Consider the following 144,179-nt stretch of genomic DNA (forward strand, 5'->3'; position numbering starts at 1 on the left):
AGAGGGGAAGCTGGGGAGTTCCTCCAGGATGGTCAGGCCTGTGGGGTTGCTCTGGTGTACTACGGTGCTGAAGTGCTCTGCCCAACGTTCTAGAATGTGTTGTTGTTCTTTTATGAGGGTGGTGCCATCTGCAGATCTGACTGGTGCGATGTTTCTGCTCTGGGGCCCATAGATGTTTTTGATTGCGTCATAGAAGCCGTGCGTGTTGTTGGCGTCTGCAAGAGATTGAATTTCTTCCGCTTTATTGACCCACCAATATGCCGTAGAGCTCTTTGTGCTTCTACTTTGATAGTGGACAATTTCTTCCTGAGATCTGCTGATTGAGGGTTGACTAGAGCAACTGACTGTGCCTTGCGTTTTTCCTTTAGAAGGTTGTGAATGCCAGGTGCGTGTTCGTCAAACCAGTCTTGGTGACGTTTCTTGGTGAATCCCATTGATTCTTCAGCGGCATAGTAGATGGACGAACGCAGTGTGTTCGAGGTAGAGTTTGTGTCCTCGATGGGAGGGCTTTCTGGGATGCTGTACAGTTCGGCTGCAAGTCGGCTTCTAAGATGGTGAATGGCTGGGATGGATTTAAAGGCCCACTACTACCGACCACGCAGTCTGATAGTTTATATATCAATGATGAAATTTTAACATTGCAACACATGCCAATTCGGCCGGGTTAACTTATAAAGTGCAATTTTAAATTCCCCGATAAACTTCCGGTTGAAAACGTTTATGTATGATGACGTATGCGCGTGACGTCAATCGTTGAAACGGAAGTATTCGGCCCCATTGAATCCAATACAAAAAGCTCTGTTTTCATCTCAAAATTCCACAGTATTCTGGACATCTGTGTTAGTGAATCTTGTGCAATTTGTTTAATGAACAATGAAGACTGCAAAGAAGAAAGTTGTTGGTGGGATCGGTGTATTAGCGGCGGACTACAGCAACACAACCAGGAGGACTTTGAGATGGTTAGCAGACGCGCTAGCCGCCGACCTCACCTTGACTTCCTCCGTCTCCGGGCCGCCGACCGCATCTATGATCGGGTGAAGTCTTTCGTCGCTCCGTCGATCGCTGGAACGCAGGTGAGCACGGGTGTTGATGAGCAGATGAGGGCTGGTTAGCGTAGGTGGAGCGCTAATGTTTTTAGCATAGCTCTGTGAGGTCCCGTTGCAAAGTTAGTTTCAATGGCGTCGTTAGCAACAGCATTGTTAAGCTTCGCCAGCCTGGAAAGCATTAACCGTGTATTTACATGTCCATGGTTTAATAGTATTGTTGATTTTCTGTCTATCCTTCCAGTCAGGGGTTTATTTATTTTGTTTCTATCTGCATTTAAGCACGATGCTATCACCTTAGCTCCGTAGCTAAAGAGCTTCGCCGATGTATTGTCGTGGAGATAAAAGTCACTGTGAATGTCCATTTCGCGCTCTCGACTCTCATTTTCAAGAGGATATAGTATCCGAGGTGGTTTAAAATACAAATCCGTGATCCACAATAGAAAAAGGAGATAGTGTGGAATCCAATGAACCCTTGTACTTAAGTTACGGTCAGAGCGAAAAAAGATATGTCCTGCACTGCACGCTAGTCCTTCACTTTCAAGTTCCTCATCCACGAATCTTTCATCCTCGCTCAAATTAATGGGGTAATCGTCGCTTTCTCGGTCCGAATCTCTCTCGCTGCATTGAAAACAATAGGAAAATGTGAGCAGCCCTTCCTCCAGTGACGTCACGCTACTTCCGGTAGGGGCAAGGCTTTTTTTTATCAGCGACCAAAAGTTGCGAACTTTATCGTCGTTGTTCTATACTAAATCCTTTCAGCAAAAATATGGCAATATCGCGAAATGATCAAGTATGACACATAGAATGGATCTGCTATCTCCGTTTAAATAAAAACATTTCATTTCAGTAGGCCTTTAAGGGTACCGAAGTTGAGCTTCTTGCTGGAAGCCTGTTTGCGGTGCTGTGGACTAATTTCTAGGTTGACTTTTGATCGATCAACCTGTGGTCCATCCAGCATTCTGTGCCTCTCATAGCCCTGGTGATCTGGAACTCTCTCTGGTCAGCTCGTCTGGTGATTACATAATCTATCAGATGCTAGTGTTTGGACCTTGGATGCTGCCAGGAGGTCTTCAGTTAGTTTTTTTTTACTGAAAGATGGTGTTACTAACGAAAAGTTGGTGCTCTGGGAAGAGTGTTAGTAGACTGAGACCATTGTCATTCAGCTTGCCGATGCCATGTTTGCCAAGTACGCCTTCCCAGAGCCCGTAGTCAGATCCCACACGAGCATTGAAGTCGCCCATTAGCAGAAGTTTGTCACTAGGTGGTGTCTTCTGGATGACGTAGTCCAGTGTGCTGTAAAAGCTGTCCTTCATGTCCTTACTAACATCTAGGGTTGTTGCGTATGTGCTGATGAGAGTTGCATGTTGACCTTTCGTGAGGGGAATCCGCCAGGTCATCAGCCTTTTGCTGATGCCTGTTAGTGTTTCTGGGAGCGTTTTAAGCAGACCGGTCTTCACAGCAAAGCCTACCCCATGGAGGCGGCGAGAGTCTGAGGGGAGCCCTTTCCAGAAAAAGGTGTAACCTTCTCCAACTTCTGTTAGGTATGGGCCTGCGCAGGGAGTAGATTTGGGTGAGTGTAAGGGTGTGCAATTCTTACTCTCACCGTCTTGGCCCCAACCATCTTGTTCCAGTGGCATGAGTAATCACGACGACCTTCTGCTGATTGGAGTTGCAGGGGACTGCCAGAGATCCAGTCTGTGGGTATCCTGCCCAATGTGAATCCCTGAAACACAGATTTTTCGTTCGGGGTTTACTCCCATAGCCATTGTTGATTTAATTAAAAAATTAAAAAAATAAACCGATACTGATAATAAAAAAACCGATACAGGTCATTTCCGATATTACATTTTAAAGCATTTACCGGCCGATATTATCGGACATCGCTACTGAAAATGAAAAACCCTCCGTTTTTGTTTACTGGGGGATATTCATTTTTCTTTTCAAAACCAAAAATAAAAAATCATTTTGTTTTTCAATTTTCGTTGTATTTTTAAACGAAATTCAAATAAACCCGTCGTTTTTTTTGGTTTTGTTTTTCAATATCCCTTTTGTGAAAAGAATATTGAAATACCAAAACATACACGGACCCTAAGGGTTTGCGTCTCATGTTTAACAGTGTAATCCTGCAAGCGGATGTTGTTACAATAAAGTTTGTTGGAAAAAAAATACTGCTGCCGTAAAGAAGTAAATGTGTGTTGCGACAGTTTGGAATGGAAACGAATGTTGACATCATTGAAATGAAGTGTGACCGCGAACTCCTGCCTCTATCCCACTCACCTCTAGTGTTGTTTAACAACGGGTAAAACCGTGTTCTTAGGCTGGTCGTGAGGTACGTTTTGCGATTTTTGACGCATTTATGAATAGCTAGCATACACACATTGGTAGAGTTCGGACTAATTTGGACTGTATAGCCTACTTTTGTGGTTCAAGTACGTTTTCAGTTCAATTCTTCCAATGCTTTTGTTTTTGTTGACGGGAACTGAATACCCCCCCCCCCCCCTTAATGTGCTGCTACATCCTTGACAAACCTAAACAACAGGACCTTCTTAAACGTGGACACGGATTATTTGACCGGATTTTGGATATTATTTGAATTCATAAAGACGTGGGTCATATTTATTGTGTTACGCTGCAATCTATTGCCTCTTAAAATACTGGCAGGATAATTCACAAATCCGCCTGGTGTTTTATTCTGAAATTCCCGAGCGGAAAGCGTGCCTGGTTCTCTTATGATTGACGTTGTCAGGAAGTGGGATGTGGCCAGATTGTATGTGTGCTGCTGTTCGAGATATGAAAATCATTGAATCAGCGCGCTTCGGGACCTCTGCTTCGTCGCAGGTGACCGCGGGGATTAGGACAGTGTTGCCGAGCGTCACTCAAGTTGCCGTGGGTGGTCGAAGGCAGCAAACAGAGCCGCTTGGCTGCCTACGTCTGGACTGGGCCACTTTCCTAAAGGTCTCACCACCGCACGCCCAAACAATGTATCGCACATATACCCAAGGCGATTCTTACGTAAAAAGTATGTGAATCCATACAGTGACGTTCTTTTACTTGATGTAGGACCGAGATTAGTGGGCTGTGTTGTTTGTTACTAATGTCAGCAAGTCATCATCGCCGAATGATGATGAAATCCACGTTAGCGCTCGGCAGACTGGAGCTGACTTCCAGCACAGTCCCTGTCGGGGTCAACATCAGCCCGTGCATCTCCCCCGGACTCTCCGCCAAGGAGAAGAGCGGCCAGCGGCCAAAGGAACCACAAGGCCCCGCTCACCTGGATGGATGCGTGCCTCTGTCTCATCAGGTGGCGGGTCACAAGTATGGAGTCGATAAAGTGGGTGAGTAAATGCACCACAACTTTGTTTGGGGGAGAGACAACAGGTGGATAACATTATTTACTGAACCTAAAATATGACTTGTTTTATCTTTGTGGAAAATATTGGACACAATGTGTTGTCAAGCTTATGACATGTGATGCAAGTGTAAGCCTATTGTTCATTTTGTTAAATGTTATTTTTAATTTTTATAAATGGCTTTAATGTTAATGTCAAAGAGGGATTTCCAATCACTGCTATGTTGGAATGTGTTATTAATATTGATGTATATTGTTATTATTCATTTTTGTTTGACTACTTTTAGATTGTTTTGTGTCATGTTCGTGTGTCCTCTCAATTGCGCTGTTGATTGCTATTCTGAATGTTGCTGGGCCGGGTTTAGTTTTGGAATTGTATTATTATGGTAATATTGTGTATTTTGTTGGATTGATAAAAAATTACTAGATAATAACGGATTACATTTATATAGAGCTTTTCTAGACACTCAAAGCGCTTCACAGTGAAGTGATAACCCATCATTCATTCACACCTCCAGGTAAGCTACTTTCCTAGCCACAGCTGCCCTGGGGTAGACTGACGGAAGCGTGGCTGCCAGTTTGCGCCTACGGCCCCTCCGACAGCCACCTATCATTCATCATTCATTCACCAGTGTGAGCGGCACTGGGGGCAAAGGGGAAGTGTCCTGCCTAAGGACACAATGGCAACGGGATACGGGGAGCGAACCGGCAACCCTCAGTTTTCTGGCACGGCCGCTCTACCCACTACGCCATGCCGCACCGTGTAACTATTTGTTCGAACAACAATTCGATTCAATTCAGAATTGGCGCTTGCCGATACGATTCGGGGATGATATTTTTTTTATTTTTTAAAAAAAATACAATCCGAAATGATTCAGTTGGTTGAAATCGATTCAGTAACTTTTTAGTAAAACAAATCTGGTTACTGTGAAATAAATACTCGATAGTGGACACGCCAGGTAAAGTTTACTATCTTCCTGTTACTTCTTGTAAGGGAATTAGGTATACATAAATAATGGATACAAACAAGCAAGTAAACAACAATTATTGGCCAATGCATTCACATCTTATTTGAATAAAGTGCAACAAACACTTAAGGTTGAATTAACCAGAGAAAACATGTTCTGCTTACAATTGTAACATTCAGGCAAAAGCTACAGTAACTAACATTTTAGGAGTAGAACTAAATAAAGTTCCATGACCAGGCCATACAGTATCTGTTCTCCGCCCTGGCGACGCAGATGAAGGAAAGCGTCCAAGTTGTGCAGAAGCATGTATGGCCCCTCTGATTCCGATTCATCCCTGTTGATGGCTTTGGCCCCTCGCTTCCTAATATCCATAGCCTCCTGTGTAATCAAAGATGTAATCATTCATTTTCTACCGCTTGTCCCTTTTGGGGTCGCGGGTGGTGCTGAAGCCTTTCTCAGCTGCACTCGGGCGGAAGGCGGGGTACACCCTGGACAAGTCGCCACCTCATCACAGGGCCAACACAGATAGACAGACAACATTCACACTCACATTCACACACTAGGGCCAATTTAGTGTTGCCAATCAATCTATCCCCAGGTGCATGTCTTTGGAGGTGGGAGGAAGCCAGAGTACCCGGAGGGAACCCACACAGTCACGGGGAGAACATGCAAACTCCACACAGAAAGATCCCGAGCCCGGGATTGAACCCAGGACTACACAGGACCTTCGTATTGTGAGGCACATGCACTAACCCCTGTTCCACCGTGCTGCCCGCCTCCTTGATCCATCGCTTGTAGTATATTTGTTTCTGATTTAGTTACTTTTCTTTGGCTGCTAGTTGTTGTGTTCTTGAAGTCATTGCGTTTCCACAACCATGTCACTCCCGTTGTGTCTGTCGTGTCTTTTTTGGCTTGAAGTCGTGTTGCGGCTCTATGTTATTGTGTTGTGTCGTTTGTCTTTGTTGTGGCTTTTGCAATCGTGATGTAGCTGAAAGTTTTGTGTTGTAGTTCATGATATTGTTGTGTGGCGTTAAGCATTCATCGTAGCTAATCGCCATTTTTGTTTTGATGACGCCGCAGACAGACTTAACGTTTAACGTCCTCATTAAAAGTGCTAAACTTCATATTAAGTCTGCCACTCTTAAATCCAATGTTTTCCTTTTTTTTGTATCGATAAAATCGATCAATTCTCTTTTAAAACAATCTTGGATCGATACCTATCTTTCTAAAGGCAAACCTGCCAAGCACAGATCGATATACTTGAAATCTAGGAATATAAATCTATCTATCAATATTTTGATCAGTCGTTACACCCCTACTATTTAGCATTCACTGTGTAGATTTCTGCCAAAGCCAAACAATTTAGATTTTGGATACGTCCATCTTCATTAATACAAACTTTGCATGTTCAGCAAATTTATAGAGATTTGTGGAAATCCGCTATCTAGTTTCTTGAAAGTAATTTTTAAAAAAAACGGTAATGAAAACACTTACTACTAACGTGGTAACATATTGCCTGATTTCCGACTATTGTTTTCTCAAAACTATTATTAATCGACCTGCTAAATTACTGTTAATAACTGGTTACCCTCCGTTGTAACATGGTTCTATATTCACATTTCTGTTAAAACGTAATAACCATTTATTTATGTTTTTTGGATACTAAACATTACTTTTAGGCAATACTGATGCTTAAAAATTTCAAGATCATTGAATGCAGGATCTTTCTGTGTGGAGTTTGCAATATTCTCCCCGTGACTGCGTGGGTTCCCTCCCGGTAATCCGGCTTCCTCCCACCTCCAATAACATGCACCTGGGGATAGGTTGATTGGCAACACTAAATTGGCCCTAGTGTGTGAATGTGAGTGTGAATGTTGTCTGTCTATCTGTGTTGGCCCTGCGATGAGGTGGCGACTTGTCCAGGGTGTACCCCGCCTTCCGCCCAAATGCAGCTGAGATAGGCTCCAGCACCCCCCGCGACCCTGGACGGGACAAGCGGTAGAAAATGAATGATTACATCTTTGATTACAAATAATAATCGGACAAAAACATAGAATGGCTAAATAAATTAAATATTAAAATTATTCCCTTATTCTCTTTTATTGCATGTAAAATGTTGAGCAAATTAAATCAATGTGCAAAATACCTAAATATAAGAAAAAACTACTATTGGTTCTGATTTAATTATATAGTTTTTTTGCATTTAGAAGTCCTCCTGTGTCCAGAGACCTACTTCCAGAGTTTATAAACAATAACAAAAATAAAAAAGATTTGGTGATGATTAAAAAATATCACTGTAATATTGACCATATACTGATACAGTACTTGGTTTCTTTACTGTTAATATTTATAGTTAGCCGCTAGCAAGGACGATACATTGCATTTCGAGGATTCAGACATTTGCTTGTTGCTGTCAGATTTGTGGGATACTGCAAGTATGTGTGATCAACATTTATTGTCATTAGGGCTGTAATGATATCAAAATCTCACGGTACGATATCATCACAATATTTAAGGCCACGGTACGATATTAAGGTATATGTTAAAAAAAAACTTAAAAATGCCATAGTGTGTAAAATGAAGTGGCAGGAATGTTAAGGATCAACACGCTTGCTGTAATTGAACACTAACCGTAACATTCACTGTTTGAAGCAAATGTTGAAAAAAAAAAGAGTGTCTTCGAAGTGACAATGTAGACAAAAATGTTCACTTTCGTGTCTTTTAACATATACTTTCTGATAAGCAATGTCCTCCACAGTGGACATGTTTATATCAGTCTATAAAATGCTGTTCCGAACAAAAGTTAGTAATAATTTAACTTGTAATAATGTAAATACCTTACAAACTGATGTTTGGCTTCGCTGGGCTCAAATATATTTTCTGGGTGACAGTTTAGGATGTGGTGACTTGTCTCGGGTGCCGCGTTCCGCCCGAGTGCAGCTGGATAGGCTCCAGCCCTCCTGCGACATAAAGAGGGACAAGCGCTGGAAAATGGATCAATGTAATGAGGATTCATCAAAAAGTTTTTCAGTTTACTCGTATTTGACATAATTTGATATACATTTTTTTTGGGTGATTTCCAGCCGAATGCTGCAACGTGACCGGCTGGCTGTGTTATTTTCAGACCCTGCCAACGCTAAAGCGGCATAAAAAAAAAACTCCACACCATACGATCACGCGTCACGGCATTATTGTGAAGACTTTGAAACCAAAATACCGCGGTATCTACAAAACCGTTTCACGATATGACAATGTTATAAAAGCTCTGTCAGCCAAATTTATAAAATGTACATTGTCTATCATCTATTTTGCATAACTTTACACTGGACTATTTATTTTGATCTGCACTATCTTTGTACCTTGTCTCATACCCCATTTTGAAAATGTTAGCTTAATTAATTAGTTTTTTTTAATGATGACAACAGTTGAACATGGAAATAATTATCTATATTTCTTTTATTCCTTAAGAGTAAGTGTATTAAAGTGAAATATAGAGCTATGTGGCCTTTGTCTAAAAGTGCTGGACAAAATAACTGTTTAACTGATTTCTATATTTCAGAAACTTGTCAGGACGTGACTTGTGGTGCAACTGTACATCTATACATTTTCAAATTTTTCAGTACGTTACAGAGTGGTACTGATTATATGACACGGCACACATTAAAAGTAACAGACAGGAAGTGTGCATTCGGTGCCACAATGCAATGCACACGCCTGGGGAGTGTGTCTAAAACTGGACAAAAGGCGAGGCGTTCTGCGTGTTAAATGAGATCCAGGTAGACGAAAATGGAGCCTTTGACGAGCAGTAGTCATGACTAGTGATTAGGGATGGGATCGAGTACTGGTTCTAGTTCAGAACCGGTTCCAAGTGCATAATTTCTTTGGAATCGCTTGCCATTTTGTCAAACAATTCTCTTAACGGTTCTTCCGGGTGGGTATGTGCAGTGATGTCGGATCGCAAAATGCCGGTACCAGCTCAGGCGGAACAAACGCTAACATTTTGCAAGAAATTTATTGCGTTACTTGTCATACTTATAAGGCTACTATTTCATCAAGTGGATGACATGCGGGCAATATGCTGAAACATTTGAACACAGCATGCAACAATTATTAATGAAAGTTGCGTTTTTGAAACGGTCTGATCTCATCCCAGCAGCAGTAACGCTAGCACATCTTCTGAATGCAACAGGTACGAACACCATCTATCATGTAAGTGCTATTATTTGTTAAACTGGATGGATGGACTAGAAACACATTCTGACTGGCTCCAAGGTGGGCAGTACTCGCCCCAGTTCACGTCTGCCGTTAGACTAATGTCGCCGAGCAGCGACCAAAAGCTTGCACCCATTTACTGCAGTAGATACTCCTAATTTTCCGTAAGTGAATGTTCAATTGTAGTCAGAGAAAAGTTGCATGTTTTCCTCTCACCAGATTTTCTCTCAGTCATTATATTATACAGGTGAAACTCAAAAAATTTAAACATCGTGTACAAGTCCATTCATGTCAACAGATTAACGTCCAATGTGAAACTAATATGTGATATTAACTCATTACGTGCAAAGTGAGATATGTCAAGCCTATATTATTATTTTGATGATGTTGGCTTACACTTTTTGAAACCCCAAATTTTCTGAGATTTTCAATTCAAAGTTTCATAAACTTTTAAGCCATAACCATGAAAATTATAACAAATAAAGGCTTGACATATTTTACTTTGCATGTAACATGTTAATATCAAATGTTACATTCTTGTGTAATTTCCACATGATTTATTTTCTTAAATTCCACAAAAGAATATGTATTTATAGAATTTTTTTTAAGTACCTATTTTTCTTCTATGCTACATATGTGACCTCACTGTAGGCTTCCACTTTTCCACCTTTTCCTAATCCGCCTTTTTTTCTCTGTTTTTCCAAATAAGAATCGATAAGAGAACTGTTAAGGAATCGAATCGTTAAGCAGAATCGAAAGTGGAATCTTAACCGGAAGAATCTTATAAATTCCCATCCCTACTAGTAATAGTGCCAAAGTAATGCTGCTTCAATCATTAAAGTCTTCTGTTTGGTAACACTTCATCTTTTGTGAAATCTATGAAAGGACAAAGACAAGTGGATAAGACGAAAGCAGTGTGTCAGCATTGTTCATGAGAGATTGGGAATGGTGATACAACCGTATAGAATTATTGCTAAATCAATGATGTAGTGCTACACTCTAGATTACCTACAAATATATGATTCACACTGTTGCACTTGTTTGCATCTTTGCAAATTCCTAAAAAGAAACACTTTAGGGTTGTAAAAAGTCCTTAAGCAGGAATTGTTGTCCATGTCTAATGTTTAAGAACTGGCAGCATATAGTACATTTGAAAAATAGTTTAGAATTATTAATTTGGTTCAGCAAGCACTCATCATGTCAAGAAAAATGGTAACATTATCTATTAACTGTCAAACTGAAATGGTACCGTTCAAGTTGTATAGTATTATAGTGGTGTTTTACCCACTGACAAACAAAAATGTAATGACTAAAGTTGTGTTCCAATTAATTAATAGCCTTACTAAACATAAAGCAGATCAATTAATAAGTCAATCTCAAATGAAACCTCTCTCCGTGATAGCGATTGATGATGGATGTCTCTGTCTGATAAAATAAAGAATCATTTTGTTAACAATGTACTGTACCGACAGTAAGGCAGTATAATCTTATCTTATTTTTTTCCCTGCACCTAGACCCAAATAATCATTAACTCTGGTCACATACAGTACATTGTGTTAGGTGCACAATATCGAGACTCTGGAGTGTTATTGTGTTATGGAGGCTGTACTTTGTTGAACAAATAGTGGAATCCTGTTCAGCCTGTATTGCGTCGTGCTTGCCCCTCCCCATTGCAAGGTTTGCTAGGCCTCAATGCCAGTTGAACTCTATAGATAATATATACTAAAATATGTACTAAAACAGCAACTAAAGTTGTCTTTAGCATGGTACCACTAAAATTTCAACTGATCATTGTTTCGATAAACACTTTTAACTTGAGACATTTTTAAAATGCAGTGCATTCCAAAAAGGCATCTTTGGGAAATTAGAAGACAAACTATTACAAATTAAATCCGTTCCCACTCACTTCTTTGGGAAATACAGAGAGGTCAGAGCTGAGCTATGTTATTATATTTCATCCATCAATCCATCTTCTTCCGCTTATCTGAGGGTCGGGTTGCTGGGGCAGCATCCTAAGCAGTGAAGCCCACACTTCCCTCTCCCCAGCTACTTCGTCCAGCTCCTCCCGGGGGATCCCGAGATTAGTCTCCCCAACGTGTCCTGGATCTTCCCTGTGGCCTCCTACCGGTCGGACATGCCCTAAACACTTCCCCAGGGAGGCATCCGGAGGGCATCCTGACTAGATGCCCGAACCACCTCATCAGCGGCTTTACTTTGAGCTCCTCCCGAATGACGGAGCTTCTCACCCTATCTCTGAGAGAGAGCCCCGCCACCCGACAGAGGAATCTAATTTCAGCCGCTTGTACCTGTGATCTTGCCTTTTTGGTCATAACCCAAAGCTCATGACTATAGGTGAGGATCGGAATGTAGATCGACCGGTAAATTGAGAGCTTTTCCTTCCAGCTCAGCTCCTTTTTCACCACAACGGATCTATACAAGGTCCACATTACTGCAGACGCCGCACAGATTCGCCTATCGATCTCACGATCCACTCTTCCCTCACTCGTGAACAAGACTTCGAGGTACTTGAACTCTTCCACTTGGGACAGAAATCTCCTACCCAACCCGGAGATGGCACTCCGCCCTTTTCCGGGTAAGAACCATGGACTCAGACTTGGAGGTGCTGATTCTCATCCCAGTCGCTTCACGCTCGGCTGTGAACCGATCCAGTGAGAGCTGAAGATCCTGGCCGGATGAAGCCATCAGAACCACATCATCTGCAAAAAGCAGAGATCTAATCCTACCGCCACCAAACCAGATCCCCTCAACTCCCCAACTGTGCCTAGAAATTCTGTCCATACAAGTTATGAATATAGAATTGGTGACAACAGGCAGCCCTGGCTGAGTCCAACCCTCACTGGAAATGGATTCGACTTACTGCCGACTTACTTACCTAATATGTTAATTACATTTAAATGTCACAAAATTAATTAAGCCCCCCAAATTAGAAAATATTTATATTAAGGCAAATCATTGTTTGATTCCCTTGAGATTGAACTACCCCTGTACAAAACAATAACAATCCATTTTTGGTAGCTTTATTTATAAGAAGACCCTCTTGAATGCAGAAAAAAGTATTGGTATGATTTGGTTTGGTTTATTTTCAGACATCCTTAACAATTAAAGGGGGACTGCCGTTTTTTGGGAATTTTGCTTATCGTTCACAACCATTATGAAAGACATGATGACAGATGTCTTTTTTTTATGCATTCTAACTTGTAAATAAACGTCTGCTTACAGTGGAATCAATGGGAGGTCCTGTATTTCGCCCATAACACCCAATTAATTACAATTCAAAAACCTCCAACATACTTAATTTACATTTTGTGACTTGAATATTAATCAAATACTAGTGATATTGTTATAAGCGGTAACGCAGACAAACGATTTATAGCGGCGCCGTGATCACAAGCCTGTGTACAATTTCAACATGATCAACTGGCAAGATGTTTTCTCACTTATTGTAGATCATAAATCATACATCTCACCTGGACAGAAAAAGTCTGAGTATGTATTCCGACAAGTTGGTACTCTTCGGCAGCCATTTAGGACCCAGAAATGGCAAGAACAACACAAAAAGACGTTTGATCTCCCCCCACCCCGTTTCTTCACGAGGGTTATGAGTCATTCTTCAAATAAATGGGAATATATAAACATCATAGCAGTCGGCATCCTAATGACAGCAGACATTGTACAGTAAGTGATGTTTTTTTTATTATGTTTGTTGGCTCTCATGAAGTCAGCAGTGAGTAATAATCAGTGATGAAGATTTTTTTTAAAAAGCAAACGTTGTGATGCGTTTTTTAAATCAATGCCCCGCTCCATCGTGAGCGGACTTTTGAACGCATTTATTTAATATTGCAAAAAAGTAAACTAACATCCATTGTCATGTTTCTCATAATGATTGCACTTTTTCTGGAATTTTGCCTATCGTTCACAGTTCCCCTTCAAGGAACAGCACAGGTTACATGTTTACAATTCAACATGCCTGAAAAGAAGTAGGAAGAAGCAGAGCTAATTTAATACTACCCCTTCTCGATGTCTATTACTGATCATTTATTCACGATTATAATATTCTATTTGCTTACATGTTTTCATGAATATATGCATATAATGTAATCAGATAAAACATTTAAATACATTTAATATCTAAATTACTACACTAACTTCACTTCAGAACTGTATAAACCAGGGGTCCCCAAACTTTTTGACTTGGGGGCCGCGTTGGGTTAAAACAATTTGGCTGGGTGCCGGGCTGTATGTATATATAAATATACACTATATTGCCAAAAGTATTTGGCCACCCATCCAAATGATGAGAATCAGGTGTCCTAATCACTTGGCCCGGTGTATAAAATCAAGCACTTAGACATGGAGACTGTTTCTACAAACATTTGTGAAAGAATGGGCCGCTCTCAGTGATTTCCAGCGTGGAACTGTCATAGGATGCCACCTGTGCAACAAATTCAGTCCTGAAATTTCCTCACTCCTAAATATTCCAAAGTCAACTTTATTATAAGAAAATGGAAGAGTTTGGGAACAACAGCAAGTCAGCCACCAAGTGGTAGGCCACGTAAACTGACAGAGACGGGTCAGCGGATGCTGAAGCGCATAGTGCAAAGACTTTCTGCACAGTCAGTTGCTACAGAGCTCCAAACTTCATGTGACCTTCCAATTAGCCCACGTACAGTACGCAGAGAGCTTCATGGAATGGGTTTCCATGGCTGAGCAGCTGCATCTAAGCCATACATCACCAAGTCCAATGCAAAGCGTGGGATGCAGTGGTGTAAAGCACGTCTCCACTGGACTCCAGAGCAGTGAAGACGCGTTCTCTGGACTGATGGATCACGCTTTTCCATCTGGCAATCTGATGGACCAGTCTGGGTTTGGAGGTTGCCAGGAGAACGCTACATTTCGAACTGCATTGTGCCGATTGTGAAATTTTGTGGAGGAGGAATTATGATGTGGGGTTGGTTTTTCAGGAATTAGGCTTAGCCCCTTAGTTCCAGTGAAATGAACTTTGAATGCTCCAGGATACCAAAACTTTTTGGACAATTCCATGGAATGGCACTTCAAGTTCATATGTGAGTAAAGGCTGGCAATATAGTGTGTATATATATATATATATATATATATATATATATATATATATATATATATATATATATATATATATATATATATATATATATATATATATATATATTCCTCGCGCACTAATTGACTGAAAGAGCGCGCACTTGCTGCGTGCTCGCCGGGCACTGCGGCGCGAGCGCAATGATGTTATGTGTTTGATGGAAAAATGCATTTTTAGACAAATGCTGATATGCCTGAGCGGCTAGGAGACACCGAGAGTAACAAGCGGTTGAAAATGGATTAGAAAGGACAGATTTAAAAAAAAAAAAAACGTTTTGTTTTTTTTTAACTTGGGAATTCCCGCGGGCTGGATTTTGGACACTGGCGGGCCGCAACCGGACAGTTTGGGGACCCCTGGTATAAACTGTATAAAGGCGGTTACAGTAACTTGTCATTACAATTTTAAGGAAAAAAAACTTTTTGTTTCTTAATATTTATTTCAACTCATTGTGCTTAACTGTGAGTGCGCGTGTGTGCATGTAATTAGGGCCCTAACCAGGATTTGATAAATACAGAGGTCAAAAATTGGTTCTCCAAGAGAAGCCTTGAAAGGCTGAAGTCATGGGTATCCCAGCACCATGTAAATAAAAGCTTTTGAGGTTATATTATGTAACATCTTTGACAGTCAACATGATTTTGTAACAGTCCACTTTTTTATTACTATGCTAAAGTTTAGTGTGTTAAACAATTTTAACATCATTAAAACATAAGTTTAAAGGTCTACTGAAATGAATTTTTTTTATTTAAACGGGGATAGCAGATCCATTCTATGTGTCATACTTGATCATTTCGCGATATTGCCATATTTTTGCTGAAAGGATTTAGTATAGAACGACGACGATAAAGTTCGCAACTTTTGGTCGCTGATAAAAAAAAGCCTTGCCTATACCGGAAGTAGCGTGGCGTCACAGGAGGAAGGATTCCTCACAATTCCCCGTTGTTTACAATGGAGCGAGAGAGATTCGGACCGAGAAAGCGACGATTACCCCATTAATTAGAGCGAGGATGAAAGATTCGTGGATGAGGAACGTTAGAGTGAAGGACTAGAGAGGCAGTGCAGGGTGTATCTTTTTTCGCTCTGACCGTAACTTAGGTATAAGGTCTCATTGGATTCCACACACTCTCCTTTTTCTATTGTGGATCACGGATTTGTATTTTAAACCACCTCGGATACTATATCCTCTTGAAAATGAGAGTCGAGAACGCGAAATGGACATTCACAGTGACTTTTATCTCCACGACAATACATCGTTGACGCACTTTAGCTACGGAGCTAACGTGATAGCATCGGGCTCAAATGCAGATAGAAACAAAATTTAAAAAAACCCTGACTGGAAGGATAGACAGAAGATCAACAATACTATTAAACCATGAACATGTAAATACACGGTTAATAATTTCCAGCTTGGCGAAGCTTAACAATTGAAGCTAACTAACTTAGCTACGGAGCTAACGTGATAGCATCAGGCTCAAATGCAGATAGAAACAACATTTAAAAAAAACCTGACTGGAAGGATAGACAGAAGATCAACAATACTATTAAACCATGAACATGTAAATACACGGTTAATAATTTCCAGCTCGGCGAAGCTTAACAATTGAAGCTAACTACGGAGCGGCGGTGGCGGGCGTTGTAGCTTTCGACGACACCCCGGCCGCCATCAGAGTCGGCAAGAAACATATATTTCCCCAAAGTTACGTACGTGACATGCACATAGCGACACGCACGTACGGGCAAGCGATCAAATGTTTGGAAGCCAAAGCTGTACTCACGGTAGTGCGTCTTGTATCCAGCTCAAACACAACACAACCTCCTGATTGTGTTGCTGTAGTCCGCTGCTAATACACCGATCGCACCTACAACTTTCTTATTTGCAGTCTCCATTGTCCATTAAACAAATAGCAAAAGATTCACCAACACAGATGTCCAGAATACTGTGGAATTGTTCGATGAAAACAGAGCAGTTTGTATGGTGACACATTGGGTACGAATACTTCCGTTGCTGTCGTGACGTCACGCGCATACGTCATCATACATAGACATTTCCAACCGGAAGTTTAGCAGGAAATTTAAAATTGCACTTTATAAGTTAACCCGGCCGTATTGGCATGTGTTGCAATGTTAAGATTTCATCATTGATATATAAACTATCAGACTGCGTGGTCGGTAGTAGTGGGTTTCAGTAGGCTTTTAAAATTCATACCAAAATGTGTACCACGACCGGGATTCGAAGCCAAGACATTCTGCTTTGCACTTCAAGTACTAATGACGTCCGCCAAGGACCCACCGGAAGTGAAGGCAGAACATTTGGCTTCCTTCTCTTATCAGTGACAGAGCATGATGCGACCAGGAATACATTTGGGGTAAGATTTCATATGAATCGCCTTGTCATTCAATAATTTAAATTTTAATGTGCTTCTTCACGCAAAACAGGCCCCCCACTGACCGCGAAACCCTACTCAAAGCGCGTGTTCGGCATTTATGGCGGGGCGGCACCTGACTGACACGACAATGTTATTTTACCTACAGCGTTTCACATAAGTTTCGTTCATGTGAAACCAACATTCGTGACGTCAGTATACTTTAATGTGCATTTCGGATCGGATAATGTTTAAAGTATGTCTTTGGAGGTGGGAGGAAGCCGGAGTATCCAGATGGAACCCACGCAGTCACGGGGAGAACACAGAAACTCTACACAGAAATACCCCGAGCCCGGGGATCGAACCCAGGTCCTTGACAACACTAAATTGGCCCTAGTGAGTGAACGTTGTCTATCTGTGTTGGCCCTGTGATGAGGTGGCGACTTGTCCAGGGTGTACCCCGCCTTACGCCTGAGTGCAGCTGGGATAGGCTCCAGCACCCCCGCGACCCCGAGAGGTACAAGCGGTAGAAAATGGATGGATGGATGGAGAATGTTTAAAGTAAAAGTGGACTTCTTTGCGTTACGTCGTTGTTGTAACGGGCTGTACGTGACCAAAGATTGTATATTGAGAGAGGATGATCTACAGCATGATGTTATACAGCACACACTACACAAAGTACATTTACAGTCAGTCATATCATCTTCTTTTTGTCACTTATAAAAAGACAGAGGACTTGACTTTGGTGTCCTCAATGGTAGTTACGGCCATGCGTGTGATCATAAACAGATGCTTTCACACGGGAACGGCGACCACAGTGATTTGAGTCTGCATGTAAATGTAATACCACATTGAAGAGGGAACTTTGCCAAAAATGTAAAAATACAGTACAACAGGGGAACTCACTAATACTCGGTCCAGTGAATCGGCGCGAGCCCAACACGCAGAGAGAGACACAAAAATACACACTCACTCTGACACAAATACACACACAACAACCCATTTTTTCGCCGCACAGCACCACTCACATTGTAACGTAACAACAATCATCCATCCATTTTGTACAAAAATAAAATAAATAGGATTTACAATATTATCAGGAAATAATCAGAAACACTTTAGTTTGTTAAAACATGAATTAAAACAAGCTTTAGCTAACAGACTAAACAACAGCACATTGACACCCCCATCATTACAATTCAAAGTATAAATTATAAAATATTGGATATTAATGTGAACCACTCCTACCTTGTTTACTTCCCTGACAACCTCCTTAAAGTTTTATATTTAGTCAAAAATATTAAGCAGCTAAAATGCATCAAACATGTCAAAGTGTGAAGAGAGTTGTGCTTTTTACCCATCATGCTTTGTCGTGGATTTTTAATTGTTTGACATTTTTTATAATAAGTTGTACAAAACCCAAAACCAATGAAGTTGGCACGTTGTGTAAATCATAAATAAAAACAGAATACAATTTCCAAATTATATTCAATTGAATAGACTGCAAAGCCAAGATATTTAATGTTCGAGCTGAGAAACAATTTTTTTTGCAAATAATCATTGACTTAGAATTAATGGCAGCAACACGTTGCAAAAAAGTTGGCACAGGGGCATTTTTACCACTGTGTTACATGGCTTTCATTTTAACAACACTCAGTAAACGTTTGGGAACTGAGGAGACCAATTATTGAAGATTTTCAGGTGGAATTATTTCCCATTCTTGTTTGATGTACAGTCCGGGGTCTCCGTTGTCGTATTTTACGCTTCATAATGCAGCACACATTTTCAATGGGAGACAGGTCTGGACTACAGGCAGGCCAGTCTAGTACCCACACTCTTTTACTACGAAGCCACGCTGTTGTAACACGTGCAGAATGTGGCTTGGCATTGTCTTGCTGAAATAAGCAGGGGCACCTTTGAAAAAAACGTTGCTTGGATGGCAACATATGTTGCTCCAAAACCTGTATGTACCTTTCAGCATTAACGGTGCCTTTACAGATGTGTCAGTTACCCATGCCTTGGGCACTAATACACCCCCATACCATCACAGATGCTGGCTTTTGAACTTTGCGCCTATAACAGTCCGAATGGTTAATTTCCTCTTTGGTCCGGAGGACACGACGTCCACAGTTTCCAAAACAATTTGAAATGTGGACTCCTCAGACCACAGAACACTTTTCCACTTTGCATCAGTCCATCTTAGATGAGCACAGGCCCAGCGGAGCCGGCCGCGTTTCTGGGTGTTGTTGATAAATGGCTTTCGCTTTGCATAGTAGAGTTTTAACTTGTACTTACAGATGTAGCGACGGACGGTGAAATCCCTAAATTCCTTGCAATAGCTCGTTGAGAAATGTTGTTCTTAAGCTGTTCGACAATTTGCTCACGCATTTGTTCACAAAGTGGTGACCCTCGCCCCATCCTTGTTTGTGAATGACTGAGCATTTCATGGAAACTGCTTTTATACCCAATTAAGGCACCTACCTGTTCCCAATTAGCCTGTTCACCTGTGGGATGTTCAAAATAAGTGTTTGATGAGCATTCCTCAACTTTCTTAGTCTTTTATGCCACTTGTGCCAGCTTTTTTGAAACATGTTGCAGGCATCAAATTCCAAATGAGCTAATATTTGCAAAAAATAACAAAGTTTACCAGTTCGAATGTTAAGTATATTTTCTTTGCAGCGTATTCAATTGATTATAGGTTGAATAGGATTTGCAAATCATTGTATTCTGTTTTTATTTACGATTTACACAACGTACCTACTTCACTGGTTTTGTATGTTCTGTACCACAAGTATAAGCTTTGTGTTGGATTTTTGATTATTTGGACAATAGGTGGGAAATTATTTGTGAATTGGTACCCTTGGCACTTTGAGATTTGTTATTCAGATGTTAAGTGCAATACAAATAAAATATTTTATTTTTATATGTTAATTTTATTTTTTTTAGGGACGGCGCGGCGAAGTTGGTAGAGTGGCCATGCCAGCAATCGGAGGGTTGCTGGTTACTGGGGTTCAATCCCCACCTTCTACCATCGTAGTCACGTCCGTTGTGTCCTTGGGCAAGACACTTCACCCTTGCTCCTGATGGCAGCTGGTTAGCGCCTTGCATGGCAGCTCCCGCCATCAGTGTGTGAATGTGTGTGTGAATGGGTGAATGTGGAAATACTGTCAAAGTGCTTTGAGTACCTTGAAGGTAGAAAAGCGCTATACAAGTATAACCCATTTATCATTATTATTTATGCACTTTGTGAATGGTGTAATGATCACGATCAAGGACTTAACAATATTAAAAACGTTTGCCTTTGACCTTTTCCTTGGACATCTTCAGTCCTATTATTTTTATTCTGACGTAACGTCAGCACTTTCAAAATGCCTATCTGAACCCAATTTCCAACATACCCAGAATGCAAATATATCTGTGCTGCATCTTCCAACACAGCCTCCAGAGTGACTGTATGTAGCTCTAATTTTTGGAGAAATCTGAGCACTTTTTTCCCCAACTGAAACATCTGGAGATGGTTGGTTGTCCTACCGGTTTGCTTGACACCGCACTTTACAATGACTTTGGTATTGGTATTACTGCCTCATGAATTTTGCAAATATTGCAGAGTGTCACAAGGAAAATCTGTATTAGTTGTCCCACTAGTTTTGTCCTAGGTCCATGCCTTGTGTACTGCATAATGCACTACGTCGATAATCTGGTATCTTTGGTGTAAAATGGGCTTTTAATAACGTTTTCATGCATGTTCCCCTTACAGATAGAATATGATGCGTCGTGATCTGTTTTACAGGCTGCACCGAAAGATGTAACTAACTTATAATACATTATGGATATGTATTATTTGTAACACTGGACCTTAAGGATTCAACTTTGGACAAAGGTTCAATAAAATTTGAATAGAAGGGTGTAGGAATCACAAAACCCTTTAATTGATCTGTAGACATCACATCACCATGTGTACAGTCAGGATGTTTGTTTCACATCGTCAGATGACTATGAGCCACTATCCGTCATTGAGTTTTATTTTTAGGCGACATCCGATTTGACTGATACAATTACTTCTCCATTTTGGAGCTAAAGACTGGACTATGGATGACCCTTTTGCAGAAATTATGTTTTTATGTTGAATAGGAATTTCATTCATTTTACCAATACTTACGATGACCACATACTGGGAAATTAAAGAATGTGTGGGGCCACTTTAATAAAATTTGTACATTAAAGATCCATCCATCTATCCATTTCTACCGCTTATTCCCTTCGGGGTCGTGGGGGGCGCTGGAGCCTATCTCAGCTACAATCGGGCGGAAGGCGGGGTACACCCTGGACAAGTCGCCACCTCATCGCCCTACATTAAAGATGATAAATGATAAATGGGTTATACTTGTATAGCGCTTTTCTACCTACAAGGTACTCAAAGCGCTTTGACAGTATTTCCACATTCACCCATTCACACACTGATGGCGGGAGCTGCCATGCAAGGCGCTAACCAGCAGCCATCAGGGGCAAGGGTGAAGTGTCTTGCCCAAGGACACAACGGACGTGACTAGGATGGTAGAAGGTGGGGATTGAACCCCAGTAACCAGCAACCCTCCGATTGCTGGCACGGCCACTCTACCAACTTCGCCACGCCGATGATAAAACAAATTCAATTTATCAGTTTATGCTAAGCTATTTGAAACCACGGTACTGTGCTCTCTCGTGTTACGTTTTTCTTTTTTACTTGCATTGAGCAAAGAGAGCACACTCCCAAGTCGACTTGTTTCTTTTGTGTTAAACATACTTGGCCAATAAAACTGATTCTGAAAAACATTATCTTAGCATTTTGTGTTGTAGGTGTCAAAACAAATAGCTGTTAGTGTTATATATAGTATACCTAATTTATTATGTATTTAATTTTCAGAACATGTCGAGGGCCAATAAAAAAAACAACACTTTGGACACCTGCTTAGGAGAAAAATTCTACTTCTACATGTGCATATCTTGATACTCTTGGTAATGTAGTGAACCCTCTGAAGTTGAACACACTGCATTCAATGATGCTGGGCAACCTCAAATTTGAGTCCATTCTGGAGTGCAGATGTCACCAAGATTGTGGACTGAATTTGGTACTTTTATAGGTACCGACAAAAACCCGTACTAAAATCAAGGGGACCACAAAAAATGTCGTCATTGATTTTATTTGAACAAAATCTTATGATACATTAAACATATGTTTCTTCCATCCATCCATCCATTTTCTACCGCTTGTCCCGTTCAGTGTGGCGGGGGTGCTGCAGCCTATCTCAGCTGCATTCGGGCGTTTCTTATTTCACTTAAAGAACAATTTTAAAACATTTAAATACAATGGCATTAAAATAACATAATGAATATACTGGACAACTTAATTTTTAGTAGTAAGTAAGCAAATAGGTTACAAAGGCTCCTAATTTGGCTGCTGACATAAGCAGTAACATATTGTCTAATTTCTCATTGTATTATTTCGTCAAATTATGACGGACAAGTGATCGAACATGAAATAAGTATTAATCTACTTGTTCATTTATTGTTAATATATGGTTACTATCTGTTTTAAAGGCCTACTGAAACCCACTACTACCGACCACGCAGTCTGATAGTTTATATATCAATGATGAAATCTTAACATTGCAACACATGCCAATACGGCCGGGTTAACTTATAAAGTGCAATTTTAAATTTCCCGCTAAACTTCCGGTTGAAAAACTCCTTTGGATATGACGTATGCGCGTGACATAGAGGCCAATACAAAAAGCTCTGTTTTCATTTCATAATTCCACAGTATTCTGGACATCTGTGTTGGTGAATCTTTTGCAATTTGTTTAATGAACAATGGAGATTGCAAAGAAGAAAGTTGTTGGTGGGATCGGTGTATTAGCGGCTGGCTGTAGCAACACAACAAGAGGACTTACTTGGATAGCAGACGCTCTGGCCGATGCTAGCCACCAGCTTTGCCAGGCTGAGAATTATTAACCGTGTAGTTACATGTACATGGTTTAATAGTATTGTTGATCTTCTGTCTATCCTTCTAGTCAGGGATTTATTTATTTTGTTTCTATCTGCATTTGCGCCAGATGCTATCACGTTAGCTCAGTAGCTAAAGAGCTTCGTCGATGTATTGTCGTGGAGATAAAAGTCACTGTGAATGTCCATTTCGCGTTCCCGACTCTCATCTTCAAGAGGATATAGTATCCGAGGTGGTTTAAAATACAAATCCGTGATCCACAATAGAAAAAGGAGAGAGTGTGGAATCCAATGAGCCAGCTTGTACCTAAGTTACGGTCAGAGCGAAAAAAGATATGTCTTTCACTGCATTCTAGTCTGTCACTCTAACGTTCCTCATCCACGAATCTTTCATCCTCGCTCAAATTAATGGGGTAATCGTCGCTTTCTCGGTCCGAATCACTCTAGCTGCATTGAAAACAATAGGAAAATATGAGGAGGTGAACAACTGACTACGTCACGCTACTTCCGGTAGGGGCAAGGCTTATTTTATCAGAGACCAAAAGTTGCGAACTTTATCGTCGTTGTTCTATACTAAATCCTTTCAGCAAAAATATGGCAATATCGCGAAATGATCAAGTATGACACATAGAATGGATCTGCTATCCCGTTTAAATAAAAAAAATTCATTTCAGTAGGCCTTTAACATGTTATTGTCTGGTTACTTTCTATTTTACACATTTGTTAAAATGTAATAAACACTTCTGTTGTTTGGATACTTAGTTTTGGGTGGTAATATAAATTTAGGTATTATCCAATACCAAGTAGTTACAGGGTCATACATTGGTCATAATTAAAGAAAATAAACTAAAATTAATAGCCACACAAGATACTTTATTGGCAAAGGAAACATTAAATATTGTTCTGGCTTCATAAGAGCCATATTATTTTTATTTATGGGTTTAAATATGCTCATCTTCTTCCTTTTCAATTTGTAAATGTTTTATGTTTTTTTAATAAATCAATCAATCAATCAATGTTTATTTATATAGCCCTAAATCACAAGTGTCTCAAAGGGCTGTACAAGCCACAACGACATCCTCGGTACAGAGCCCACATACGGGCAAGGAAAACTCACCCCAGTGGGACGTCAATGTGAATGACTATGAGAAACCTTGGACAGGACCGCATATGTGGGTAACCCCCCCCCCCCCCCCCCCCCCCTCTAGGGGAGACCGAAAGCAATGGATGTCGAGTGGGTCTGACATAATATTGTGAAAGTCCAACACATCAGCGAAAGTCCAGTCCATAGTGGGGCCAGCAGGAACCATCCCGAGCGGAGACGGGTCAGCAGCGTAGAGATGTCCCCATCCGATGCACAGGCTAGCGGTCCACCCCGGGTTGGGAGCAGAGTAGAGAAGAAAAGAAAAGAAACGGCAGATCAACTGGTCTAAAAAGGGAGTCTATTTAAAGGCTAGAGTATACAAATGAGTTTTAAGATGAGACTTAAATGCTTCTACTGAGGTAGCATCTCTAACTTTTACCGGGAGGGCATTCCATAGTATTGGAGCCTGAATAGAAAACGCTCTATAGCCCGCAGACTTTTTTTGGGCTCTGGGAATCACTAATAAGCCGGAGTTCTTTGAACGCAGATTTCTTGCCGGGACATATGGTACAATACAATCGGCACAATAGGCAGGAGCTTGTCCGTGTAGTATTTTATACGTAAGTAGTAAAACCTTAAAGTCGCATCTTAGGTGCACAGGAAGCCAGTGCAAGTGAGCCAGTATAGGCGTAATATGATCAAACTTTCTTGTTTTTGTCAAAAGTCTAGCAGCCGCATTTTGTACCAACTGTAATCTTTTAATGCTAGACATAGGGAGGCCCGAAAATAAAATGTTACAGTAATCGAGACGAGATGTAACGAACGCATGGATAATGATCTCAGCATCGCTTGTGGACAAAATGGAACAAATTTTAGCGATATTACGGAAATGAAAGAAGGCCGTTTTAGTAACACTCTTAATGTGTGACTCAAACGAGAGAGTTGGGTCGAAGATAATACCCAGATTCTTTACCGAGTGGCCTTGTTTAATTGTTTGGTTGTCAAATGTTAAGGTGGTATTATTAAATAGATGTCGGTGTCTAGCAGGACCGATAATCAGCATTTCCGTTTTCTTAGCGTTGAGTTGCAAAAAGTTAGCGGACATCCATTGTTTAATTTCATTAAGACACGCCTCCAGCTGACTCCAATCCGGCGTGTTGGTCAGCTTTAGGGGCATGTAGAGTTGAGTGTCATCAGCATAACAGTGAAAGCTAACACCGTATTTGCGTATGATGTCACCTAGCGGCAGCATGTAAATACTAAAGAGTGCAGGGCCAAGAACCGAACCCTGGGGAACTCCTCACGTTACCTTAACATAGTCCGAGGTCACATTGTTTTGGGAGACACACTGCATACTGTCAGTAAGATAAGAGTTAAACCAAGACAAGGCTAAGTCTGACATCCCAATACGCGTTTTGATACGCTCTAATAAAATATTATGATCAACAGTATCGAAAGCGGCGCTAAGATCAAGAAGCAGCAACATAGATGACGCATCAGAATCCATCGTTAGCAATAGATCATTAGTCATTTTTGCGAGGGCTGTCTCCGTAGAGTGATTTGCCCTGAAACCGGATTGAAAAGGTTCACAGAGATTGTTAGACGCTAAGTGTTCATTTAGCTGCTGTGCGACAATTTTTTCGAGGATTTTCGAGATAAACGGAAGTTGGGACACCGGCCGGTAGTTTACCAAGAGATCAGGATCGAGGTTAGGTCTTTTGAGAAGAGGATGAATAACCGCTTTTTTGAATGCTAGGGGAACAGTGCCAGAGGAAAGTGATAAGTTTATAATATTTAACACTGATGGACCTAATAATACAAAAAGCTCCTTGATAAGTTTCCCAGGAATTGGGTCAAGTAAACATGTTGTTTGTTTTGTCCCATTTACACATTTTAACAATTCCTCCAATGTTATTTCATCAAAGAGAGAGAAACTATTTTGGAGGGCAGTGTCCGTCGTATATACAGTCGTATCTGTGTTAACAGAACCCAGTTGTAGCTGAGATGCATTGTCTTTAATCTCTTTTCTAATGACTTCAATTTTCTTATTAAAGAAATTCATAAAGTCATCTGCTGAGTGGGTGGAGCTACTGGGAGGAGTCCCTTGTTGGGTTAGCAATGCTACTGTACTAAACAAAAATTTAGGATAATTTTTGTTGAGGTGGATGAGATTTGAGTAATATTTAGCTTCAGCTGAGGTAAGCATGCGTTTATAAGTTATTAAACTATCACTCCATGCTTGATGGAAGACCTCAAGTTTAGTCGCACGCCATTTGCGTTCCAGCTTTCTACATGATAATTTCTGGGCTTTAGTTTCTTCTGTAAACCATGGGGTACGCCTTTTAGGGGCCCTTTTTAGCTTTAGCGGTGCTACACTATCAATGGTGTCGCGCAGGGCGTCGTTAAAGTTGTTAGTGAGGTTATCAATAGAGCCCACATAATTTGGGAATGGTGCCATTACCGAAGGCAGTAGGTCAGTAAGAGTCGTCGTTGTGGCAGCATTAATGTTGTGGCTGCTATAGTAGTTATTATTAGTATTATTAGTTTGTTGACAATGAGTCAGAACTTCGAATTTTATAAGGTAATGATCGGACATTACTTTAGTGTACGGGAGTATCGTAACTTTAGAGGTGGTGACACCCCTGACAAGCACTAGATCTATCGTATTACCGTTGCGATGCGTGGGTTCATTTATTATTGGTGTAAGACCACAGCTATCAATTATAGTCTGGAGCGCCACGCATGGAGGGACCGATGGGGTATTCATATGGATATTAAAGTCCCCCATTATGATTATATTGTCGGCGTGCGTCACTAGATCAGCAACAAACTCTGAGAATTCACTGATGAAGTCCGGATAGGGCCCAGGGGGGCGGTAGATAACAGCCAGGTCGAGAGGTAGCGGTGTGACAAACCTCATAGTGAGCACCTCAAACGAGTTATATTTATTATTTAGGTTAGGTGTAAAATTATAGTTTTCATTGTATATTAGTGAGACACCCCCTCCCCTTTTAAGAGGACGGGCAACATGTGCATTCGTATAGTTAGGAGGAGATGCCTCATTTAGCGCAAAAAAATCGTCTGGTTTGGGCCAGGTCTCGGCGAGACCAACGACGTCAAGTTTGTTGTCTCTAATGACCTCATTAACTAATAACGTTTTGGAAGATAATGATCTTATGTTTAAAAAGCCCATATCATAGGTAGTGGGCTGTTTTGAGGATTGTTTGTTGAAATTATCCGAGGTAGCAATATTAATAATGTTGCGTTTATTATGCGTAGTGCACTTTAAATAGTTTCGACCATATCTAGGAATTGATACGACGGGAATTTTCAGATTGTTTGCTTGATGCTGCGATAAACTGAACGCATCATAGTTAGCCACCTCAGTAGATTGTATGTCTGCCTCTGACACAGTCACAAAATAAAAAATATTATGTGAGTTGTGTTTTATTTTAAGAGAATTGCTATGTGTGCAGGGATTATCCAGCCTGGCGCCGGCTAGTTCTAGTTTAAATGACTTCTTACCCGGCCGGACACTCCACACTTCTTTGATGATTAGCCTTTGTTGTTAGCCCCGCTCGGCATCCCCGCTTCTGCTTCCGCTCACACCGCTTACGTCTCCTCCATTGACGGTCTCCGCTAGTACTTGACTCCGCTGCTACAAAGGCCGCTCGATGTAGCCCGCGAAGTATTCCCATGCTAGCGAGGAGGTCCACCGTACATGCATCTTTCGGTCTATAACGACCCGATCTATCCACATCCAAAATTGTCTGTCGGTCGTATGTGATCACAGAGTGTTCACGCTTTGAGCCAGCCATGAAATTGACAGAAATGACGGGTGTTTTTTGCCAAATCGCTCAACACTCCCAAGAGCGTCTTCAAGCTGCTGCATTTCAATGCGCCGCCATTTTGTCCATCAAATTGGTTGAACAGTTATTTTCACTTCTAGTTTATGTGACATCACGCGCGTTCACTTCCTGTTAAACGGACGTCTGTCCGTTTCAACTTGACACTGTGGAGTTTTTATTGATCACTTTATGTAAGGCAGCACAGCGTTTATGTTCAATGTGAATACTGTGTCTTAGTTGTTTGGACAGTAATGTGTTTATACAAGTTTAGATTGGAGTATGACGTTTCTTAATGGGAAAATATATCAATGTCGCTTGTTTTCATGTTGGAATGTAAGCGAGCAGGCAAGCTAGTCCTTCCATAAGTTTATCAAAGTGTGGTTGTGAATAAAAATGTTTCGATCATTTTAATTGAATCTGGTAATGCAAACCGTCGGGAGTTTTACAGCGGTTAACATTATTGTCATTTATGTCCATGTAGTACATACGCCTGCAGCTTCTGAAACATGCAAGAGAGTGACTGCTCTTGTAACCCAAACAACACATACACTGTCATTTGCCGTAATGCCCTACAAAATTTACCAACATCTGCGGAAAGAACATACTGTGGCCGCCCTTGACTTTTTACTTGTTAATGGACGAGGGATGTAACAATAAACGGTATAAAGATCATTCACGATAAAATTCCAGACGGCTAGTAATACGTCTAATTTTTTAATTACCGAAACCCTGTCATTTATTAATGCATTTTAGGCAACACAAAGTCAAGCGCATGCGCACTAGTGTCGTTTGGCTTGATAATCATGGCGTACAAGCTACACTGACTTTGCTGCGGCGATTACCTCTCGGAGTAAACGGAGCCAAGCGCTTGGTTTGACGTCATTTTCCCTCGCTTCCCGCCGTGCATTTAGAGTGCACTGCTGTGTTTAGATGGAGACAGGTATAGACAATATTGGAGACATACGCACTTGTCTCCACACTAAAAGTATACGGCGAAGGAGAAAAACTATTTGATGTTGCTTTAATTTCCTCAATACAGTCCATCAGCTGCTGTGACTGAGAGTTAATGATAAGAGGAAATGCAGCAGTCGATGTGTCGTGAACGTTGCTACAACTTGTTTATAAAGTCTTTAGTTTGTTGACTGGGATGTTCACTCATTTAACTGCAAACTATATCAGTGTTCAAATAACATCAATATTAGCTTAAATGTTTTGTCATCTCATCAAACTGAACGAAGGCTGTGAAGATTGTGTATTCGATGTGAGATGTGTCACTCCTCTTTATTTTTGTTGGCCAAACTGTTGTACTGAACCAGGAGAAGAACAAAGCTTGTTTATTAGAAGTAACCATATTAAAGCCAAAATACATCCATTCTCCTTCTTTTGTCTCAACACTGTTTCCACTTGTAAAGGCTCTGTGTTTGTTGACTCACATGCGCCTCAGCACATATAACCAGCAATTTCACCACGACCCACTATCAGACGCATGGTGGTATTTTTCAAAGGCAATATAGTACCTTTTTTATTTTATTAGTACCGCAGTACTCTATTAGTAGTGGTATACCCTACAGCCCTACTACAGGGTACTGACTGAGGTAAAATAAAATGGTGCAATGTTTTAATACCTTTGTTACACGGGATGTCAAGTCCAGTTGCAGACTCAGCACCGGTTCAAGCACTTTGCCGGCAAACCGGGTAATGTTGCATTTGTCCGTGCCAACAAAGCAAACATACCTGATAGAAAGCGCTCAAAAGTAAGGCTCCACTTTTTAAAATATGATTGCTTGACGTAGGGCTGGACAATTGATCGAATTTGGATTTCGATTATGGCTTCTCACGATCATAAAAATATAATCGAAAGGAATGATTAATGGGATGCGCAAAGTGCATGCAAAAACCTGAGCTTGTAATCATGAAACGGTTGAGTGAGCCATTGAGTGGAAAAAAAGGCCATGTTTACTCGAAGTTTGAGTTGTCACCATGGTTGCTACTTTTTCTTTGACATGGCGCTAGTATGCCTAATCAATAATTGCTGCACTCAACAAAAAAGTAGGGCATTTCCATGTTGATGTAACCGCCGACGGAGTCACAGAATTGGCCAATAAAACGGAATCCGCTGTTCAATGCTGAATATCACAGAAATTGACAACAATGTGACTGAAATGTTGTCATTGTGAGGAGAAGAAACATTTGTTTGGGAAAATAATGTGTCCGGTAGTGTTTATTCATCTCGAAACACTCAATTGCCCCGTCTTGAACTAAACGATGTCGAAATCATGGGTCCTGAGGTCAAAAAGGGTTAAGAACACCTGTCTTGGTGTTTATATGATTTTAAACATATCTAATGAATCGTTCGATTCCCCCTTACCATAAAATAATTTGTTTGTCCGCCTTTTAATCAACTTAGGTCTGCTCACTAACTGTAGTATTCCAAGGCATATTTGATTATTTTAGACTAATATAAAATGGGCGTTTTGTCAAATTGACCAAGGATTACACCTCTATCCCGCTTTGAGGTGACTGGGGAGAAGATACATCTAAAGATCACATGTTGCTCAAAAGAACCATAAATTCAGTATGGTTTGTTTGTTGCAGGAATTCTGCAGCATCCAGATGGAACAGTCTTGAAGCAACTTCAGCCTCCACCCAGAGGACCAAGAGAGATGCAGTTTTACAGCATGGTATTATACATCAATATGGTTGTTTCCAATAGTTTGCTGCTTCAGTATTAGTTTCTGTGTGTCTATTATATAGTGAAAAACTGTTCTTGCATAGTCAGTCATTGGGCTACGTTATATTGTATGGGATAGAATCCAGCAGGTTAAAAATAACCTGATAGCTGAGTAATGTCCTCTTAATGTTGCCCTTATTAAAGGGATGTCCATTGTGTTGGCCGAAGCTTGTTTTTTATTAGCCTGCTAGAAATGGAGAAAAAGAAAACAAAGGAGTAATGTAAAGAGAAAAGAAAATAGAATGTTGATGCTATTAACATGCTGTCAGTTTTTTATCTAAATATATTAGTATTAACTATGGATTAGTTTTAGCATTTTTATTACCTAATTAAAAATACCCCTGCCCCACACACACACACGCACACACTCATAATGTTCTATTAAAGAGAGATGATTTATATTATATGCCCCAGGTATATGCAGAGGACTGCTGTGACCCATTTCTTCTTCAGCTCCAGAACCATCTACCAAAATATTACGGCACCTGGTCCTCTCCTGATGCACCTAATGGTGAGATGTGTGCACTTAATAATAATAATAATAATAATAGTAATATCTATTGGTAGTTGAAGTGTTGTACTATTTTTGTACTTATAGTAATTATTCATGATCAAGTCTACAAATTAAGGTAAAATATGATTCCTTTGACCATTATTTTTTTCAATTTTAGGAGACATTTTTAAAGGGGAACTGCACTTTTTGGGGGTATTTTGCCTACCATTCACAATCCTTATTTAAGACAAGCACACATATGTTTAATAATTTTTTTATGCATTTTAACTTTTAAATAAATGCGATCAAAAGTCTGCTTGCCTATGGGAGTCTGCCTATAAAGCGGTCTAAAAAACATCTGAACACCTCCATCAAAGTTTTATATATGCTGTTTATATATATATCTATATATATATATATATATATATATATATATAGATATATATATACAGTGGGGCAAAAAAGTATTTAGTCAGCCACCCATTGACAATCAATGGGTGGCTGACTAAATACTTTTTTGCCCCACTGTATATATAGATATATATATATGCTGTTGTTCATGTTGTAACAACATATGTAATGTAGTAACAAGCACATTTATAATATGTAATATTTAAATATTATGATAATTTTAAGCATACGGCGGCGGCGTATTCATTTCAAAACGCATCACGACATTTGTTTTTTCCTTCCAACAAAATTACTGATTACTACTTACTGCAGACTCCAAGAGAGCCAACACACATAATTACTCACTGTACAATGTCTGCTGTCATTAGCATGCCGACTGTTATATCCGCGTATAGGTAAAGAATGACTTATAATCCTGGCGAAGAAAAGAAGGGGAAGGAACTCAGCGTCTTTTTGTGTCTTTCTCGCCATTTCCGGATCTAAATTGGATGCCAAACTTCCGGACGGCTAAAAAGCGATTCTGGTCCACCATCCACCGCCTCGGGGGGGGGAAGCAGTGCACTGTCAACACCGTGTATGGAGAGGATGGTGTGCTGCTGACCTCTACTGCGGCTGTTGTGGATCGGTGGAGGGAATACCTCCTCAATCCCACCAACACATCTTCCTATGAGGAAGCAGTGCCTGGGGAATCTGTGGTGGGCTCTCCTATTTCTGGGGCTGAGGTTGCTGAGGTAGTTAAAAAGCTCCTCGGTGGCAAGGCCCCGGGGGTGGATGAGATCCGCCCGGAGTTCCTTAAGGCTCTGGATACTGTGGGGCTGTCTTGGTTGACAATACTCTGCAACATCGCGTGGACATCGGGGGCGGTACCTCTGGATTGGCAGACCGGGGTGGTGGTTCCTCTCTTTAAGAAGGGGAACCGGAGGGTGTGTTCCAACTATCGTGGGATCACATTCCTTAGCCTTCCCGGTAAGGTCTATTCAGGTGTACTGGAGAGGAGGCTACGCCGGATAGTCGAACCTCGTATCCAGGAGGAACAGTGTGGTTTTCGTCCTGGTCGTGGAACTGTAGATCAGCTCTATACTCTCGGCAGAGTCCTTGAGGGTGCATGGGAGTTTGCCCAACCAGTCTACATGTGCTTTGTGGACTTGGAGAAGGCATTCGACCGTGTCCCCCGGGAAGTCCTGTGGGGAGTGCTCAGAGAGTATGGGGTATCGGACTGTCTGATTGTAGGTGGTCCGCTCCCTGTATGATCAGTGTCAGAGCTTGGTCTGCATTGCCGGCAGTAAGTCGGACGCGTTTCCAGTGAGGGTTGGACTCCGCCAAGGCTGCCCTTTGTCACCGATTCTGTTCATAACTTTTATGGACAGAATTTCTAGGCGCAGTCAGGGCGTTGAGGGGATCCGGTTTGGTGGCTGCAGGATTAGGTCTCTGCTTTTTGCAGATGATGTGGTCCTGATGGCTTCAACTGGCCAGGATCTTCAGCTCTCACTGGATCGGTTCGCAGCCAAGTGTGAAGCGACTGGGATGAGAATCAGCACCTCCAAGTCCGAGTCCATGGTTCTCGCCCAGGAAAGGGTGGAGTGCCATCTCCAAGTTGGGGAGGAGATCTTGACCCAAGTGGAGGAGTTCAAGTACCTAGGAGTCTTGCTCACCAATGGGGGAAGAGTGGATTGTGAGATTGACAGGCGGATCGGTGCGGCGTCTTCAGTAATGCGGACGCTGTATCGATCCGTTGTGGTGAAGAAGGAGATGAGCCGGAAGGCAAAGCTCTCAATTTACCGGTCGATCTACGTTCCCATCCTCACATATGGTCATGAGCTTTGGGTTATGACCGAAAGGACAAGATCACGGGTACAAGCGGCCGAAATTAGTTTCCTCCGCCGGGTGGCGGGGCTCTCCCTTAGAGATAGGGTGAGAAGCTCTGTCATCCGGGAGGAACTCAGAGTAAAGACGCTGCTCCTCCACATCGAGAGGAGCCAGATGAGGTGGTTCGGGCATCTGCTCAGGATGCCACCCGAACGCCTCCCTAGGGAGGTGTTTGGGGCACGTCCGACCGGCAGGAGGCCAAGGGGACACGTTGGAAAGACTATGTCTCCCGGCTGGCCTGGGAACGCCTCGGGATCCCCCGGGAGGAGCTGTACGAAATGGCTGGGGAGAGGGAAGTCTGGGCTTCTCTGCTTAGGCTGCTGCCCCCGCGACCCAACCTCGGATAAGCGGAAGAAAATGGATGGATGGATGGATGGAGCTCTGAGGTGAGAAAGCAGCTCACCAGCTGTCAGGGCGCCGCTATAAATATATTGTCTGCGTTAGAATCAGAATCAGAATAGTTTTTTATCAGAATAGTTTTATTGCCATTGTTTGAGAACGGGTTCACAAACTAGGAATTTTTCTTGGTGCAATCGTGCAACATAAAACACATATAACACAGATTTGGTAATAACAAGAGCTCTTAGCTCCGCTGTTTTATTTAAGAGTTAGAATGCATTAAAAAAAATACTTCCGTCCTCTTGTCCCTCATAATGATTGTGAACGAAAGGCAACACCCCCCCCCCCCCCCCCCAAAAAAAAGCAGTTCCACATACACTTTTAAATATATGGCAGATGAAGTGAAGTGAATTATATATTCAGATGATTGACACAGTAACAAACAATACCTGCAAAGCCTGAAAATCACCTCTCTTATCTCAGCCTCATTCCAGTTTTTGGATTATGTAATTACTTCAAATGGTTGGATAGACTTAAGCTCAACGCAACTGGTTGAAAAAGTTGGCCGTCCCATTTTGTTCAAAGTTTTCTCCCGTCAAGAGAGTTTTTTTCGCTTGCTTCAGTCACCGATTGCTTTCTTGTGTGGTGTTCAGTTGGTTTCTTTTAATGTATGAGCCGTGTAGTTAGAGACCTGCCACAGATACCTTTTGTTGTAAACTACAGTATATAGATAAAATTGATTTGACTTGACACAACCCATAGTACATGTTACTCCATGGGGTGTCCTATTTTTGCAAATGACTGTTGGGTAAATTGTGAAACATTTTACATTGTGGACATGATAGTCAGTGTGAATAAAATCTACATGTTATTTAAGCCAGTTATGGTAGAATAACAAAAAATGTAATTACTCATTGTCACATCATTTATATTTATACTTTTGTACCCGAAAGGCACCTTTTGTTTCTCTAGCCTACCACAAATAAATTGGATATGTGCGTGTGCCTGTCACTGCCTCAGACCTGTACATGAAGCTAGAGGATGTGACTCAACACTTCGTCAAGCCGTGCATCATGGATGTGAAGCTCGGACAGCGAAGCTACGATCCTTTCGCCTCACAGGAGAAAAGGGAGCAGCAGATCAGGAAGTACCCACTAATGGAGGAGATAGGCTTTCTTGTCCTTGGCATGAGAGTAAGTATGAGTTTTAAGGTTTTATTTATAACATGACATTTTCTTAAGAATGCTCTCTACTTTTATAAACAGAATTATATTGTATGTTGGCGCCTTTACAGTAGGGATATCCTTATAATGGGTAACTTAGTTATTTTTTATTTTATTTTATTTTACCAGGAAAAATCCTATTGAGATTGAAAACCTCTTTTTCAAGAGGCAACAAAGTTTCACTCAAAAGTATAACAAACAACTATACAGTTACACAAGGAAGCACAGATTAATGAAAACAAGTGTACATTATCGAGGCATTGTCCAACACTGTCTGCATTTAAAAGCCTTCAAGTATCAATTTCTAGTCTTTTGGCAGCATTTTCTAAGGAAAAAGAGCTCAGTTGACTTTTTTTTTTTTAATTTTGGAAGTGTGGGGGAAAAAGAACATATATGATTACAGCTTAGATAGGCTCCAGCACCTCCCACGTGACACCGAAAGGGATAAGCAGTAGAAAATGGATGGATGGATGTAATGTATTGTATTTCTGTCAACTCTGTCAAAAAATTTTACAAAAAAATGTTTAGTTTTTTTTTAAAAGAAAAAAAAGCTCTGTTCAGGCGAAAGGCACACAGAGCAACAGCTGATTGTTTGATCCTAGGGAGTAAGAGTCAACGGTTCTCTGTCTGATTAAAATATTAATGTAGGGAGGCAGTAGACCAAGCAGAGCCTTGTAAAAAAAAAAAAGTGTATGTACCTGCCTTCTAGTGGACAAAGATGACCATTCTACTCGTAGGTACATGTCACAGTGATTTGTCATGGATCTACACTTTGTAATGAACCCTAGAAAAGCATGATAAACAGTGTCCAACATTTGAAGACTTGAAAACTAAGCATTCCTGTAAAAAAAAAAAAAATCACCATAATATAAGTAAGACAAGGTCCTTTTTTTTTCAAAAGAAAAACTTATTATGGTATAAAACCTCTAATTTTAAGTGTTTTAATTAGTTAATAATGATGATAGAAACTCTTTGTCAATGTTAATCGAAATCTCGCAACAAGTAGCAAGTCACAATCTATTCATATTTAATCTCTGGTAGCAATTACATAATAAGAAATGAGTTAATAACCAATGTTGACAACCAATTTACAGCCTGGTTGCAATTACTGACGAACGCATGTGACACACACACGTGGACAGTATACAAAAAAGAAAACAATATTTAAAGGGGAACCGCAATTTTATGGAATTTTGCCTATCATTTACAATCCCTATATAAGACAAGAACACGTTTTTTTTTTTTTTAATGCAAGTACGAGGTGGCTAACATTGCAGCTAATGAGCACACACTATTGCACCAATAGGGCCCTCTAAAAAGCATCCAAAAACTGCCAACAATTTTCCATTCACATTTCCTGACCTGAATATTAACCAGCATTATTATAAAAGCTGAAGAACTACTTTTAGCGGCGCTCTGATCACAGGGAGGTAACAAGCTTATTCAGCTATTGACATACTGAGCCGATGAGCTGCTGCCTTTGAGTTGGTGAAAGTTAACTCTAGATCATAAATAATGCCTCTCACTTGTATAGTAGATAGTTCTTGCCATAAACAGTGATGTTGGTCAACTTTGTCATTCAACTTACACCCAAAGATGTTGAGAAAGACACGAAAAGACGCTTGTTTCCACCCACTTTTTATTTTTATTTTTAAACTACATCCATGAGGATCATGATTATTTATGAATCTACACATTGTGCAGTAAGCGGTTGATTTATTATGTTGGTATTTTGTATTTCTTGTTCAGCAATCTGGTGCTGTACTTTAAATAGAATTAACTTGATTTTCTGGGCGTGGCGGGGCACCTTCCTAATATAATGGTAGGCGAAACAGTCACAAACTTATGACATCTCATTAAAAGTTGCTTCTATTTGACATATTTCTTTTAGATTACTGACAACAGAGAATACAAGTTGTCTTCTTTGTGGCTAACAATGTCACGTACATGTATGTAGTATACATAGGGGTGTAACGGTACGTGTATTTGTATTGAACCGTTTCGGTACGGGGGTTTCGGTTCGGTTCGGAGGTGTACCGAACGAGTTTCCACACGAACATATTAAGTAGCCGCCTAAGCTAAAGTCTTAACAAGCTGCTCCGCTTCGTTCTGCCTCTGTCTCTGTCAGTACTCTACACAGCACCCAGCATTGTCCCACCCACACAACCATCTGATTGGTTACACACAGAGCGGTAACAGCCAATCAGCAGTGCATATTCAGAGCGGTAACAGCCAATCAGCAGTGCGTATTCAGATTGCATGGAGTCAGTGCTCGAGCGTCAAACAGGTAAGTGTTTAGCAGGTAAGCATCAGGCAGCGGACTCTCCCCAAATTATAATAAACACCTCCCAGTCAACTACTAGTAACATCACTATGAACCCGTTGACGTTTTAGAAATATAAAAGGCAGCTCAGCTCGCTCGCAGTCCTTGAGGTGAAGGCTAATTAGCTTTTAGCGTAACGTTAGCTCATTTTGCGCTGTGTGTGTGTGTGTGTGTGTGTGTGTGTGTGTGTGTGTGTGTGTGTGTGTGTGTGTGTGTGTGTGTGTGTGTGTGTGTGTGTGTGTGTGTGTGTGTGTGTGTGTGTGTGTGTGTGTGTGTGTGTGTTACTGCCAGCAAAGCCCTGTCTGTTATATCATTTTACCTTTTTCTGTGTTTATTGAGCTGTGTTGAAGCAGCAAAAAAGGACATTATGTTAAATGAAGAGTTTCTGTCTCTGATAGTTGATATAATAATGTAACTGCATCATTAAGCCTACATGAACTCCATGGTGTTCAGGGATGAATAGTCTCTCCTATTGCTATTGTGCTATTTTTTTTCAGCTATAGTTACATTAATTATTAGTAATGGAGCAGCCTAGTTTTGAATGGCAGGGTCCCTGCTATCACATGTTGATAAAAATATAACATTTACATAATAAAAATCAACTACAGGCTTCCCAAATGCTGTAATAAATTAAGCATGATGAGTTGACTTGAAACTGTTTAATGTTGCACTTTTTATATGTAGAATAAAAGTTTTGTCATTTTATTTAATTTGAGCAACAACTTGAGGCAGTTTAATGTTGATTAACGTGGGCAGAATTATTATAGTGTTCCCAATGTTAAAAGGATAAAGCCATTGTTTACAAATTTGGTAAATAAATAACCAAAAAATGTATATTTTGTTGTTTTCTTACTGTACCGAAAATTAACCGAACCGTGACCTCTAAACCGAGGTACGTACCGAACCGAAATTTTTGTGTACCGTTACACCCAAGTATACATACACATTCATTTACACAAACTCTCCTTCGTATACTCATTGGTCAGCGACCAAGAAAGACCCATTGGTGTTAATCCTTGATTCATCTTAGAACAGCAATATCTTCATTTTGGTCCTTTGTGTCTTTGCCGTCTATCGCCCAAACACAAGTAAATTCACTGCATATATGTAATTCTGATAACTCGGGCAAAGAACACACAGACTGTCAGTGGAAACTGTTTACTAGGTCCACATGGGCGAGACAGGAGGGGGAAGTGTAAATGTTTACTTATCTTTTGGAAAGGAAGCAAGTTAGATAGTGGAACGTTCATCATTTAGCTTTTTGGTATTATCATTTCCTGCTCACTTTAAGATACTCTTAGTATACAAACATAAAATATCCTGGCACAAAACACAATTATCTGATAGAGACCTATGATTTTATGATGATGATACAGTCTTTGGTAATTTGCAAAGTTCACCAATTTAACAATTTCAACTGTTATTTATATCTATATAAATATTTTGGAGCCCTTTTGGCTGAACGGAGTGGGAATTCACTGACAATGACCCTAACCACACCTGATTCAATGATTAACAGAGTGGTACAAAGGTACATCTTTAGTTTGAACATCATTGGTGAGTATTGCAAAGATATTATATACAAACTCAAGGTCCACAACCAGCTAATGATGCAATTGCATCCATTGTATAAATAGTGTGATACTTTTAAGTGTTTTTGTTGTAAATGTTAGAGTGACAACAGACTTCACATTAGTCTGCATGTTCTGGATTTTTACCGTGATAAACATAAAACTCACAATTGGTCACAAACGTATCATAACAAAAAAAATGTGTTCCTCTAATCCGCATTCATATTACATTTGGATTATATTTAGATGGTTATTTCCAGCATCCTATCCCATATTGATAGGAGGAGATATTTTTTATTTATTTTGGAAACAGGAAGTGTTTCGGCCCAGTGTTAGGTTACTGCTTTATGGTAATGCACAAGAACAATTATGTCTTATGTAACATTTAGTGTTACTTGAATATTACACATAATAATGCTGTCAAATCATACAGTGCATCTGGAAAGTATTCACAGTGCTTCACTCTCCACGTTTTATGTTACAGCCTCTTTGGAATAAGTTAATTTTTGTTCCTCAAAATTCTACACACAAATCCCATAATGACAACAACGGAAAAAGTTTTTTTGAAATGTTACAATAAAAATAAAGAACTTAAAAACATCTATGTAAGTATTCACACCCTTTGCCATTGGTGTATCTTTTTTCCTTGATCATCTTTAAGATGTGGCCACAGCTTAATTGGAGTACACCTGTGGTTACAGCTGTAAATTCAGTTAATTGAACATTATTTGGAAAGACACACAGTATGTATATGTATGTACATAAAGTACTACAGTCACTAATTGCCCCGACGGGATCACCACCTTATCGTGGTGGGGCACTTTGCGCGTCTCCATGACCCCTAGAGCTATGTCGGCTGGAGTCTTGTACTCCTGGCAGGGTTACCCAAGCCGAACAGGTCGAAGGGTAGAGTCCAGACTAAGAGTGATCCCGAAGACCTCAACGGTAGAACAGGCAGAAGATGGTAGCAGTGAGAAGCACCACAATGGCTGTAAAAGTGGACGAAGGCCAAGGGAGCACACCCTGACAGAAAAGCAAGCTGGTGGAAGCAAGCTTTGAGGCGGTTTCCCAAAAACCTGGATTCCGGCAGCTTCCTGCAGTTGTAAGAAGATGCTCGTCGTCTAGGGTCTCCCTTGCCACAGGAACAATCTTCTTACAATCAAGGTAGTGGCGTTGGGAATAGCGCACCCCTCATGCCACTCTAAAAACCATCATTGCGCAGGTATCTTCTTTACCTGAGTCTCCAACCTCAAAAGTCTGACGGCGATGGAGCGTCCAGTAACGGGGGCAGGTTTGAATGAGCTGGAAGCGCTTAGCTGGAACTCTGCACATCAGCGGCACAGGACAACGGTCGTTAGCAGCTGGGATTGAGTGGCAGCTGTTTCCGGCAGACTCCTGTGCGTCTGAGCAGCCCCTATTTAGGGACCGCACTGCTCACCCCAATTGGGGAAAGGCCTGGAAAAGGTGGCCTAAAGATTGCCCACTCAACACAGTACCCGGGCAGGAAACCGCACCTGTCGGGACATTCCATTACGCGGTCGAAATACAAAGATTATACCATTTAGAATTGCAGCATGGAACATAAGGACACTCCTGGATGCCAGTCCGGATAGACCACAGCGCAGAACAGCACTTGTTGCCAGCGAGCTAAAGCGCTACAATGTGGATGTGGCAGCACTCAGTGAGACCCGATTCCTCGAGGAAGGCTCACTCAATGAAGTAGGAGAGGGTTATACGTTCTTTTGGAAAGGATACCCCATGGGCGGACCACACCTTCACGGAATTGGTTTTGCAATCAAGAACAGCCTTCTGCTCAAGCTCACAGAATCACCAGTGGGTGTCAGTGAAAGGCTCATGACTCTTCGCATCCCCCTTGCAAAATGCAGACATGTCACTTTGATAAGTGCCTATGCACCAACTCTGCCATCCAATGATGAAGAGAAGGACTGCTTCTACCAGGCACTCGATGACATCCTCAGTCACATCCCAAGGAGTGACAAAATCATGTTGCTTGGTGATTTCAATGCAAGAGTCGGAAAGAACACGCAAAACTGGAATGGTGTGATCGGCGCCCACGGTATTGGAAAAGTCAACCCCAATGGCATGAGACTCCTTAGTCTCTGTGCGGAACACGATCTTACCATCACAAACACCATCTTCCAACAAAAGAACAAATATAAGGCATCCTGGATGCATCCCAGGTCCAAACACTGGCACCTGATCGACTATGCGATCGTGAGGAGGGCTGACCTCAAGGACGTGCTCATTACAAGAGCTATGCGAGGGGCAGACTGCTGGACCGACCACCGCATGATTCTGACAAAGGTCAGAATGCACGTTCGGCCCCTAACACGTCACGGTGCACCAAAGAGGAAAACACTCAACTGTGCCAGACTCTCCAGCAGCGACACCCGTGACAACTTCCGTCGCTCCCTAGCTGAGAAGCTGGCAGACATTGAGCCGCTGATCACCTCAGAGTCTGGGATGGATGAGAAGTGGACCTCTCTATCCACCATCCTCTTTGACACTGCAGCCCAAGCCATTGGTTTTAAAACCAAGAAACACCAGAACTGGTTTGACCAGAATGCTGGAGAGATCTCCACCCTCCTGTACAGAATGCACAAGGCACACAGAGCCACCCTGAACAACCCACAATCCCAATTCCATAAAAAGCAATGGCAAGCCCTTCGTTCTGAGGCCCAAACAACTCTCAGAAAACTGCAAGATGAGTGGTGGATCTCAAAGGCCAATGAAATCCAGTCTCACGCTGATAGAAATGATATGCACAGTTTCTATGATGCAGTGAAAACCATCTACGGCCCCAGAAACTGCTCCCTGGCACCTGTTAGATCTGCTGATGGAACATCTTTAATCAAGGATCAGGCTATGATAGTGGAGCGGTGGGCTGAGCATTTTAACACCGTGCTCAACCAGCCCACCCCAGTGGACCCAACTGTCCTTGCAGAGCTCCCTGAACATCCTAGCTTGCCAGATCTCGACCTCTCCCCAACCTTCAAAGAAATCCTGCATGCAGTCAAAACCCTGAAAAACAATAAATCCCCTGGACCTGACAGCATCCCGGCTGAACTTCTCAAGGAAGGAGGCTACCTCTGTACACGGACACTGTATCTCTACATTTCAGAGGTGTGGGGACGAGAGTGTGTCCCGCAACAGTGGAAAGATGCCAACATTGTGACCATCTACAAGAACAAAGGAGACAAATCCATCTGCTCCAATAGTAGGGGTATCTCTCTGTTGGCCATTGCTGGAAAGGTCTTTACCAAGGTCATGCTCCGCAGACTCATCCCCGCAATATCAGAACGGGTCACCCCAGAGTCGCAGTGTGGTTTTCGGAAGGACGGGGACAGTTGACATGATCTTTGTGACACGTCAGCTCCAAGAGAAATGCCGGGAGCAGCACATGGACTTGTTCATTGCCTTTGTCGACCTTTCAAAGGCATTTGACACAGTGAACAGGGACCTACTGTGGCAAGTCCTGAAGAGATTTGGGTGTCCACCCAAGTTTCTCACCATCCTTGCACAGTTCCATTCTGGGATGATGGCCCGAGTGGTAGTGGGAAGACACAGCTCAGAGCCCTTTGGTGTGAAAACTGGAGTGAAGCAGGGCTGTGTGCTGGCTCCAGTTCTTTTCAACATCTTCCTCGTCTGTGTCACAACACTGCTATGTAGGGGATGGAGGAGCAGGCTGGAGTTACCATAGACTTCAGGCTTGATGGTAACCTGTTTAACATCAGGAGGCTACAGGCAACTACCAAGCTGACCTCAGAGACCATCATTGAGCTGCAATACGCCGATGACTGTGCCCTGGTTGCCCATACACCACAGGCTCTGCAAAACATCCTCTCGGCAGCTGTAACTGCATATACCAGAAGACACCCAGAAGACCGAGGTACTCTGTCAGTCCAGTGCTGACCTCCCACAATACCCCACAATAACCCTCACAGCAGCAGGGCAACAGCTGCTCACGGTGCCCACCTTCAAATACCTGGGGAGCATAATGTCTGACACCTGCTCAATGGATGACGAGATCCAGAACCGCCTCAAGCAAGCATCAGCATCTTTTGGTCGTCTAAGGAGAAGGGTTTTTCAGAACAGCAACTTCAAACTCCACACCAAAGTGCTGGTCTACAGAGCAGTATGCATCACTGCATTACTGTACGGATGTGAGGCATGGACTATCTACAGCCGCCATCTGAGAAGCCTGGAGACCTTCCATGTAAGATGTCTGCAGAAGATCCTTGGCATCACATGGAAGGGCAGAGTGCCGCACACAGAAGTGCTGGAGAGGGCAGGCAGCTGCAGCGTGGAGTCCATCATGACCCAACATCAACTCAGGTGGTTGGGGCATGTCATCCGAATGCCCAGCCATAGACTCCCACGCAGAATCCTCTATGGTCAGTTACACCTTGGCCAACGCAGTGCTGGTGGGCAGAAGAAGCGGTTCAAAGACCAAATGAAGACCACACTGAAGAGATGCCAGATCAACCCCTCTTCATTGGAGGAACTTGCTTCCTGCCGAGACCTCTGGCGCTCCCACTCCTCACAGGGAGTGGATTATATAGAGGAACAGCGCACACAACACCGTGCAGCAAAGCGTGCGAAGAGGCATGCTCGCCAAGCCACCCCTGCTCCCCCCAGCACCTCCTTCACATGCCCGGTCTGTAACCGCATCTGTGGATCCAGGATCGGACTGTTCAAACATCAGCAGACTCACAAATAAAAGAAGATGGTCATCATCGAATCGATGGACAACCATAAGCAAGTAAGCAACAGTCACTAAGCATAAAGTTTAAAAAAAGTGTTGACCGCTGAGACAACTTTGTCTCAAAGCTCACATTTAGGAAAAGGTGTAAGAGGAAAAGGTGGTAAGAAAGAATTATGAAATTGGGGTTACCGGTAATTTTTTATCAGTGTTTGACTTTTTTAAGGTGTGAATTTCAATTTTCTTTTCTTTGGTGCACTGCCATCAGTGGAGTCAGATGATAGACGTAATGAAGGGGGGTATTAAAAAAGAACAAAAGTGACAACCTTCCTCAGTGTAGCGACATGCGACTGTGTATTCTTGTGCCCACTCAGTCTTTCACCGTGCACATGTAACTAATTTGTACAGTATTATTAATTTATGGGAGAGCATACATAAACACACAATGTCAACACAAAGACCGCCTGTAAAGCTATGTAGATTGTTTAATAAAAGGACAAGGTAAAGGGTTATAAATCATTTTACTCCATTCACTTTGCTTACTAGTTCTTGATGAGAAATATTTGTATTCCAGCATGTAAAAGCAGTTTGAAGATGATCTGTCTCCACAGGATTTTGCAATTGCACCAATTAATGCAGATTCATACAGAGAGCTTTGAGTTGATAGACATCGAATAGAATATCAGTTTTGAACAATAATGGACTAAACATGTAAACCACTTCCAGTATTACATTTGTGAAGTGCATGTGAAGTGCATGTGCATGTCAAGTGCAATCATTAATTGATTGCACCCAGTTAGCTAATGTGTATAGTCACATAAATGGGCTCAATGTTGCAACAAGACACCTACCCAAAGTTATTTGAATCACTGATGTCCCGTGTGGTGATCTTGGCTATGAATGCAACTGTATGACTTACACGTGGTTTGGTTGAGTTCCTGTTCGTACTGTATCCTGTGTGGTTTGTGGTCAGTGCATAGTAGTTAGTGTTACATCATTAGGTGGCACCCAACATTACAGTTGCTAACATCAATTTTTTAAAGGGAAAATAAGAGAAAACCCGGGGATTTAAAATCCTTTCACAATTATTGCCCTATAAAGTTATTAGAATTATTTTTACTGCCATTTTCACAACAGCAACATGTTATGAAATAACAGTTCTCATTGGGTTCGTTGCAGTTTTGTTCTGCAATATGTTTCTATGTTCTATTAATTAGAAGTGAACACTTAACATGCTTCCATTTCAATCACCTATTCACATTACTAAACATTGTTTGTTTATTTACTTTTCCATTTCTTCATCAAAGTGTTTTTGTGTATTGTTCTTTACCATATGCAAAAACCTAAACTGGAATTAATTTTCTCTCAGGTTTACAAGCTTTGCGATGACACGTTTGACACGTTCGACCAGCATTATGGAAGGGGACTTCTGAAGGACACCATTAAAGATGGTATGTTTGTGTTAAGCAATATAGAGTTACTGCTAAAATGCAATGAAGTGAAGTGAGGTTCATGGCTGGTGAGGCACGGACTCCTTTGTACTCAAATTTACATTCGGGTATTGATGTCACACACTTACAGAGCACCCGGGAAGTATTCACAGCACTTCACTTTTTTCACATTCTGTTATGTTACAGCCTTATTCCAAAATAGAATACTTTCTATTTTGGAATACATTCTATTCTACATACATTCTCTGTGATGAGGTGGCGACTTGTCCAGGGTGTACCCCGCCTTCCGCCCGAATGCAGCTGAGATAGGCTCCAGCACCCCCCGCGACCCCGAACGGGACAAGCGGTAGAAAATGGATGGATGGATGAAGAATACATTCAGTTTTGCCCTCAAAAGTCTACAGACAATACCCCATAATGACAATGTTTAATTTTTTTTTATTCACAGCTTTTGCTACAAACCCCGTTTCCATATGGGTTGGGAAATTGTGTTAGATGTAAATATAAACAGAATACAATGATTTGCAAATTATTTTCAACCCATATTCAGTTGAATATGCTACAAAGACAACATATTTGATGTTCAAACTGATAAACATTTTTTTTTTGCAAATTATTAACTTTAGAATTTGATGCCAGCAACACGTGGCAAAGAAGTTGGGAAAGGTGGCAATAAATACTGATGAAGTTGAGGAATGCTCATCAAACACTTATTTGGAACATCCCACAGGTGAACAGGCAAATTGGGAACAGGTGGGTGCCATGATTGGGTATAAAGTAGATTCCATGAAATGCTCAGTCATTCACAAACAAGGATGGGGCGAGGGTCACCATTTTGTCAACAAATGCGTGAGCAAATTGTTGAACAGTTTAAGAAAAACCTTTCTCAACCAGCTATTGCAAGGAATTTAGGGATTTCACCATCTACGGTCTGTAATATCATCAAAGGGTTCAGAGAATCTGGAGAAATCACTGCACGTAAGCAGCTAAACCCATGACCTTCAATCCCTCAGGCTGTACTGCATCAACAAGCGACATCAGTGTGTAAAGAATATCACCACATGGGCTCAGGAACACTTCAGAAACCCACTGTCAGTAACTACAGTTGGTCGCTACATCTGTAAGTGCAAGTTAAAACTCTCCTATGCAAGGCGAAAACAGGTTATCAACAACACCCAGAAACGCCGTCGGCTTCGCTGGGCCTGAGCTCATCTAAGATGGACTGATACAAAGTGGAAAAGTGTTCTGTGGTCTGACGAGTCCACATTTCAAATTGTTTTTGGAAACTGTGGACGTCGTGTCCTCCGGACCAAAGAGGAAAAGAACCATCCAGATTACTATAGGCGCAAAGTTGAAAAGCCAGCATCTGTGATGGTATGGGGGTGTATTAGTGCCTAAGACATGGGTAACTTATGGGTAACTTACACATCTGTGAAGGCGCCATTAATGCTGAAAGGTACATACAGGTTTTGGAGCAACATATGTTGCCTTCCAAGCAACGTTACCATGGACGCCCCTGCTTATTTCAGCAAGACAATGCCAAGCCACGTGTTACATCAACGTGGCTTCATAGTAAAAGAGTGCGGGTACTAGACTGGCCTGCCTGTAGTCCAGACCTGTCTCCCATTGAAAATGAGTGGCGCATTATGAAGCCTAAAATACCACGGAGACCCCCGGACTGTTGAACAACTTAAGCTGTACAGGGGGAGGGACGGCGTGGCGAAGTTGGGAGAGTGGCTGTGCCAGCAATATGAGGGTTACTGGTTCAATCCCCACCTTCTACCATCCTAGTCACGTCCGTTGTGTCTTTGAGCAAGACACTTCACCCTTGCTCCTGATGGCCTGGTTAGCGCTTTGCATGGCAGCTCCCGCCATCAGTATGTGTGTGTGTGAATGGGTGAATGTGGAAATAGTGTCAAAGCGCTTTGAGTTCCTTAAAAAAAAAAGGTAGAAAAGCACTATACAAGTACAACCCATTTACCATTTACCATTTACATCAAGCAAGAATGGGAAAGAATTCCACCTAAAAAGCTTAAAAAATGTGTCTCCTCAGTTCCCAAACGTTAACTGAGTGTTGTTAAAAGGAAAGGCCATGTAACACAGTGGTGAACATGCCCTTTCCCAACTACTTTGGCACGTGTTGCAGCCATGAAATTTTAAGTTAATTATTATTTGCAAAAAATAAATAAAGTTTATGAGTTTGAACATCAAATATATTGTCTTTGTAGTGCATTTAATTGAATATGGGTTGAAAAGGATTTGCAAATCATTGTATTCCATTTATATTTACATCTAACACAATTTCCCAACTCATATGGAAACGGGGTTTGTAAATACTTGGTTGATGCACCTTTGGCAGCAATTACAGCCTCCGGTAGAAACGTGCAGAGGCACCAGGTGGCCTCGACGTCACTTGCATGCGCAGTTCGATAAAGTTTTAAAAAAAAAGGAAGTGGACGGGATACCGTAAATCAGACCTGGGCATTCTGCGGCCCGCGGGCCGCATCCGGCCCTTTGTGCGTCCCTGTCCGGCCCGCGTGAGGCCAATTATAAATTACAAAATAAATTTAAAAAAGTATCTATGTCGAGTGTGCAATACAACGGTGCTGCTTTTGTTTTGAAAATCGTTATTTGTATTACTTCCGTGTGGACGTATGCGTGATTGTGAGTGAATGTGAACAACTGCAATTACAAAATAAAGTTGAAAAAACATCTATGTCCTGCGCGCAATACAACTGTGCTGCTTTTATTTTGAAAAGTATTATTTATGGGCGTGTGTCCGTGTGTAACCTGCGAGTGCCGCGCACCAAATCAAATCCCATCTGAATTATAAACAAAATAAACATATTTATTCTATGTAATTTTGCAATGCAACTTTGAGTGCCAGTGACAACAAGCGGCCCTAACGGTGTTCGTCAACACCGTTCAATTGAACACCGTTCAATTATTGTAACGTCTATCGAGATGCTTCGAGGACAGGAATTATATCGATCACTTTATTGAACAAAACTGTTTATATTCGGACATAACCACACCAAAAACATGAGTAAAACAATTATATCTCGAAAAACTAGTCATTTTCTGCCGTACAAACCAGGCCAAAACCAACTTGTCATCTGTCACCAACACGCATAGCACTAAACCACTGGTGCGTTTAAGGCCACACAAAAAGTCGGACAACTCAAACACCACACAAAGTTACACTATGACTCCTCAGTCATACGTGTGCTTATTTTACTGTCATTTATTATTAATGTTAATTTATATATATTAGTCATGGAATGCTGTTACACACACTATGTTGAAGTATTACTATTATTATTATTATTATTATTATTTATCTTACGGTATATATCAAAAATAATATTGAGCAAAATTTTATTGAAATATTGTCGATGTGGCCCTCCAGCAGTGCTCGGGTAGCTCATGCGGCCCCCGGTAAAAATTAATTGCCCACCCCTGCCGTAAATGAACACGCAGTAGGCCAAGTGCAGCCTGCGCTAACTGGCGTGTCCACGCTGTCTAAATGTGTTTTATTATTCTGTTCTAACATGTGGACACATCCCCTAAGCAGGGACAACCTCTCTAAGACAAGTTACAATTATTATCATGAAGCCATACTCGCGTTTACGGCGGCGGCGGAGGAGTGACTTTTTTTAGAGCTAGCAAAGCTTTGAATTATTCAAAAAATGGCCTGTTTGTACTACGTTATAGTGTAGGTCAGGGGTCACCAACCTTTTTGAAACCAAGGGCTACTTCTTGGGTACTGATTAATTCGAAGGGCTACCAGTTAGATACACACTTAAATAAATTGCCAGAAGTAGCCAATTTGCTCAATTTACCTTTAACTCTGTTATTATTAATAATTAATGATATTTATCTTTGTGGAAACACTGATCATCTTAATGATTTCTCACAATAAATATATATAGAAACAGATAAATATCAATATGCAACACTTTATTTTTATATTTTCTCTAAGTGCACATTTTTCAAATTGAACATTTTCAAATGATCACTTCTAAGACAGTCTTGTGAAATCACAATATCCCATTTTAACTAGCTAGCCACTAACATTTTTTGACAAATCATGAATTACTTTGCACCATGTTTGTACAAATAATAACTCATGTAAAATACAAAAGTAAACTCTCATATTTTAAATCATGTCACACTTTGAACTGGACACCAAATCTGTTATCTGTTTCTTTGTCAGTTAGTGGGAAGCCTGGCATTCCATGCTGTTAACTAGTGTGTTGTACTCTGGTGTGTAACTTGACACTGCAACTCTGAGTGAGTCTTGCAGATGTGCATCAGTGAGGCGTGTTCTGTGTTTGTTCTTGATGAAGTTCATGTCAGAAAAGGCTGATTCACAAAGATAAGATTTTTCCTCATTGTTTGCGGAACCTTCTTAATCTTTTGGACATATTTTCACAGCAATCTGGCCTTAAGCTTAATTATGATGAATGTAAAATGTTAAGGATCGGAAATCTAAAGGGAACGTCCTTTCGAATGGAATGCAAAGTGCCTGTTTTGTGGACAGATGGACCAGTTAACATACTTGGTGTTGTTGTCCCAGAAAATCTGGAAGATCTAGGCCAGGGGTCGGCAACCTTTACCACTCAAAGAGCCATTTTGGCAGGTTTCACAAATTAAAGAAAATAATGGGAGCCACAAAAAAAATATTTAAATTTAAAATGAAAAACACCGCATACAAAGCTTAAATGCTTTGTGCTATGTTAACCAGGGGTCTCAGACACACGCACTGGCACACACTTTAATGTGGAAATTTGATGTTAGTGCGGCCCGCGAGTTTTGAATGAATGGCGCTTGATAGCGTCATACTTGCCAACCCTCTCAATTTTCCCGGGAGACTACCGGATATCAGGGCGTGATGGCACTGCTTTTGGCGCCCTCTTCAGTCTGCCCAAACAGTGTACCTGCTCGACCACATGTAGAATGCAGCTTCAGCTTGCTCACGTAAGTGACAGCAAGGCGTACTAGATCAGCACCCACACAGCTTACACTGACGGTACCAATACCCAGAATCCCATGCAACCCTAACTCTTCCGCTCAACCAACGCACGGAGAGGGGGGGGGGGTTGATGTGTGGGGGGATTTGGTGGTAGCGGGGGTGTATAATGTAGACCGGAAGAGTTAGGGCTGCATAGGATTCTGGGTATTGGTTGTGTTGTGTTTATGTTGTGTTACGGTGGGCTGTTCTCCAGAAATGTGTTTTTCATTCTTTTTTGGTGTGGGTTCACAGTGTGGCGCATATTTGTAACGTAACAATGTTAAAGTTGTTTGATACGGCTACCGTCAGTGTAAACTGTGTGGCTGATGACTAAGTATGCTTTGCTGTCTCCTATGTGTGCAAGTAAAAGCTACATACAACATGTATATAGTAATATAACAATTTATATAGTAATTAGAGTGTAAATAGGATTATATTTTCCCTGGGAGTTATCTATGAGAGGCACTGAGATCCACAAGTCTCCTGGGAAAATCGGGGGGGTCGGCAAGTATGTAGCTGAGCCGCATCAGAGTGGTCAAAGAGCCGCATGCGGCTCCGGAGCCGCGGGTTGCCGACCCCTGATCTAGGCTCAGTAAATTATGATAATCGACTAAGAAAGCTGGACAAAATTATAGAATTATGGAAAGGGAAATCCCTAACCTTGTATGGTAAAATGTCTATTGCCAACTCGTTAATTATTCCTCAATTTATTTATTTGTTTTTGTCATTACCAGCTCCATCACAAAACTTTTTTAAGATTTATGAGCGGAGGGTCTTCGATTTTGTCTGGAACGGCAAACCAGAAAAGATTAAAAGAAAGGTTTTGTACAAAGAGTATGAATATGGGGGCCTGAAACTTCTCAACCTTGAAGCTATGTGTCTATCTTTGAAAGCATCAATTGTTCCAAAGATGTATTTAAACATTGAGTGGTACACAAATGTCCTGTTAGACAAAAAACATGTACTGTATCAAAAGAAATTGTATCCTTTTTTACAAGTGATCCCCTCCCAGAGAGTCTGCTGGGAAACATGGCGGGGTTCATAAAGGAAACAATCCACTCATAGTGGTGTTTTCAATTTTATGTGCCAGAAAAAAGAGACGATATTTTGCAGCAGTTAATATGGATGAACTCTAATATTGTAATAGATGGAAAGCCTTTCTTTTGGAAAAATATGTTTGAAAGAGGAATCATTTTTGTCAATGATATTATCAATGAGAATGGTAAAATTATGAAGTATGATGAATTTAGAGCTATGTATGGTGATGCTTGCTCAAGCTTTTCATTTGATCAACTAACTGGAGTAATTGGGAAAAGATGGAAACAAGTAATTAATTATGGAACTACTAAATTATTATTTTGTAAACCTCTAATAAGAAATTCTAGTTGGCAAAAAGGAACTAAAATAAATAGAAAAATATATAGTTTTTATTTAATAAAGAAATATTTGAAGGCTGCCTCATACAACACAAATGGAAAATGGGAGGACTTTTTTGACTGCCCGTTGCCATGGGATGCCATATTCAAACTAATCTATAAAACCACTATCGATGTGCAAAATCGTTATTTTCAAATTTAAATTTTTTATAACATCTTACCCACAGGGAAAATGTTAAAATTATGGAATATGACAGAGTCAGATGATTGCCGATTTTGTTGTCAGGAGCCTGAATCCACCCTGCATTTGTTTTGGTATTGTCATATTGTGTCTTTGTTTTGAGTGGAAGTTGAAAAAATGTGTTTAAGGATTGGTTTGTTTATGAAGCTTAATGTGGTTTCTGTTATTTTAGGAGAGTTCATTGACAATCATGATTTAGTCAATTTAATTATAGTACTCGGTAAAATGTTTATTTTTAAGGCAAAAAACAGATATTCACTTAGTATTACTTTCTTTAAAACATTTATTCAGTATTTTCTAATTTTAGAAAGTTACATGGTTGAAAACGATAATGATGCCAAAAAACATTAAAAAAAAGATGAGAAGTCCTCAAAGGCTTATTTTGAAAGTATAATTATGTTTATAGATTATATGATATCTGTTGTTGTGTTCCCTAATTTGAGTGACCTGGACATAATCTGGACTGTACATAAATGCTTATTTTGAAAATGTAATTTTGTTTATAAATTATATGCAATCTGTTGTGTTCCCTAATTTTTTTCTGTGTACATGAATGAAGGTGTGTGTTGCTGAGTCCGACTTGGACATTATCTGGACTGGGCCTGGTTTAAAAAACCCTTTAAACAAATCTAATTTCATTGACAACCTGGTCTGTTGCAGATAAGGCCCTTTTTTTAAAAAAATAAAAATAAAATAAGATAAATAAATAAAAAACATTTTCTTGGATAAAAAAGAAAGTAAAACAATATAAAAATAATTACATAAAAAATAGTAATTAATGAAAATGTTAGTGGACCAGCAGCCTATACAATCATGTGTGCTTCAGGGACTGTGTCCCTTGCAGATGTGTTGTCTATGTTGTGGGAACCAGAATATTGGTAGCAGAAAGAAATAACCCCTTTTGTGTGAGTGGGTGTGGATGAGTGTGCATGGGGGAGGTTGTTTGGGTTGATGCACTGATTGAATGGGTTGATGCACTGATTGAAAGTGTATCTTGTGTTTTTTCTATGTAGATTTAATTTAAAAAAAAAAAAAAAAAATTATTTTATTTTTTTTTAGAACAGGCCCGCGGGCGACTCATCTGGTCCTTACGGGCGACCTGGTGCCCGCGGGCGACCTGGTGCCCGCGGGCACCGTGTTGGTGACCCCTGGTGTAGGTTAACTAGTGGGGCGGTAAAGAGGATGAAAGTAGTCAGTAGATTGGGGGAAAAGTATTGTAGCGATGAGAATATTTTGTAGTGAACTGTAATTGCCCAGTGTGGGCTGCAGAGGGCAGCGGCGGGCTGCAAAGATTGAGGAATTGTGCCTGTCAGCTATACACTGCTAGCCAGTTTCGTAAAAATACAAATGAAAGGCTGACTTGTGCACAGTCATCCTATGCCATTACAGTATATTCATGAATTTATTAATATTACATGTAATAAAAAAAACGTCATGTTATAATTGAACAAACACAAACTTGTAGCAGATATCATTAATGCAATCTTACATCCATGACTTTACCAAGTCATTCACTAGTTCCACAAAATATAAAAGTTTTTACAATTACAATGTTTGTTATCAAATTTAGCCATCATATCTCATGTATTCATGAAAGACCTTATAATGATGTAGTGAAGATATTTTCTCAAACCAAACAAAACATTGAACTAATGAAATAAACTATGGATGATTTACATTTTGGATTGGCTTGTATTGATATGGTGAAGATATTTTCTCAACAAAAACAATCAACTATTAATGCTGTGGTACAGTCATGAAGAAAAGAGGTGCGGTTTTCAGTCCATATCATCTAATAGATAGAAATTATTGATACGTTTTCTTGCATTTTTACATAATATCTATGTAAGAAATGCCTTCCGAAGCGTCTTAAAAATGGTCAAATCTCTTCAACCCTAAAAGGGACCCCTTTAACCATGGCTGATATTTTTCAATTCCTCTATTTTTTTTGCCTCAATGGGATCACTGATATTAATACACATATTCATATATTACATATGGGATGGTGAGGCTTGGTTGGTAGTTGGTTCGTTCCCCGGCTTCTGCCATCCGTTGTCTTTGGGCAAGGCACCTCACCCCTGCTCCTGATGGGTCGTGGTTAGGGCCATGTATGGCAGGTCCCGCCATCAGTGTGTGAATGTGGAATTAGTGTCTTTGAGTACCTTGAAGGTCAAAAAGCACTATACAAGTATAACCCATAGCCTATTATTTACACACTATTGACTAATAGTGTGCCGAAAATTTGTCTGCCGAAAAAATACACCTGACACCGGATGTTGTGATGACGTATCCACTTCTGTTGGCGGGCTGCGTCTTTCCCTGTGCACACGAATGAGGTAAAGTCGCAATCAGGTTGCATTCACATTGCATTTCGGTTTAGACCAGGGGTGTCAAACTCATTTTAGCTCAGGGGCCCCATGGAGGAAAATCTATTCCCAAACGGCCCGGACTGCTAAAATCATGTCATTAAAACTTAAAAATAAATACAATTTCAGATTGTTTTCCTTGTTTTACTTTGGCCAAAACAGAACAAGCACATTCTCAAAATGTCAATGTACACATTATAAATAATCTTTTAGGCAAAATACTTCAAGTTGAAAATTCTGTGGAAAAATTGTGTGCAGTTTCAAAATCACCATGAAGAACACAATGAACTTAAACTTTGTCTCAGTGTATTTACAAAGCCATTAAACTTTAAACACTTCCTGTTTAGCATTCTCAGGTTGGCAGTTCACCATAAAAAATATTTGGAAAAGCAATAGTGTTTCCTCAAATCACCGATTTGGTGAAATCCGCAACTGCCACAACACATCCATTTATCTTAATACAAATATTACAATTATAATATAAACAAATCAATTATCAAAATAACACCATAGCTGAAATCATGGTAACATAACTACAAACCTAAGGGAGAACTGCACTTTTTTAGGATTTTTGCCTATCGTTCACAATCATTATGAAAGACTTGACGACAAATTGATTTTTTTAATGCCTTCTAAATGTTAAATAAACGTAAATAAAAGTCTGCTTACAGCGGAGCCGATGGTAGCTCCATTATTCCGCCCATAAAATTTGATTAAAAAAAAATATTCAGAAAGCGCTTACAATACTCAATTTACATTTCGTGACTTGAATATTAACGAAGTATTAGTGATATTGTTATTATAAGCCCTAACGCAGACAAACTATTTATAGCGGTGACATAATCCCTTCCGTTTGTCCCTATGTTTACATTATCGAGTGGTCTGCTGCTTCCTCGCTTCCTTGGCACAAGTAAGTTTATTCCCGATCATAAATCATGCCCCTCACCTGGAAAATAGATGGTTGAGAATTTATTCCGACACATTGGGAACACTTTGACTGCCATCTAGGACCTGGAACTGGCGAGACCAGCACAAAAAGCGCTTGTCCCCCCCGACACCGTTTCTTTGCGAGGATTATGAGACCTTTTTCATCTAAATGGGAATATATGAACATCCAAGCAGTCGGCATCCTAATGACAGCAGACATTGCACAGTAAGTGATGTTTTATTATGTTTGTTGGCTCTCATGAAGTCTGCAGTTAGTAGTAAACAGTAATGAAGTAAAAAAAACAAAACGTGATGCATTATTTTTAATTAATGCACCGCGTGTGCTTAAAATGATCAAAATACATAAATATTAAATGTTATTATAAATGTGCCCATTACTACATTACATATTTACTTACATCATGTATATAAAATTAATGGAGGTGTTGGGATGTTGTTTTAAGAGCTTTATTGGCAGAATAGAGCGACTTCCATAGGCTCCATTGTAAGCAGACTTTTGATAAAATGTATTTAATATTTAGAATGCATAAAAACAAAATAACATCCATCGTCATGTCCCTCATAGTGATTGTGAACGATAGGCAAAATTCCCCACAAAAAGTGCAGTTCCCCTTAACCAATGGGAACATGGTAGATTTAGGTATAAAATAAAATAGAACAAACAAATGTAGAAACACACCTTTTACAATGGAGTTCAGGATGTGCATCACGCTGTCAACCAATTGCGAACGCTGCACCAAAATAACTACTACATAAATGATGGTCGTGTTGAATTGAGTCTTTCAATTTCATTCAATAAAATGGAGCACATTTTTATACGGGCTGAATTAAACCTGTTTGGCCCGTGGGCCATACGTTTGACACTCCTGGTTTCGACTGACATCACATTTGAAAAGTTTAGATTCCAATCAGATTTGGACTACCTCTTCATGTGGCTATAATCTGATGCGAAAGAGATTTGAAGCACTTTGGAGCGTTCAGATTGGATCTGTGTCACTTGAAGGCAAAAAATATCAGATTTAGTGTGCAATGTAAACGGGACCCATGATATGTAGACTCAGATTTTGCTACTGTGTGAACAAGGAATTGTGTTTTTCTCTCGTCCAGGCTTGGCTAAATTCTTCCACAACGGCGTTTGTCTAAGGAAGGATGCCGTGGCAGCCAGCATCCGCAGAGTGAAAACTATCCTCGGCTGGTTTGAGTCTCAGCGTCAGTTGGCCTTCTACGCCAGCTCTCTTCTCTTCGTCTACGAGGGTCTCCCCTCGTCTTTCACCTCAAGCGCCTTTTCCTCCCTCTTCAGCACACCCACAATCAGCCCAATTGCGGGCAGCAGGTGTTGGTATGGGGAGGAAGAAGGAAGGCTGGAAATAGGAGGCAAGAAAGAAGACATGGCAGAGTACAACAACAACAACTTTCAGGTTGCAGTGCCCTGTGATTGCAGCCTAGACTCTGTTTACACCAATCATAGGAAAGGTGGCCTCCATATTTGTGCTAAGAGCAAAATTCATGGCAACAGTGGAGATGCTTGCACTTTGGGGACAACAACATGCCAACCCATTTCTGGAGAGAAACTGCCAGAGGGCCGTGAGCAAGACAACTCTACGTGGTTGTCCCAACAACCACCAAACGGAAATGGAAACAAATCCCAACTGGAAGGGAAGGCAGAGGACAAAGAGAGGGAGAAGAGCAGCAGGAGAGAGGAGGACATAGTGCGAGGACAAGGAGGAGATGACGCGGCAGAATTGAGCAGAAGGGATGCGGACGTGGAAGTCAAGATGATCGACTTTGCCCACGTTTTCCCTAGCGAGAGCCACGATCACGGCTACATTTACGGCCTCAAGCGTCTGCTGACTGTGTTGGAGCAGATCCTCTGCGATGATGTTTAAGCTCCTCCTCTTTTTACCTCCTGAAAATGAACCACTGTCTCCTCCTACCTGTCCATTCTCAAATCTTGGAACGGCCATCATCATCTCACCTGTGGTAGCTCTCGTGTGTGTGCGTGTTTGTGAAAGTCAGAGGCTGACAGCAGCTCGACGTGCTAACCATTCCGATCGAGGTATCTTTCATGACGCTCACGATGAACCAACTCCAAAATGTGACCTAACCTTTCCTGTAGTCCTTTTAAATTACACTGGATTTGACAAATCTATTTTTATATTATGGCCACTAAAAAATGTTGTTTCTCAGAACATCTCAAATCTTAAGTGAGCCACAGATGTTTATATCATAGTAACTATTTGATAATGTTTTTAGGAGGTGGTTTTTGTAAGGATGCTGAGAGACATTAGCTCTATGCATGAAAAAGGTGTATTTTCTCGTATTCTTTTTGAAACCACAGAAAATAGGCCAAAGCTCAATTTTAGAAGAAAAAAAATCAGACATGTGATCTATTAAAATATTCCATGTTACGTTCGAATTGGTAAACCTGATTGTGTTTGCACAACATGTTGATATCAGACATCGATGCAACAAGCAACCACTGTTCCATTCTAACATGTTAATCGTAAACCAATCAGCAGACAGCAGCGTGTGCAACTCCACCCCACGCAACAAATGTTTACACTTTGACCTTAATTGTCCTGTTTAGCTTAGTGTCTTTGCAATTGCTCTGCCACACGCGATACTGAGAGCAGATCAGACAAGTAAATACACAACTATTTAGAGACGGAAACTACGTAATGTCAGGTACTATATATTTGTGTGGATACATTTTTAATTTGTGGAAACAATTTAGAAAAATACAAACAATCTGACCAACAGCAATTATAATACAACTTATCAAAGCACTTACTCTAGCGTTCTTGGTATGATACTACCTGGCATTATCACAACTGTCCTGTCGCTTTGGTGGTCATATGCCCTGTAGCTCCCTGCCTATAGAAGACATTTTCCTAATATTTAGGGACTGCTTTGATATCCTGTGATGTATTTTTTTCAACATGAACACAGTATTAGTGACAGTGTCTCTCAGCATTCACATACAATGTCAGTCTTTTAGCAATTCATTAAATTCTGCTCTGTGCAGCATTAAAATTCTGCATAATTGGCCCGAGTCAAAGTCTTACTAACGTGTTCAGGGCGTTCAATTCTATCATGCGATCGCCACCAGAAAACGGTTGTTCATTGTGTTTAGTCACTGCAACAATAGCACAATCTGTAAAAAATTAGAACTACGCTATTGCAACTGGATTTTCTTCATTTAGGTTTACAGTGCATTTTCAACTGGAATTTGAAACTCATCAACAATGTCAAATTCAAGCGCGGTTTCCTAAAGCTTAAACCGACCCACTTTACTGCCTTGTCAGCCAGGTTATCTGTACACTTTTACCTTGTGTTGTCACTTTTGTGTTTTTGTGGAATCCAGTGTCAACAGGGATTTGACTCAGGTAATTCATGAAAAAAAATCACTCCAGGATGCATTGTTAATATTACAGGTTGTAATGGCATTATATATGTATGCAAGTATGTATGTATGTATGTATGTATGTATGTGGAGTTATATGTATGCATGATTGTGTATATAAAAATGTATGTATACATACATACATACATACAAACACATATATGTATGAATGTGTATATGTATATGTATATATACTGTGTATATATATATATGTATATATATATATACACACACACAGTATGTATATATACACACACACAGTATGTATATATATACACACACACGTTTGTGTATATGTAATACATACATATACATAAGTGTGTGTATATATGTACAGTATACAGTTTTTTCCGTATCATAGGGCGCACCGGACTATACGGCGCACGGCCGATGAGCGGGTCTAATCAGGTCTATATTCATACAAAATGCGCATTAAGGGGTCATATTATGATTTTTTTCTTAATTTAAAATGGTCTACATAACATGTAATGGTGGTTGTTTGGTAAAAAATGTTGAATAGATTGTTTTACAAACCACCTTCAAGTCGCTTTCTAAAAGTCGCTTCAGAATGCAGTGTTTTGTGGGCGGTCTAATTTACGTGGCTCCACTTCGACAGCGTCTTCTCCCCGTCATCTTTGGTGTAGCGTGCGAGGACGGGAGTGGAAGAAGTGTCAAAAAATGGAGCTAACTGTTTTAATGACATTCAAACTTACTTAAATCTATAAAGGAGCAGCATCTGCTCATCCGTGGCTAACAATTGCAACAACAACATGGGAAATGTGTCCCATGAAAAACCGGGGACTCTAATAACTAAAGTTCCGTGGATGAATTATGTAAACCCACTAAACCGGTAGTTTTTAGCGCTTCCATAGCGAGTCTACTGACAGATACAAGTTAGAACTTTACTCTACTTTGTATTAGAAATGGCAACAGCGAAGGATGAATGTCCGGTAACAAGAAGATCGAGAAAAAGGAGCTTATTGACTACGACATCGGCACGCAAATTTTCAGGACTTATGTAGATCCCTGCATAGCTTGCCGAAGTCGTACGAAGACATTTTGATCGATTTTTGAGCGCCGTGTGTAATGTTCTATATTCTAAATGCCGTCATATTGCAGTCCACACTTATCTCTTAGGTGTGACTGCTATCCACTGGTCACACTTATTACACCATGTACCAAATAAAATAGCTTTTAAGTCAGTAAGCACAACCAGAATTATTCCGTACATTAAGCGCACGGTCGATTTTTGAGAAAATTAAATGATTTTAAGTGCACTTTATAGTCCGAAAAATACGGTGTGTGTATATATGTGTGTATATGAGGGACAAGCAGTAGAAAAATTGATGTATATGTGTGTATGTATATATGCTGTATATATATATATATATGCGAGTATGTTTTTTTACTTTGCTTTTAAATAATATACCTGCCTGACTACTTGTGCTTTCGTTTGGTTCTGGTTTCTGATATTTGCGACCTTATTTTTTTACACTAGAGGGTCAAATATCTGAGAGGCTGTGCTGCAATTGATATGACAAAAAGATTAATGGTGTGCTCTTCTGCCATTGTTGTCGTCGTTGTTGTCATGGATTGGAGAATGAATGACTGAACGGTTGAACAGGTGGAACAATTCCGTTCTGGGGGATATATTCTAAGACCACAACTTCTAAAGTCGAGTTTTAAGTCTGTGCTGATGAAAGTGAGTCCTGCTTAGTTGGTGGAGATAGACAGCAAATGAATGTCATTGGGGGGTTTTTTTGGGAAGGGGGTGGGTCAAATAATTTTAAAGGAGACACACCGGTATAGAAAAAAATACTTGTAATGTCAAAATTTAGTGGAATACTGTATTGACCCAAATATAAGTCAACCCCTTTTTTTCCAAGACTTGTTTATGGCCATGTAAGAGAAATTAAAGATGGTTAAATCAAATGCTGTTTTCAATAGCGGTGAAATAGCGGGTAGATTGCAATAAAACACTTAACGATGACGTGAGGCACTAATACACTTCCACTCATTCATAAACCCTCCTGTCAGTCTCATGGAAGTCAAGCATGATAACCTTTTCTTCCAGATTGCGACATCTCTGTACATCACACTTCCATGTCTTGAAGATACTTGACTTTTGTTTGCTTCATTGATTATCATTGTCTTAAAATTAGCATAAGAACTCCTCTGTTTGGTAACTTTCCCACCTCTGAGAAACGTATTCGAGTTTTTTTGGTATGTGTGTGCCGGGATGAAAAGCTCCAGCAACACCTGCTGCTGCTTTGCATCCAGACATTGAATATAAACCACATTTTTCAGAATTGTCATTATGGAGAAGAAGTGTTCCTTTATCCCAGCCAATAGGGAGCTTCAACATTTGAAGGCTAACTCCTCGCTTGGAAATAAGACAGCTAGGCCTCAAACATGTCACAGGCATTTTAAGACCCCAAGAAAGCGTGTTAAATGTGTGAAAAAGAGACACGAAATGTCTCCTTTAGTTCTAAACCAGGGGTGTCAAACATATGGCGCAAACAGGTTTTATCCGGCCAGCGGGATGAGTTTGCTAAGTATAAAAATGAGCCGGAATATTTTGAATGAAAGAAACTGCTGTTCTAAATGTGTCCACCAGATGTCGCAATAGCAATTCTTTCTATCTTTGTAAATGATGCTACATATGTAAAAACAAACCCAAAAAAACACATGATATTAATGCACCAGTCGAGGAAAATGAGCAAACTACATACAAACTAATTAGATTTTTGATATTTTTTTATCTTGGTAGTTTGACAATTAACACCAATGAATTTACTGTTGAACATTATCACATCATTTATTCAGAAAATATAAATAACGACAAATAAAGATAGAATACTATTAACCGCAACATATAAGTGTAAAAAACAAACATGATTTGTACATTTTCAGAATGTGCTTGTTCTATTTTTAAACAAAGAAAGCAATCTGAAGTCGTCTTTATTTTTAAGTTATCGTGCCGTGATTTTACCAGCCTGGCCCAATTGGGAGTAGATTTTTCTCCATGTGGCCCCCGATCTAAAATGTGTTTGACACCCCTGCTCTAAACGTATAGTTATTTGCCTCATTTTATTTCATTTTGTTTTCCAATTGTGTTCAAATTTGTCAGATGGATTACAATTGAGAATTCTGTATATTTATAGAGGTTTGTAGTTTGTTGTTAATATAAGCTGACGCTGCAGAAATGATGGCTAGATGGAGGAAGCTGAGACTAAAGATGCAGGAACCACTTGGATAATGTGAAAATAAAACACCAGAACCTTAAGTAGAATTCAGGTTCGTAACTTTGCTGGTCAAGGAAAAAATATTCTCCTATTGGTCCGCTCAACTCTTATATATTTATCTAGTACTTTCATTGCTGCTGGGCATTAGTTTGAATCCAACCTTCTGCAAGGTGTGTATGTGCACGTGTGTGTGTGTGTGTGTGTGAGAGATGTTTACTGCCCTACTTTGAACTGATGTGCACATGCAGGCCTTTTACACAATATGTAGCTTTTAAATATATACAGTATACAATGAAAATGATAACCCCTTTGTATTAAAGCTCAATTGCAACTTAAATGTGACAAAAAGAGACGGCTGGTAATTACAATCAACATACTGTACATTTGAAGAGTCTTTCAACGTTTACATGATTTAGCAAAGCTGTATCTGGAACCGCTTCATAAACTTGATTGGGTTTTGTCTTTGTGTTCTTGATATTTTTCTTCATTCAGTCTGGCAGCTTTATCAGTCTTGCTGCTCGTCTGGCTGTGGCAAGCTAACAAAAGTCCATATCCTGCATATTTACGTGTTAATAATTGTTGTCACCGATGCAAGCTTGTTGTGTAACGCCATAACCATGCTACCATACTTTGACACACGCCTAACTTTATGTACAAACCTTTTACAGCGGAATAGTCTACTATTTTTTAAATGATCCTTATCAGTTATAACGACAAAGCAGGGGTGAGACGTGTACATTATACAAAAGTTATTACAATTTATTATGAAAAAACACAAAAGAAATATAAGGTTCTTACTTCTTGTCTTTTGTTTATTTTTGTTTGACAAACTTTATTGAGCCCGAACACATTGCAGTGCAGTCTCTAAATTGAAATGTTTTATTTGATTGCATTTCAAGTTTTTGGGGGTCAATTGAAGGAAGCTGTTCAAACTACTGTTTGAAATCAAATGTAAAAACAATAAAACTCTCTCATCCTTAACGTTGACCAAGTGTGTGAGTCTCTTTATGTAAACACATCCTCATTTCCGTGTCCTTGTACACCAGGGGTGTCCAAAGAAACAGTTATAAATGTTTTACGACTTAGTAAAAAAGCTCATTAGTCAAGGGTAGGTAAATGCTGAATTCATCATTTATAAAGCATGTTTGAACACCCATTAGTATACCATTTATAAACAGTTTGTTTCACTCATTATCTAGAAAATGTTAAAGGGTTGCATTTGTATACCTTATAAATTATTGAGTCAGCATTTCTACATTAAGTATATATGAAATAATTTATATATACTTGCTGCACTTTCGGTGTAAATATACAGTACAGGCCAAAAGTTTGGACACACCTTCTCATTCAATGTGTTTTCTTTATTTTCGTGACTATTTACATTGTAGATTGTCACTGAAGGCACCAAAACTATGAATGAACACGTGGAGTTATGTACTTAACAAAAAAAGGTGAAATAACTGAAAACATGTTTTATATTCTAGTTTCTTCAAAATAGCCACCCTTGGCTCTGATAAATTTTCCGCACACTTTTGGCATTCTCTCAATGAGCTTTAAGAGGTAGTCACCTGAAATGGTTTTCACTTCACAGGTGTGCTTGAAGCTCATCGAGAGAATGCCAAGATTGTGCAAAGCAGTAATCAGAGCAAAGGGTGGCTATTTTGAAGAAACTAGAATATAAAACATGTTTTCAGTTATTTCACCTTTTTTTGTTAAGTACATAACTCCACATGTGTTCATTCATAGTGTGGATGCCTTTAGTGACAATCTACAATGTAAATAGTCATGAAAATAAAGAAAACGCATTGAATAAGAAGAAGGTGTGTCCAAACTTATGGCCTGTACTGTATATATTTACAATATTTCATGTAGAAATGTTGACTCAATCGTTTTATAAAGTATAAAAATGCAACCATTCAGCATTTTATAGATAAGCCTATTATTGAGTAAAACTTTTAAATAACTGTTTATACATCATATATTAATGAGTATTTATGTTGGAAATATGCTATAGAAATGATGAAATCAGTATTTACTCACGCTTAATAGTGTGTACTTATTATAAAGTGTTGCCAAAAATAGAAGTTCACCAAAATACAATATTAATGGTGCTACTAGTGATGGGTTCAATGACGTCTCAGTGAATGTGTGGCACACTCACTGGCTGTATTGACGCTGCATTGTCACTTAGTTGCTGTTTCAGGATATATTATAATGCAGGATTTTTTAAAAAAGCCACTTTATTCGACTCCGGCTTCTTTCAGTACGAGCCGTCACTGGTGAGATGAAAGAAGCGCTTCCTGGCAAACAGTTTGGCGCATCACAGTCAAACGACTTGTGTCAGTCACATGATTCTAAAAGTGACACACACAGAGGAACAGGCAGTATTGTTTGACCCATCATGAGCTGAGACTAAAGATGTCAGTAATAAAAAGATTAAAACATATCAGCTCGGCATATCTGTTAGATAGTTTGAACCCGTTTTCAGAATTAAAGATATCAAAAAGACCCTTTTTGAGTTTTTGTTTTTTTTTACAATATATTCACAGGAATAAGGACCCGATTTGGAATTATTTATGAATAATTCCTAATCAATTCATAGTTTGATTCATAATGATCAAAAAATCGATTTAAAAAAAGAGACAAGTTTACTCACTGCAGCAGCCAAGAGCAGAATTTGTAATTTGTTTAAAAAGGTTTTATTCACATTTTTATAACCCAAAAATATATAGTAAGAATCAGTTTGACTCAAGAATCGATTCTTATATTAATCTTCATCCCAAGAATCCCACTCAAATCAAATCGTGTGTTGTTGAAAAGATTCACATCCTTGTGAATATATCTTGGATATATATATTCCTCCATATTAGTTTCACAATATTTATTCATTCGTTCATTCATGCTGCACAGCATTAAAACATCAACGCTGGTAAAACATGGTAACAACATGCATGTGAAGCTCACATTCATCCCCCCCGTGTGGCAGGTCACTGTACTACAAGAGACTCTGGACTACAGAGCCTACAGCTTTTTATTTTCTCTATGTATAGTCTGATAATGAAAATAATGACATCACATTAAAACAGTAAACAGGCTGTAGGCTCAAACTAGACATTTATGTTGTAAAGATGTCTCTGCAAACATTATTTTGGCGCCATGGTGACAAGCAGAGCAGCCACTGCTGCTCACTGCTCCCCTCACCTCCCAGGGGCTGATCAAGGGTGATGAGTCAAATGCAGAGAATAATTTCGCCACACCTCGTGTGTGTGACAATCATGCCTACTTTAACTTTTTTAACTTAATATATAGCGTGCATTTATTACAACACTGTTCAATGCACAAATATTCATATTTATTTTAACGTCTTACTATTATTATTTTTTTCCATCATGACAAGACATCATGCCCACCCTAAATAACCCTGCAAAAGTCGCTTTTTGCACATTCTCCATGTTCTGTACAGCTGCAATAATTATGATGGATAGTATTACTTATTTTTTAATGTATATAACGCAAGTGTTTAATTTACTACAGTCGTCTCTTCTACTTCAATGTCACGAAAGTCCACAAGAATAAAAAGGTTTTTCAGTTTTCCAAGTACCGGTTCAGGAACTATTTAGGCCGCAGGTGTCAAAGTCCAGGTCACCTCATTTTATGTGGCCTGCAAAACTTGGAAATATTGTGTCAATACGTGGAGGTCCAAATGGGACAAAAGTTTAGATTGAAAAAAAATATTTGAATAATTACTTAAATGTGTCATTAATTATTGAAATTCTGAAATTATAAAAGCAATAATTAAACTGTTAAAAAAATATAGAAAAAAACAGGAAATTTTACATGAAATTAATGACACATGTATGTGTTTAATTTACATTAAAATTAATTAATGACACATTAATTAAAAAAATAATTTATTTAATTTCTCCCATTTGACCCTCCTTATCAAATAAGGCATTTCGGCAGTTTTGTTAAATGTGTTTAAATTTTGACAGAAATTTGCAAAGTTTGCAAAAGTTTGTTGGCATAGAATATGATCATTAAATGAGAAAGGCAATTGTGTAATAATATATTTTTGCGATTAGACATTTATTTTTGGTTTTGCAGTTAGACACCCCCGATTTAAGCACCGGCCTAGTTTTTCCAAATACTGATTGGGTACTGGGATCGGTTCCTAAAGGAAACCCATCCCAAATCGTTAAGCCTTTTGGCGTTTTTAAAAGTTCTTGCGGACGTCAAAGGGCCCTAAAAGGGAAGTAGACGTTCCAGCGATTGATGGATTGTTTGTGTTTAATTGAGAGAAAGATGTGTTTGACCCTCAAGCAGACCTTGGATTAATACTTGGTGAAGAAACACTTTTCAGCTCTCTGCTAATTGTTTTATGGAATGAAGGACAGGAGAGAGTGGCCAGGCCTCTGTTCAAATAAACCGAGCATAAAAATGATGTACTGCTGATGTCATTGGAGGGGAAAATGTCCAAATCAACAAGGCGTTGAATATTCCATGCAGAAAAAGATCATAGTGTAAAAACACAACAATAAAGAGTCAAACAATGCACACAAATTGAGCCTGTGACAACAACCGTGGACCAGTTTAAAAAAAACAAAAAAATATTTAGGTTGAGTAATAGATTACAATTCAACATGTCACAAAATGCTGCATGTCCTCCATTGTTTATTGAGTTGTTCGCTAATTTGTTCCACAGGTCCTACAAGTATGATGTCACACCTTTTGTTGGAAAGCTTTCCCATTGCAAAAGTTCTGTACTGCGATGGCGAAAGAAGTGAAGAGTACACAATAAACACAGAACACGGGCAGACAATAAAAGGATTGTATTAGTCAGTGGTCACATAGCTTTAAGACTTTCATGACATGCCTGAGTTCAACAAATACAATGAATCCAAAATATTACAATTATAAAACAAGGATGTGTCAGCTCCATACCTAACAATTATTGCCCACTTGAAAAACAAAGCTAGGATTACTTCCCAATAGTGTACACGTTATATATATATATATATATAAAATATGTATTATCTCTCGAAGGCACAGTTGGAGTTATTTGTATAGGTCCACCATAAAATTAAAAACACGTGAATGAAATAAAATAAAATAAAATAAACATTTATAATTTTGTTTCATCTGACATCACATGGACAAAGGTAAGTCCTTCTTGAGGAAAGTTCTGTGGTCAGATGAAACAAAAATTGAGCTGTTTGGCCACAATACCCAGTAATGTGTTTGGAAGAGAAAAGGTGAGGCCTTTAATCCCAGGAACACCATTCCTACCGGCAAGCATGGTGGTGGTAGTATTATGCTCTGGGCCTGTTTTGCTGCCAATGGAACTGGTGCTTTACAGAGAGTAAATGGGACAATGAAAAAGGAGGATTACCTCCAAATTCTTCAGGACAACCTAAAATCATCAGCCCGGAGGTTGGGTCTTGGGCGCAGTTGGATGTTTCAACAGGACAATGACCCCAAACACTCGTCAAACGTGGTAAAGGAATGGCTAAATCAGGCTAGAATTAAGGTTTTAGAATGGCCTTCCCAAAGTCCTGACTTAAACATGTGGACAATGCTGAAGAAACAAGTCCATGTCAGAAAACCAACAAATTTAGCTGAACTGCACCAATTTTGTCAAGAGAAGTGGTCAAAAATTCCACCAGAAGCTTGCCAGAAGCTTGTGGATGGCTACCAAAAGCGCCTTATTGCAGTGAAACTTGCCAAGGGACATGTAACCAAATATTAACATTGCTGTATGTATACTATTGACCCAGCAGATTTGCTCACATTTTCAGTATACCCATAATAACATTATGTTCTTTACAAGTGTATGTAAACTTTTGACCACAACTTTGTGTGTGTGTATATATATATATATATATATATATATATATATATATATATATATATATATATATATATATATATATATATATATGTATGTGTGTGTGTGTGTGTGTGTGTGTGTGTGTGTGTGTGTGTGTGTGTGTGTGTGTGTGTGTGTGCAGAATCCAGAGCTAAGAAAAGGCAACAGGGTCAACTAATGTTTGCATGAGCATTTATTTTTGTCATATCTGGCCTTGTATCCCTAAAAACAGCACTTTTGGGATTTTTGCCTACCATGCACAATCTTTATGTCAGACAAGAACAACATTTCCTTTCTATTTTTATGCATTCTAAATATTGCAAAAACTGCTTGCAAGAGGCGTTAACAATGCCGGTAATGGGGATACCACTGACTTCGCCTTTTGTCTAAAAACAACAACATTTCATAAATGTGCTGTCAGTTAATATGTAATGTAGTAACATGTCATTTTGCTCATTTTAAGCATTAACTGAACTTTTTTCCTGGGTGCATTGATATGCATTGATCACTACTACTACTACTACTACTACTACTACTACTAATAATAATAATAATCAAGAGAGCCAACTACGACTACTTGGGACAAAAGATGATACAAAACCTTATTGTTTTGAGCCTGAATGTACGGAAGATGAGCTCCAAGTTTTAGAAGCTGAGTGATAAGTAGGGCCGCAACAAACAAATATTTTCATAGTCGATAAGTCAACGATTATCTTAACGATTAGTCGACTAATCAGATAATAAAACACACACAAATGTAATGGCTGTCATTTTTCCATCGACTTTTAAATGCAGCTTAAGTTATTTTAGGCATGTGCTTACTAACAACAAAGATGATTTCTGAATTCATTCATAAATATTTATTTATACTGTAACTGTGCTGCTCATTCAGCTGTTAAACAAAATAAAATTACTATTAAAATGTTGTCCATTCAAAAGAAAGGAAAGGCAAAGTGTTAAAAAACAATTAACCTTGTTTATGTACTTTAAAAAAAAAAACAGTTAAAATAGCAGCAATGAAAACAAAACACAAAATCCAACTTCCTCTAAAAGAAAAACATATTGTGATGTTTAAAAAGTTGGTATATTGACTATTGATTAACTCTTGGCAGTTTTAGCACTCTAATAGACTCAATGTGTAGAATTCTATCTTTGATTAATTCTTAAAATGTTGACTATTTAATAGATTGTATGTTTAATCTTATGATACCTCCGCATTGGTGCCTGTCTGTGTCTCTCTCTCTGCGTTTGTTAAAGTGCCTTTTTTTTTTACAGAATTGCAAATTGACTCTGTCAGAATAATTGTATCTAAGTTACCACAAAACTTTGTGTTGCTATGAGTTCCCGGCGAGCAGACAAAAGCTGTCTTTGCTCCGACCAAGCAAAAGGCTTGTAAAACTCCACTGTGTAGGATGGGAAGCAACATGAAGGTGTTCTGTTTCTTTCATCTATTGTAATCAACAGAAATATATTGTCTTGACCCGAGATCTACAAAGCGAAGAGGAAGCAGGACCTGACTCCCCTCCAGGGACCTCTTCTTTGAACTGTTTTACGACCTTTTCTTTTAAACGTTTTGTAATCAAAGGCAATGGCTGTTTACGACCCCCGTCCCTTTAGAAACAGCTGTTGCCATGTAATCAGGGAAAGTCCAAATAAAAGAGGAGGCGTACAATCTTTCGTCAGAGCGTGATGGAGACTGTGCAAGAGTACAGCCCAGACGTTTCTCCTCAATTGAGCCAAAATTAATTATGTCTCTGTTTAATTCCTTGTTTCTTGTCTTGTTTAATAGATGTCATCAGTGTTTGAACCTGACAGACGCTGCTTTAAAAAGTACTTTAACTGATGTAGACTAAGTTTAACTTGCTGACTTTGGCTAAAATAATAATTTGTCTTGCTCTTGTTAGCTAGCTAGCAAGGTAGAAGCTAACACTCTTACAGAGGCTGTGCCCGTATCCTCCCTCCAAACATACTTGCCAACCCTCCCGATTTTTCAGAGAGACTCCCGAATTTCAGTGCCCCTCCCGAAAATCTCCCGGGGCAACCATTCTCCCGATTTTCACCCGGACAACAATATTGGGGGCGTGCCGTGATGGCACTGCCTTTAAGCGTCCTCTACAACCTGTCGTCGCGTCCGTTTTTTCTCCATACAAACAGCGTGCCGGTCCAGTCACATGTTGTATGCGGCTTCTACAGACACACGTAAGTGATTGCAAGACATACTTGGTCAACAGCCATACAGGTCACACTGAGGGTAGCCGTATAAACAACTTTAACACTGTTACAAATATGCGCCACACTGTGAACCCACACCAAACAAGAATGACAAACACATTTCGGGAGAACATCCGCACCGTAACACAACATAAACACAACAGAACAAATACCCAGAATCCCTTGCAGCCCTAACTCTTCCGGGACGCTACAATATACACCCCCGCTACCAGCAAACCCCGCCCCCCCACATCTCACAAATTCGGAGGTCTCAAGGTTGGCAAGTACGCCTCCAAATGTCCGACATCATGTCTACGCTTTAGATGCTCGCATATCACAGAAGTACTGCCATGAAAACAAGGTCCGTTATGAGCAAGGTATTCATGTTTTTAACAAGAATAAGAGGAAATATCCTCAAACTTTACTTGTTATCACTGAAAATGTTTTTGCGAGTGACCCACTTCCGCCCGGAAAAACGAGTGATGCCGTGAATCGTCATACATATTTGTCGGCGACACATTTTATTGTCGACATTGTCAACTAATCGTTGCAGCCCTAGCGATAAGCAGATCCAGCTCTAGTGAAGCACTAAGAATTATGTAACAGTAGAGCCAAGTGCTAAACAAGAAATACAGGCTACAAACATAATAAAACGAACACTTACTTACAATGTCTGCTCTCACTGGGGTGCCGTCTGATGGAATGTTTATATATTTCAGCCCAAGACTTGTGTTTTACGTTTGGGTGATCAATTCTTCATAATCCTCATTCTTCAGGTAAAAAATGTTGGGTAGCTTTAGCGATGTCTTCGGGTCTAAGTAGAATTTAAAATTTGACCACCTTCTCTGCTTATGACCACAACCTTCTACGATACAGGTGCAAGGCATGGTTTATAACCCAGCATGGACTTTTACTAACTCAGAGGCGATTCAGCAGCAGGAGCCACTAGCTTACCTCTCTGTGAGCATGGCACTGTGTTACTAAAAGTAGTTCCTCACGTTAGCTCTTACAATAATGTTGCCATAGCTTGAGCATTTTTGGCGATTTTTGGATGTTTTTTAGAGGGCTTTATAGACGGAATAAATTAATCCTAATTACCTGCATTGTTACCCGCTTCTTGCAAGCAGTTTTTCATTATTTAGGACGCAAAGAAAAGAGGAAACGTGTGTTCTAAACATTTGTGCACAAAAAAAGTGCAGTCCCCCTTTAGAGATTCTTAACAACACGGAATCCCAATAGTTTTATTTCGGCATGACTGGAAACTCTGCTAACCAGGTACTACAACTAGTTCCTTGATGACCTGGCAGCAAGTCCCTAGAAAAGCAGGCTGAATAGGTAACATGCAGTGAAAAAAGGGCATACCAATCATCAAAGCACCAGAAAGCAGACATTAGTTTTTGCAAACAGACTAGAGCAGGGGTCCCTAAACTACGGCCCACGGGCCGAATCCGGCCCGCCAGCGTCCAAAATCCCAAGTATTAAAAATTTTTAAAAATCCAAAAAAAATCTGTCTTTTCTTATCCACTTTGTACCGCTTGCTACTCAAGGTGTCTCCTAGCCGCTCAGGCAAATCATATTGTCTAAAAATGCATTTTCTCATCGATAACGTGACATCATTGCGCGCGCGGAGAGTGCGCTCTATATATATATATATAAGAAATATATATATATATATATATATATATATATATATATATATATATATATATATATATATATATATATATATATATATACATATATACATATATATACATATACATACATACATATACACATATATTTCTTATATATATATATATATATATATAAGAAATATATATATGCACATATATATACACATATATTTCTAATATATATATATAAATCTAATATCTAATATATATCTATAATATACACTACCGTTCAAAAGTTTGGGGTCACCCAAACAATTTTGTGGAATAGCCTTCATTTCTAAGAACAAGAACAGACTGTCGAGTTTCATATGAAAGTTCTCTTTTTCTGGCCATTTTGAGCGTTTAATTGACCCCACAAATGTGATGCTCCAGAAACTCAATCTGCTCAAAGGAAGGTCAGTTTTGTAGCTTCTGTAAGGAGCTAAACTGTTTTCAGATGTGTGAACATGATTGCACAAGGGTTTTCTAATCATCAATTAGCCTTCTGAGCCAATGAGCAAACACATTGTACCATTAGAACACTGGAGTGATAGTTGCTGGAAATGGGCCTCTATACACCTATGTAGATATTGCACCAAAAACCAGACATTTGCAGCTAGAATAGTCATTTACCACATTAGCAATGTATAGAGTGTATTTCTTTAAAGTTAAGACTAGTTTAAAGTTATCTTCATTGAAAAATAACGACATTTCAATGTGACCCCAAACTTTTGAACGGTAGTGTATATCTATTATATCTATAATATATATATATATATATATATATATATATATATATATATATATATATATATATATATATATATATATATATATATATATATATACACATACATATATTTCTAATATATATATATATAAATCTAATATATCTAATTATATATATTTAATATATATATTTAATATATATATATATATATATATATATATATATATATATATATATATATATATATATATATATATATATATATATATATATATATATATACATACAGCCCGGCACCCGGCCAAATTGTTTTAACCCAATGCAGCCCTCGAGTCAAAAAGTTTGGGGACCCCTGGACTAGAGTGTTTATGTTCGATGATATCCAAATGTCAAAAGGAGAGTCTACTGGGGCTGAATGACAAAATCGTGATCTTTCTCTGAAATGTCTAATGATTACTGCAGGTACCAACGTACAGTTTGAGGCAGCATATTCACAAGCAGCCAAAATGTCTTCATTGCATCTCTTCCATTGGACATTTGATTAGTACACTTCAGTTTGAATCATTTTTTTCTTACAGCGTTTAAAACATTCCAAGAAGGAGTGACTGAATCGGCAAAAACATGATTTGCTTTTTCTGAGAATTCACTTTCTTCTTGCAGTTCCTCATCACCACCTTTCTTCTAAAATGTAGTCTCTACTAATCATAGTCTTTTCAAGGTTTTCAAGGCCTGCGGGTAATACTTAAGGAAGATCCTGCGAGCGATCTCGTACGTATCGCCCTGCGGCTTAGTGGAGTACTTTCGGCCGTTATAAATGAATCCCTTCTCTACTTGGAAAACAGCCTGGTTGAAGGCGTCCTGCTTAAATGGCTGTCCACTGTCCAGACACTCCACCAGAGTTTGCACAAACAGTCCCCATCGCTGGGCATAGTAGTCCTCCATGAGGCCGCCCCACTCCTTGCTGGCATAGTCCTGGATTTCACCGCTGGGGCCCCACAGAGTGAGTTGGTTCCTGGCGTTCATGTCGTAGACCTTGGCCTCCTCATCATCAATAGCTAGAGACTTGGCACGCTCCAGCCACGTTCCCAACAGGAAGTTGCGATCGCTACTAAGCAAACGGTTGAGCTCTGGGAAAAGGTCGTAGATGAGGACACCGCCTGTAATTAGCAGTTCTGGTAACTTCTGTTTATGAAAGGCATCGGTGATATCCAGGTAATAGTACGTAGTTAACTCTTGCAAGACCTGCCGAGTCACATCCACAAGATCATACCTGAAGGTTTCCTTGGACACGAGCGAAGGTGAAGCTTCCATAATTAGTTTCCAGGCTTTGAATAAGTCTGCTGGATCGTACCATAGTTCGGTATTCATGTGAAAAGAAGGCCGGTGCACCAGTGGGCTGTGGTTATGATTTCGGTAATGTGGTACCGTGCAGTTATAGACGCTGAAAAACAGGAGTCTCCACGCGGCAATCACGGAGTCTTGTGTCGTGCCGTAACGGCGTACAGCATACAGAGACGCCCACTTGACCAAGTTGACCGGCTCTTTGCGCCACGCCAGTTCGCTCATTAGCTCATACATGACGGGATTCTGCTCAATGCCCTCCGGCGTCATACCGATGCCCACCATGGTGGAGTTGGGGAAATGCAAGGCTTTGAAAGGCCCCGAGTTCATACTCTCCACCGTGCCAAAAAAGCCGCTGTTGCCCCCGAAGTTTTGCAGCATGCACCAGATGAAAGGCTGCCCGTAGAAGGACTCTGTGTAAGAGAAAATTGGCTCGGTCTCGGCAAACAAATCTAACACGATCATCCGTCCAAGGGCCACTCCGTGTAGTAGGGCCTGAATCTGGGCAGGCTTCCAGAAAGCTGCATCACTAAAGAACAACCATCCCTGCATCAGCCAAATTGCTTGAGGATCAACTAGAGGAGGGAAAAAAAACCATGTATGAGGGACAAGAAAGGGAATGTTCTAGAACATGGCTCAAATATCTAACTCAGTAGGGAGCTTGGTGCGGGCTAAGCTTTGTAAAACAATAGGTCATTTGTGGGTCCCCAAACTGGGGCAATTATTTCTCTTGAAATTAACAACACATGGAATAATTTGCCAGCTTGCAAACTGTGGGGTTTAACTTCAGTTCAGATATAATTGAGCCTAAAGATAAAGACTCAACCAAGCGGTGTAGTGAGGTTCAGGTAACCTTTGCGTGTTGGGTGGATCTGAATCTGCGACATTGTCACATCGTATAGCATAGTAACGCCTCTAATAAATTCAAGGAGAAAAGAGGAACATGACACAACACACAAAGGAGAGCGATGGAGGACTCAGCATTTCATGTTCTTCTCGGTGTGTCATTATCCAGACATCCTTTGTTTGTTGAAAGGTACGTTTGATCTTATTTCCATTCCCATTGTTGTTTATTTAGTCATGGATCGCTTATTTTTGGTATTCTTTGTCACAAATTGCACAAGGGACCCTTCAAAATTAGCATACCATACAAAACTGTACCACTCAGCAGAAGACCAATTGATGACTAACTATGAACAAGAGCAGTCTAAGGGGTACTATTATGCGAAACCAACTTTTCTTACATTTTCGTACCTGTTTTTGCCTATTTGGAGTACTCCGAAGTACCGAAATCCAACAATGGAGGCACGGTGGAGATATTTATAAAACAATCTTACCTTCTTCTAAACTTGCTTAAAACGAACCGTTTGGAATTTGACACCTTAGTGACATATTTTGCCTTAGTTACGTTAGCGGATATCGCCATATATGGTAGAGGATTACCCAAAGAGCTTTGCACGAGGGTTGCCGACCCCTGGACTAGACGTATAAGATTTCATCAGATTTAGCGATTAGGAGTGACAGATTGTTTGGTAAACGTATAGCATGTTCTATATGTTATAGTTATTTGAATGACTCTTACCATAATATGTTATGTTAACATACCAGGCACATTCTCAGTTGGTTATTTATGCGTCATATAACATACACTTATTCAGCCTGTTGTTCACTAGTCTTTATTCATTTTTGAATTGCCTTTCAAATGTCTATTCTTGGTGTTGGGTTTTATCAAATAAATTTCCCCCAAAAATGCGACTTATACTCCAGTGCGACTTATATATGTTTTTTTCCTTCTTTATTATGCATTTTCGGCCGGTGCGGCTTATACTCCGAAAAATACGGTATGTGTTACAGCTTGTAATTACAAATATAACCTACCTGATGATGTTCTTGTTATATTTTTTAGTATAACTGTAAGTTAGTTGCAAGTTGCAAACAGTCACTTTAAGTGATGTAGCAAAAATAAATGAATAATACAATTCTAGTTATTAGCATTGTTAGGAATAACAATGAGGGGGTGTTACTAACACACGTTCATTCACTTTATTTACTAGCAGTAACAATACACAGTGAAACAGAAGCTGCTGTCGGCACAACTCATGCTAGTCACTGAGGGAACTCTCCTGAAGGAATCAATAAAGTACTATCTATCTATCTACACAGAATGCTAACTCTGCGCTAACACAGCTGACTACTATAGATAAATTAACCCATCACTGCCTTTTAAAGGCACTTACTCAAAGTCACAGATATTTCATAATGCACTCTAATCTCATGAATCATCTAAAGATGTTGTTTTTCAAAAATGTGACCTGAAGTCACCACTTCACAGCTCTAAGACTGCTTCAAGACCATGGCCTGGGAAGTCTTCTAACAGTGGGACCTGGATCAGTACGCTTCAGCGGTCCTGGGATATATCAAGCACTGCACAGACTCCGTCACTATAGAGAAGTCCATTCGGGTCTATCCAACACACAGCCGTGAATGATTGGAGAGGTGCGGCGTCTTCTCAGGGAGTGGCACGCCACCTTCAGATCCAGAGACGGGGAGCTGTACAGTGCCGCTAGAGCCAACCTAAAGCCTGGAATCAGTAGGTTTAAGGCAGGCTATAAGAAGATGATTGAGGACTGCTTCCACAGCAACAACTCCAAGCAGGTGTGGCAGGGGGTCGCGCACATGACCAACTACACACCCAGGCACCTCTCAGCCGACGTGGGAGACCCTAAGCTGGTGGAAGAGCTGAACTCTTTCTAAACACGCTTTGAGGCGGCACCAACAGCAGCAACCTCACTATTAAAAGCAGCTATGGCCACACCTCACACACCGACCCACAGCAGCATCATCTTCAGGGAGCACAAGATGGGACGCACACTAAAGGAATTGAACCCGAGGAAAGCAGCCTGGTCGTATGTGTCGAGTGCTGAGAGACTGCACTGATCAACTGGCGGGGGTTCTCACCAAGATCTTAACCCGGTCCCTGTCCCAGGTCACTGTACCAGCCTGCCTGGAATCCTCCACAATCATCCCAGTTAAGAAAAAGAAAAACATCAGCTGCCTGATCGACTATTGTCCAGTGACACTCACTCCCCATCCAATGAAGTGCTTCTAAAAGGCAGTCAGGCCCCACATCATCTCACTCTGCCCACCCAGACTGGTCCTCAACCAGTTCACCTATAAAACTAACAGGTTCACGGAGGATGCTATCACCACAGCTTTCCACTCTGCCCCATCTCACCTGGAGAAGGGGGCTACACTCGGCTGCTATACGTGGACTTCATCTCGGCATTTAATACCATCCTCTGCGATTGACTGGTGCCCAAACTACTAGACCTGAGATTACCTCACGCCACCTGCGTTTGGTTCAAAGACTTCCTGTTCGACCGCCCCCAGAGGGTGAGGATAGGTCCCCCCACTTTTACAACCCTCAGCCTCAGCACCGGTTCTCCACAAGGCTGAGCCCTCTACTTTACTCCCTTTGCACTAAACACCACTTCTTCGCCGGCCACCCCAGCAACTCCATCATAAAGTTCAAATCTGTTCGAAACATAAAGCTGCATCTCCAGGGGTGACAAGATCGCGTACCGCGATGAGATGGAGCAGCGGTCAGTGCTTTGCAATGACAACAACCTGCAGCTGAACAAGTTGGACACTCAGAGGGATGGTAGTAGACTTAAGAAAGAAGAAGACCGACATTCTGTCCCTGTACATCGATAAAGGGTTCCGTGAAGAGAGTCTCGGTCTTCAGATTGACATGTCCTGGAGAACTAACACCACAGCGATCATCAAAAAAGCACAACAGAGACTCTACTTCCTAAGGATACTCAGGAACTACCATCCAAGACAGGATCTGCTTGTGTCCTTCTACTGCTGCTTTGTGGAAAACATTTTCACCTACTAGAACTGCGTGTGGTTCCTCACTTGCACAGCCGCAAAGAGGAGAGCGCTCCAAAGGGTTGTCAAAACGGCCAAAAGATCATCCGCTGCCCTCTCCCCTCCTCAAGGACCAATATCACCCTGGCAACATACACTTTGTACGGCTGCGCTCAGGTAAACGCTTCAGCGCCATGCTCACCTGGACAAATAGACTCAAGTTTATCTTTTACCCCGGGGCCATAAGTGCTCTGAGTGCTCCTAAGGTATAAATACTAATTACTACAACCCCTACTACGACTACTATGCAGTAACAGAGGGGAGTGCAATATTCAATTTATGTTTACCTTGCTGCTCACTGGTCATATGTTTACATACATGTTTACTGCCCGTGCAGTATGTTTACATTCATGCTTACCTCCATGTGTATACAGACGGCCAGATTACCTACTGGTTATTTTGTATTCCACAACTACTCTATAGGGTCTTGCACTTCAATTTTGCTGTACATGTTCAATGACAATAAAAATCATTCATTCAGTCATTCATTCATAAAACAATAAATATTTTTCCTGGTAATTTATTACAATTTAATTCTGTTGGTAAATTGTTTACTTTTTAGGGTATTAACAACACATTAAGTAATTTTCCCAACACTAGTAGTTTGATTACTTGTTACTTGAAAATTTATGTTATTTCCATTACTGTGTATGAACAGGTGAGTATCTGTGTCCTAATTCAAGGGCTTCATCCTTGGGAATCAAACAGTACTGTCACTGTTTAATTGTCCATTTCATAGGAGCAGATATATGTACATGTTCAAGGGTGTGATCTTTATCCTTGATGATGGTTGTGGCCTTTAAGCAGCTTGGACCAGGCATACAGTCAGTGTTGATAAGTGTAACTTTCTGAGCATTTTACAAAGTCTATTTTCAATTTCCATTTCTTTACCACATTGCCTTTAGCAGCGTCTGCCCCCCGATTGGGAAACAGAAGCAAGGGGGAAAAAAATACTTATAAAGAAAGAAAGAGAAGTCACCCCTCAGTGTATCGACGTGTTACTACATATCCTTCCATCACGCGCTTGTTACGATTTCTTTTTGTACAGTATTAATAATTCATTGGAGTAAGTACAAAATCACGAAACGTTGGTACACAGACTGCCTGTATTGAAAAATGTTTAAGCTTTATGAAATTAGTTACAAAATCTATACCTATAGAACCTTTGTTTTTCAACATGAAACCTATTTTATTTATTTTAGTTTGTTTTGGACATGTCATTCAGATATTGAAATTTAAAATGCTATGAAATCTTTTGGGAGCACTGTATTTATTTGTGTTGATGCAAATCGGAAAACATCTAAAGCCAAATGTGAGAGACTTTTCTGTTAAAATATGTGAGGTTAGCATTGCTAACACTTTGATGTAAGGGTAGGGACATGTAATACAACCAGGAAATCTCCACCAGTAAATACACATTCATTACAAAATGTAAAAGAAGATCACCTGCAGTCATTGAGGCAAAGACGGACCGACTGACTGCCGACAGGTAGGCAGGGTCTGAGGAAGGTGGAGTCATCTCATTGAAGGTGTCGGTGTTGTAGATGTGGTCGGTCCCAAATTGTTTTACCACCTGGGACAGATAGAGAGAACCAATCTGGAGGAAAAGTGGATCCTGGGGATCCAGGATATATGAGCAGGAGAAACTGCAGTTGAAGTGAGCCCAAGGTCCCAGTCTTGTTACATTCGCTTCTGGATACAACCTGCAAAATAAAATATTTTCAGTGCAGGGTACCATTGACACACAACACTTACTGGTACTTATATAAAAACAAAGCCTTACAACCCAGCAGGATGAAGTATTTAAATAGTGCTTATATGGTTACTTAGGGCAGACTCACAGTAGGCCATTCGTACCAGGCTGGAGATCCTTCAGCCCGTTTGCTCATCCAATCACTTCTAGTCTGCTCTATTACTGCAGATTTCTCTGACTTTAACACACTTCTCACAAAAAGTTGGGGTTATTTGACATCCAGGTTCAATTTTACGATTAATCTAAAATGCACTCTAACAATTCCTGGTCAATTCATGGATCGCACACCTGCTGTGAATTTTGACATTCAGCTCCTAGTCCGAGATGACACACACACACTCAGTGTGGTGAAATGTGTCCTCTGCATTTGACCCATTCCCTTGTTCACCCCCTGGGAGGTGAGGGGAGCAGTGGGCAGCAGCGGTGGCCGCGCCTTCAAATCTTCTTTGATTAGCTTTATTAATAATTTTAAATGCATGTCAACGTGTTAAGGAACTTGGTTATTTACTGTATTAACAAGTGTACAGCACAACACAGCAGCTACATAACCAATCATAATAATCATAATGCTCAGCTAGCATGAATACCAGTGACGAGATAGTTGCATGTAGTAACCATTTTGTCTACCTGAGGATTCCCCTTGGAATATTCCCAGAGAAGGCTGGCAGCACTGGAATCATGCCAAAAGATCTCATTCGTTCCAAAATTTTAAACTGTAAAAACAAAGTTACAGGATTATAAACAGGAAGAGCCTTGCAGAATGGTAGCATAATTACATTCCTCCTCCAAAAAGTATAAAAACACGGAGACCAATTAATTATTATTGACATATAAAGATGATTATTGGACCTGTGATAGCTTTTATTTCTACGTAGTTACATTATGATCAGATACCCGATTTAGAAGATACTCTTTCGTACAAAACTACCAAGTTGACAACTACCAAACTGAGGGAGATTCTTTGTAGAGCACCAAGATAATGATCCAAAACTACGACATTGGCAAGAAGTGGAAGGTACGACCAAATCAATATCTGGACTTGAACCCTATAGAGCAGGGGTTTTCAAAGTCAAACATTGTAGTCCTCCCCCCGAGGAGCAATCATCTAAGCCCCAAACCACACTAGTACTTAGAGGGGGGGTTACCCACGTATGCGATCCTCCCCAAGGTTTCTCATAGTCATTCACATCGGCGTCCCTCGTTGTGGCTTGTGCAGCCCTTTGAGACTTTTGTGATTTAGGGGTATATAAATAAACATTGATTGATTGATATGACTATTCAAATATGTTAATAAATAATTTATGTATTTGACCATTTGTGGGCATTGATATTTGTAAGGTGGTTCAAATGTCGTAAAGGTCTAACATTGTGACTTGGCATCATCAGCGGTCTTTGTCGCCATTTGGTGGGCTTAATGTGTAACCACAGTTTTCAATGTTTTTTACAATGTTACATTTTTATGTATTTTTAATGCCAACGCAAACATTACAAAGTTCTGCCACCCTGTGCGCTTTACTGAAAAACATCAAGTAAAATTAATGCTCTGATAAAGGGAAGATTAAAGGGAGGGAGGGAGAGAGGGAGGGAAATCCAAGCTCCTGAATTATAATTGCAATCAAATCATGAGGTGCCCAAAGATTCCCACTTCTAGAATTAATACATGCTTTTAATTTTCGATTTGATGACAACCATTACACAGCCCTGTGTTATGTTTCCCTATTAATTTCAACATGCTATTTAGATATTTATGTCATAGCCTCATTCTTGTAATGATTTATTCCTCTTTTCTAGTTGTATTAGCTTCTCTTATTACTTCTGCACTCCTTTGGACTTTGTAATACTGCTTACCTATTCTTTCTTTATTTCAATAATTGTGACATGTCTTTGGACTTTACCACACATTTACTACAGTTCCAGCTTTATTTATTCTAAAGAATTCAGAACTATTTCATATTGATTGATTGATTGATTGAGACTTTTATTAGTAGGTTGCACAATGAAGTACATATTCCGTACAATTGACCACTAAATGGTAACACCCGAATAAGTTTTTCAACTTGTTTAAGTCGGGGTCCACTTAAATTGATTCATGATACAGATATATACTATCATATATACTATCATCATAATACAGTCATCACACAAGATAGTCACATTGAATTATTTACAATCAGGGGTGTGGGGGAGGGAGGGGGGGGGGTAGGATATGGACAGCAAGTAGTGGACATAGAGCGAGAGAGAGAGAGAGAGAGAGAGAGAGAGAGAGAGAGAGAGAGAGAGAGAGATCAGAAGGCATGAGAAAAAGTATCTGCATTTGATTGTTTACATTTGATTATTAGCATATGATTATTAGCAATCCGGGGAGGGTGTTAGTTAAGGGTTGTAGCTGCCTGGAGGTGAACTTTTATTGCGGTTTTGAAGGAGGATAGAGATGCCCTTTCTTTTATACCTGTTGGGAGCGCATTCCACATTGATGTGGCATAGAAAGAGAATGAGTTAAGACCTTTGTTAGTTTGGAATCTGGGTTTAACGTGGTTAGTGGAGCTCCCCCTGGTGTTGTGGTTATGGCGGTCATTCACGTTAAGGAAGTAGTTTGACATGTACTTCGGTATCAGGGAGGTGTAGTGGATTTTATAGACTAGGCTCAGTGCAAGTTGTTAACCCTGTCCTCCACCTTGAGCCAGCCCACTTTGGAGAAGTGGGTAGGAGTGAGGTGGGATCTGAGGTGGAGGTCTAGAAGTAACCTGACTAGCTTGTTCTGAGATGTTTGGAGTTTAGATTTGAGGGTTTTGGAGGTGCTAGGGTACCAGGAGGTGCATGCGTAATCGAAAAAGGGTTGAACGAGAGTTCCCGCCAGAATCCTCATGGTGCTTTTGTTGACCAGAGAGGAGATTCTGTAGAGAAATCTTGTTCGTTGGTTAACCTTTTTGATTACCTTGGTTGCCATTTTATCACAGGAAAGGTTAGCCTCTAGAATGGAACCTAGGTAGGTGACCTCATCTTTCCTGGTGATAACAATGTCACGCACTTTTATAGTGAAGTCATTGACTTTCTTAAGGTTGATGTGGGACCCAAACAGGATGGATTCCGTTTTACCCAAGTGTATGGATAGCTTGTTGTCAGCGAGCCAGGTGCCAGTTCTACAGAGCTCAGCACTGAGGATCTTCTCCACCTGTGACTTGTCCTTGTCGGATACCAGCAGGGCCGAGTCATCCGCAAACAAAAACAATTCACAGTCGCATGCCGATGACATGTCGTTTATGTATATTTAGGAACAGTAACGGTCCCAATATACTGCCTTGGGGGACTCCACAGCTCACCGAGAGGGGGGGACACGGTGCCGTTCACCTCTACCACCTGCTCCCTCCCTTCCAAGTAAGATTGCATCCAGCTCCATGAGGTTTTGTTAAATCCGATTGCTCTGAGCTTATCCAACAGTATAGCGTGGTTAACGGTGTCAAAGGCCTTCTGAAGGTCCAGTATGACCATGCCGCAGTATTTGCCCGCGTCCACCTCATGTTTGATGTGGTCGGTCAGATAGAGAAGGCATCAGATAGAGAAGGCATGTGTCAGTGGAGTGGTTAGTTCTGAAGCCGGATTGGAATTTGTACATGAGTTTATTAGTGGCAAGGTAACTATCGACCTGTTCATAAACTATTTTCTCCATTACTTTCGAAATGGAACTGAGAATAGAAACAGGTCGGTAGTTGCCAGGTTCCAATTTGCTTCCTTTTTTAAAGAGGGGAGTTACTCTTGCTATCTTAAAATCTTTTGGTACTTGGCCTTGTGTAATTGATAGGTTTATTATGTGCGTGATGATCGGGGCAATGATGGAGGCAGAGTCCCTGAGGAATCTGGAGGGAATATTATCAAGGCCGGTGGCCTTGTTAGGGTGGAGCGCGCTCAATTTTTTAAACACCTCATCAGCTGTGACCATTTCTAATTTGAAATCATCGTTGGATACTCCTAGCTTTCTGTAGAAGGCTTTAATGTGTTCTACACCAAAACGACCAGAGTGGTGGGACAGCTTGTTGACAAGAGTTGCGGCTATGCTGGTGAAAAATATGGTAAGTCTGCTAGCTACCTCCATTTTGTCTGTAATGAGGGAGTCACCCTCCTTGATGCTGATGTTGGTGAGTCTGGTTTTAAGTTTCTGGCTGCAACCAGGAAGCTGGTTGTTGAGAATTTTCCAGAGCTCACGTGGCTTATTTGTGTTTTCCTCTATTTTGTCGTTAATGTAATTTTTTTTTAAGGATTTAGTCAGGTTGGTTGACTTATATGTTAAATACTGTCTTGTTTCTGAAGCTATATTTTCATGCTGATTAATGCACTGCTGCAGTCTGAGCACAAAACTATTCTTACTTTATTTTAATTATGGGTAAGCACTCCATTTATGTCAAAATAGCTTGGCTTTCAAGTTCCACATTTTGCAGCTTCGATTCACTTTCACCTCACTGTGTCGGCTTCCGTCTGCTCAAAGTCTCACTCTTCCTTGGTACTCGCTTCTAGAAGCAGTAGTTTATCCTCCATAAATTCAGATTCAAAAAGATAAGGTTATATATCTTAATTTGTCCAAAAATAGTTGTCTCCGTTGTCTGTTACCAAGTCTGCCATGATTAGAACACACACAAGCATTTTGTGTTCGGAAGAACGAACACACATTGTCGGACGTGCGCTGCTATGGAAACGGAAATAAATGTGCCAAAGAATTAGTTCCGGCAGTGATTAAAATGACCAAAATACGGTAAACAGTGTACATATTACATATGTTATGAACATGTCTGTTACTACATTATATATAGACTTGCAGTGTGTATATAAATTGATGGAGGGTTTTAAAGTTGTTTTAGAGGACTTTGAAGGCTACAATGTTGACTTCCATAAGCCGCATCTTTCAAGCGTTTTTTATCATCTTCAAAATGCCCCCCACCCCCAAAAAAAAGACGTGTGTGTTCTTGTCTCACATAATGATTGTGAACGATTGGCAAAATTAAAAAAAAAAGTGCAGTTCCCTTTTAAGACTTTCACGGATTCCAATATATGTAAATACCTGGAATTAAGGGGGATCTTTTGAAATCTAATCCAAATGTTTTCAGTAAAGAGCAAAAATAAATGGAAAAATTACATACACAATTTAGTAATTCTGTTATGAAATTAATTACTTTTTGGAGAAAGTAACCAGTCATTTTTTAATTTCCCGGTAAGTAATTTGCCCCACACCAATATAGACATTCTGGCTATATGTACTGGGCAAACAGCTTTTTTAAAACCATTTTATGGAACGGTTTCAATCGAGGAATGGGAACAATATTTCATCTGAAAAGCCATATTTTACTGTACATTGCGGTTTGTTTATTCATTTCAAAATAGTGCCCTATGAAAGAAGTCAATTTGTCATTCGTCATATTCTACAAACAAATACAACTTGAAATAATGTATTCACGATTGTCAATTCTATCTACTTTATTTAAACAAAACTTTAAATACTGTACATGGCCAATTCAAAACAACTGGGACAATTTCTAATATTGCGTTGAGTTTGAAAATATTTGTAATTTACAATGATGATTGAATAATTGACAGTACCTGGAGGTAGAGCTGGTTCACATGCCAGGACTGTGGCAAAGGCCCCCCAAACCTGAACATGTTCCCCATGCGGTTCCATGCAAGAAACGCTGGGCCAGAGAAGAACTCTTCAATTTCTGACTGGTTTAAACCAAGGGCACGATAAACCTTAAAAAGATACATTAGGTACATGTTAGTCAATCAGTAATAGTGGGTGTTTGTAGGACTTCTGCTTATATAGATTACAGGTTCAATTAGATCACATTTGCTATTGTACAATATGTTTATCGTTCAGTTCACTTGCAGTTTTTTTTTAACATGGATACAATACAATGTAACATTTCCAGTTGTATGAAAAGAAAGTAAATAAGAAAACATATTTTTACCCCTCTGGGCAGTAATTATCTCCTTCAAGCTAGGAACAATTTTTTTTTATTAAAGCAAAGAAAAAGAATCCTCGAAAATGTGGGGCCGCAAATGCGGATTTAGTCTAACGAAGTGTTTCTTAACCAACCACCTAGAGGACCACCAAAAATATTTGTTCCTCAGCTGTAGTCCCATTTGTAAAACACTACACCACTTTTGGCAGTAAGGACAATATCAAACAAATAAGACGCCCAGATCTAAAATCATAGAGAATTTTCTTAATCGCAAAAATTATGACTAAAGTGTTAAAGCTGTATTTTTGTTTGCATTTTAATTGTATTGACAGTTTATTTGATTATTTTTATTAATTTTTTTTTTTTTTACTTCTGTATAAATTTAATGTAAATGTATTTTCATTTGTTTTATTGAGTCCCTTCTTTTGCAGTATATTTGATTAGTATGTATTTTGTAATCGGCTTGACCTAAGCCTTGATAATAATCTTTGTGATGAAAACATGCTTTTGTATCATTTGACAAGGTTGTAAACTGTAAGTAAGTTAGATACAATTATTGAATACAATTAAAATCAAAAGTAATATTACTAATTAAGTGTTAATATGAGAGTAAGCCTTTGGGCCCCCCTTGTAGTGGAAAAGTTGGGCCTCGAAGTTCAAAAGGTTAAGAACTTCTGCTCTAACAGACAATCTTAAACAGGGGTGCCCACACTTTTTCAGCAGGCGAGCGAAATATATATATATATATATATATATATATATATATATATTACTTATTTTCTTATTTTATTTTTTATTTTTTTGTTCACATGTTAAAGGTGTACAAAATACATGCATGTTTAACATAACGATTCCTTTCTTTCATGCAGACAAGAATATAAGTTGTGGTATTACCTGATTCTGATGACTTGCAATGATTGGAATCAGACAAAATTCACAGTAGTGCTGATAACTTCCACATTTTCGATTTCACACTGTGGAGGAGAAAACAAGTCCTCCTTTCTGTCCAATACCACATTGAAGTGGTTGGTTTTGGCATCTTGTTTGTCTAGCTTCCATACTTGTTTTTATACACTTTACAAGAAATACATTGACTCTGTGGCTTGCTAGCTTGTTTGCGCTAGCTTTCGGAGTCTCTTATTTTGTTAGCGCAGGTAGGATGGAGCAGCACTTTTATTGTGAAGACAGGAACTGTGCGGTCAGTCTTTAGGCTTTTGACGGGAGGTACGGTTGAAATAAAAATGTTTTCCTTCACACTGAGCTCGCAGCAGCCAGCATCATTTCACAAGATCCTCGGGTGCTTTGAATGTCAATCAAGACACATCATAGTGAAGATTTGTGATCGCTAATTTTTAAAGTGAAGTGAATTACATTTATATAGCGCTTTTTCTCAAGTGACTCAAAGCGCTTTACATTGTGAAACCCAATATCTAAGTTACATTTAAACCAGTGTCGGTGGCACTGGGAGCAGGTGGGTAAAGTGTCTTGCCCAAGGACACAACGGCAGTGACTAGGATGGCGGAAGCGGGGATCGAACCTGCAACCCTCAAGTTGCTGGCACGGCCGCTCTACCAACCGAGCCAATTTTTAGGTCTAGTTTTTCAATGCCTGGCCGGCGGTCGACTGATACACCCTCTGCGATCGACCGGTAGCTCGCGATTAACGTAATGGGCACCCCTGCTCTTAAGTGATCAATGTGGCATTTAAAGACCAAAAATCCCAACAATTATTGAACGTTTTGTGAAAAATAGGTGATTTATGGGGGGGTGAGCAGAATCTTTATTTTTTGTATGATTATAAAAAATAATTTTTCGTCTGTTTGCACATTTTTATAGAGGGTGGTAAATGGTGAGGGTTAATCAGGTTTCTGTTCCTACCTCTTGCCACAAGGCCTCTTGGCCAGTGAAGGCCAGTGGTAGATTGATTCCATTAAGCGCCATCCAGTCAATCTCTCTTTCCCACCTTGGCCAGTCCCACCACACAGAGGAATAGCTAACAGTGCAGACATTCTGGTAGTAGCGGAACCTGGACACAAACGATTCGTGAGCTGATACGTTATAAGTCAGAATGCATGTTAAGTGAGGACACAGGAGGCTGTGGTCGTAGAGATGCAACACTTAACCAATTTTATTATTAGACCTGATTAAAACATCACAATTATTTAATCTCAAAGGCTCCACTAGACTACGTTTTTCAGTTCTCCTTGCCCGCTATAAATTGATAATATGTTGGTATGTTGTTTTCGGCGCAACCTGCACAGAACAAAAACAAAGTTACACCAGCGATGCACGGGCATATATATTTGCCTATCGAGGGACACACTAATATGCTACATTAGCTTAAATATGGCAGCAGGACAAAGCAGCAAACATTTCCCACCCCCCAAAAAGTGTGGAAACATTCGGGGCAAGACCAAGACAATGGCTATCTGCAAAACCTGCCAAAAGAAAGTTGTGACTGCGGGGTCTAATACGTCCAATATAGTGCAGCTTTACACGCCAAAGTAAAGGTAAGACATAATAAACTAGTTAAAGTATGTTAGTGGCAAGTTGCTTAATGAATAAATTACTTGGTAGAGAGTTAAATATAAATGTGTCACTTGCAATCAGAAACTTAGCGTTAAATCAGTTCAGTGCAGACAAACAGCAACAGGCACTCCTGTCAAGAGTTTCATTCAGTAACCATTTTAATGTTAGATTGCTACTTCCTGTCAGTGTTGAATAAACTATAGGCATTGAAGTTAATATAGCATGTGCAAAAAAACACTAACATAACATCAAGAGCTTGTAGAATAACAGCACAATACCATGGGATAATTATGTTGTACATACCGGTTATTATTAACACAGCATAAAACAGATGATTAAAAATGAATAAATAGGCATGGATGACAGTTGATGACTGCAACACTTGAGTTTATTACTACACACGACTAACATTTTCCCATTGGGGATCAATAGTTATCTTAATCTTATATTAATAATACAATTGTTTATATTGTATTATAAATAATGTTTTTGTTTATATTCATTGTTTTGTACTGTCATTATAAAATTACTATTTGATTATTGTTATTTTCTATGGTAATAAATAACAAAAAAATCCCAGAGAAATGTCTATAGTATGTGATTTTAAACATTTTGTGTTGTGAAATTAATCAATGCATAATAATGATGAAAAAATGATTAACCATTTTTAATAAGACTATAATTGACAGTCAAAACCTATAACCATTGCATCCCTGTTGGTGCGTCTGACAAACATTGACACAAACACTTGCCCAAAAGCGCACGCTCAGTGTAACAGTAATACTCGTGCATTGCCCATTCTGTCTGGCTACCCTGACAGAACGTTTGTTGCTGGACAGACACATGATGGACTCTTGTGAGAAGTGGAATGTTGCATGCCTGCTGATTCTTTCAGTCGAGGGCATTGAAAACTTCTACCTTTTCAAAACCATGATAACAGTACACATGCTGATTGGAGTACGCATTGTCCTGGTGTATCGACAAATTGGCAGCCGTTCAAGGTACCCTAAAGCTGCCACAAATGACTGAAGAATGGGCAGCGCTGTGGGGAGTCAGACTTTTGCGGTTGTGGACTTAATCACAAACTAGATAACATCTTGGAGAAGCTTTCTGCTCTGCAAGGGGAAGTTTGATGAATATAAGGACAAGAAATACACTATTTGAGTGAAACGCTTAAGTTTGTTTTCGCTCGCTAAAACACAAACATTCTAATCTGGATTGTTTTCCCTGCTGGAGCGTTGCTAAGAGACTCCCCCAGAGGAAAGCACAGCGCAGAAGCTCCAAATTTCTTCCCGTGTCTTTCATGGACACACACCTGTTGTTTGTTGACTTTTGTTAGACCGACTGGCTGTGTTATCGCTATAACACTATGCAAGCACCAAGGTCGAGGAACAAAGCTACTCTTCAGGTTTACACACAAACATGCAAAATACATCCATGGAAAATACACCCCACACAAACTTGTACCCCACCCCCCACATCCCACGCCTCGGCCTAGGGTATGATGAACAACGATGCAGCGCCCCTTGTAGCGGTAGCTTTGGGTTGGATGCCCACTCCCTGCCCTCTCGTTGCAAGTCATGTGTTTGTTTGTGGTAATATGTGTGCTTTGCTCTGTTCTTGGACAGGTTTGTACTGAAAATTTAATTTTGTTGTACTTTTTAAGTGCAATGACAGTAAAGTTCAATTTGTTCCATTTCATTTTATTCCACAAACTTTTATTATAGAGTATAAATTGTTGGGATGTTGGCACCTGCAGATCTAACCAATCTAAGTCTACTGATGAACTGATGAAGACTGCTTGGATGAGAGGCAAAACATATTTTAAGACAAACAGAAAATGGATGGATGGATGGATGAACAGTCCAGTTGCAACATGTTGTTATGCAAATAAGTAAAAAATAACGTATGTTGTGATATGGCGCATCGAAGATATTTATTTAATAATTAACCCCTAGACTTTTATGATATCGTCATGACAGGGAAAGCGTGGCACGCTTTGCTATGCCTCACATGGCTTTTTCAGTCAGCGCACTGCGCACATGACATAACTGGGGTGAGCTGATGCGGTTCTAACTCTCAACAGTTAATTGAGAGAAACGGTCCATTAAAAAGGACCAAGTCACCGCAAGTCTTTCATCATGCCCCAAGTAAACAATGAAATACAATGTCTTACAATGCTCCTCTTGTCGTGCACTCACGGATTTGATGTGCTGAGTTACATCAGATGGAGCTGAGACTTCTCAAATGTTAGTAGTCAACTAGATAAACACACTGATTTCATTGAAACTAAATAAATGGCTGTATTTTGCCTCAGACTCTGCGAGGGCTTTAAATTTTCTCCCCTAATATTACTCCAGCACGCATTGTAGCACGGTCTCTGGCACACACCAGTGGTCACTACCACTCGGGGGCGCTAGAGACACTGGTCCAGTGACACAGTATAAAACAGGGGTCACCAACCTTTTTGAAAGCAAGAGCTACTTCTTGGGTAGTGATTCATGCGAAGGGCTACCAGTTTGATACACACTTCAATAAATTGCCAGAAATAGCCAATTTGCTCAATTTACCTTTAACTCTATGTTATTATTAATAATTAATGATATTTACACTTAATTGAACGGTTTAAAAGAGGAGAAAACACGAAAAAAAAAAATTGAAACTAAGTTTATCTTCAATTTCGACTCTTTAAAACTCAAAATTCAACCGAAAAAAAGAAGAGAAAAACTAGCTAATTCGAATCTTTTTGAAAAAATTTAAAAAAGAATTTACGGAACATCATTAGTCATTTTTCCTGATTAAGATTCATTTTAGAATTTTGATGACATGTTTTAAATAGGTTAAAATCCAATCTGCACTTTGTTAGAATATATAACAAATTGGACCAAGCTATATTTCTAACAAAGACAAATCATTATTTCTTCTAGCTTTTCCAGAACAAAAATTTTAAAAGAAATTCAAAAGACTTTGAAATAAGATTTAAATTTGATTCTACATATTTTCTAGATTTGCCAGAATATTTTTATTTTATTTCAATCATAATAAGTTTGAAGAAATATTTCACAAATATTCGTCGAAAAAACAGAAGCTAAAATGAAGAATTAAATTAAAATGTATTTATTATTCTTTACAATAAAAAAAATAAATTTACTTTATTGATTTAAATTGTCAGGAAAGAAGAGGAAGGAATTTAAAAGGTAAAAAGGTATATGTGTTTAAAATACTAAAATCATTTTTAAGGTTGTATTTTTTGTCTAAAATTGTCTTTCTGAAAGTTGTAAGAAGCAATGTAAAAAAAATTAATAAATGTATTCAAACAAGTGAAGACCAAGTGTTTAAAATATTTTCTTGGATTTTCAAATTCTATTTGAGTTTTGTCTCTCTTAGAATTAAAAATGTCGAGCAAAGCGAGACCAGCTTGCTAGTAAATAAATACAATTTAAAAAATAGAGGCAGCTCACTGGTAAGTGCTGCTATTTGAGCTATTTTTAGAACAGGCCAGCGGGCTACTCATCTGATCCTTACGGGCTACCTGGTGCCCGCGGGCACCGCGTTGGTGACCCCTGGTATAAAACATCCTACAACCTTAGGATTAAGGCGATTCCATGGGTTTTTCTGATTTTCTTTAAAGCCAATCTATTTGAGGAATCAGACTAATTTACTGCATGGAAACGGAGTCAGAAATCAGTGATGTGGTCCTTGTGGTCTGTGAAGCAGCTTTAGTATTTTCGTCTTTTCTGGACATTTGGCAGCACTATTAGCTGAATAAATGTAAGAGACAGAGACCATGATAGTTTGTCTCTAAAATACACCATATCATAACTATTTTGTTATTGTGATTGGTGATTGATAATCGATGATGATGATTACATCTCGATTATTCTTGGTATTCCGGTTTTCTTCCACAATTTAAAAGCATGCATGTTAAACAATTTTTAAAGCATGCATGTTAAGTTCATTAAATAATTTCACACAGGTGTTGTGCATGAATGTGTACCCACAGTCTGCTGAGATAGGCTCTGTGATGCTGAAGAAGTTGTGTACGGTTTATGATTGCTGTATTTTCCAAACTTTATCTTGCTGCATTAGCTGGTTCTTGCGACTGTGTGTAGAATTATTACTTACTGTTTTTGGGGGGGGGTTTCTGCTACTACATTTACTTTTGGGATCAATAAGGTATCAATAAGTAGGTTGAGGAACCGGGTCTTACATTCTGATTCTCCCAGAACCGTCCAAATCTTCAAACATTGATTCCTACTTTTGATGCTCAGTCCGCTGACTGGAAGAATTGGCCCTGCAATGAGGTGGCGACTTGTCCAGGGTGTACCTCGCCTTCCGCGCGTGTGCAGCTGGGATAGGCTCCGGGACCCCCAGCGGTCAAGCAGTAGGATGAATGGACTTACAAATCGATGCTATACGTATTACGGACAGAGTAAGAGCAAGCAGGAGCAGGCAAACGATTCACTAAGATAGCCTCTAAACTAGCTTGAACAAACAATAAATGTGGGCTTAGTAATGTTTAAGAAGTGTAGATTGAAGAGCGTTACAGCAGAAAGTAAGCAGTCATTAACAAGAAATTAACCAGTTAATAAGAGTCTAGAGAGGATAATATAAAAACAACTGTTGGGCAGCTCTGTTGGTGTTTAGCTGCCACTGGCAGACTCGTAAGGGGAAGACGGATCAATCCATAAATCGGTAGTGTTGATACCAAAGGTAGTATCAGTATTGATTAGAGCAATCCACCCATTTTCTACTGCTTGTCCCTATAGGGGTCACGGGAGGATGTAGCCTATCCCAGCTGCAAGTGATTAAATCGATATTTGGGGAAAAAAATGAGGTCAGGGCTCATTTTTGTTCATGTTTACAACTCAGGGAAAAACACTCAAAGGATTTATATTTGAGCAATGGTTGTAATAGCCTCGTGAGAAATTCGTTTTTTTGTTGTTGTTTTTTTTAAACTAAATCTGAATCTTAAATGGATGGGAACCGGAATCGAAACGAGGAATTGGAATCGTCCACATTAAAATGATGCCAAACCCCATCAATAAGTATAACTAACCTAACCAAAATAACAAAACTTGTGCATTCGGTTTTTCTATTTAAACACTCATGGTGTCATAATCGGTTTCTGGTTGTCCGATGTTTTGTTCCCCGTGTGCTTGTTTGTGTCTGGATGTGTCTTGCCCCCGTTTCCTCCAATCAACTCTCCCTTTTGCCTTGTGTCTAGTCCCGGTGTATTCAGTGGTCTAATTAGTCTGTGTATTTACCTTTAAGGTTGCTATCTAGTCTTTTTCCAATTGTCATACTGTACGTCGTTGTGGGGGTTCCTATACAAGTAGAGGTTTAGCTTTCGTGTAAATAGCTTTTCTCTTCGTTTTGTGTACTCTTATCAGTTAGACTTTCAACTTTATGGTTATGGTATTTTGTGATCCTGAGGCACCACTGTCTTTTGGAATAAACAGTTTTACTGTTGCTTCTTAATATGAACCCTTCAACGGGAAACTGCCCTTTTTTTCTGAAATGTGCCTATCATTCACAATCCCTTTGTGAGACAAGAACACATACTGTATGTTTTTCTCTTTTTTTTATGGATTCTAACTTAAATAAACTCTAGCAAGTATCAGCTAACAATGCAGGTTATAGGGATTTGATCTATTCTGCCTATGAAGCACACTAAAAAACATCCAAAAGCGTCCATCAACATTTTATATACATGCTGTATAAATATATGTAATGTAGTAACAGGCAAATGAATAATACAAATTTTATTTTGGTCATTTTAAGCATTACAGCAGCGCATTGATTTCACAGAGCGCATCGCAATGTTCACAATTTCCTCAAACAATAACTATTCCTAATCATGGTATACTTCATGAGAGACAACAACGACTACTCTGGGAAAAATGATGATTCAGAACATCATATTTTAGAGCCTTAAAGGCCTACTGAAACCCACTACTACCGACCACGCAGTCTGATAGTTTATATATCAATGATGAAATCTTAACATTGCAACACATGCCAACTGTTAACTTATAAAGTGCAATTTTAAATTTCCCGGGAAACTTCCGGCTGAAAACGTCTAGGTATGATGATGTTTGCACGTGACGTCAATGGTTGAAGCGGAAGTATTGGTACACCATTGTATCCCAATACAAACAGCTCTGTTTTCATCGCAAAATTCCACAGTATTCTGGACATCTGTGTTGGTGAATCATTTGCAATTTGTTTAATGAACAATGGAGACTGCAAAGAAGAAAGCTGTAGGTGGGATCGGTGTATTAGCGGCTGGCTGCAGCAACACAACCAGGATGACTTTGAATTGGATAGCAGACGCACTATCCGACGCTAGCCGCCGACCGCATCGATGATCGGGTGAAGTCCTTCGTCGCGCCGTCGATCGCTGGAACGCATGTGAGCACGGGTGTTGATGAGCAGATGAGAGCTGGCGTAGGTGGAGAGCTAATGTTTTTAGCATAGCTCTGTCGAGGTCCCAAAGCTAAGTTAGCTTCAATGGCGTCGTTAGCAACAGCATTTCTAGGCTTCACCAGGCGGTACAGCATTAACCGTGTGGTTACAGGTCCAGAGTTTGGTAGTATTGTTGATCTTCTGTCTATCCTTCCAGTCAGGGGCTTATTTCTTTTGTTTCTATCTGCATTTAAGCACGATGCTATCACGTTAGCTCCGAAGCTAAAGTGCTTCACCGATGTATTGTCGTGGAGATAAAAGTCACTGTGAATGTCCATTCGCGTTCTCGACTCTCATTTTCAAGAGGATATAGTATCCGAGGTGGTTTAAAATACAAATCCGTGATCCACAATAGAAAAAGGAGAAAGTGTGGAATCCAATGAGCCCTTGTACCTAAGTTACGGTCAGAGCGAAAAAAGATACACCCTGGCGTCCTGCACTGCACTCTAATCCTTCACTCTCACTTTCCTCATCCACAAATCTTTCATCCTCGCTCAAATTAATGGGGTAATCGTCGCTTTCTCGGTCCGAATCGCTCTCGCTGCTGGTGTAAACAAAGTGCAGATGTGAGGAGTTCTTCAACCTGTGACGTCACGCTACTTCCGGTACAGGCAAGGCTTTTTTTATCAGCGACCAAAAGTTGCGAACTTTATCGTCGATGTTCTCTACTAAATCCTTTCAGCAAAAATATACCAATATCGCGAAATGATCAAGTATGACACATAGAATGGATCTGCTATCCCAGTTTAAATATGAAAATCTCATTTCAGTAGGCCTTTAAGTTGCTGGCACGGCCGCTCTACCAACCGAGTCACGCCGCTCCTATAATATATGATAATGCTGAATAGTTGACAAGTTTACATTAACTGTGGCCAAATCAAGAACTGATGTAAACCTAATGTATATTAATATAATGCAAGTAACCCTTTCAAACGCAATAAACATCCATCCATCCATTTTCTACCGCTTGTCCCTTCCGGGTCGCGGGGGGTTCTGGAGCCTATCCTGGCTGCACACGGGTGGAAGTTTTCATTTATGTCGTATTTTAACCATTATAATTAAATTATGGTTAAAAATACTACATTAATCAAAACTTCCGCCCGTGTGATGGGGCAACACAGTGGTACAGGGGTTAGTGTGTGTGTCTCACAATACGAAGGTCCTGGGTTCGATCTTGTGTGGAGTTTGCATGTTCTCATGTGGAGTTTGCTTGCGTGGGTTCCCTCCGGGAACTCCGGCTTCCTCCCACCTCCAAAGACATGCTCCTGGGGATAGGTTGATTGGCAACACTACATTGGCCCTAGTGCAGCGTTTGTCAAAGTGTGGGGCGCGCCCCACTGGTGGGGAATAGAGACATGACAGGTGGGGCGCGAGTAACGGGAGGAAATTTCACTTTAATTTTTTTTTCTTTTTCAATTATATTCTTAGATATTTTTTTTTACTATGCTTTCATTTTCTATACACACTGTAAATCACTTTGTGATTCTGTCTGTGAAATCCGCTATATAAATAAATGTAAATTACTTATTTTTCCTGTAGGCTTTAAATTTCTAGGTAGGAGCAAAAGTTTGACAGACATAGCAACAGTAACTAATGGGGGCGGGGCTAAGCGGAAGCTTTGTGAATGGCGAGTCACTGTGCGAGGATTTGCTGTTTTGCAAATACATAAAAAATAGAGCCAATGCTGACGAGCTGTTTAATATAATGGACAGTTTCCTCAAAGAACACGACCTTAAATGGGAAAACAGTGTGGGCTTTTGCTCTGATGGCGCACAGACCATGGCAAAGTCAAGAAACGGGCTGCAGGCTCTAATAAAGAGGGTTGCGCCAAATGCGCATTGGACACACTGTGTCATTCACCGGGAAGCACTCGCGTCAAGGCAGCTCAGCCCCGAACTCAATGAGGTTTTAACAGTGGCAGTGTCAAGCCTGCAACCCCGATTTGAAAAGCTGTGCAGTGCAAAACAGACTCATTGCAGCCACTAATGATGGAGTACTGTAAAACTCATGTTCACTTGCCCTGTCTTGCCATGCATATAGCTCCTCCTTTTTTTTTTGCAAAGATTGCAAAGTGGCACTTTTATTTTTATTTATTATTGAACTTGATGCAAGTTATTTGATTTATTATTGAACTTGATGCAAGTTATAACACTTTTATTTGATTTATTATTGAACTTGATGCAAGTTATAACACTTTTATTTGATTTATTATTGAACTTGATGCAAGTTATAACACTTTGATTTATTATTGAACTTGATGCAAGTTATAACACTTTTATTTGATTTATTATTGAACTTGATGCAAGTTATAACACTTTTATTTGATTTTATTATTGAACTTGATGCAAGTTATAACACTTTTATTTGATTTATTATTGAACTTGATGCAAGTTATAACACTTTTATTTGATTTATTATTGAACTTGATGCAAGTTATAACACTTTTTTTGATTTGTTGTTGAACTTGATGCAAGTTATAACACTTTTATTTGATTTATTATTGAACTTGATGCAAGTTATAACACTTTTTTTTATTTATTATTGAACTTGATGCAAGTTATAACACTTTTGTTTTATTTATTATTGAACTTGATGCAAGTTATTTTATTTGATATTGAACTTGATGCAAGTTATACCACAGCTGCACAGTTATTTTATTTATTATTGAACTTGATGTTATTTTATGTTATTGAGTTTGAATGTATACAACTTGATGTTACTTGATGTTCAATAAATTTGAAAATGTTAAGCTTGACATTAGCGTTCTGTTGGGGCGATGGGGGCAGGTGGGGCTTGAAAACTCCCCCTTGTCCAAAGTGGGGGATGACAAAAAAAGTTTGAGAACCACTGCCCTAGTGTGTGAATGTGAGTGTGAATGTTGTCTGTCTATCGGTGTTGGCCCTGCGATAAGGTGGTGACTTGTCCAGGGTGTACACAGCCTTCCGCCCGAATGCAGCTGAGATAGACTCCAGCACACCCCGCAACCCGGTAAAGGACAAGCGGTAGAAAATGGATGGATGGATAATTAAATTATCCTAAATAAGTATACAAACATCAACATAAAAAGGACTCATTTTTGAGCAAACATTGCACTTGAATAATTATTGAACATTTTTAAGTTTAGTTTTTACCCCAATGTTTGTTTTGTTGTCTTTTTTTTGCTAATTGCAATTCTATGTCTCTGGACATCATATTTAATGCTTTTTAATACCATTTAAGGCTTTAATTTTCGAAATAATCAATTTATGATTTTTTTATGCTTTTGTGTGACTATAGTAGTTTTGGGGTGGATGAGCAAATACATAAATGACCCTGGACAATATTCATGACAAATTTGTGCTTTGTTTTAAAGATGTGCTATTTGGATTTACACAGTATGAAAAAAAATGAATTTTATCTTAGCAACCTCATTATACTATTGGCTAAGTTTTATATTCATAAATGTAAGTTTCTAAATACCCGACCTGTTTTTTGTGCCTTTAAAAAATAATTAGAACTCTGCTTTAAACCTCTTAAGGCCCAAGCTGTTTGTTTACATGCTTTTTTTATTTCTCTTTGCTATTTGGGCTTATTGGACCCTAATTAGAATAAAAACTAAGAATCATCTTTTGATATGATGTACTTAGTCCATAAGTAACAAACGTGTACTTCATGTTTAGTGACATGCTAATTCTTATTTGTACACTTTTTTTTCCAAATTCCATTGTATGTTATACTCTTCTGACACCACCATATGGCAGTATAAGTGTCCATATAAGAGCAATAAGACCCCAATTCAGTAGTGTACACAATTTTGGAAATAAGAGCTAAAAGGTGCTGTCCAAGCATGTGGCCAACTAAGCCTTTAGAGCAGGGGTGTCAAACTCAAATACAGAGTGGGCCAAAATTTAAAACTGAACAAAGCCGCGGGCCAGGGTTGAACAAATTAACCTTTTAATAGGGACCAAAACAAGTTTTGCATTGAATATTGAACAAGCAAGGCTTATATAACTTTATAGTGACATGCAAAACCGAGTTTCAAATAATAATAATAAAAATATATCAATGGCATATCAAATACAATTTAAATAAAAATTGAATGCCTCTTTTCTATTTGCAGCCTTCTGAGGTAAATATCAACATTAACTTTTTCCACAGGCTAATAAGTTTGAAAATAAAATAATGAATAAACCAACCATTCAGGACTTTAAACTGCTCAGTTTGCAAAACACTGATCTAATCTGATGTGCCCAAGCCAGATACCTGGCATCTTTTTTTGGATGCTAGTTCATTAATGTCGGGTCTCAGGCTTTGAGCTGAGGCAACCTTCATTATCGAACAAAGGTGTTCATCAGTCATTATATCTCGTAGTCCACCCGGACCACAGTCTTGGGGGCGTGCCTTAAAGGCACTATCATTAACGTCCGCTTTTCATCCATTCTAACAACGTGCCGGCCCAGTCACAGGGATATGTGCGGCTTCTGTCCGCATACACAAGTTAATGCAACGCATACTTGATCAACAGCGATACAGGTTACACTGAGGGTACCCGAATAAACAACTTTAACATTGGTAGAAATATACGCCACACTGTGAATCCACACCATACAAGAATGACAAACACATTTCAGGAGAATATCCGCACCATAACACAACATAAACACAACAGAACAAATACCCAGAACCCTTTGCAGCACTAACTCTTCCGGGACACTACAAAATACCCCCCCCCCCCCCCCCACACACACACACACACACACACACACCTTGTAGCGTCCCGGAAGAGTTAGTGCTGCAAAGGGTTCTGGGTATTTGTTCTGTTGTGTTTATGTTGTGTCACGGTGCAGATGTTCTCCCGAAATGTGTTTGTCATTCTTGTTTGGTGTGGATTCACAGTGTGGCGTATATTTCTAATAGTGTTAAAGTTGTTTATATCGTCACCCTCAGTGTAACCTGTATCGCTGTTGATCAAGTATGCGTTGCATTCACTTGTGTGTGCGTGCAGAAGCTGCACATATCATGTGACTGGGCCAGCACTCGTTGGACTGGATGAAAATTTCTGGGAGGGGCACTGAAAATTTTGAGTCTCCCGGAAGTGTTGTCAAGTATGAGAGTTGTCAATTATGAGAATTAGCGGTGAATGCGATGTTACCGCGGCACCGCCGATTACTGCGGCGGGCCAGCTCTAGTGTTGATTTGATATCGCCTCAAGGGCAAAGTGAAATTACACGGCGGGCCAAATCTGGCCCGCGGGCCAGAGTTTGACACCCATGCTTTAGCGGTAATAAAACACTCTCTACCTCTAACAACCAAAAAGCTGTGAAAACTATGATGCTGTGTTCAAAATTTAAATTATTTACGTAACTTGTGTGAGCCTATGGCTTTACATTTTGTTACATATATATATATTTTGCATTCCATTTTAGTTACTTTATTGAATTCACAACCCCCTGGCGCTGTTTTGTACTGTTATTGTACTTGTTTTTATTATTTGTATTTCTTGATTGTATATAAATGTTGCATATTATAAATAAAGGTTTATAAAATTTAACAAAAAAAAACCATAAATGATCTCACAGTTGTGGAGGGTGGGGCGCCTGTGAGATGTTTGCATATCAATTATAAATAGGAAGTTGCTCCTCTGCTGTGATATTTACTACTTGGGACATGTCATTTTTAAAGTTGCTCTTGAAAAGCCTGACGTGACGTTATTGGTCACGAAAGCCAAAAAGTTGGTTATGTGTCATTAAATACAATCGAGGGCGCAGGTGACTGACCTGTGCTGGGTGTTGATGCGGAGGACACCGGCGAGTTTGGGCAGAGGACGAGGTAGGTCCAGCTGGTCACCCGACCAGGAAACGTGACAGTTACAGAAATATTTCAAGTAGTTGTAAATCCCTGAGGCCACCGACACTCCGGTGTTACCCGTGGCGACTATCCTGTTGTTTTTGGTGGACCTGAGCTCGCACACGTCCAGGCTATCGTTGGAAAAGTTCCTGTTGACTACGACGATGAACTCCGTGGATCTGTTGCCCAGCAGGCGTCTCAGCAGCTCGATCACAGCTCTGCCCTGCGTCTTGTCGCCGCGTTGCGGCTTGAGATGATCCAAAGTGGAGAACGTACATGTCGCAGTCGCACACAGGCAAAGCACGACGACTACGGCGAGGCTACAATCCCTTCTGTGCGACATTTCAATCCCTTTAACAGGTTTCCCACCGCAGCGCAGTTTTTAAATCAACACGATCGTTCCATTTGTAGTTGACCAGGAAGCGTTACGTTCTCCAGGAAGTGGTAGCCAATCAGAAAAGGCCTTCTATTTTGTTTTCTAACTACTAGCCAATCAGAATGAGCAACAGAGGCTCTTCCAATTTAACGAGGTAACTTCGTCATGTGATTATAACCGTGCAGTCATTGGATGCATTTTTACAAGACTGTCCTGTTTTCAGGTACATAGTTGATCATTTTTGTTACGGCTACTGTATTGTAAAAAGCACGTGTAAACTTTAAAAAAAGGTGAATGATTGAAATATGTCACATTGGCTTTCAAAAACAGGTCAGTTAACTGGGTTTATCAACATGTTTTATGTTGCTCCCTTTACAATATGGGACTAAACGTTTGCAAAATCAGAAGTAACAAAGACAATTGGCAGTATTTTTTTCAAAAATGTTTAGAGGTTTCTCGTTTTGCACAAAAAACACGATGTATCTCAATATTCCACAATATAGGAACTGCAGACAAGGTAAACATTTTAAAGTGCCATACTTATAAATAATAGTTCATGTTATCAATCTATTCAGCAATTTTAGTTATTGAATTTTTTAAGCACTTTTACATTAGGAAGACCGAGTAATCTTTGACAGACCTTTCATATAAAAGAGCAGCCTTTATGTAAGTGTTTGTCACGGGTATGCCACAATACAAAGGTTATGAGTTCAATCCTGGGCTTGGGATCTTTCTGTGTAGAGTTTATTAAGTTAAAGTACCAATGATTGTCACACACACACTAGGTGTGGTGAAATTTGTCCTCTGCATTTGACCCATCCCCTTGTCCACCCCCTGGGAGGTGAGGGGAGCAATGGGCGATTTTGGTGATTTAACCCCCAATTCCAACCCCTGATGCTGAGTGCCAAGCAGGGAGGTAATGGGTCCCATTTTTATCATCTTTGGTATGACTCGGCCGGGGTTTGAACTCACAACCTACCGATCTCAGGGCAGACACTCTAACCACTAGGCCATGTTCTCCCTGTGACTGCGTGGGTTCCTCCCACCTCCAAAGACATGCACCTGGGGATAGGTTGATTGGCAACACTAAATTGGCCCTAGTGTGTGAATGTTGTCTGTCTATCTGTGTTGGCCCTGTGATGAAGTGGCGACATGTTCAGGGTGTACATCGCCTTACGCCCGAATGCAGTTGAGATAGGCTCCAGCACCCCCCGTGACCCCGAAAGGGACAAGCGGTAGAAAATAGATGGATGAATACTTATAAATAATAGTTCCTGTTATCAATCGATATAGAAATTTCAGTTATTGAATTTTTGAAGCACTTTTACATTAGGAATACCAAGTAATCTAGACCTTTGATAAAAAAGAGCAGCCTTGATTGAAAGTATTTGTCACGGGTATGCTTTCTTGCCACTCCCTTTGTCATGGAAGGCCTGATTTTTTAAGTGTTTGTTGCAAAAAAAAATTGAGAGAGAAAGGCAAGTTGCAATGAATAAGCAATTTATTTTCCTGTCTCTGTTAGGAAGTTGGCTCGTCCATAAAGTGTTCCGAGTGACAACTTCCTAGCAGTCCTCAGTAAACACTGGTCAATGTATGTTGGTTTTCCGAGTATGGTTATTTTTTGCTGTTGTCATTGTAGTGAATTCTTATGCCCAAAAAGTCTGTTTCTTCTTCATTAGTCAATGTTATGTTCTTGATCTTGTCTATACTGTAGAACAGGGGTTCTTAACCCTTTTGAACTCGGGGCACGACTTTTCCGCTACAGAGGGGCAAAAGGTCGACTTAAATATTAACATTGAATTATTCATTTACACTTGATTTTAATCCTATTTAATAATTCTGTGAAATCTACTTACAGTATACAACCTTGTCAAATGATGTGAAAGCATGTGTTAATCACAAAGATTATCATTAGACTTAGGTCAGGCTGACTACAAAAATAAATACTAATTAAATACACTGAAAAGAAGGGACTCTTAAAACTAAATAAAATTTTACATACAATTACACAGTGTTAAAATAAATACATTCTAACTAAACTAACACTGAATAATAATAATGAATGTTTCTTAAAAAAAAAAAGTCACTAAAATTTTAGTGCAAATAAAAATAGAGCTTCACCGCTTTAGTCATATTTTTTGGCGCTTTTTGCGGCCCATACAAACCACAGCTGAGAAACATATATTTTTGGTGGCCCTCCAGGGGACGTTTAAGGCCCAACAATGGGCGCTATGGTTAAGAAACACTACTGTAGCGGTTGACTATAACAGTTCTTGAGTGCATCTATTTCTAATATGTTGTAGATGTAATGATTGAAGACAGTATGTGCATATGGGGGAACTGTGTTAATAGCTGTGTTGCCCAATATTGCAATAAGTCTATTCATTATGTCAGATAAGAGGTCTTCATCATGAAACTCTCCGTCTGTTTTTTTATTTGTACCGGCGCATCTCGATACATTTGATATTTTTGAAAGCTGATTTATTTCTGGAGTGTAAATCGAAAAGGAAATATTTTATATTCTATGCAGTCACTACGGACAGAGTGAAATATATTTTGATGATTATATTGATACATTAAGAGTGTACAGCAATTTAAAAAAAATCCAATGCTGTATAGTGGTATCTCCACTTAAGAGTACCCAACTCGAGAGTGTTTAAGATAAGAAATGTTTCAGATATTTGTTATACCTTAAGTTACAAGCAAAATTTGAGTTACAAACATTCCAGCCATTAGTTGGCTTAGCAAATGTCACAGTGAACACTGTAAGATCTGCCCAAAACACTCGCTAGCTCAAGATTGCCATAATTTATTATTTTCCAACCTTTGGAATGAAGAATGTGAGTGTAAAGGTCATTGCTGAGAAGAAGGAAATAATCTTCAATGAATTAAATAAATAAATCATCAAAAAACATGACAAATTGTGTAGTCAATTTGGCAAAGCAGTACGAGCAAATCACTGCTTGTCTGCACCATACTGAAGCAGGAGGAGTCTAAGGCCAGCCAAGGACAGTAAAATAATATATAAACGGCGGACATTTATTCATAAAAATATTGAAAAGCTGCTGCTTATGTGTTTGACACTCTCCACTCTCCAAGGTAAAAACTGTACATTATTATTGCTTTACTTCATACAACTACTAGTTGTTTGTACTGTATTATATTGTAATGTTTTCATACAATATTTCTTATCTAAAAGTTTTTTTAAAGGCATGTTACATGTTAAAATTGTGCTCTTTAGGGAGCCAACACCGATTAAATGTATTTTAATTCATTTCAGTGGGCGACGTTGATTTGAAACACAAGTGTTAGGGTCAGGAGGTCCGTTACAGAATCAAATAGGTTAAGGTACTTTTATATCTAATAAAATTATATATTTTTTTCTAAACTACCGGCATGCTCTATTTAAAAAAACAACTGCAAAAACTCCAGCCCAAGACTTTAAATTGTCAGTTTAACTTAGTTGAACTCCTGAAATCAAATACATTTTGCACCATATTATCATTTCTTCACCTCTGTATAACTTTCTGAGGAAGGCTGTAGGTGACCCTTCTCAAACATTTATTTATTTATTTGAATTAGGACAATGTATATTCATGAACCGGGCGACCGGTGCAATGGACGTCGAGTGGATCTAGCATAACTTGAGGTTTTCCATCAAGCATGGAGTGATAGTTTAATAACTTATAAACGCATGCTTACCTCAGCTAAAGCTAAATATTACTCAAATCTCATCCACCTCAACAAAAATGATCCTAAATTTTTGTTTAGTACAGTAGCATCGCTAACCCAGCAAGGGACTCCTCCCAGTAGCTCCACCCACTCAGCAGATGACTTTATGAATTTCTTTAATAAGAAAATTGAAGTCATTAGAAAAGAGATTAAAGACAATGCATCTCAGCTACAGCTGGGTTCTATTAACACAAATACGACGGTATATACGACGGACATTGCCCTCCAAAATAGTTTCTCTCTCTTTGATGAAATAACATTGGAGGAATTGTTAAAATGTGTAAATGGGACAAAACAAACAACATGTTTACTTGACCCAATTCCTGGGAAACTTATCAAGGAGCTTTTTGTTTTATTAGGTCCATCAGTGTTAAATATTATAAACTTATCACTTTCCTCTGGTACTGTTCCTCTAGCATTCAAAAAAGCGGTTATTCATCCTCTACTCAAAAGACCTAACCTCGATCCTGACCTCATGGTGAACTACCGGCCGGTGTCCCACCTACCGTTTATCTCGAAAATTCTCGAAAAAATTGTCGCACAGCAGCTAAATGAACACTTAGCGTCTAACAATCTCTGTGAACCTTTTCAATCCGGTTTCAGGATAAATCACTCTACGGAGACAGCCCTCGCAAAAATGACTAATGATCTATTGCTAACGATGGATTCTGATGCGTCATCTATGTTGCTGCTTCTTGATCTTAGCGCCGCTTTCGATACTTTTGATCATAATATTTTATTAGAGCGTATCAAAACGCGTATTGGGATGTCAGACTTAGCCTTGTCTTGGTTTAACTCTTATCTTACTGACAGGATGCAGTGTGTCTCCCATAACAATGTGACCTCGGACTATGTTAAGGTAACGTGCGGAGTTCCCCAGGGTTCAGTTCTTGGCCCTGCACTCTTTAGTATTTACATGCTGCCGCTAGGTGACATTATACGCAAATACGGTGTTAGCTTTCACTGTTATGCTGATGACACCCAACTCTACATGCCCCTAAAGCTGACCAACACGCCGGATTGTAGTCAGCTGGAGGCGTGTCTTAATGAAATTAAACAATGGATGTCCGCTAACTTTTTGCAACTCAACGCTAAGAAAACGGAAATGCTGATTATCGGTCCTGCTCAACACCGACATCTATTTAATAATACCACCTTAACATTTGACAACCAAACAATTAAACAAGGCGACTCGGTAAAGAATCTGGGTATTATCTTCGACCCAACTCTCTCGTTTGAGTCACACATTAAGAGTGTTACTAAAACGGCCTTCTTTCATCTCCGTAATATCGCTAAAATTCGTTCCATTTTGTCCACAAGCGATGCTGAGATCATTATTCATGCGTTCGTTACATCTCGTCTCGATTACTGTAACGTTTTATTTTCGGGCCTCCCTATGTCTAGCATTAAAAGATTACAGATGGTACAAAATGCGGCTGCTAGACTTTTGACAAAAACAAGAAAGTTTGATCATATTACGCCTATACTGGCTCACTTGCACTGGCTTCCTGTGCACCTAAGATGCGACTTTAAGGTTTTACTACTTACGTATAAAATACTACACGGTCAAGCTCCTGCCTATCTTGCCGATTGTATTGTACCATATGTCCCGGCAAGAAATCTGCGTTCCCAGAGCCCCAAAAAAGTCTGCGGGCTATAGAGCGTTTTCTATTCGGGCTCCAATACTATGGAATGCCCTCCCGGTAAAAGTTAGAGATGCTACCTCAGTAGAAGCATTTAAGTCTCATCTTAAAACTCATTTGTATACTCTAGCCTTTAAATAGACTCCCTTTTTAGACCAGTTGATCTGCCGTTTCTTTTCTTTCTTTTCTACTCTGCTCCGGGGTGGACCGCTAGCCTGTCCATCGGATGGGGACATCTCTACGCTGCTGACCCGTCTCCGCTCGGGATGGTTCCCGCTGGCCCCACCATGGACTGGACTTTCGCTGATGTGTTGGACTTTCACAATATTATGTCAGACCCACTCGACACCGAGGATGTCGTTGTGGCTTGTACAGCCCTTTGAGACACTTGTGATTTAGGGCTATATAAATAAACATTGATTGATTGATTGATAATATTGTGAGAGTCCAGTCCATAGTGGATCTAACATAATAGTGAGAGTCCAGTCCATAGTGGGGCCAGCAGGAGACCATCCCGAGCGGAAACAGGTCAGCAGTGCAGAGCTTCATGACAGCAAGTGTTAGCCTTTTGGCGATCAAGTCCTTCAATGTCTTCTCCTGCACAAGCACTTATTTGGCAAGGTATACACTGTAAAAAAAAATTCTGTAAAAAAACGGTCATCTACTGGCAGCTACGGCTGCCAAACGAAAACCATAAAATTAAAGTAAAACGTTGTAAACCAAATAATGATCAAAAACATTATATTTACAGAAATTTTCATGAAACGTTTTGTGGAAAAATATCGTAATTTTACAGATTTTTACTAAATTATTAAGATCAACCACCTTAAATAAAGTGACAATGCAAACAGTTCTGCAGAAAAATACCTTTATTCTACAGAGTTTTTCCAAATTATTACGATCAAACACCTTTAATGAAGTGACAATGCTGGCAGTTCCACAGAAAAATACCAATATTTTACAGATTTTTTCTGAATTGTTAAGATCAGCCACCTTTAATAAAGTGACGATGCAAACAGTTCTGCAGAAAAATACATTTATTCTATGGGTGTCAAAACTTGGCCCTTGAGGCGATATCAAATTAACACTAAAGCTGGCCCGCCGATCCTCCCGGGAGTCTTCCAATCAACATGTTTCAACATGTTTATTACAATAAAATACAATATCACGTGTAAATATATCATATTTTATCAACCTTATAGCGCAACGTGTTACTGTACTGTCCGGTAAAATACTCCTTCCTTCCTGTTGGTGGCGATAAGGAACCATAACATTGCTTGCTCATGGACAATGATAGACGAAGAAGAGTATTTACCCACAATCCACCGCTGGTGGAGGTTGAGGGCGCCTTTTGCTAAAACTGTGGCTGCGTGTCTGGCAGGACTGAAGGATTCCTCATGCATGAAAACACTAACGCTGTGATATTGTTGGACCAAACTTATTTTGATTGATCTTCTTCACTTTAGTTTACGGCCAAGCAACGCCGGCATGGCTCCATTTAGCTTCATGACAGCAAGTGTTAGCCTTTTGGCGAAGTCCTTCAATGTCTTCTCCTGCACAAGCACTTCTTTGGCAAGGTAGCTACATTTTCTTCTACTTAAGTTTACCTGCTAGTAGTAAAAGTAGTAATACGAGGGACGACATAGCAAAACAACCCAATCATTAGACGCACATCTTCATGTTTGATGTGTAGGTTCTTGATTAAAAAGTTAAAAAAAAAAACGTTTTTGTAAATACTTTGCATGCTGTGCAGAATTATAATACCGCGACTGCCGAGTTATTATGGTGCGTGGAATGTAGCCACAAATCAACTTCCCCGCAGAATGTGTTTGTAACTAAAATAATCTCTTTATTGTTGTGTGTGGTTATTTATTTGAATGCATTGTATGGAACTGCAATGGCCGTATGGCCCAAAACCAAAAACACACACCGTAACACGTGCAACGGTAAATGGTGCAAATTTACAAACAAATGTAATCACGTAAAAGCTGCAGGACCAAAACATGCAATTATAAAATGCTGCGAATACCAACAAAAACCATACAACCCCCCAAAACATGCATGGCCGAATTGCTGCAAGACTGCAAGTACATGGGACAAAATGGATGCTAGCCAAGTATTCTGAAAAAATGTGATGCTTCATTAAAAAAATGCAACCGGTTGCGTAATCCAATAGTTTAGCGACATAAGTAATGGACGAATTTGGATGAAACTTCCCGAAAATGTCAGAATTAGGTCCTTGGAACAAGTGCTTTTGTAGTTTTTATTATTATTGATGTATGAGCTTGATGTACGGCCACTGAAACATTACAGAGTTTGAACAATTACACTATGTTTGAATTATAGGAAAAATAAAACACTACTTATTATTGATATATGAGCTTGTCAAAATACTTATTGTTGACATTCATTCTGCCACCATACATTTTCAGGAAATGTCCGAATTAGGCAAGGCAACTTTTTTTGTATAGCGCTTTTCATACACAAGGCAGACTCAAAGTGCTTCACAGACAACAAAGTGAAATTAAAGAAAATAAAAGCAAAATTAAAATGGAGACAATAAAAATAAAAACAGTGCAGACGTTAAAAGATTAAAAGATTAAAAGATTTAGCTGAAAGCTAAGGTGAACATAAAAGTCTTCAGTCTAGTTTTAAAAGTAGTCAGAGTTGGGGAGAGTCTGACATCTTCAGGAAGTTTATTCCAGCTATTTGTTGCACAGTGACTGAATGATGCTCTCCCTTGATTTGAGTTTACTCTGGTAACCGCTAACAGATTGGTCTCAGAAGATCTTAGTGATCTAGAGGGCTTATATAGTGGGAGCATATCAGTGATATACTTGGGCCCTAGACCATGTAGTGATTTATATGTGAGCAGGAGGATTTTGAAATCAATTCTCTGATGTACAGGGAGCCAATGTAAGGATTTAAGAATTGGTGTAATGTGCTCACATTTTTTGGTCTTTGTTAGAACTCTAGCAGCAGCGTTCTGAACAAGCTGTAGCTGCCTGACAGTTTTTTTGAGAAGACCTGCAAGGAGACCATTACAATAGTCTACCCTACTGGTAATAAAGGCATGTACAAGTTTTTCAAAGTCTTGAGCTGACATGAGCCCTCTAAGTCTTTTTACATTTTTGAGGTGATAGTAGGCCGATTTTGTTACTGATTTGATGTGACTGTCGAAATGTAAATCAGAATCTAAAATAACCCCAAGATTTCTGGCTTTATTTAAAGTTTTCAGGGACAGTGATTGAAGGTGTTGGACAACTTTAAACCTTTCTTTTTTAGCACCAAAAACAATTATCTCAGTTTTATCTTCATTTAGTTGTAGGAAATTTTGGCACATCCAGTGTTTGACTTGCTCAATGCACTGGCACAGAAGATCTATGGGGCGATAGTCATTTGGTGATAGCGCTACATAGATTTGGGTGTCATCGGCATAGCAATGATGGTCAATGTTATTATTTTGCATGATTTGTCCTAGTGGGAGTATATAGATGTTAAATAAAGTCGGCCCCAAGATTGAACCTTGGGGGACTCCACACGTTACGTTGGTTGGTTCTGATACAAAGTCACCAATGGAAACAAAATAGTTCCTATCTTGTAGATATGACTTGAACTAGCTTAAAACTGTGCCTGAGATCCCCACCCAGTTTTCCAACCTGTCCAAAAGTATTGAGTGGTCGACAGTGTCAAATGCAGCACTGAGGTCCAATAGCATTAATACTGAAGTTTTTTCCAGAGTCTGTGTTTAGACGGATGTCATTTATAACTTTAAGAAGGGCCGTCTCTGTGCTATGAAGAGGTCGAAATCCTGACTGGAAGTTGTTGTGGCAGCCAGTAGAAGCCAAGAAGTGATTTAGTTGCTGGAGGACAACTTTCTCAATTATTTTACTTATGAATGGTAGATTTGAAATTGGTCTGTAGTTGTTGATAACAGAGGCATCTAGGCTCTGCTTTTTTAGAAGAGGTTTAATGACTGCAGTTTTAAAAGCCTTTGGGAAATTGCCCGATTGAATAGAATTATTAACTATTTGCAATACGTCTGTTGATAGGCAGTCAAAAACATTCTTAAAGAAGTTGGTAGGTAACATATCAAGGCAGCAGGTGGATGACTTTAGAGCTGTCACCGTTTCCACTAGAGTTTTAGAGTCTATGGCATTAAAGCTTGCCATCATTGCTGTGTTACTTTTGCCTAAATGGGTTGGTGATCCAACTTTTTTACTTGAGATATTGATGGCATGTCTGATGCCTTCAATTTTATCAGTATAAAAGAATGCAAACTCATTGCATTTCTGCGTGGAATGGAGTTCGGCTGGTATTTGTGTTGGGGGTTTGGTCAGTCTGTCAACAGTTGCGAATAGGGTTTTGGCCTTATTTGTGTTGCTGTTAACGATATTGGAGAACAATGTTTCTCTAGCACTTTTTAAGACTAAATTGTAGGCCTGGAGGCTCTCTTTATAGATGTCATGGTGAATATGAAGTTTTGTATTCCGCCAGATTCGTTCAGCCTTCCTGCACTCTCTCCTTTGGGCTGTTACAACAGCAGATTTTCTCCAGGGTGCTTTTTGCTTACCAGAAATTGTTTTAACTGTAACAGGTGCAATGATATATATGATATTCACAATTTTGGAATTAAAGTTGCTTAAAAGATCATCAGCATGACATGGGTTTAGAGGTGGTAGTGAGGAGATGGCGTTTTTAAAGAGGACATTAGCATGTTCATTTATGTACCGCTTTTTGACATTCTTTGATTCTGTTTGTGTGTCCGGAATTATAGAAATATTAAAGAAAACACAGAAATGATCAGACAATGAAGGATCAATCACAAGAACATCAGAAACATTGAGACCTTTTGTGATAATCAGGTCCAGAGTGTGTCCCTTACATTGAGTAGCCTCTTTCACATGTTGAGACAGTTCAAATGTGTCTAAAATAGTAAAAAGTTATTTTGCGCCCTTGTCATTCAAATCGTCAATATGAAAATTAAAATCACCAGTTATAACCAGGCAGTCAAAGTCAATGGAGATGCTAGACAATAATTCAGTAAAATCATCGAAACATTTTGCAGAATATTTAGGTGGCCTGTAGATAATTAACAAGAGAATTTTGGGAGAGCATTTCAACACAGCACACAGGTATTCAAATGATGTAAAATCACCAAGTGACATCTATTTCCCCTGAAACATGTTTTTAAATATAGCAGCAACCCCTCCACCTCTTTTCCCCGATCTACATACATCAATGAAGTTATAGTTGGGGGGTGCTGTCTCGATCAGAATGCTTGCACTGTTATTTTGTTCCAGCCATGTTTCAGTTAAAAACATAAAGTCAAGTTTAGAAGTGGTAATAAAATCATTGACTAAAAATGATTTGCTATTCAGAGACCTGACATTGAGCAGACCCATCCTGATGGTGTTATTGACAGGCTTCGATGTTGGCTTTGATTTGGAGAGAATAGGAATTAAATTGTTTAGGTTAGCAGAGTGGCTAAGTTTCCCAATATTTACTCTCCTGGTAGTCACAACAGGAATGTAGAAGGTGCCATGATTTGATGTAGGCAACCTTGGGCCCAGCTGATAATGTGGTCTACTGCTGAACCCTTTTCTGTATCAGAAATATTCAGGACTGCTGTCAGGGCGAGGCGGAGTTTGCCGTAAGGGGGAGGGGGAGTGAGCAGCGTCAGAGTTGGGACAAACTACTGAAGGTGGACGTTGAGGGCGTGTAAGGGGTTGGCGTGAGAAGGGTGAAGTATGGCTGGGGGGTTGTGGAGCACGCCTTCGTGGAGGGGGTGGTGGAGGTGAGCGATGATCTAGGGGGGTAAAAATCGGAGTAGGACGGGGCGTGAGTGGGGGTAGCTCCCGGAACTCCAAGGGGGAGAAGGGGGGAGAAAGGTCTACTTGAGGGAGGGAGAAAGATGGATGGCTTGGGGGATGTGGGGGAGGGATCTTCACACGCATTCAGAATGGAGGGGGGGCGGTTGAGGAGGAAAGACACCTCTCCTCTTTGCTCTGGTGTATCTCATGGTCGACGTTCTCCTTTTGCAATGGCGGTCCTCCTTCGACGTTCCTGATAGGCTGTGTTGTGTCTTCCTTCCTCTGTGGCTCCTCTTGTCTCTTGTCAGAATCAGAATCAGAATCAGCTTTATTGTCATTGCGCAGGGTAACGAGATTGAGGCCATTCCATACAGTGCGATAAAACAAGTGTACACTCTATACAGAGGGTGAAATGAATATGTACATGAATATCTACATGAAACAGGGTGGTTGGTGGAATGGGTTATTGCACCGAAGAGAAGGCAGTTATGAGGGTCAATGAGGAAGTCTGTTCAGGGTGGTTATGGCCCTGGGGAAGAAGCTGTTTTTTAGCCTGTTTGTCTTGGTTTTAATGCACCTGTAGCGCTTCCCAGAGGGCAGCAGGTGGAACAGGTCAGAGCCAGGGTGGGTGCTGTCCTTGATGATGGCACTGGCTCTGTTGAGGCAGCGGGAGAGGGCGGCCGATGATCTTTTGAGCCGTCTTGACCACTCTTTGCAGCCTCTCCCTGTCTGCTGCAGTGCAGCTGCCATACCATTCTGTAATACAGTAGGTCAGCAGGCTCTCGATGGACGAGCGGTAGAAGGTCAGCAGCAGGTCCTTGGCAGTGATGATAGATGCAAGATGCAGGAAGTGAAACATGTTGTTCATGAAAAGCTTTACTCCCATCTTATTTAGGCAAAGTCCGTCTGCCTTAAAAAGATGCCTGCGGTCCCAGAAAAAGCTAAAATTGTCAACAAAATGCATTGAACGAGCAAGAAGTGCACTTGATAGCCACTCATTCAGTGAGTAAAGTCTACTGAATCTCTCAGCTCCTCTCCTGATTGGGGGTAGAGGACCACTGATAAAAACGTCAGCATTCACAGCGCTGACTGTTTCAAAGAGTTTATTGAAGTGCTCTTTCAGCTCTCTTGATTGTTGTTTTACAATGTCATTAAAACCAATGTGCAGGATGATATTTTTCACATTTGGGTGTGCAGCGACAATTTCCAGGATTCTGTTTTCCATGTCAGATACCATATCCTTCGGAAAGCAGAGTACTTTGGTGTTATTATTGCTTTTCATATCTTTTACAGAAAAGTCCCCCACAATCAGATTTTCAGGAGCTCTCGTTAGCTTTCTCTGTGGTATAAAGTTAGCAGGTCTTACCCTTCTGCGTGGTGATGGTGGGTTATTCAGGCAATCAGAGGGGGATCCATTGTCCATCAACAGTGGGGCAAACCTGTTCTTTAGTTGGACACTTGCTTGCTGGGGAGGTTTATTGGTAGTTCTCCTCTTCTCAGCTGTCCGCTGCTGTGTCCTACGTGGCAGTGGAGTTGATGACGCAGTATGCCTGGCTGAAGATGGTAGCGCAGGCCAGCCGGTCAGATCAGAGATATCGGGGCGCTGGGTCCTGCCAGATATCCATTCTCCCTTGTCGCAGGGAGGTGGTCTTCTCTTTGGCTTCGCACCAAGTGTGTTCCAGGGAGGATTATTGCTGTTAGATTTATTACCCTCTACAGGGGCCTCCCGTTTCTTCGTAGCTTCATTGTTGCTAGTTAGCAGGGTTGTAGCATGGTGCTGTCCAGTGTTTTCAGTCGAAAGGAGTGCTAGAGTGGTGTTGTTGCCACATTGTCCATTCACTTCTAAATTCACTTCCAACCGATTCATTTTTATTTTCAACAGTAAAATCTTCTGTAGCAGTTTGTGGTAATCTTCCGTAAAGAAAAGAGGCATCTTCTGCTGATTACCTTTAGCACTGTAGCACAGGCTCGGGCTCAGGCTTATCTTGAATGGTAGGCCTCCTCGCGTAGTGTTGAGGACGTCGTAAAAATATTGAAAAATGCCTCTGTTATCTAAAAGAAAAAGAAAATATAGTCCCACTGGTTACCTCGACCACTTCCGTAATTTGTCGTCCCTCGTTATTTCTGAGCGCCAGCTTCTCAGCCAGAGTGAAATTTTTTGCTGCCTTCTATCGTCCTAATTTCAATGTTTCCCACATAACTGCAATTGTCTGCGTTGCTGGATTGGGGCAAACATGTGATTTCTCAACCAGAAAACACTACGATTTTTTTCCTCATACATATATATATTTGAAGAATAATATTTTGTTCAGTTCTAATTTATTAAATTGAGTATTAATTGCAGTGTAGCAAATAGTAAAGCTAAGGATAGCACTTCTAATGTGAAAAATAAACTACCATTTATGCCCCAGTTGGAGAAATCCTAATGATCAATAAAAACCAATAGTTTATTATTTTACTAATCTCTGCATATATTATTTTTAATTTTTGTTGTGCCAGAGTTGTCCAGGCTGCTTACAGCAACCCAGTTAAATGTCTGTGTACCCAAGCCTATGGACCTCCAAAGAGGCCTCTCAATGGATACATGAGATATTCTGTGCAGCAGAAGCCACACATGGCGAGGCAAAACCCAGGTAAGAGCAACATTTGGAAATATGTAAGCAGGAAAAGTGTAGTGTGAAAACATACTAAAACCATTTAGGAATTGTCTGGGCATTATTTGGCAGTTCAGATTGCAAGTATCAAACTCATACTGTTCAATGTTAACAAACTGTTCAATATAATCATTTTGTCTTCCTCAGATTTAAAACTAACGACTATCATCAGTAAGATTGCCCAGGAGTGGAAAACGATGAGCCAAGAGCAGAAACAGGTATTTCATCTTAGTACAATGGAATTTATAAAGTTGTCAATTGGTTTTGGGATGCTATTTGATTAACTTGTTCAAACTAGGGTTGGGTACCGGTACCAAAATGTATTTCGATACTTTTCAAAATAAAGGGCACCACATTTCATTTTTGGCTTCATCTTCACAAAAAATCTTACGATACATTAAACATATGGTCCTTATTGCTCTCAAAAGAACAATTTTTGAAGATTAAAACAAAAATGAAAAGGCATTATATACATTGGGCTTTTCTCGTGGCACTCAAAGAACCATATACAATTGTATATATTACATGTAGTATGTCATAATCTAGAATTAGGTTAAAATAGAATATCAATTATTATTGATATGTAATTAAATGTTTCATGATTACAAATAAAATCAATAGTAAATACTCAAATTAATACAATAGCTCAAAGTACATAGATAGGAAATGTAGCAAGTAAAACACAGATTGTTAAAGATTAAACACAAATTGTAGGAAATTGTAACAAAATTCAGTTGTTTCACTTGCATTAGTTTGCGCTACGTGGGTGGTTTGGACTCCGCTAATATTTGTCACGAAGCCAAGCAGCTGTGTGCGCGTCTACGTATCTACAGTATATGTGCACAGCAGGGGAGCTTGTTTACTACATTACCTTTAAACTATTGTGCAGGTTTGGATTATTTTTATATAAATGTTTACCTAAGATTGAAGCGCAGGTGGTCTTGCCACCTTTGGCAAGGAATGTTTTAATGCATTGCTTGCAGCGTGGTGCTTCAGTGTTTAAAGCGTCACCTTGATTGATAGTTTTGATGCCCAAACATCTCCATATTGCGCTTCACTCACCCTCTTTATTAACCAGTAGAGGTGCCGTTATTTGCCAGTTTTCCACTCCTCACTGTTTCTGCTTGTGCGCTCCGTGAGTGTGTGCGTGCTGACACACTCAACATGCTCCTCGGCTCAGCAACGTCACCGCAGCATGCGGATGAAAAAAAAATACTGGTATTTTTCAAAGGCAGTATAGTACCTTTTTTAAGTCATTGGTACGGTAGTACTTTATTAGTACCGGTATACCGTACAACCCTAGTTCAAATATGTAAAAATATATATATATATTTTTTGTTAACGATTCCCTTATTGATTCCTGTGATTGCACATGACGTCAGCATGCACGGCACAGAAGAGGCACAAATGCTGGAGTTATTCACGAGAAATGAAGACAACAGAGCGACTTGCAAAGTGGATATTTCATAAAAGAGGAAATACGAGCAGAAACATTAGCACACACAGCATGTGAAACCTTTGAATTAATTCCATGCATCCTACCCAAGTTGGAAGTGAATCTCCACCAGCAGCAACGGCGACGATGCCAGCGATGTACTGCTGGTAATTAAAAAACTAACACTGCCTGTCGTGTTAGGGTCTTGTTGTAAAAGCTGCTATTATTAACTGTACACATGAATTGAATACTTATGCAAATTGTGTCAAAACAGCATCTAACTGGCAGGCTGCACGCGCCTCCTCCTGTCTGAGAATTTTTCTCCATAGTAAAGACATTGTAATTGGTCCAAAAAAATCTCATATCCTTCCTGAACAAACCCCAGATATGCTTATTTTTCTGCAAAATAATGGTTAATGTTTATAGCTGATGGTTGCAGAATTGCACAATGCACACTCTTATTGGACTTTACTTGCTTGTATTTGTCACTAGCTGACATACTTTAACTTTTGTGTGGTCAACTCATATATTCTTCTACAATAATAATTTAGTTTATTTCTATAGTATACTATTTATTTCATTATTATATTAGTTATTTTCAATAAAAACATTTTCCTGACACCTCATCAAGGTTCTCGGCCTCTAAAGACCTCACTATTGAGTTTGTACATTCATGTCTTTTCTAAACTAAACAAAGTTAACACTGATCAACTTGTTTGTTATCCTTTTACCCAAATAAGGATCGATTATAGAACCAATAAAGAACCGAATCGTTAAGCAGAATCGAAAGTGGAATCTGAACCGGAAAAATCTTATTAATTCCTAGTCCTCATCATATAACCTTCACTTATCAGCATTTTTTTAAAGTAGGGCCGTCAAAAATAATGAGTTAAGTAATGTGATTATTCACAAGTAATTATTGCATTAATCATGTACAGTATATAAGCAGATTAATTACAACATCTATTTAGACCGTACATGTCCTTAACCACGAATGGTTACGTGAAAGTCAGGTTGTTATACGGTCAGTGATCAGATCAGTGCATAAGCCAGTGCAAAGATAAGTGAGCAGACTCTGACGGGCGTGCTTGCTGGCAAATTTCACTTCAAAATACACTCTGACTGGACTTTAGATGAAACTGTAATCATGTTTCAAGCAACTATATGACGTGCAATTGAGTAAAACTTAAAAAAAATGTTCCTGGATGACATTCTGATAGGAAAATTGCATTTGTGTCCAAATATTAGGGTATTTTTCATGTTAATTTGAATTATGCATGTGAGTAATAACCTGCAATTAATCACAATTATTCCAAATTCAAAAGTGTGATTGATCTGATTTTAAAAATGTATCATTTGACAGCATTAGTTTTAAGCAAAGTCAAGTGTAAAAGTAGTTTGATCACTCGTAATACTAAAATGTAAAACAAAGCACTTGGTCTTGATTTAAGACTTATTGCGAATACATTTTGCAAATGCTCCTTACTGTCAAAGCAGCATTTTATGGAAAGCATACTTTTTATTGTTTGTACTGTATATCGATTTTCAAATTAATCGCGATTCTTATTTGTAATGATTCTTAATCGATTAAAAAAAAAAATCAAAAATCGATTAAACTGTCCTGTGCAGCCACTCAGGCAAATCATTTTGCTGATGAATATGATCATATCTGCTGTACAGATTTGCATTTAAGGCAGGAAAAGTATCCAACACTTAATCTTGACTTTATTAAATGTTTAGTTAGAATTTTTTTTAACCAAAACCAATTTTCTTGTAAGTAATATAGACATGTATTACAGCTGTTTATCTATTTTAGGGGTGAATGTTGTTAATCATACAACTGGCACCCAATGTTATTAAAAAAGTATTGCTTTTGAATCGAGAATCGATTGTGAATCGAATTGTTACCCCGAAGAATCAAATCGAATTGTGTGGTTCCCAAAGATTCACAGCTCTTCTGTATATATCTCACAAAAACAATTGGACAACATTGGAGAAAGGACACTGGGATAAAATGTAGCATGTGTACAGTTTGTACAATATTGTAAATTTACTGTCTTATCAAAATAACACACAGCCATTTATGTCTAAACCATAGGCAACAAAATGAGTACAAACCTCAGTGAACATGTCCAAATTGGTCTCAATTAGCCATTTTCTCTCCCTGGTGTCATGTGACACGTTAGCGTTACAAGGTCTCAAGTATGAATAAGGAGTAGGACTGTTAAACTCTGTGTTATTGCGATTACTCTCTGTCATACTGGTCACTAGGAGTGTGATGAAATATCGATATTGTAAACTATGCCGATATTTAAGCTTTTGATTCGGTTCTGATACTTTTGTCTGTTTTTTGCCGCTTTAAACTATTTCATCGTTACTCTTTAGTAAGTCGAGTCACAGTTTTACTTGTTCAGGGGGCGGCCCTTAGTGTGGTTAAAAGTTAGGCTGAAGTCACAGATGAAGAAAAAAACAAAGGCGCTAATACGGCGGACTTGAGTTGTGAAGTTAAATTGATGCATCTGCGTTGTTCAATCAAATGTGTGGACTTTGGCTTTTATAGTATGTATAAGGACTTTGCACTGCAGTATGTCATTTGTTTGTTTTTGTTTCACATCTTAACACTCTGAAATATTCTAGGTTAATCGGCATATTGAGATATTATTTTAATTGTGAGCCATGTATCGCATATATTATATTGCATTGTATTGTGAGGTCAACCTTAGATTCCCAGCCCTTGTCGGTAGACTACAGTAAGTGGCAGTTGTCTATCTAACTGGTCTGTTAATTCAGAGGCCATTGTGCAGTAGCAAGTTAAAGACATATAGAATCAGTCTAGAAAGGTGTATTTAAAGGCCTACTGAAACCCACTACTACCGACCACGCAGTCTGATAGTTTATATATCAATGATGAAATCTTAACATTGCAACACATGCCAATACGGCTTAACTTATAAAGTGCAATTTTAAATTTCCCGCTAAACTTCCGGTTGAAAATGTCTATGTATGATGACGTATGCGCGTGACGTCAATCGGAAGTATGCAGACACATTGAATCCTATACAAAAAACTCAGTTTTCATCTCAAAATTCCACAGTATTCTGGACATCTGTGTTGGTGAATCTTTTGCAATTTGTTTAATGAACAATGAAGACTGCGAAGAAGAAAGTTGTAGGTGGGATCGGTGTATTAGCGGCGGACTACAGCAACACAACCAGGAGAACTTTGACTTGGATAGCAGACGCGCTAGCCGCCGAACTCACCTTAACTTCCTCCGTCTCCGGGCCGCCGACCGCATCTGTGATCGGGTGAAGTCCTTCGTCGCACCGTCGATCGCTTGAACGCAGGTGAGCACGGGTGTTGATGAGCAGATGAGGGCTGGCTGGCGTAGGTGGATAGCTAATGTTTTTAGCATAGCTCTGTGAGGTCCGGTTGCTAAGTTAGCTTCAATGACGTCGTTAGCAACAGCATTGTTAACCTTCACCAGGCTGTAAAGCATTAACCGTGTAGTTACAGGTCCATGGTTTAATAGTATTGTTGATTTTCTATCTATCCTTCCAGTCAGGGGTTTATTTTGTCTGTTTCTATATGCAGTTAAGCACGATGCTATCACGTTAGCTCCGTAGCTAAAGTGTTTCGCCGATGTATTGTCGTGGAGATAAAAGTCACTGTGAATGTCCATTTCGCGTTCTCGACTCTCATTTTCAAGAGGATATAGTATCCGAGGTGGTTTAAAATAGAAGCGGCTTTTTTTATCAGCGACCAAAAGTTGCAACTTTATCGTTGTTCTCTACTAAATCCTTTCAGCAAAAATATGGCAATATCGCGAAATGATCAAGTATGACACATAATAATAATAATAATAATGGATTAGATTTATATAGCGCTTTTCTAGACACTCAAAGCGCTTCACAGAGAAGTGAGAACCCATCATTCATATTTACAACTCATTCATTCATCATTCATTCTCCGGTGTGAGCGGCACCGGGGGCAAGGGTGAAGTGTCCTGCCCAAGGACACAACGGCAGCGATTTTGGATGGTAAGAGGCGGGGAGCGAACCTGCAACCCTCAGGTTTCTGGCACGGTTGCTCTACCCACTACGCCATACCGCCCCACATAGAATGGATCTGCTATCCCCGTTTTAATAAAAACATTTCATTTCAGTAGGCCTTTAACCCCCCAATCCCTCAACATGAATGAAGTAATTTCGACTTGTACAAAGTCAGGGACTTTTATCCTAAGAAGTTCTACTGTATTTCTTACAAACATTTTACATAAGGAAGTGATAAATCACCTATTTTTTGCCTCTTCTGTACAGCCGTTTGAAGATGCCTTTCTGCGTGAAAAGGAACAATTCAATATTGATTTGAAGAACTATAGGGCCCAGTTAACCCCAGAAGAGATCCAACAAGAAGTCATTGAGAAGAGGGAGAGGCTGGCCAAGAGGAAGGCCATTCGCAAGAAGCGGGTAAGAGACCTGCGCGCTTCAGAGTGTATCTCTATTTCTATGCTTTTCATAAACAAACTCATGAAAAAGTCTCAATTAGGGCTGCAAAAATATGCAAAAAAATATAAATCACAATTTTCTGGATCAGAATTGAGATCATAATTCTTTGGGGTGATTTTTTTCATACACACAAGCACACACAAGTTACCAGTTCAGGGCTGTGTGCTTATGTTTTCAAGAAATCACCTGTTTTTCTATTATTATTATCATTAACAGTATTCTGTTTTAAAAGAACCCTCCCATGGTTTTTCTGCCATTCTTCATATGAGGTTCTGGAAAGACAGTTGACAGGGGACTTCTTTTTTATTGAACTGAATGGAAAGACTTAAAATAATCCATCAAGTCAAAAACATGGCACACTTGCTCACTCCACAGTACATTCATATACATAACAGCAGCCAGTCAAAAGAAAAGTCAATTCATCAATGTGATCGCTTCTCCTGCGTGGCTGATTATTGATAATCAGCGGGGCGAGTGAGGAGGAAAGTGCTTTGCAGTGTGAATGTGTGAAGCATAAACAATTATGTTCTGTGATCTAGATGTTAACCAGGATGGGGATGCCCAAACGCCCCCGCTCACAATTCAACATCTTCATGTCTGAACATTATAAGGAAGCCAGAGGAACCACCACACAGGTCAGTAATCAGCAGCATTTGAATATAACGGTTCTCGTTTGACAAAAGATGATATTTGATTAGTCTGGGTCAACATATTAATATGTAATGGCTTTAATGCGTTGCTGTACATGTTACTACATAAGATGTCTTAATAAATCCAATAGTTATGACTGCTAAGATTAATCTCAAACAACTCTTATTTGCAGCGTTTATTTTAAACTTTATATCATGTTAATGCATAACATAACATCTCCTATGTTGGATGTTAATTTCATATTAGGCAAAGATGAAGTCTCTGTTGGAGGACTGGAGGAATCTTTCTAACAATCAGAAACAGGTAAGCGTCAACAACTTTAAATGTTATTCATTTAATGTTAAGTATCACATTTAGTCAAGAATAATTTTGACCCAGGGGCCACATTAAAAGAAAAAAATGTGTCTGGAGTGTCTGTGTGTACTATATATATATATATATATATATATATATATATATATATATATATATATATATATATATATATATAATGTGTGTGTAAATATATATGTCTGTATATGTGTATGTATGTGTTTGTTTATTTATATATGTATACATATATATGGGTATATATATATATATATATATAGTGTATAAATATATACAGTATATACTTATATATACTGTATATATATATATATAGTGTATAAATATATACAGTATATACTTATATATACTGTATATATATGTATGTGTGTATATATATATATATATATATATATATATATATATATATATATATATATATACACTACCGTTCAAAAGTTTGGGGTCACCCAAACAATTTTGTGTTTGAGCCTTCATTTCTTAGAACAAGAATAGACTGTCGAGTTTCAGATGAAAGTTCTCTTTTTCTGGCCATTTTGAGCGTTTAATTGACCCCACAAATGTGATGCTCCAGAAACTCAATCTGCTCAAAGGAAGGTCAGTTTTGTAGTTTCTGTAACGAGCTAAACTGTTTTCAGATGTGTGAACATGATTGCACAAGGGTTTTCTAATCATCAATTAGCCTTCTGAGCCAATGAGCAAACACATTGTACCATTAGAACACTGGAGTGATAGTTTCTGGAAATGGGCCTCTATACACCTATGTAGATATTGCACCAAAAACCAGACATTTGCAGCTAGAATAGTCATTTACCACATTAGCAATGTATAGAGTGTATTTCTTTAAAGTTAAGACTAGTTTAAAGTTATCTTCATTGAAAAGTACAGTGCTTTTCCTTCAAAAATAAGGACATTTCAATGTGACCCCAAACTTTTGAACGGTAGTGTATATATATTAGAGATGTCCGATAATGCTTTAAAATGTGATATAGGAAATTATCGTTATCGGTTTCAAAAAGTAAAATTAATGACTTTTTAAAACGCAGTTGTACGGAGCAGTACATATCCGGTAAAACACGGATATAAACCCAGTCAGCAGCCCCTCCCCTCTCCCCTCTCCCACACACAACACAGGAGTTGACGACTGCAGCATGAGAGGTTTACTGGCGACGCTTGATGACCTCATCAAACTGCCGCGAGCGCAGCATAACAACAAGAGTGTGTTGTTGCCGGTGCTGTAGCCTGGCTAACAAGTGAGCTCGCCCGAAGACTGAATAACGACACCATGTCTATGGTTTGGGATTATTTTAAAGTGTGTCTGACGGATAAAAAACTGGCAATTTGCAATGACTGCAAAAAGTTGGTTATGCGAGGAGGAACCAAGACGTCTTCCTTTAATACGAGTTAATTTGATCTCCCACCTCTTCAAGAATCATAAGGAGATACACGATGAATACAAGCAGAAGATGGATGAAAAGTAAACACCGAAAAAAAGTAGTACCACACATTTGTCGCTTAAAGACTCCGGCGAGAAAAAACAAAAATACAATAAAAACCACCCCGGGGCGAAAGCTCACGTTGTGGTCAGGGACAACACACGACGGTGGAGTTTGGTATGGATAGTCTGCCCTGCATGGCGCACACTTTGCAGCTTGCAGTGAACGGAGGTGCCCTGTCTCAACGCAGCATTTCAGAAGCTCTGGCTGACTGGTAGGCCTCTTCAAGCACTCACCACTAGCTTGCAGCACATTTGTGTTACTCATACAAATACGTTAGAGCAGGGCAGATTGAGCCCAGTTTATAATTTCCTGTTATACAGTATACCAGGCAGCCTTGCACTAAATGAGGACTATGTTATTGTTTACTTTATTACTCTAGTATACTCTGGACTGAAGCTGTGTGCCTTCATTGTTTTTGTAGCTGTTGTTTTGAGGCATGTTTAAAAAAATTAAGAATAATGCACTTTCTTAGACTTGCACTTAGTCTTTGTGAAAGTCAAAGTATAGTATTTCCCATAGTTGTAGTGGGTATCAGGATTATCTCAGGGAGAGCATATCCCAAATTCCAAGCTGCTGTTTTGAGGCATGCTAAAAAAAATAATGCACTTTGTGACTTCAATAATAAATATGGCAGTGCCATGTTGGCACTTTTTTCCATAATTTGAGTTAAAGTTGTTCTCTTATTTTGGAAAACCTTGTTACATTGTTTAATGCATCCAGCAGGGCATCACAAAAATATTACGCATAATAATGTGTTAATTCCACGACCATATATATATCGGTATCGGTTGATATCGGAATCGGTAATTAAGAGTTGGTCAATATCGGAATATCGGATATCGGCAAAAAAGCCATTATCGGACATCTCTATCCAGAAGGTCTTATCTTTGTCCATGTGATGTCAGATGAAACAAAAATTGAGCTGTTGGGCCACAATACCCAGCATTATGTTTGGAGGAGAAAAGGTAAGGCCTTTAATACCAAGAACACCAATCCCCACCGTCAAGCATGGTGGTGGTAGTATTACTTACAATTCATTCTGGCCCTCGGATTTTTCTTCATGTTTTTGTACTTTTTTGTCCTTAAGAATGTGAAATGGTCTTAAATTATATTAATTTTTGTCTTTAAAGTGTTAAAAGTCTTAAATTTGACTTGTTGAAACTTGCAGAGACCCTGCTACAGCGTGCATATGTAAAAATGCCAGACGCTGTTCATCTTGGCGACATGCTTCGGAAAGTGGCGATTGCTCTCAGACTGCAACGGATGGTCAGCTTCTCCTAAAATATATAAAAGTGGTTGAATATGTACTTTTGTCTTTACAGTTCATTGACTAAATATACATTGAACTTTGGTTCAGAATCTTTTACTTTCGCGTCAATTGAATTAAATGGGGAAGCATAGAGTGGGTTGTTCCACTGCAGCCCAACTAGACAACCATTGGGTAAATACTTGGCTTTGTCCTACCCACGGATGCCGAGCGTCCCTGGAAGTGAATGAGAAGCGGGCTCGGCCTTGCCTGGCCTGGTCGCCGGGCTTCCGCATGTTGATTGTATGATCTGTCTGAGGCTGATTCCCTTTTCCTTTGACAGAAAGATGAGCGAATCTGCAATCTTGAAATATAAACCACTGCACAAGTATTTTTCAAGTTTCATTCCGTTTTTCCGTGTAATGGAGAATTTTACAATCTCTAAGCAACATTTTCTTTGTAAAATGGAGCATCTTTTTTTATGTGTTAGTGGAGACTATATTTGTGTATTTGGGAGTAGCTGAAAATGGGCTTCTCCTACTTGAAAGACCAGCAGCTGCCACTAGTATACAGCCTGTGTTACATTGTACAGCGGCAACAATTGAAAAATAAAGCACAACAATATAAAGTACAATACTAATTACTAATAACACATTTGTTTTTAAAAGTATGTACACCATGTTTTTAGCCTTTTTAAAGAAAATACATGCATATTTGCCAATTATGCAAATGATACGATGTCCTACAGACCACACCCCTACCACCACAAGTATATTAGGTTAGGATAGACTCCCGCAATGAGGAAGTGATGTGGTTGCAGTGCAGATACAAAGTAATTTGGGGGAAACACTGAACACTATCCATTCATGGATCCATCCGTCGTCTTTTTACATGTGTGCCTCACACAGAGATGTTGTATTGTCCTCTCGCTAACTCTTAATAATCTACTCATTCTTGTTAATAGCTGCTTAATTTCTGCTGCTACACACTTCCATCTACTTTTCCTAGACTTTAACACTTATTTCTTGTGTTTCAAGCTAACAGCTAGCTTGGCTATTAGCCTGCTTGCACGCTCTTTCTCTGTGTGTAACATGTTTAGCATGGTCCTCCAGTGATAATAAAACTTAAGAACTGAATCCTATTTTCTGCACTGGAGGGTTATTGACCTTGAGGAGCAGCCCCACATGGTGTGTGGAGATAGACAGTCAGCCACAAGCCAACTCTGTGGCAGGTAATTCTTTGTTGGAAGTCTAAGCTTCGAAAACAGGAATCGATATTTAAAAATGTTGACAATTCCGGGATAATCAGAATATAAGACCTGGTTCCCATCAATGCTCGATGCCCAATATATATATATTAAATATAGACCTTTATATACTTGCACAAGTATGATGTCAACTGCAAGAAGGTTGGTCTCTTTGTGCAAACCTGTCTCAAAGTACGTAATAAAATCCACACGTCTCATCTATTTGTTCCACATCTTAGATATTCGTAGAGTTGGCCATGGACGACAAAATCCGTTACAACAAAGAGATGGCTTCATGGGAGGATCACATGTTGGAAATCAGACGAGAAGACCTGATCAGAAACAAGACTTTGTCGGCCAAGAAAAAAGCTTCGGAAACGGCACAGACCAAGACGGTAAAGAAAGTGGCCGAAAAAAGTCCCACTGCAAGAGCCGCGACGACAAGAAGCACGGAGAAGACGAAGGCAAAAAGCAAGGCTTCAAAACCTCAATCAAAGACTTGAGGTTTGTTTATCAGTGGTTTGAGGCGTTGTAGACTACTATTGTTCTGATAGTAAAGATTTTCTCTTGATGGTCTTTGTTTATTCTCTGACTTCTAACGTAACCAACGTTGTCAGACAAAGCCAATTTAACACCTGTTTGTATTGTTTTCAATATAAATTAAAAGCAAGACGCACCCAAATTGTCACTGTCCAGGGTCTATAAAACAATCAGACGATCCAGATCACCCCCTGAATGTAATCACTAGTTCCGAATCCCATTTTGGACATTTCCCGAAATGAATGCCTCATGTCAGTCATCCACTGTTTTTGTATGTGTGGATGGAGGCGGGGCCGCTAGCACGCACACACACAAGCTCATAACATAATCGTAAGGTTACCGTAGTAGAGATGATGCGGATCAGCCCCAAAATGTAACGGCTTATTCATCTCATTTTGGACATTAGATGAAAATCCGGCCATAACTTTGAGTTATTTTGCTGACTGACAAACAAAACAACAGTGAAAATTACATAACCTCCTGGCGGAGGTAACAATTACCTCAATGTTATCCAATAAAATATTTTCTTTTTCATCAAAATGTATTACTTTGATGGGGATTTTGAACTGGACTTTGACATTTACACTCACAGAACATTTAAATAAATGACAGAAAATTATATCTTTAGAGCACACTATTGTCATAAAAATGTATACAACATTTAAAAAGACAAGTTATTTAAAAATTATTTACCAACACATTGAATTTTTTTGGGCCCTTCACAGAACTTTTTAGTCTGCAGCTAGTTTGAAACTTCACAGTAGGAGTTAAATCTCTTCTCGCATTGTAAGATGTCAGTGAAACACAAGAATGTTCCCAAATCCCCAGGTTTACACACGTCTTGTTACTTTCTCAGTTCTCTTTCCATCCAAATAATCCAAAAGAAGATTACTTTTCACATCAAGCAACGTTACCTAACCTTTTTACTGTCTCAACTTATTGTTTGTTGTTTGTAGTCTTTGTGTATGATTTCAAGTCACTGTTGACAGTAGTAGTACATTACCTTGGTGACCTTTGCTTTTGTAATGTGTGTTGGAATAAACACATTAACATCTGATGGTAGGTGTGAACAAGAGACAAACGGATTGCCATGTCAACAAAATGAGTCTTACTGTATATTTAGAAATAGAAACATCTCAATTGACACCAAACTCAGAGCCCTCAAAACTCATGTATGGTCTGTCCTACTTTACAACTGTGAATACTGGACTTTAAATAATCAACAACTGTGAAAATTGGAGGCAACTGATGTGGTTCTTCAGAAAAATACTCTGCATATCATGTACTGAAAAGAAGAGTAACGAAGAGGTATTGGTGTGGGCAAAAACAAGAGCTTCCATTGCAACAATTGGAAATAGGCAGCTGAAATTCCTCGAACATATCATTAGAAAAGACAGCTTATAAAAACTGATGTTTTAGGAAAACCAGTAGGAAAGACAGCTCCAGGTCGACAATGAACATGTATCAACAGCCTAAGAAATTTGATCGGAAATATGAATAATATAGAACCCGTACATAGAGCGGACGACAGAGAACAGTCCTGATACTCCATGACGATGATTTGAATAAAAACGTTCAAATATCTTCTCCTCACATTGTGACATTAAAAAGGAAAGACCTTGAACAACATCCTGTTTGTCTCCACTGGTTGGGTTGAGATGGAAGAGAGTGAGGGTTACCAACATACATGTGTACAGCCACACCGACTAGCCTCTGTCACGCCAAGACATGCCTGACTATGAACTCCATCTAAAAGTTATGTTTTAAGTAGACGTTTTCAATAACAATATAATAGTAACAAATAGTAGATGCTTTTGCTCCTTCTGGGCTTTCAAATGGTTTACAATGAATGTTGGCTTTTGGGTATGTGTAAAAAAGCCCCCACTGTCCTCAAACGTTGTCTAATGAAAATGTATTATTTTGATTTATTAGGTCTATTTTACAGCGTGCTTGTTTGAAACATCGAAACAAAGGTGGCTGTCACAGAAAGGACCTCCCGTTACCTCATGGCTCCTTTTCAAAATGTCCAACTGCCGCTTTGTCCCGAGAACAGGCATACTCCTCAAGAAGGGGAGTTTGTCCTTGTCCCATCTAAAGTGGGGTTTCCATGGCAACAGGTCCTGTGATCTTGAAGACATGGGATTTATTTATCTTTCAAGCAGCTGTTCAAAAGACTGGCCTGTTGTTATTTACAGAAGGGATTCATATGGCCTTATTCCTGGGTGAATCTCGTGTTAGAGGAAGAGGGGCGTTAATCATTTTGCAATGCAGTCTGCTGGAAACAATGGAAAGCGCCACTCTACATAGAAACTGACAGTGGTCAAAGTTGGAATTGCCACAAAACACATTTTAGGATTTTCAACACGACTGCCATTTGGCGGCTAAAGTGGAAAGTGCACTCCTTCACTTTGTCACGTTTCATGTGTCAGGTAAACTGCGACGAATAGGGCCACATGAATTTCCTTCCTACTGTATATATTTTAACCTTTTAAAATTATTGTTAAGGGAACAATCGGTTAGTGGATTTAGAATCATTCAAATGTATACCAATAGTACTCTATTGGTGGGAATTATTATGAAATATTCCCAATAATTAAATTGTTTTTGTTGTTTTTTATTGTAAAAATTCCATTAAGAGTACAATATCCCAATGCTTTGGCAGTGACATCACTAGAATCTTGTATTCGTCTATAAAAAATTAGCATTATGACAATACAGAAAAAAATACACAAACATGTAAGAATAAAATGTATATGAAAAGTACAAATAAAACAGGACATATGTGAATGTCAAAACTGTACTGTGTGTTTACACTTGAACTACTTTACATTTTGAGACGCCTATTATCAGTGCTAAGTAACATGATGGTCTACCTTGTAGTCCCTCCATAGTAACCTATTATCCGGTGCAATCCTCTTGAAAGGCTTTAATTTGTAACATTTACTAAAATGAATGGCACATTAGAAAACACACCTATTAATTTTAAATTCATCCTTTCTTCAGGACCACAAGTACAATTGCTCAGTGACATAGGTTCTGTGTGTTGAGCGTAACTTCCGAGCTGCCAGAAGTGAGTGCTTCTTCCCCAACACGTCACTTTGTCCGCTGAAGACGAGCCTTGATCACGATTGTTGTGATGTCGACTGTTCCACCAGAGTTTGGAAGTTGGGCGATAAAACCAGTTTGTGTTGGACATTTCCTAACACCATCATGTCTCCGTTCTTGCCGTCGCTCAGACTCACAGACACCAGTTGCTGTAAACAACGAGACGAAACACTGTCAGGTGAAGGAGTAGACGTTTGGAAAAAAGTATGAGTTTTTTACTCCCTGGGAACAGATTTTTAGACTAGAACTTTGCAATGCTTACTACTACTCGTTAGAATACACACTCCCAGCAACAGTTTGCATAAAATCGCAATGCAGCGCCTGATGGCGAGATAACCTTTATAGTTATTTTAATTTTTAGTCAACAAAATTAACACTGATATGTACTTTCTGTTTCATGCCTTAACCCGAAAGTAAAACCGTCCATAGCGCTTTTGCCAAACAATATACTTAATTCATTGCTCCAAGCAACATTTGTAAGTTTTACAATACAACTAAAACAATTCATACTTACTAAACTGTCTCATGTGTGATGCCATGCATATTTGTACGTGCTATCGTAATTTAATCAAGCTTGCGTCATTAGCCTTAGCGAATATGCTAACACATCTATGTTAGTATTATTGTTATTATTGTTTCAGTTTCGTAAATTCATCAAAACTTCCCTGTGGAGTTTTTGAGTCTGTTTAGCTGATTGGAGAGCTACCTTCCGCAACTAGTGGGTCCATGACTTCTGTTTTGTTTGATCAGCCGTTTTACTGAAATAAACATTTACAAAACCTTTAAAAACGGTATACCTGTATAGCTGTGTCTTATAGTCCGGTGCAGATAATATATGTAATCAGTTGAAAGACAAGCACCCAGAACTGCACACTGATTTAAAGACAGACATGTCCACAGACATAAATACAAGGGCCCATTGCCAAAGACAAGCGTATTAGCGGAGTTAAAACAGTCTCATTCAAGTGAATGGACTGAATTTCAAGGTTGTGTTTGGTGTGCACAGTTACTCTGAAAAAGATAAGCTGTCCACTATTTTTAATGCCATTTATTTTGTTTGTAGTGCAATAAGAGAGTCCAGTATGTTTAATGCCATTGCTTTACTTTATTCAAGTTGTTGTTATAAGATTTGATGATAAAAAGCCAATTATGAAATTTTTTGTGTTCCCTTTTATTTTTAAATGTATTGGTGCCGATACCAACAATACCCTGCACAGACAGTGATATACTGTAACGTGTGGGAATTTTGTTTGCATGTACTTTGTCTTGAATGACTCACAAGAAAAGCAGATAAGATATAATACAAATTAGAGATTATGTACATATACAGTGCAATCTCGATTCACGAACGCCTCTATTTGCATCCTTTCCGATTTACGAATGTTTACATTGCGGCAAATATGCCTCTGTGGGCGGACCATGTCTCAACGCACGAACACGTCATGCATTTATTCAGTCATTTTGTGGACGCTATGAGCTCAATGGGGGCTGCCATTTTGATGACATCGCTTTCTGTGCACGCGGGCAGTGCCAATTTCAAATAAATTCAATTTTGTTGTACTTGTGCAATGATGATAAAGTCCTTCGAAGAGGCGGGACTCCCTACGCCACATCTGTTTACATCCTGTACACACCGGCGCGGCCATTTCGAAGAACTTGGAGGCAGCACTTCTGACGAGTTTATTTCCACAATTGTCTGTGTGAGCCTGTCTAAGAGATCAATTTGTGTGATCAGAAAAACTTTAAATGTGTCCAAACTCTCACAGTCTTTATATATATATATATATATATATATACTGTGTATATATATATATATACTATATATATATACAGTGGGGCAAAAAAGTATTTAGTCAGCCACCCATTGACAATCAATGGGTGGCTGACTAAATACTTTTTTGCCCCACTGTATATCGTAGGGCACATTGGTCTATTTTATGGTGGTTCTTTGGTCAAAATGTTGCATAGATGATGTTTTACAGATCATCTTCAAGCCGCTTTCTGACAGTCGCTTCCGGATGCACCGTTTTGTGGGCGGTCTTATTTACGTGGCTCACCTTCGACAGCGTCTTCTCCCCGTCATCTTTGTTGTAGCGGTGTAGCGTGCAAGGACGGGAGTGGAAGAAGTGTCAAAAGATGGAGCGAACTGTTTTAATGACATTCAGACTTTACTTCAATCAATAACGGAGCAGCATCTCCTCATCCGGAAACAACAATGCCGGAAATGTTTTCGTGAAAAACTGTCCGACCGGAACTCTAATAACTAAAGTTCCTTGGGTGAATAATGTCAACCCACTACACCGGTATGTTTTAGCGCTTTCATGGCGAGTTTACTGACAGATATAAGTAAGAACTTTTTACACTACTTTATATTAGAAATGGCAACAGTGGAGGATGAATGTCACATAAGAAGATAGAGAAAAAGTAGAAGCTTATCGACTACGGGATCAGGCACGGATTACAAAGGCGGACGGGCGCAATTTTTCAGGATTTATGCAGATCCCAAATACAGTTCAGTAGGTACCAGATGGTAAGAAAAGTTGCTTTTGCATAATATTGCGAAACAAAGCGCCTGATGTCTTACCTTATACACACACCATAATAATACTCGTATGTTTAATGCGCCGACAATCCATCATGCGGTGCGGCTTCATAGATAACCAAAGTCTTACTAAAACGTTTTGATTGATTTTTGAGCGCGGTGTGTAATGTTCTATATTTACAATGGAACATAAAATGTTGGTGTTGTTTACTTGAGTCATATTGCCATAGTGGTGCAGCCTACACTATATCTCTTATGTTTGACTGTCATCTACTGGTCACACTTATCATAACATTATGTACCAAATCAAATTTATTCGAGGTCAGTAAGCAAAACCAGAATTATTCCCATTAGACCCACTGTCGAGTTTTGAGAAAATAAAAAAGATTTTAAGTGCGCCTTATAGTCCGGAAAATACGGTATGTGTATATATATATTTTTACTAAAGTAGGGACTTTTGTCGCGGTTCGAACCAATTATTCATGATTGGTTGATTGATTCTTATGGGGACTCTGCTTCACTATTTCCATTTTTCGGTTGGTGAACCATGTTGAAGAACCAATGAAGTTCCACTGTATGTAACCTACCTGTATATAGCTATTTACAGTACAGTCAAAGATGCGCTAATTTTTACAGATGTGGGCAACAATGCACAATCCCCCCCCCTAAATATGTTTTCACTAGAATTCAATGCCTTTCATGACCTTTCTTTCATCTTTACACTGCATCATTACAAGATGCAACACTTTAAAATAACTTTGAATAACTTGAGGGTTTAAATAACATGACTCTCGCCAGATCCTTGTCGTTCGCTGAGCTCCACACAAGGATCTGGGAGTTCTCAATAGAAGATGTACAGGTATTTCAGAAGGCGGGGCCTTGTAAAAATAATCATTGTATGAGATTGGATAAACCACTTGTCCATTATCTTGAATGACGTGCTACTTCAACCACTCACATCCAAATCAACCCTTGACGCTGATGAGAGCGACGCTGGGAAATCCAAACCCAGTCGGAAGAAGAGCCAAAACATACTTGCCACCAATAAATGCCTTCAAAACCGTTCTCTGTTCATCTTTTAAGTAATTAATATTTGATCGATGTCGCAAAACAGTTGCAATAGCAGAATCAATGTCAGCACCCGACTCCTCGCTGTGTGCCGCCATTGTAAGTAAGTAAAGTACCACCGATAGTCACACACACACTAGGTGTGGTGAAATTAACCTCTGCATTTGACCCATCCCCTTGTTCCACCCCCTGGGAGCTGAGGGGAGCAGTGAGCAGCAGCGGTGGCCGCAAACGGGAATCATTTTGGTGATCTAACCCCCAATTGCAACCCTTGATGCTGAGTGCCAAGCAGGGAGGTAATGGGTCCCATTTTTATAGTCTTTGGTATGACTCTGCCGAGGTTTGAACTCACGACCTACCGATCTCAGAGCGGACACTCTTAACCACACGGCCACTGTTTGAATCAGTCGCTTCGACGCTACGTCACATCTATGAAATCCCGCCCTGCAATCCTGATCAGTTCATTATTTTTTGCTATCTGGAAGGAGTTTGCAATGCCTTCGAGCCCAGATCCTTGTGTGGAGCTCAGCAAACTACAAGGGTCTGGCGAGAGTCAGGTTAGGGTTTAAAGTCTTCATGGAGACAATTTCAAAACTTCTCTATACTCCATATTGCTAAAAGGTTCATATCACAAACAACATTTGTCTTGAAGATAAATCCATACACATACCTGGAGGAACGAGAATGCAGCTCCATCAGTGACGTCAATGATAATATCGCCCAGCTTCAGCTCCACCTTTCCTGACTTTCGTATTTGGAGTTTACCCAGAAATCCCTCAGGGAATTCCGACAGCACTGGAGAGCACCTGACCGAACGAGACTCCTGGGGAGACAACATGACACACAATAATTTCATCACTGCTATCAGTCAACATGTACACAAGGTTTGGTACTCTTACCCAAAATATTGTTATATACAAATATATAATTCTGTTGTATTTATGTAGTGCTGAGTCAGCAAAGGTTAGCGCAACATAGTTTTTATCTAGAGCAAGTTTAGGACAAAGGTCCTCATACCTTAAAGCAGGTAAAAGGTAGTTAATATGAGAACAAAACAAAAGACTAGTGCAGCTTTGAGTGCACCTGAAGAACATGGAAATATATGCAATACAAAAACAAAAGTAAAAAGGCTACAAAGTAAACTACACAGATTGCTAGAGGTCAGCAACAGTTTACATACAAACAACATACAAAAGCATTCAAAAAACAATATAAATAGACTAAAATGCAAACTGAGTACAGGTGTGCTGGTAGACAAATGAAAGGTGCAGCTAAGACCAGAAACAGGAAAAAACTAGAAAATAAGAGCACTAGACAGGATAGACAAATGCTCACAAAACCAAAACAAGGCATGACCTGTTGTGACACTAAGCTTTAATTGTTGTAAATATTGTTTTGTGTCAGAAAAAGTTGTGTGATTTTGTGCAGAGAGGAGAGACGAGTTTGCTGATGTTGTTTTGGTGTGGATGCAGCCAAAATTAAAATGTTTTGTTTTTAGAACAGAGAAATTGTTAATCACCTACACTGCCGAAGTCCAGTTAGACGGTACGAGTGGTTGAGACAAGTCCCGCCAATATTGAGCACATGGTGTGTTGGCATGCTGTAACGACTTCTCCAGCCAGTCTCATGCTTACAGACGAAAATTAAGTTTGTAATTTAGTGAGCGTGATGTTAGTGAGGGTTAAATGCGGCTTTCCGGAAAACTAGGAAGTCGGAAATCTGCGACATTAGATTAGCAAATCTGCATTAGATGGTGTTTGAATTTGGAGTTCCTACATGCAAATAGGGGTCAAATTCTGACTTGAAAACAATCGCCATACCTACAGTTATGTTCATAATACTGTAATAGCAGTGTGTTTAAAAAGGTGAGTAAACCTCAAAATTCTTCAAATAAATTGTATTTTAATGAACACAAATGCATTGGGGAGATGGCACATTCTATTTCAAAGCCAGAAAATTGGAAAAAAGTAATTTAATTTGACAATATTTTACAGAAAGTCAAGAAATATAAAACAAAAAAATAGCAGTGTTGGCATCTTTCTTTACAAAACTCAAATGTACTGTATAAACTAAGAAAGGCTTGCAGATTAAACTATCCTTAGAATAATTAACTATAATTTAGTTGCATAACCAGGGTTTCTGATAACTGCTTCACATCTGTGGCACATGGAGTCGACAGGTATTGCAGCCCAGGACAATTGTACTACGTTCCACAATTCCTCTTCATTTTTTGGTTTTGCCTCATGAACAGAATTTTTTATGTCAGCCCACAAGTTTTCAATGGGATTAAGGTTCGGGGATTGTGCTGGCCACTCCATTACTTGAATTCTGTTTGTCTGGAACCATGATTTTGCTCGCTTGCTGGTGTGTTTGGGGTCATTGTCTTGTTGAAACACCCATTTCAAGGGCATTTCCTCTTCAGCATACAGCAACATGATTTCTTCCAGTATTCTGATGTACTCAAACTGATTCATGATCCCTGGTACGCGATAAATAGGACCAAGACCACAGTACGAGAAACATCCCCATATCATGATGCTTGCACCACCATGCTTCACCGTGTACTGGGGCTTGAATTCAGAGTTTGCAGGACGTCTGACAAACTGTCTGTGGCCCTTAGACCCAAAAAGAACAATCTTACTCTCATCAGTCCTCAAATATTACGCCATTTCTTTTTAGGCCAGTCAATGTGTTCTTTGGCAAATTGTAACCGCTTCAGCACACGTCTTTTTTTGAACAATGGGACTTTGCGAGGGCTTCTTGCTGCTAGCTTGGCTTCACATAGACGTGGTCTGATTGTTACAGTACTCACAGGCCATCTTAGATCTTATTTCATCCTCCTGGAGCTGATCATTGGCTGAGCCTTTGCCATTTTGGTTATTCTCCGATTCATTCCAATAGTCGTTTTTCTATTTCTGCCTCACCTTTTTGGTTTTGGCTTACATTTTAAAGTGTTTGATATCATTTTAGCTGAACAGTCTATCATTTTCTGCACTTCTTTATAGGTTTTCCCCTCTTTTATTAAATTCTTAATCAAAGAACGCTCTTCTTCTGAACAGTGTCTTCAACGACCCATTTTACTCTGTTTTCCAAGGACAAATGCACAGTCAGCATACGCAGCGTCAGTTGTCTTGATCCTAAAATAAGGGCCACTTGTTTAACATATTTTTTTTACACATAATCAATGATAGAACACAGCACTGCTATTTTTTTGAACACGCCCCTTTCAGTAAATGATTCAGTTTCACAGAATCAGCAGCATGCACGTCATGCCTGTTGGGTCTGTTGGTTTTCTATACCTTTACTAAACCTTCTAGAAACTTACTTGCAGTGTAGAAGTTGAAATTCTAACAAAAACAGTGATTTATCTTGTTAGTGATGTGGGACTGCTATTATTTTGAACACAACTGTATTTTGAATGTAAAATGTCACAGAATCACACTAACTACAGTCAAACCTGTGTTAGCAAGTGGCCGCTGTAGACAAAAGTTTCCCCTGCAAAAGGAACGTTGTGTCTATAAGGCCATCTGTATAATCATTTTACATCCCAGAATTTTTTTTTTTTTACTCCATTTAACGGCCACTAATATCTAAATTTTCTGCAATTATGCATGATGTTGATACATGGAGTCTCTGTTTAAGTTTATTTAATTTATTATTTTTAGGATAAACTTGCTATGATATGAATTGCTTTCTACAATTATGTCTAAGTTTAATAATTGGATAAATAACCACAACTAACTCTAACGACCGCTTGCGGTTTTCATAAACCTACTGCGGACATTCGCAAACAGGGCGGGCGGTGCTGTATGTACTACTACATTTACGTCCCTATATACTGTACGTCATATTGTCCTGTTTTTACGAGCACTCTTAATCATTAGTTCATAAGCTTTCAACGAATCAGCAAGCAGCAGCTTTCTACTCTTAAGGGTACCAATTTCTTGTACTTTTGTGTGTTGAAATGTGTTCATAAATATTGTTTTAAAAATAGATATATGTTGTTAATTTAACATTTAACACTGTGCTGTGCAGTTGTTTTCTTAATTTCCTACACTTCCGGGTCTCATTTGTAAGTACTGTACTGTATTATATTGTAGACTATGCATGCAGTTGTAATTTCAAGATGCTAGATGGCAGTAGCATACAGACTACGGTGTGTGGCCTTAGCTAGGAAGCAGTCTTTGCCATTAAGCTCAATGTGCCTGTCTTTTCTTGAACCCTAAAAAGTGTTTATACTGTAAGTATTGTAGTTATTACACACTAGCTGTTTAATTTTAACGTTTATCTTAGTTGTAGTTTTCATCACCAAATTTGGAGGTGTTGAAATCCCCATGCAATATTGCCAATGCTAATCTTCAGCATGTCAATGTCAAATCCAATATAAATTAGCATCGACTTACTACATTTTGAAAAGCGGAGACTTACTGTACTTGTCAGCATCCTATTTTTATTTTGTTTGCATGGCAAATTGTAACATTACCAGTCTGGCTGAGTTCACTCTGAGTGCTTGCTTCCCCGCCAAGTGTTTGAGCCGGTGCCTAGTTTGCAACCAGAAGTGACATCACGTGCAACAAAAGGTATCGAAATATGGCACAGTTGGATTTTACGTAAATCAGTATCCGGTAGTACAGGTAGATACCTGGTCGATACCTGTTAGAGTACCACATTTGGTACCCATTCCTGCTGATAATGGCTCCCAACCTGTTGCTAGTCGCCCTTCCGGCTGTTTCTCTTGAGATAGGTTTTAGGATATGTATACATATTTGTCGGTTAGACGAGATATTATAATTAACCAAAACCTTGGAGAAATACTCTCAACTCTAATGTAAAACAAATACCTTGAAGTCTAAATATGTGTTGCCCTAATAACTCACTTGTTCTTTTCCCTGCACGGGCTTCTTGTCCTCAGACTTTTTACTGACTTTCTCAAACCTGGGTTCAGGAGCACAGTTAGCTTTTTTTGCTCTGGCAGGCATACAGTCTGGCAACTGCATGAAGAAGAGCTCCTCCCTGTCAGACAGGCGCAGATCCTCCAATTTCTTCACCAAAGAAGGCTGCTCGATGTTGTTATGACCTGTATTAACCTGAGGTGCACCGGATGGCGGTCTGAGAAGAGGAGGCTTCTCTTGACCTGCTTGCAGAAGAGAAAGACGTCTTACTTTCTCCCGCATAATAACAGCAGCTCTTTGTGACTCCACATGCAAATAGCAAAGTCGTTCTCTCACATTCTGTGCTTTTCTGACACAGAGGCAACTGGATGGGTTTCAGCTTGGCGTCATTCCTCAAACTTGGGTCACATATGAACTGGGTGACCAAAAAGCAAAAACATTGAACAATTTAATAGTTTGTCCATTTCAATGAAGAAGATGTGAGCCAAAGTACAATCTTCATTTCATAAAAATCATTCGGTTTATTTCTTAATATTTTATATATTTTGTTGCAATTTAAATTATTGTCTTTAAGCGCGACAAATATCATAAAGGCTACACTAAAAATCACCTTAATATACCTTTTTTAAAAATTAAACACATCTCAATCCATTGAACAGTGCTTAACACAGTTATTAGAGCACCTGTCATAAAACATAAACAAATATTTTAGTTGTCAAAAACTTGTTCCAAACTAAAAATGTTAAAAAGTATTTGGTAAAACATAAAAAAAGAGTTATTTTCTTTTTTGGCCTTAATAACAACTCTCAAAACTATTTTTTTATATTAGCAATTAAATAATACTTGTAAACTTAGAAATGCATGGCAAACATTGATATTTAGTAGGGGTGTCCCGATACACCTTTTTCATTTCCGATATGATACCGATATTGGAGCCTTGAGTATTTGTTGATACCGATGCTCTTTTTAGCCCTTAATGCTGACTTCCTCATTTTATTAAATGACCAAAAATCTGCACACATTTTTGAAATTCATTTTTGTTTTGTAGGTTAGTGTTTTATATCATCTGCTCCTGAGTTAATGTTGCTGATCAATTTAGATTTATTATTATTCATTGAGTTTCTTTGATTTTGTTTTTCCCTATCAAATGCTGTCGAAAATGTTTACAGTTTAAATAAGGATGTATCTTCATTTTAATTTCAAGCAAATTGATGCACTTTAAATCTTTTCTGTTACAGACTAAAAACAACGTTAATAGAGTTATTATTTTGTAAGTTGACCTGTAGTTTGTTTTTGTTTACTTTAATAAGTTTACAATGTTTCAAAGAGGCGTACTTATAACAATTTTATCGACAAATTATACAATTTATAGTTGCCGCAGGGGGAGGTAAGGGTGCGAAACGTTTTCTTCTTCCTAGGAGGGTGTAACAGAAAATAATGGAGAAGCAATGCACTAAGGACGCTTGTTACGTATATCAAGCTTGTGTGCTTAGCTGTTGTGTAGCTGCTAGATCCCAGAAGCCTATAACCTAGCATGTTTATGTATTTGTCTTTTATAAATGACTTCAGTAAAAACAAGAAAAGATCAAACTTTTGTGCTCACTGGAGGACATTTAGATGTTATATGTTTGCACAAATAAACACACTGCACGACTGCTTGTATCAGCGCTTATATCCAAGATTTTAGATGCAAACTGGTATCATGTGATATTGGTTTTTCTGCTGATATAAACCGACATTGTTTGTCAATATCGGATCAGGCCACTTTTTGCTTTGGCAAAAGTGTATTGAAAAAATGTGGAGATGAACCCAATCCGAGCAGACAAACCTACACTTCTTAACCATGGGATTACGCACAAAAACCTGGCGTATGTTTCACAGCCAAGCTGAGATGTATCAAGACTTACGTTGATGTGGAAATGTGCGCTGCCTCACGGTAACTTCTGGAGCCTATCCATATTACGTCATTTTCACAAGAAACTTTAATATGGTTGTAAGCAGTATGAACACATTGTGTTGTAAAGTACACAACATATATTTAAATAGGGAGTAAACCGAGTCACCCACCTGTGCTAAAGTTGACAGATCATTGCAGCGACTATTTTTTCAAACGGGGTGCAGCACTACATTGTTTCCGGTCCACTCATCTGTTTTGGCCAGGCTCATCTATCTTCTTCTTCACCTTTTTCCTTCCTGACCCGACCACTCCTTTTTTTGTTCCAGCCAGTGCTAAGTTCTCGGAGAGCATCAGGCAATGACCATTCGTTGAAATCATGAAAAACAAGCACTTCCCAATGATGCATACTAAATCCTGATTGGGCAGCATGTGCCACGCTCAGGCACAAGGCTACTTTCAATATTATTTGCATAGTTAGGGGGTAGGGTGTAGGGTCTGATTTTTGCATACATCTGAATTCTCACATGCATCCGTAGTTTTCTGGATTTGAACAAACGTCTAATTTTAGTAGGAAATCCCCACAACTTGTATTACACGAGGCCCCTGGATCTTTCATTTTGGACTGATTTTAACTCACGTCGTCTCTTTGTAGTTTTCTGAGCAACTCGTCTTCGTCAGATTCTTTCCTCTCTTGTTTCACAGGTTTACAGGTAGGAGAGATGTCGGAGTCACACACGTCTGAAGCAGCAATCCAGCCTGTAAGAGCCGACTAATATTTACATTCACACGTTCCAGTAAAAAAGAGTGAATGTGAAATTTTCAATAGACATGCACCTGTTTTTCGCAGCGTGTCAGCAGGACCCTGCTCGAAGATGGAGTGAGACTGGATGGTCTCAGGCTTTGCTTTTCTCCTTCCTCTGTTCTCTCTTCTCCTCCCGTCCCTCTGTCTACTCCCTCTTTTTGGAGCAACTCTGACCTCTTCCTTTAAACTGGAATCAACCATTACGTTTGATGTCAATACGACATGTTCACAGTTCTGTATTAAACATAATGATGACCACTTACTCATCTTTGCTTTTCCTCACAGCGTGAATGTTCGGTTCAAACGTTTTCTATGGAAAAAAGAAAAAGAGATTTGTTAAAAAATTATTAGTTGTAAATGAATAATAATAATATCACATTATTCTTATATATTCCAGTTTCCTCCCACAGTCCAAAACACTGGTGTTAATTATTGTGAATGGATATTTGTCGAAATGTGCTCTGGAATTGACTGATAACCAGTCCACAAGTTAACATACTTGATGTAAATTTAGGAATGCCACAAGTATAACATTTTTCGGGATTCTTTAATTTTTCTAATATTTTGCAAAACAATAGGTAAGACTTTGCCAACCAGGTGATGTATGTGCTGCCATCTTCTGCAAATCATGTTTAACAAAACATCGACAATGTTTTTTGTTTTAGAGTATGAGGTTTGAGCAACAATCTTCCGTATTTAGTCAGCACACACTAGTGCAGAGCAGCAGACAAGCTTGGAAGTTGTACAAAGTTAGCAGTCAATATGCATTTCTTCATAGTTTGCCATTTTATATACATTTTGTTCTGTTAAAAACGTTTGTACAAGTTTAAGACGATCACAATGCTAATTTCTGTGAGCCTGTCAATGGGGTCTTCCAAGGTATGTTAGCATTAAGCTCGTGGCATAAGAGCCAAACTTTATCCTGTATAATTCTATTGCTTTTTTGTTTTGTTTGTACCAAGCTGTATTTTTGATGTAACATGATTCCTACAAACCCCGTTTCCATATGAGTTGGGAAATTGTTAGATGTAAATATAAACGGAATACAATGATTTGCGAATCCTTTTCAACCCATATTCAATTGAATGCACTACAAAGACAAGATATTTGATGTTCAAACACATAAACTTTATTTTTTTTTGCAAATAATAATTAACTTAGAATTTCATGGCTGCAACACGTGCCAAAGTAGTTGGGAAAGGGCATGTTCACCACTGTGTTACATCACCTTTTCTTTTAACAACACTCAATAAACGATTGGGAACTGAAGAAACTAATTGTTGGAGATTTGAAAGTGGAATTATTTCCCATTCTTTTTTTATGTAGAGCTTCAGTCGTTCCAACAGTCCGGGGTCTCCGCTGTCCTATTTTACGCTTCATAATGCGCCACACATTTTCAATGGGAGACAGGTCTGGACTGCAGGCAGGCCAGGAAAGTACCTGCACTCTTTTTTTACGAAGCCACGCTGTTGTAACACGTGCTGAATGTGGCTTGGCATTGTCTTGCTGAAATAAGCAGGGGCGTCCATGAAAAAGACGGCGCTTAGATGGCAGCATATGTTGTTTCAAAACCTGTATGTACCTTTCAGCATTAATGGTGCCTTCACAGATGTGTAAGTTACCCATGCCTTGGGCACTAATACACCCCCATACCATTACAGATGCTGGCTTTTGAACTTTGCGCCGATAACAGTCTGGATGGTTCGCTTCCCCTTTGGTCCGGCTGACACGATGTCGAATATTTCCAAAAACAATTTGAAATGTGGACTCGTCAGACCACAGAACACTTTTCCACTTTGCATCAGTCCATCTTAGATGATCTCGGGCCCAGAGAAGCTGGTGGCGTTTCTGGATGTTGTTGATAAATGGCTTTCGCTTTGCATAGTAGAGCTTTAACTTGCACTTACAGATGTAGGGACGAACTGTATTTAGTGACAGTGGTTTTCTGAAGTGTTCCTGAGCCCATGTGGTGATATCCTTTAGAGATTGATGTCGGTTTTTGATACAGTGCCGTCTGAGGGATCGAAGGTCATGGTCATTCAATGTTGGTTTCCGGCTATGCCGCTTACGTGGAGTGATTTCTCCATATTTTCTAAACCTTTTGTTGATATTATGGACCGTAGATGTTGAAATCCCTAAATTTCTTGCAATTGCACTTTGAGAAACATTGTTCTTAAACTGTTTGACTATTTGCTCACGCAGTTGTGGACAAAGGGGTGTACCTTGCCCCATCATTTCTTGTGAAAGACTGAGCATTTTTTGGGAAGCTGTTTTTATACCCAATCATGGCACCCACCTGTTCCCAATTAGCCTGCACACCTGTGCGATGTTCCAAATAAGTGTTTGATGAGCATTCCTCAACTTTATCAGTATTTATTGCCACCTTTCCCAACTTCTTTGTCACGTGTTGCTGGCATCAAATTCTAAAGTTAATGATTATTTACAAAAAAAAAAAATGTTTATCAGTTTGAACATCAAATATGTTGTTTTTGTAACATATTCAACTGAATATGGGTTGAAAATGATTTGCAAATCATTGTATTCCGTTTATATTTACATCTAACACAATTTCCCAACTCATATGGAAACGGGGTTTGTACATGTATGTGTACTTCATGTGTATATTAATGTACTTTCCTTTGTGTGCTTAGTTTTACAGCAACTTCATTGTAGAGACTATCAATTAAATATTTTTCAATTCAAATTCAAACCACTTTATTAATCCCTCAAGGGGCAATTCAATTTGAGCAGCAGGTTGTCGTGGTTTACAAAGCCTACATAGCTCACAATAAAATAAAAAGTCAATATATACATAAACAATACAACACTCTAAAAAAATTGAAAAAATTAAGAGTTTAAGAGTCTGAGTGCAGAGTGGACGAATGATTTGGAAAAGCGATTTTTTTTTCTCAATGCAAGGGCATAACGTCGCCCTGAAGGCAACAGAGAATTCACCCGCAAGAACATGGCTCGGGGAGGCTAAAATGCTCTTTGCTTTTCGGGGGGATTTAGTGGTTGCAGAAGAAGTTTAAGTCTCTTAGTTTTACTCCGGTAATCTTAGAGCAAGACTTAACAATACCAGTCAGGCTGTTTCGGTCTTTAACTGAAAGACAGTGAAACCAACAAATAAAAAAACCCCACATAAGACTCTCAATAAATGTTTGATAAAAACGACAAAGTATAACAGGCCTGACAGATAAATAATTTAATTTCCTGAGAAGATTAATTCTCTGTTGTGCTTGCTTCACTATAAAATCTGTGTTCACATCAAACTTGAGCTGGTCGTCAAAAACGGTCCCCAAATATTTATATGATGAAACAATGTCAACTTTTTTGTTATGTATGATGCACTCTGTATACATTTCAGCAGTGAGTTGGACATTCATGGAGGGCAGGATAATATATGTAAACAACGATGAGGTTGCGACTTGTCCAGGGTGTACCCCGCCTTCCGCCCGATTGTAGCTGAGATAGGCTCCAGCGCCCCCCGCGACCCCGAAGGGAATAAGCAGTAGAAAATGGATGGATGGATGGAAACCAGGAGTGAATATAATAGTGCAGCATGTGTAACATTGTAGTAATAAAAATAGTAATAAAAATAAGCAGCAAAACAATACAACAAGAAAAAAGTACACACATTTGTCTTTAAATACAAGTATAACTGTCTTTAGCCCTTAAAAAAAGACATTTGTTATGCAATTATGACACAGCACCAGCCTCCCATCGCCACAATTTGATTGCAGGTCCGTCGGAAACGCAGCCGTCACATACTGAATGGCTGCTACTTTTAAAAATGAATATTCATATTATTGAACTTAAAAACATGCCGCTGGGGATAGGTTGCTTGGCAACACTAAATGGTCCCTAGTGTGTGAATGTTGTCTGTCTATCTGTTTGGCCCTGTGATGAGGAGGCGACTTGTCCAGGGTGTACCCCGCCCTCTGCCCGAATGCAGCTGGGATAGGCTTCAGCATCCCCCACAACCCCGAGAGGGACAAGCGGTAGAAAATAGATGAATGGAAAAAAGAAAAGTACCTTCTTTTTCTTTATGGCGCCTCCTAGTGTCAGGTCCCGCGTTCGGAGGGACGTCAGTCTCCTCGCAGTAGTGGGGGAGGAGACACTTCCGGGACCAAGGCCAGGAAGTCCTCTGCTCGCGGGAAGACTAAAACAAGCCGCACTGGTGATGCCGGACGGGCGGGGAAGACTTTCTGCATCCGTCGTGTCCATAATTTAGTGCACTCAG

General features: G+C 39.5%; 4 protein-coding genes across 8 annotated transcripts in view; 2 read left to right on the top strand and 2 right to left on the bottom strand.

The window, feature by feature from the left end:
* The first annotated feature begins 3,235 nt into the window (after nucleotides 1-3,235).
* ipmkb (inositol polyphosphate multikinase b) lies at nucleotides 3,236-62,697 on the top strand. Its single transcript, XM_062056415.1, has 6 exons — nucleotides 3,236-4,381; nucleotides 30,582-30,667; nucleotides 31,132-31,228; nucleotides 34,847-35,019; nucleotides 45,036-45,117; nucleotides 56,170-62,697. The coding sequence occupies exons 1-6, from the start codon at nucleotides 4,141-4,143 to the stop codon at nucleotides 56,946-56,948; spliced, it is 1,458 nt and encodes a 485-aa protein (XP_061912399.1). The 5' UTR covers nucleotides 3,236-4,140; the 3' UTR covers nucleotides 56,949-62,697.
* Nucleotides 62,698-72,466: 9,769 nt separating this feature from the next.
* Nucleotides 72,467-100,427, bottom strand: naglu (N-acetylglucosaminidase, alpha). The gene is made up of 6 exons (XM_062055001.1): nucleotides 99,894-100,427; nucleotides 87,019-87,166; nucleotides 84,783-84,929; nucleotides 79,824-79,909; nucleotides 78,890-79,146; nucleotides 72,467-74,088 (listed from the first exon to the last, which is right to left on the bottom strand). Exons 1-6 carry the CDS (start codon nucleotides 100,304-100,306, stop codon nucleotides 72,875-72,877), a joined length of 2,265 nt encoding a protein of 754 aa, XP_061910985.1. The 5' UTR covers nucleotides 100,307-100,427; the 3' UTR covers nucleotides 72,467-72,874.
* A 6,583-nt stretch (nucleotides 100,428-107,010) lies between these two features.
* tfam (transcription factor A, mitochondrial) lies at nucleotides 107,011-125,665 on the top strand. The gene is made up of 7 exons (XM_062056421.1): nucleotides 107,011-107,291; nucleotides 114,027-114,160; nucleotides 114,329-114,399; nucleotides 119,933-120,082; nucleotides 120,661-120,756; nucleotides 121,019-121,075; nucleotides 125,330-125,665. The coding sequence occupies exons 1-7, from the start codon at nucleotides 107,203-107,205 to the stop codon at nucleotides 125,591-125,593; spliced, it is 861 nt and encodes a 286-aa protein (XP_061912405.1). The 5' UTR covers nucleotides 107,011-107,202; the 3' UTR covers nucleotides 125,594-125,665.
* Nucleotides 125,666-128,209: 2,544 nt separating this feature from the next.
* zgc:171971 (uncharacterized protein LOC569690 homolog) overlaps nucleotides 128,210-144,179 on the bottom strand; it is a 16,541-nt gene continuing 571 nt past the window's right edge. For all 5 annotated transcript variants that reach the window (XM_062056416.1, XM_062056417.1, XM_062056420.1 and 2 more), the window contains exons 2-9: nucleotides 143,972-144,179; nucleotides 140,200-140,246; nucleotides 139,969-140,123; nucleotides 139,772-139,890; nucleotides 137,574-137,652; nucleotides 137,223-137,479; nucleotides 133,016-133,168; nucleotides 128,210-128,884 (exon numbers count right to left, since the gene is read on the bottom strand). The exon at nucleotides 143,972-144,179 is cut by the window's right edge. In XM_062056416.1, the coding sequence (XP_061912400.1) occupies nucleotides 128,753-128,884; nucleotides 133,016-133,168; nucleotides 137,223-137,479; nucleotides 137,574-137,652; nucleotides 139,772-139,890; nucleotides 139,969-140,123; nucleotides 140,200-140,246; nucleotides 143,972-144,163 (1,134 nt within the window). In that variant the 5' untranslated portion in view covers nucleotides 144,164-144,179 and the 3' untranslated portion in view covers nucleotides 128,210-128,752. The remainder of the gene's footprint in view (nucleotides 128,885-133,015; nucleotides 133,169-137,222; nucleotides 137,480-137,573; nucleotides 137,653-139,771; nucleotides 139,891-139,968; nucleotides 140,124-140,199; nucleotides 140,247-143,971) is intronic.

The sequence above is a fragment of the Entelurus aequoreus genome, linkage group LG08 (genome assembly GCF_033978785.1).
Source record: "Entelurus aequoreus isolate RoL-2023_Sb linkage group LG08, RoL_Eaeq_v1.1, whole genome shotgun sequence".
Taxonomy (NCBI): Eukaryota; Metazoa; Chordata; class Actinopteri; order Syngnathiformes; family Syngnathidae; genus Entelurus; species Entelurus aequoreus.

What these genes read in the sequence shown, in the direction of transcription:
- naglu (XM_062055001.1), bottom strand. Translation starts at nt 100,306, where the DNA reads ATGTCGCACAGAAGGGATTGTAGCCTCGCCGTAGTCGTCGTGCTTTGC. An exon ending in TGAACCAGCTCTACCTCCAG is followed by an intron (nt 79,910 to 84,782) that starts GTACTGTCAATT and finishes TTGTTTTTACAG; the next exon opens with TTTAAAATTTTGGAACGAAT. An exon ending in ATTCCAAGGGGAATCCTCAG is followed by an intron (nt 79,147 to 79,823) that starts GTAGACAAAATG and finishes TTTATTTTGCAG; the next exon opens with GTTGTATCCAGAAGCGAATG.
- tfam (XM_062056421.1), top strand. Translation starts at nt 107,203, where the DNA reads ATGGCTCCATTTAGCTTCATGACAGCAAGTGTTAGCCTTTTGGCGAAG. An exon ending in TGAGCCAAGAGCAGAAACAG is followed by an intron (nt 114,400 to 119,932) that starts GTATTTCATCTT and finishes TCTTCTGTACAG; the next exon opens with CCGTTTGAAGATGCCTTTCT. An exon ending in AGGCCATTCGCAAGAAGCGG is followed by an intron (nt 120,083 to 120,660) that starts GTAAGAGACCTG and finishes TCTGTGATCTAG; the next exon opens with ATGTTAACCAGGATGGGGAT.
- ipmkb (XM_062056415.1), top strand. Translation starts at nt 4,141, where the DNA reads ATGTCAGCAAGTCATCATCGCCGAATGATGATGAAATCCACGTTAGCG. An exon ending in CTCTCCTGATGCACCTAATG is followed by an intron (nt 31,229 to 34,846) that starts GTGAGATGTGTG and finishes TCACTGCCTCAG; the next exon opens with ACCTGTACATGAAGCTAGAG. An exon ending in TTCTTGTCCTTGGCATGAGA is followed by an intron (nt 35,020 to 45,035) that starts GTAAGTATGAGT and finishes ATTTTCTCTCAG; the next exon opens with GTTTACAAGCTTTGCGATGA.